Below are 144,179 nucleotides of genomic sequence, written 5' to 3' on the forward strand. Positions count from 1 at the left end.
GTTTATAACGCTGTTGATCAGAATTTTTGGCTTTTGCAATATTATAAACAGTAACTATCTGACAATCTCAGAAGTTTCCTGTGGAATTGTTCCAAGGTCACCCATTGTCCCAGTGCTGACCCCTCTATTCTATGGTGTAGAAGTTCCAAATCATTGTACAGAAAAATATAAAAGAAATGTAGTGCTGTGACACGGTGGCACAGAAATCAAGGTTGTAAAATAAATGTATATTTTGCCTGTTTTGCACGTTTTTATTTGTAGGTTTTGTTACAAACAGAAAGACAGTGAAGACAAAAAGGGCTTACCTCTCAAACTCTTATTTATAAAACGCTGTTCTTTAGTAGGGTGTGTTAGTTTGTTTAATATTTAATTATTATTTGCCACTAACTATTGTGATGATCTGTGTTATTGTGTAATAAATAATGCATGTTTTCCACCTCACCCACATTCTGATCTCACTCTGTTGTTTTCCTCAGCAAGGTTTGGTCAGTCCATCAGTCAGCTCTGTGCCAGAAATAGTCTTCACTTGAGACTCCATTCTGCCATTCCTGAAGAAGGGTGCTGTGCAAGATAATTAATTGGACCGAGGACGAGAGTCACTCCGCAGTTCCAGGAATCCCTCCCCTGCTGTCACTGACACACACACACACACACACACACATCACTACCACCCTCCTGTCATTCTCCCCTCCCTTGCTTACTTAACTCTCCCTTTCTGTTTTGTTGCTGTCAGAGGGAGCTGCACACTTCTTTTACAACTCCTTTCGTTTTCTGACACACTCCAGAGCTAGAAGAGGAAAGAAGAAGTGAAGCAGCATAAAGTGGACTTTTGAACACTCCCAAAAAGAGGCTTTAAGGCATTAACCATCACTGCCTGGAGAACAAAATGTCTTACAGACGGTCTGATCCAAACAAAGAACCGAGAATCGAGCTCTTCATTAAGGTAGGTGTTTTACTGTTTTAACTGTAAACTGTCAGAAAAAACAGTCTGCACTACCTTCATTTCATATAATGCCATTCAGGCAAGATTATAGTTTGTTACATATATATGTTACAAATGTTGGCACATAACAAATTTGTTGTTGTATATTTGTTGATAGTGCTAATGATTATATTATTCACAAAACTTGTATTCAGTAAGTGCAACGAATTACATTCATCTTTTTGATGCCTGAGTATACTGTGTATAACTGACTACTTCATTTTGAGTTCTCTGATCACTTAACTCTCCAAACTGGGCAGAAAAGGTTAATAAGATTTAATATGGAACATACATATACGGGATGTACTGTAGTATATATAGTACCTTTGATTGATCAGTGTCTCGTTCATTATAATGTGATTTGTTTATGATATAGATAACTCTAAAAGAGACAGTAGGAACAATAAATGACATGGAGTACAAAGCAACAGCATCGATATTGAGGTGGAAAACAAAAGCATAGGAACATCTTTTCTCATTTCTTTGTGCATCACTGGGGTGGGGCTGATGCTGGATTTGGAAAAGGCCACAGGTTAACAAACGTTTTTGTATCTTTTGGCTTAACTGTTGGTGTAGTCACTTTATTCCCTAATATTTACACGGCTCAGGCAGATGATTCAAGTAATCAGAAAACGAAGGGGGTTTCAGCACTAAAGAGTCTCTGCACTAAAACAAACACCATTAAACAAAAGTAGCACTTCTAAAATCCTACATATCCATAATAAAAGTATGTTAGTGGTGTGGTGTAATAGATCTGAGGAGCTGGTCTTTAAACTCCAAGGTGGCTGGTTCATTTCCTACCACTGGTCCACTGTGTATCCCTCATTAAGTTGCTGAACCTGTCTGTATTCCATTTGCATAAAACATATCAACACAGTTAGTCTAAGTATTTGTACTTGTAAAATGCCTTGCGGTGCTGTTTGCTACTTAAAACATGGCAAACAATACATATCTTCATCTTTGTGTGCGAACTTCTAATGCACTTACTTGCATTCGTGTACAGAAGATTTATATGAGAAAGTGGTCTTCTGGGGAAAGGGTTAAAGCTTTTGTTTCACTTCTTTCTTCCCCCTTTCTAAGCAAATTTAACATTGGAAGCACATTGAATATTTTCACCCAAACCTTCTTCCTTTGTTAATGAACCAAGAAAGACTCATTTTAGAAACAGACACAGGTAACACTGTCGATGGTGACTACTGAATTAGACTTGTATTAAGAAGGACTCATTGCCTCCTAAACACCGTTTTTTTAGTTTCGCACCAGAAGGTGCCGTTGTGTGTTATTGTTGTTTCAACACTGGCTATCATCATGAAATGGTTTATTATGATGTATTAATTAGTATTGAGCCACAAATAAGGACATACCAAATTCCTTACCAATACACTAATTATCCCAAAGCACTGCCAGTGCAGACTCAGCACTCAGTTTTTCCCAGTGCTGACAGAACAGGGCAAGTCCACATCTTGGCACGACTTCTCCCTCAGGTAGTAAGTAAGTCAGGATGCCTGCTGCAGCTCAAGATGGACGGAGATGTGCATTGCACTGCCTTGAAAATGTGGTAAGTGATGAGCATCTTGAAAGGTGATATTTGATTACCCTCATCTGTTAGCTTCTCATTGACAGCTTTGATTAAAGGTTTTCTTTACCAAATGTGCTGTTCACACCACATACACAGGGAGAGTAAATTTCAGGTATTAGAAAAAGGTATTATGAAATCCCATTTGCCCACCCGTGTCTACTTGTGCAGACTTTGCTTCTTTTTAAGAATTGTGATGTCCAGTCTCATCCCCACCTTCCAAAAACCAAGAAACTGTTTGTTCAACCCTGCTCTGGTACCTTGAAAAAAGTTACATTGACTGTACCATGGGGTCAATTGGACCTCATAGTAAAAAATCATACTATATTACCGGAATAAAAACACTTTATTACAATATTTGTTTTCTCTTAAAATAATTTTATACAGCAAACATTTGTACTCAAATATCAACAAAACTTGAGGCGTATTTGTCTTAGGAACTTTCAAATAGCCTATATCGGGGGTGCCCAACTCCAGTCCTGGAGGGCCACAGTGGCTGCAGGTTTTCACTCTAACTGTTTTCTTAATTAGTGATCTGTTTTTACTGCTAAATAAACTTCATTTGAATTAATTATAATTGACTTGGTTTTTAAGAAATGTTTCCCCGAATTTCTTCATTGTTCCTCTGAATTGTTTCATTTCTTTCCTTAAATGGCACCCAAACAGAAGTGAAATGTGAGGTGAGTGAGCCAACAGAAGACCAAGTCAGGGTCTCAAATGCCAACTAATTTCACTCCAACCAGTTGCTTAATGAGGCGCTGAGTCTCGTCATTAATTAAACTCGTTCTTTAATTCTATGGCTTGTTGCTGCTCTCATTGTGCAATAGCAGACATTTCCGGAATTGTGGATTTTCTCTTTTCTGAGAGCAGATCAGCATTCCTGAGACCTTCACCTTTCTTTATTCACAAATATTATATGATGGTCACAGTTTGCTGGTCCTGTTTTGGCTCATTTTGTATCTCATTATTGTTTGGCTGCTAATTAAGGAAAAAGAAACAATTGAGGGGTCTGAGTCTTCAAGAGCAAGTCAAATAAAATGAACTCAAAAGAAGTTAATTAGCAGCAAAAACAGGTCACTAATTAACTCTTTGAGGGCTGATTATTTTCTTCCAAAAAATATATTTTTTTGAAAAGCACACCAAGCAATGGTTTCACACATAAATAAACATAAAACATCTGTTGCTTCACACGGTGGATGCCAGTTTGCCATCTCTTGTGATGGGCTTCATGTGGCGGGGCATGGGTGGGGCAACAGTGGCAGGCGCAGTGCAATGCTGTCTGGTTTATACCTGTTGTCGTTGTAAATGGTGGTCCTCCCCTGCAAACAATGCTGTAGGCACTTCAGCTACAAAAACCTGTTGAGCACCACAATCAGCTGGGGACCGATCAGCTGATGCTGGTACCTCAAATTCGCTTTCGATCACTGGTATCACCATTAGAGTCCAACGAGTCCAATAGCGATAATATGCAAAACGTCATCCAAGGAGTATTTTGCTTTACACATTCACTTTGATCTCTCGCCAGATGCCAATGCCATTTTTGCCATCGTTTACTCCTCGCTGCTCACGCAATTGCAGAGGAATCTCGATCAAACCAACACAGCTGATGTTCCTTCTAGCAAACAGAGCAGAACAAAAACATAACGGCGAGGTTTGTCACCATTTACACTTGATTACCGCTGTCAACCTCTCCTTTCAACAAAAGTCGACATCCGCCCTGAAAGAGTTAAGAAAAGGATTAGAATGATAAACCTGCAGCCATTGCGGCCATCCAGGACTGGAGTTGGGCACCCCTGGCCTATACAGAAGCAGATACAGACAATGTAATACAAAATCCAAATAATATTGCACAACACTTCACATGTGAGTGTCTGATTATTTTACATCACTGTTAGCCTAACTTTTACTGCTGGCATTGTGTTACGCTGTGGCACATCACAGAACCTTGAAATAAGAGAAAAATTTGGACATTTTTGCCTATTTCATACCCCAACTCCCCACCAAAGAACAGACTGAATATCACTCTTCAAAAAAGAGATGAGAGGTGAATGTGGCCACCCTTTCAGGGCACAACTGAAAATAAGAAGAGAGAAAATGGTTTGTTGGTAACAAAAACAGGCCCATCTTGCCAGAGGATACATTCTCTTGTAGCTATTACAGGCATTTAGCTGTTCATCAGCTTTGAGATTAATGAGCAGTTTGTTATTTGAAAGGCACCATATGAAATAACAGTCAACCAAAAAATAGGATTCTTAGACTTTACAGCTTTATTTAGAATGAAATCTTCCATTGTCCCACTGTGTGTCCCACTGTTATCGCTGCCAGGCCTTCAGTTTGAAGTTTTTTTTTAACTAGAGCTTTGCGTGAAAATGTTTCTTGTTATCTTGACACACAGAGCTGCCTCTGAAACCTTCAGTCTGCTTTAAGCTCCTTATCAAGAGGCCTAGCTGCTCGGCCACATGGCCACAAGCTTGTCCCTTGGCACCCTGATAATCTTACCACCATCTCTGGCTTGGGATTCTCGGAGCCTGTGTGACACTAATTTAGAAATTGAAAACAACAAACTGGGGAAATTCTGATACTGAACTGAAAGTTGTGTCCAGCATATCACAGATGCCTTTATAGCAAGTTGTCTCTTGAGAATGTTATAGAGGCAAGTTATAAAAGAGTGAGACTGTTCTCACTCCACCAAGGGCAACAGAACAAAAAGCCATCACAGCTGTAGATCCTCTGTCTTTACCTACTAAATATTCCATTTGCCTATTAAACTGAATCCATTCCATATGTTTCTGTCTTGTTTGGGAAAGCTAAGCAGAAGAAAATTCAAATGAGTTACTAGAAGGGATGGTTTTGGATTAACAGAAAGCAGCATTCTGTTTAACATTAAACACATTTCGAAACCTGCGTAATCCAAGGTGGAGTGGAGCCAGAACCTACCCTGGCAGCACCAGGAGCAAGGCCAAGATGGGAATGCAGGGCAGACATAATGTGTTAACTCCTCTCATTCCATGCCTTTGAGCTCAGCAGCTTTAAATGACGACGCAAAAGACAACAGAAACAGGTCTTAGCCTCTGCCAAAAGTACTGCAGTTTTACATTCGTGCTCAACAACCTTTAATATGGAAAAGAAACCTGCTTTATTGTTGATTTTTGTTTCTAAACCCACTTTTACTGTACATGATGATCTACAGAGGACACTAAAAGGCTTCTCCAACCTGCACAGAAATTAATAATTATGAGGTCTTTCAATAACAGTTCTTTATGCAGTACTGGCTATGCTAACCAACTAAGACAGGTTCAAATCTAAACAACCAACACAGATCTTAGGGTTAAAATTAGCAGTGCACTATCTATTGGAATGTATTTTGTTATTGTTAAGCATGTATTAATAAACTACATTGCACTTGACATTACAACAGATGGAATAAAATGCATTAATATAAATATTTGTCAACACGATATGCAATGCATATGTCTCTGTTATATGGCATTTGGTATGGGATTCATTAAAGCAGTATTAATGTTTAGATAGATAGATAGATAGATAGATAGATAGATAGATAGATAGATAGATAGATAGATAGATAGATACTTTATTAATCCCAAGGGGAAATTCACATAATCCAGCAGCAGTATACTGATACAAAGAAACAATATTAAATTAAATAGTAATAAAATGAAAAAATTAAAATAAAATTAATGTTAGCATTTACTCCCCCGGGTGGAATTGAAGAGTCGCATAGTGTGGGGGAAGAACGATCTCCTCAGTCTGTCAGTGGAGCAGGACAGTGACAAAAGTCTGTCACTGAAGCTACTCCTCTGCCTGGAGATGACACTGTTCAGTGGATGCAGTGGATTAGTCATGATTGACAGGAGTTTGCTTAGTGCCCGTCGCTCTGCCACAGATGTTAAACTTTCCAACTTTAATCCTACAATGGAGCCTGCCTTCTTAACAAGTTTGTCCAGGCGTGAGGCGTCTTTCATCTTTATGCTGCCACCCCAGCACACCACCGCGTAGAAGAGGGCACTCGCCACAACTGTCTGGTAGAACATCTGCAGCATCTTATTGCAGATGTTGAAGGATGCCAACCTTCTCAGAAAGTATAGTCGGCTCTGACCTTTCTTACATAGAGCATCAGTATTGGCAGTCCAGTCCAATTTGCCATCCAGCTGCACTCCCAGATATTTAAAGGTCTGTACCCTCTGCACACAGTCACCTCTGATGATCACAGGGTCCATGAGGGGCCTGGGCCTCCTAAAATCCACCACCAGCTCCTTGGTCTTGCTGGTGTTAAGGTGTAAGTGGTTTGAGTCGCACCATTTAACAAAGTCTTTGATTAACTTTCTGTACTCCTCCTCCTGCCCACACCTGATGCAGCCCACAATAGCAGTGTCATCAGCGAACTTTTGCACGTGGCAGGACTCCGAGTCATATTGGAAGTCTGATGTATATAGATTGAACAGGACCGGAGAAAGTACAGTCCCCTGCAGCGCCCCTGTATTACTGCACACGATGTCAGACCTGCAGTTCCCAAGACGCACATATTGAGGTCTGTCTGTAAGATAGTCCACAATCCATGCAACCAGGTGTGAATCTACTCCCATCTCAGTCAGCTTGTCTCTAAGGAGCAGAGGTTGGATGGTGTTGAAGGCGCTTTATGATGTCCCTTCTGTTGGAATGACAGAGATACAGCAGCTAGATAGACACACAGATGCTTGTTGGTTTATTAAGGTGGAAGGTTTCCAGTATCACAGATTCAAAATAGATGTAAACTTATTATATCCTTCAAATAAAATATGTTTTTGTCTTATTAATCATAATCGATAGCTGGAAGATGCAGCACCAAGGCAAATTAGGTTACCATTGACCACAAAACAAAACTTTTCTTAAATAAAACACTCTTTTCAGTGCATGGCCATCCTGTGGCACCATACAAATGCAGTGCTATGGATTTATTTATTTATTTATTACAACTGAGGCACAGGCAGATTAAGTGAATAGGAGGTGGGCACTGAACCAATGTCTTAGTCACTGGGCCACACTGTCATTTAGCGTATGGTATCTCATTGCTAATCAGCCATGTTCATTCTCTGCAAAGATGAGGCTGGGACTTATCGCTCCTGATATAACATGTTGTCATGACTCTGGCTGAAAACAAGGCAAAACAAAACTGAAGAAAACACCGAGTTGCAGTAATTCAAAGCATTGTATCATAGCAAAGGATAGCATTCTTGCACATTATCCATATTCCAAACTCATATTCTCCACTATGATGTTACACTAAGACAGAGTCCAGATTACCGGCACAAAATAGGATCCAAAGACTACAGAATACCAGTCCATAATAGAGCACACACACTCTCAAGACCATGCCCACACAGGGCCAATTTAATGTCACTAATCACCCCTACTTGCACATACTGTATTTAGGATGTGGTTTTCCAGTACACGTACAGAGGAAGGAAATGCAAACTGCACACAAATGGACCTGGTAGGGATTCGATAATAAGCCTTCTGGCAGTAGGCAGCATCATTGTGAACCACAATATGTTCACTTTTATGTAAAAAGACATTTTAGGGAAGTCTGATGGGATACATAGTGATAGTGGCACAATGTTAGGAGCTGCTATCCCAAAAGCCAGAGTAACTAAATTTCCAAAATTTGTATGCTTTTAGAGCAAGTAAAACCCTTCGGTGCTGTAGCTCTCATTATAATAAAACTCTGTACCTTTGGACTGTCCATGCAGACACGGACAACACGGTCAGGTTTTGAACTCAAAGTTCTGAACTACAAAGCAGCAGTACTAACCACTGAGCCACCTGAATGTCAGCTTTAGCCTTCTATTAAATCCACTGCTGCTGCTAATGCACTATTTATTCTTTTACAAGTCCTGCACTAGAATCCTCTTGATATTTTCACTCTATTCCATGTTCTAATAATGCAAGTAACAATACGTGTAATGTTCCACTAGTAGAGTAATTAAGCAATTTTATTTTACTAATATTCAGTTACCCATTTCAAAACATTTGACTCAATAATGGAGTATATTGCTTACAGTATTAAAATACAGTGCAAAGTGTTTAGGAAGTAATGAAGTTAGATTATCTGTTTATGCCAGTTGGTAAATAAGACAACTATGACCAAATATTTCATTAAAAAACTATAATGTTTTATATGAACATTAAATTACAAAATAAAAGGAAAGTCTATAACTAGTGCATATCAATCCATTTCCTAAACAACACCTGTTACTAACTGCAACAGAAGTCGCAGATGTGTGGCGGGGCTTTACACCATTTTAAGAAGTCACAATTACTAACCTGCCAACATGAAGGCAAGCAAGACAGCCTCATCACCTGGCAGAATGCTGTGGATGGCTAAAGAAAGCTACATTTCTGTAGGAATAGCTGCAAAAATACAAGAAGTCACAGACCACAAACAAAAGGGATTCTGGTCTACAAAGAAAATCAGAGTCTAAGGCTTTATACTACTGTATGTGAAACAGCATCCAAAGAGAATATTTATATGTTAACATGAATTAATCTAAATTATACACTTATAAAAATGAGTGATATACTGTACTGGATAGATAGATAGATAGATAGATAGATAGATAGATAGATAGATAGATAGATAGATAGATAGATAGATAGATAGATAGATAGATAGATAGTGTGGTCAAAATTTAACATATTATTAAAGAAAGAAACATCCTCTAATAGGACAATTCAGTAATCAGGCAGGAGAAAAGCTCTTCATTGTATCTTTTAATTCCTCCTCGGCAAAATGCCTTGGAGGGAGCATTCTTCCAAAGCAGTCTGTTACAGCCTGGTCAGCGTGGTCAGAATGGTCAGAGAAACAAAGGATAGGGGTTCATTTTATAAACTACTGAATTTACATACAATATCAATCAATGCTTACATTTTACTCTGGATGGTTTGTTGGTTTACACACAAGTGATATATATGAAATACATGTCTATGATATTATATTCTGGTTGTTCTTATACCTTTTATGATGAGCCACCACCCTTGAAATTTCTGTGTATATAACAACTGTCCATTCTAGTTTACAGGACATCTGCTGATTTCTTAGTCATCTCTTAGTCGTCCTTCAGTACGTTTTGTATATTACATGAGCCTTTATTCTTGTACATTCTTTATTTACTTGACCATCTCAGTAGTTTCCTAAATCAGTTCTTATATTTCAGTGTACATTTTGTTGTTCACTTGATCTTTATCTCGTTTCCAACATTTATTAACCCTTTATGCTATTTCTTTAATATGAATGCTATGTTACCCCAAAATGGTTCTTCCACAATAGATAGATAGATAGATAGATAGATAGATAGATAGATAGATAGATAGATAGACAGATAGATAGATAGATAGATAGATAGATAGATAGAATATATGAAGAAGGTCTGACTAGTGAGCCCCCATAGTTTTAGACGCACCTTGATATTTTTCTCCAGAAATGTACAGTATGTATTGCTGGGTTTAAGAATGTTATTTTATTCTTTATTGATTATTCTTCAAATAATGCACTGCATGATCACAGACAGAAATGACTTGAGGTACCATGTGAGGAAGTGACGGGTTTTTGTGCACAACACGCTGGGAGTGTTTGGTAATGTATAAAATGAAATATATTTACAGATGATTTAACATTTGCACCTAAAACACTTCCAACTGAAGGAGCATGGTCACACCTACTGTAGATTGTTAATAAGCCATGCACACTTTCAAAAATAGTCCCCCAAATGGATGAAGAGTTTGGGTGTTCTTTTGAGTGTAGTGCCATACTAATGTATACAAATCGATCATCCCTACTGTTTACAGCTTCCAAGCCTGTGGCTTTAATCACAGATCTCTAAAGGAGGAGCCACAATGAGAATACAATTGCTTATGCTTAGCAATCATAACTCTCCTGTGTTGCTTTTTACTTTCCTTTAACAGAGTTGTCAGATTCCAATAAGTAAAATAAGTAGCAAAATCCATGAAAATGAAGCCAAAACAAGCAGTGAGCCACCATTTGTGTGCAAGTGGAAGCCCCACAGAATGAGGGAAATGTCATGCGCTGGGGCACTGAACTGACAGCCAGAGAGTATCTCAGAAATAAAATGTAAGGAGAATGGAAACCAAACGGATCAATGCGGCCCCCTTTTTACATTGTTAACCTCTCAGCAAGCTCTACAATAGACCGCTACTGGGGGACACATGTCATGTCCAAGCTGTGGATTCTATGGCTAAGTCAGCACTGACAGAAGGTACCCTTATGAAATAACAATTCACTTTAAGAAGAATTGGAAGATTCTCATTCATGAAAAGTGTAAAAATAAAATATAAAATGACCTGGACTCCGTAAGGAGGCTGAAAATTTTTTTCTAATGAATTTTCAAATCTTTTTCTTGAAATTGCCTCATATGGAATTTTTCTGGCAGATAAACCATTATAGGCCAGTTATTATTATTATTACATGAATAACCTAAATGTACACAACCTGATTTATGTAGAGGGCTTGATCATAAGCACGCTCAGAAACTTCTAAAAATGACTATGCAGTCATACCAGTAACAACAGACACCACTTTATCTTTCCTGTCTACAGCACATTAGTTAGTGTGTTTATTTTAACAGCGACTGTGAAAGAGCTTAGATTTTCTGATACTGGTTAGCTGTTATAGCTTCAGCAATACCACAACCACAAAAAAGGCAAACAATGGGGCAATGAAGACGTGGCAAAGCTGATGAACTCCAAAACAGTAACGCAACAGACTTCCAAGGAGTCAAACATACATACATATTTATTAAATTAATGTAAAATCAATCAGCCCTAGAAATAATGTGCGACAGTGCCCATCTCCCACCATACCCCCAATGGTCACGGAGAGAGAGATAGCCAGGATGATATGGGTTCTCTGTTTAGATGTCTTCCTCTGACCATTGGCAGCTCAATGGAAGATCACCCTTTAAGTGCAGGCTGTGATCCTGCTGCAAATTATGTGAGGCATTGCAATCCACAGGCCAATTCACGGAGATGTAGAAGAACTTTTTTCAAATCTTTAATGGAAGTGAAAAAAAATACCAAAACTTTTCTGTTGTCATGGTTTACAGAATATGAAACAATGTGGAAATCCCCTTCTTCAATTTATAGTAACAAAAGAGAAATGTTTATGACTAAATGAAACGGGGTCAGGCAGCTGTGCCACATGGTGCGTGTACAGAGGAGACGCTATGATAGGGCCTCTGATTTCTCTTGCTTCTCCCTGAAAAAGCATCATAAACTTTGATTCATTTGGTGCCATAACATATCTAACCTTTGCTATAAAAAAATCAGCTTTCAAGGGAGGCATCCCTCTTTGCTTTTTTAGTTTAAAGTTACCAAGCACATTAAGGGATTTATAGATAAATTTCCAAGACAAAATTACACAATTGGTCATAAGCATGTGCGGGATATCCCCATCACGGTGTTTGACTCATAGACCCAAATTAGATAATACAGTAATATAGGTGTGTCAGAGTTAAAGAAAAAAATTATGGTGACTTCATTTTAAAAGTTTATACAAGAATTTTAAAAATGAAAGCAGCAGTACTGAAAATTTCAGTAAATACATTGTCACAAGAGAAATTAAATAATACAAAGCCTGCCTCCCGCCCTGCCAAAAATTCTAATAATCAACATAGTATAATGAACTTTTCTTTCCTGTTTATTTGTCCATAATCTAATAAGAGCTTTACAAGCAGTTAGTTTTGTACTTCATAAATCCTTAGACCTTAACAACATCCCTCCCTCCATCCACCCATAGCTTTCTCACTCAGTTAATCCTGTTTAGGGTCTCGGTGGCCCAAAGGCTACTGAAGCAGCATCAGGGTAGAACATAAGAGCCAGCCAGTCTATCATGGTGCACATCCACTCACAGCTAGACAGCTTAGAGTTTACTGGTTAACTTGACACTCCTGTGTGAGTGTGTGTGATATGGAAGGAAGACTCAAGTCCTGGGAGAAAATACAAGAAGAACATGCAAACTACACACAGATTGTGTCTGGGCAGACATCTGCATTTAGAAAACCTCTGTTAAATACAGGAAAAGACTTAAAAAAGAGTTAAAAGAATTAGACACAAAGAAACTAAGAAAAGTGCCCGGAATGTTGCTATTATTTTGTAAGTAAAGAGATTAATAGCGTCATAAACCTTTTTGAAAGACTTATGAAGGTTTCTCTGAATACAAGTTTGGTTGTCTGCTGCTTTCTAAATCTTTATCCACCAGCCTTCTCTGTGTGTCTCACAAAACACATCAATTATCCTTCCATCCATCCATTATCCAACCCGCTATATCCTAACTACAGGGTCACGGGGGTCTGCTGGAGCCAATCCCAGCCAACACAGGACGCAAGGCAGGAAACAAACCTCGGGCAGGGTGCCAGCCCACTGCAGCACATCAATTATACCTTAGAAAGAACAAAAAAAGCATACAAAATATACAAATAAGAAGACTAGTCTGGCAGTTAAACTGAATTTAAAGCAAACAAGATAGCATCAAATACATTATATCTTCAGTTTCTTGTAATCTTGATCCCTTAAAGTTAGAATGGTAATAACATAATCATATTTTTGTAAGTTTCAAGGCCCCAATCAACTCTGCTTATATCTTTCTAATTTCAGAATTGGCCATGGTCAGGCAAGACTAGCTAGGGGCAGCAGGCGTTTGTGAATTATCTCTGATTTTCATCAAATGAAGGTTTTGTAAATATGCACAACTGACCAGTCCTCAGTGAGAATTGTATTAGTATTAGTGTAGAACAAAAGCTTGCTAAGAAATGGCTGGTGAAAGTGGGAATACTGGCCACTGGTAAGAGCGAGGATGTACAAGGACTTGGTAATGACTGCAATGGGCAGCAGTAGTTTAATCAGGAGATCCAATGTGATAGAAATAGTGAGATAAGGCCGAAGCTTGGAGGACCTGATGCAGATAGACAATGGCCAGGATGTGAAACAAAATTGTAAGTCGAGAAATCAAATACCAGAATATTACACACTGCCTAAGCCAAAACGCAAGATGAAAATCATATTCAAAGAACAGAAAATAATTTGCAGCCAGGGAGATGACGTTAAAGGTTCAAGTATTGTATTAGTCACAAACTCAGGCAGTACAGGAGTGTATGATGCTCACATTTATACCACCACACGTCGTACACTCCTGAAGTCTTGCCTAGCAACACTCTGGCAATCCTACATTACCAAATACAAGCAATTGCAGCAAAACAAAATGACACCCTAGGAAGACATATTTCAAAATTACTGTCTTTAAAAAATTCCCAAATCAAAAAACAGGTTAGACCTTTGGATTCCTGTACTTCTAAATCCCATAAAATGTTGCCTTCATTTATTTTCAGAGGCTATAAAAATAACAAACAGCTAAAAATAAAAACAAAATTGAAATCATGACAGCCTTGAGCACCACTATTGTTATTATTTAATAATTTAATGAAGTCTGAGTAAATGAAAAGCCTATTCTATTCTTCTGGCTAGGATTCTTCTTCTTTCCAGAAATATCAGAAACAACCTAAAAAAAAATCATATGTTAAATAGGGTTCTGCAGGTTATGTCCTCTTTCTTGGTAGTTTGCCTTTTTCTATTTTTATTTTATTGATTTCCAAAATTAATTATACCAGATAAAGAGTACAAGCAATACAACATCTGACACATGTCTATTTCATATTAGTCCCATTTAAACACGCCCCTTAGTTAGCCACACCTCTGCCTTTGAATTGTTGCCGCCCATTTCCACACACCATAGACAGCGTGCTCTTGTTGTAGCACTTTGAGATTTTGTCAATGAAAAGTGTGTTATAAATAAAATTTATTATTATTATTATTATTATTATTATTATTACCATAGACCGCGTGAATGCTCTCTTCTAAGCACGCAGCCTCTTTCCACTTCTCGACCTCCATAGTTTCAACTATAGATATTGGTAGGAGATTTGAATGCTTTAGCAAAGTCTGCAGGCTTGACAAAGTAAAAAAGCTGTTTCTGGAAGATTGTGCTTGAAACATAAGTGCTCAAAGGATGTTTGCGCATTGTTAGTATAGAGGTCTTTAAAACTCAGTGAATTAAATAATGTATAGGAGGGCTGAAATAAATGCATTTGATTTCTTGACCTTAAAGAGTCTCCTATGCCGATACCATGTTTTGAGTCAGTGATAAAAGATTATGGGTTAATAGCCAATAACTAAAAATGGTAGGTGAAAAAAGCAAAGCATATAGGGAAGAGTTTGGTTATGCAGGGTTTGCTTTCAATGGTTAACACAATCATGTACAGTTTCAGTTCTTTCTGTTCTTTTTATAATCCATCCATCCTTCCATTATCCAACCCGCTATATCCTAACTATGGGGTCACGGGGGTCTGCTGGAGCCAATCCCAGCCCACCGCAGGGCTCTTTTTATAATTTTAAAATAAACATATTTGCAATCCATCAGTGAAAAGAAGGTGTTAAATCTTTCAAAATTCTCTTTTTTTATCATTCTTTTCCTTACCAATGAGTAAAGTTACAATTGTTTATACATTTTTTAAAAGGGATTATAATCTTATATCATATCTAATTATATCTACATATATGTAGATATGGATGTATGTATGTATATATAGATGTATGTATGTATATATATATATATATATGTCAATCTGTCACACAAAAACTCCCTAACCTTTATAACCTCCCTAACCTCCCTATCTTTAACCTTGATCTTGGGCTTAATCGAGAGTTTATGATGTGATATGTGTAACATGGACCAAGAATCAGAGGAGCGGGCTAAAATAATTGGGCTTCAGGTCCTTCTCACAGCAAGCAGCAATGTGACCTCACATCCTAACTGGCAGGAACAGAAAAACTGCATGGTATGCCGGTGATGCCACGTTACAGGCATCAGGAAAAGAACAGCGACAACTTCAGCACACACCTCTGAAGCACATTGCACAGGCTGACTGACCGTTTTCATTGTAAATGCAAGCCATTCACTCAGAGTGCAACAGAAAGATTTACATAATCAAAGAATTAAAGGTGTGGGCTTCCTCCACCATGTTCTTGGTCTTTAGGTCCTTTGCATATCAAGTGATGCCACAGTAAGTGACGCAGCTGCCAAGAAAAGAATTAACACCTAAACGTGAAGCAAGTCTGTCTGGAAAAGAGCTGCAGCAACATTCGCTGTCAGTGAAGGACATTGTAGTAACCTCTGTAGAGTGGAAGCATATTAGTTTAGATACATTTTAATCTACCAACTAGTGAGAAATGAAAAGATGACCATATTCTAAATTCTAAAATCTTTATTATTTTCCATCAAGTGGTAAAAAATTGGGCGGCACGGTGGCACAGTGGTAGCACTGCTGCCTCGCGGTTAGGAGACCCGGGTTCGCTTCCTGGGTCCTCCCTGCGTGGAGTTTGCATGTTCTCCCGTGTGCGTGGGTTTCCTCCGGGCACTCGGTTTCCTCCCACAATCCAAAGACATGCAGGTTAGGTGGATTGGCGATTCTAAATTGGCCCTAGTGTGTGCTTGGTGTGTTTGTGTGTGTCCTGCGGTGGGTTGGCACCCTGCCCAGGATTGGTTCCTGCCTTGTGCCCTGTGTTGGCTGGGATTGGCTCCAGCAGACCCCCGTGACCCTGTATTCGGATTCAGCGGGTTAGAAAATGGATGGATGGATGGATGGATGGATGGTAAAAATTGAATAAGAATTTAAATTACTTTTTTTAAATTGCTTTTTGTATCTTAGCTGTTTTCATCCTTGTCTTTTGTATATATCATACTTTTGACCCGAACTTTTATTTACTTGAGTTAAGCTCTTTTTTAAATGACTATTTCAATACAGTATTCTAACAAGAAGCGATGTCACTGTTTGTTAGCCATTTCAGAAAAGACATTGTAGGTCAATCTAACAAAAGTCCAAACAATACCTTAATTACAATGTAATCAAACAATATCCAATAAACAGTGGAGGTAGTAGGACTCAAACACAGATTAAATATTTAGTTGAAAATAAATCTAAAAGCATTTTATACCACAATGATGCATCCATTTCTGAACCCATTCATTGAATTCAGGACTACAGGGAGCAGAAATCTTCCACAGTAACTCAAGGCATAAAGGGATGATAAGTCATAGCAGAGTGGACATATTCTCTGGCAGTGTGACAATTTATTGGGCAAATTATGGTTATTGTACATCATGGAGATGTGGAAAAAAAACTAGAGCGTCCATAGAAAACCTGTGCAAAGATAGAAGGGAATGTGTAAATAACACACAGATAGTTGGATGAGTTTAGAAACCAGTATTGGGATGGAGCAGCACTAGTTAAAGTAGATAGATAGATAGATAGATAGATAGATAGATAGATAGATAGATAGATAGATAGATAGATAGATAGATAGATAGAGAGGCACTCTATAAATAAAATGCATTATTATTATTATGATAGGGCGGCATGGTGGCACAGTGGGCAGCACTGCTGCCTCGCAGTTAGGAGACCCGGGTTTCCTCCCACAGTCCAAAGAGATGCAGGTTAGATGCACTGGCGATTCTAAATTGTCCCTAGTGTGTGTTTGGTGTGTGGGTGTGTGTGCCCTGTGGTGGGCTGACGACCTGCCCGGGGTTTGTTTCCTGCCTAGTGCCATGTGTTGACTGGGATTGGCTCCAGCAGACCCTCGTGACCCTGCAGCTAGGATATAGTGGGTTGGATAATGGATGGATGGATTATTATGATAGATAGATAGGCACTCTATACATAAAATTTATTATTATTATAAATATTATTATTATTATGATAGATAGATAGATAGATAGATAGATAGATAGATAGATAGATAGAAAGTCAGTCTATTACAGTATATGTATAATTTTTGTAATTATTATTATTATTATAGATAGATAGTAAGTAAGTATTTAAATAAATAATAAATAAATATACACACACATTTTGATCTGAATACACACTAGAATTGCGCTAAAGGAAGAAAATTGTCCAGTCCCAGTGAGGCACTATGCAGACATACTGCTGTTGGTATAAACGAGCTCCAGTCACGTTTCTTGACACACTTCTGCTGAATAATTTGTTGGCTGAAAGCCTTCAGTGTTAGTGAGGCAGAGAGAGGATGTATAGCATTGTTCACAATGGCAGTCAGTTTTGTATTCATTCTCTCCTCCTCTAATACCTCCAGGGGTCCAGAGTGCGTCCCATTACTGAACTTATCCTTTTAATTAGCTTGGATAGCTTGACATAGCAATCTGTCAGACACACGTACACTGGACTTTTTATTAAGGTGGATTCTGCCTCACTACAAAGTCCAAGCCATTATTAAAATCTGAATTCTGAGGTGTACTTCGGGATATCACCAGAAAAAACAGAAGTACAGTATTGTACAGTTGTTTGCTACACTTTGCTGATTGAATTTGTTTTGACCGCGCAAAATCCGCAGACTGCAGCTAATTCTCAAATGCAATTGTGAATTGTGCTTTATCTCACTTTTCTTTAGTAGTGAGGTGTTAAAATATTGTTTATAGACCAACAAGTACAATATGTTGGAGTGCAGCCTGCAGCTATTCTGGATAACTTGTGTGTATCTGTTCTTTTCAGATTCAATGCTCAAATATAAGGACTTCTAAGTGGGACGTATACGTCCATGCATACTGTATCCTGGTTCAAAATTTTAAAAATCTTGTGTCTAAGCCTCCATATTAAGAGCTTATTCAGTGTTGTTTGCCAGAAAAACTAAAAAGGGAATATCTGATTGTCTGACAGGTGTTATTATACGTCAGAACAAAGTAGTACTGTATGCACCATTTTTCTTTCAGACCCTGCAAGCCTAACTTAGAGAAAATGGGTTTAGATAAGGGGGGACAGGTTTATATTTATTTCTTTCAAAACACAGATCAATAAAACAATGGTCTGTGCATAGACAAGGCTATGGCTGCATCAGAAGTTTAGAAGATGGTTTAAAACATTTTAAAAGAAGTCGGTTTCTTCATGGGAGGTTGAATGTCTTCTGCCAAATGGAATTCCTATTGTTGTTGCAAAGGAAACAGGGAAGTTAAGAGTGACTACAACCCAATTAAGAATTCAAGATATGATGTGCTAAATGGCTAAAAAAGGAATGGATTTAACATTATTGGTATCTTATTTTGCAAACCAAGCCATGAAAATAAAATAGTTTAATAATATTTAAAACAACTGTGGTGGGCTGGAGCCCTGCCCAGGGTTTGTTTCTTGCCTTGCGCCCTGTGTTGGCTGGGATTGCTCCAGTAGACCCCCGTGACCCTGTAGTTAGGATATAGCGGGTTGGATAACGGATAGATGGATATTTAAAACAATACACATTTTTGAGAAAAGTAAAAGCAGTCTTTTCAGTATTTCATACAACAGCAAAAGAATATGTGCGATTCAAAGAGAATGCTTTGATCTAGGATGTTCAAAATGTAAATAAGGTTAAGAGCTGTGAACAAAGCAGACATTTCCATGTATAAAGACGTGTGACGAGAAGCCATATCACGTTCCTGTCTTCTGCTTATTACATCTCACAGAAATGAGCGCTCATGTATTGTTAATTGATTCTTCTCCATGCCATGTAAGAAGGGGATCTGGAATTGTCTGTTTATGTAGCTGATTGGTGACTCATTTCTTTTACAGGCTGGACATGATGGTGAAAACATTGGCAACTGTCCCTTCTGTCAACGGCTGTTCATGGTTCTATGGCTAAAAGGTGTAAAATTTACTGTAACCACTGTGGACATGAAAAAGTAAGATTTTGAATAAAATAGTTAAAATAGTATTGTCTGCTTTTACATGAGTTTTTATTACTCTTTAATATAGTTTTTTGTATCAGTATACTGCTGCTGGATTATGTGAATTTCCCCTTGGGATTAATAAAGTATCTATCTATCTATCTATCTATCTATCTATCTATCTATCTATCTATCTATCTATCTATCTATCTATCTATCTATCTATCTATCTATTTAGTAATCCTGAACTTTCATCTTAAGACATTTTCTTTCATCACGGATTTGTGCATACAAAAATGCTGTTGAAGTGCAATATTTACATCAATCGTTATTCCTTGCTCGCTTAATACAAACTCACTGCACTGCCTTGCTTGTAAGGGTTGCATGGTCCTGTTCGTTTCTCTCAGGAACTGTGTGCTGCCACCTGAGATGCAGGAAGGAAAACTCCTCATCTCTATCAACCAAAACATATTTTGGTCTTCTACCAACCTTCCAAGGTCTTACTCTAGCTCTCTCTCTCTGCCTCCAAACCACATTAGGGATCCCTGGCACATGCTGGGTTACTGTACCTCACATGTTCCAGGAAAACATTACTCAGCTCACAGTGGTTTCTCTGGTGTACTGTTGTTCATGCACATAGTACACTTAAAGAGCATAGCACCTCCTGGCTGTGTTCTTCTTGCTGCACTGGTGTAGGATTCATGTAGTTAGCCTCACAGGCCCAAATATATAAGTTGATTTGTAACAGGGTTCCAGTTTGTCAAGGGTGGGGTCAAAGCTAAGTGTAATTGAACATGCAGAACCCAGAAGACCAGTCGTGATCCATATTTCTTTAAGAGGTTCTACAATAGTGCAGATGTGCATCAGCAGCCTCTCGAGGACAATCGTATTCTAGGAATACAAGAAGAGGGAAGGCAGTTTTATTATGGCTGACTCTTCTGCATGCACTAGGTTAATGCTAAGAGCCTAGAAGAGTTTACCCAAACTGCCAGATGGTAGCACAGGGCTCGGTAAGTTGGAGTCCAAGCCATGTTATAAAGAGCAGGCTGTGACAGATATAAAAAGATATTAAGTATGTGTGGCACCCACAGGGGATGCTCTGAGGAGGCAACTCCAGAACCTTCAGAACCTAGATACAGGAGAATTGGTGCTGAGCCTGGCACACCCCCATTACTGGAGAACATAGTACGTGCCATTTATGATCAGCAGTGTTATAAGGACAATTCATAATGGTTCTAAGATGTCATAAGACTACATCAGGTTTGTATTGATGAATGCCAGAGATTATCTACTTAATCGATTTTTGAGTAACTGCCAACCTTGACTCTCTAATGGCAGCAGGGCACAGAACAAGTTCAGTCTCATAATATAATGAACATGCAAAATCAACTACTGGCCAGACCTTTATTTCAGAATTTTTTTACAAATGATTTATGATTTATCAAGTCTGCATAATCCCCTTTAGGGTTGTAGAGTCCCAAGCCCTTCACAGCAGCACTGGGAGCAGAGACTTTACTCAGGCCACAAATTGTATCAGATATTAACACAGAAAATCTCAATCTCAACAGTAAGAAGCTATTTTACCATCTTTACAGAAGCCAGTAATGAGTATTTTTTACCACATTACATGATAATTCTGGGGAGCACACCCCATTTCAAAACTCTTCTTAATTTACAGATTTTCCTGAAAGTTATAGACGCCACATAGACCTCTAAGACACCTGTTACATGTTTGTTCTGGGAGTCCACTTTTAGGCGAGTGAAATCTTAACTATTAAGACAAAAATATTTTGTAAGGCAGTTTTCATTTTTTAATTTACAATATCTTGTTTGAGACGTTCACTTTTTAGTGAATTCTCCAACTGACAACTCTGTATAAAACCTGACAGTGTGAATCAGTTATATGTACATATTTTGTGTACATGGACTATACATATAGATAATAATCAAGATGATTTCTCTAACTTGTTAATTAGATAGATAGATAGATAGATAGATAGATAGATAGATAGATAGATAGATAGATAGATAGATAGATAGATAGATAGATAGATAGATAGATAGATAGATAGATAGATACTTTGTTAATCTTAACAGGAAATTCACAATTCACAATTATCTATACAGTAATTCACTAAGCCACCGACAAGTAAGATACCTATGGCACACGCAGGGAGGAGCCACGCCCACCAACTTGGGCGCGACGACACAGAAAGAACGGCGTCATTTATATTTTTATATTCGTCTGTCGTAGAGGCCTCATGTACCTCCGAGCCACCTTGACTGTTCATAGAGGCATGTTTCTCGTGGAGGTGAGTCGCCATATGTAGCGTGTAAAACAGTTTGCGAGGGGTATCCCATGGGATCCTTAAAACAATCCTTTACAACTGAGGTTAAAACACAATGAAGTAAGCAGTCTTTAAAAACCCAGTTTTCGGTTATGACACACGACCGCGTGCACCATGGCAAACTGTTTTACACGCTACATACAGCAATTCGCATCCGCGGCAAACATACGTCTTCTTAGATGCTCCTGCACTTTGTTCACACCCCCCTCCCACCTCGCTACTACCGTGGTCGGGAGTCTTGGTGGATTATATATAGAAAGGCAGCCAAAACCGCACAGAGCAATGAAAAGCGTAGAGTTCCATCTTTTCATTCACTTTCTGTTGTATCCTCAAACCCTCCCTTTTTAGACAACTGTGTCTTTCCAGAAGTGTTCAACCATCAATAAATAATTATGCGGCATTTGTTATGCCGCGGGTTCACTATTGTGTTGTATTTTGCTCTCTCCAGAGTTCCATCTTTTCATTCACTTACTGTTGTATTCTCACACCAACCCATTTTAGACAACCGTGTCTTTCCAGACGTGTTTAGCATTCAATAAATAATTATGCATGACATTGAGCGTGTTTCTAGGCGTGGGTAAGCCGTTGAACCCCATTCGGGCTGTAAACCGTGGAATTCCCACTAAGTGCAACTCATACGCTCCCACTGGTTGCGTCCCTACCCTTTGCACACACCCCCCTCCCACCTCGCTAATACCGCGGTCAGGTGTCTTTGTGGATTATATATAGAAAAGCAGCCAAAACCGCACAGAGCAATGAAAAGTCTACCTCAGTCACAGGTGCATCTGGACTGTGTAAAGACGACAACTCAAGTGACGAGTTGGATGTGGGCACATGAGCGGGCAGTGCATACTGAACGAGAAATCAGCAGACTAGCATGACGGACGGAGCTGAATGGATGTCATTCTCCTCTCCTCCCATTCCACCCTCCACGCCGTGCACCCCCATCCCTTCGTCTAGCAGGAGAAGGCGCGAGGACGGTCTGCCAGTTTTCAGTCACGGACGATTGTGTGTTGGTTCGTTCCGTGCATTGTTACAATGTTGCTTTTCTTGCTGATTTATTACATTACCGATTTTTCAAATGTTAATTTTCTCCCTGTGCTTAAAAATCATTAAAAAACCGGCCTGATTATGCGGCGTATGGTATGCCGCGGGTTGGCTAGTGATGTAATAATATCACAAATATACTTTATGTCGAGAGCAACCCCTCCTTCAGTCATCTTCCAATGCCTTTGTTTTAGAGTGTCTACCTGACCACATAAATAAGTTAGAAGGTTATCATGAATGTAGCCACAGGATGAGGTGTAAAGTTTCGAAATATAGTCAACAGGTGAACATCAGTAAGGTGTTGTGGCCAGAAAGACGGGAAGAGAGAAGAGAGATAAAGAGAGAATCAGAGTTATTTGGAATTGATCGGTAAGATTGGGCTCTGAATGCGTGGATGGTGAGCAGGCCACACCACCCTTATAAACGAAAATTCCCAAACCTGTGTAAAAAAGTTTTCTTTTTAGTAAGTTGTGACTTTCTGTGCTTCCACAATTTATTCCTCCCCAGAAAATATTTATTATTACTTTTGAGTGATGAAGGGTTAAGTTTTGACAGCCTTTATTGATAGTTTGGGTGGCATAAAGAGGTGCCCATATCAATGCATAAAGCAAAAACAGATCAATTGAACTTCCCAGTGCACTCACATGCTCTTAGGTTTTTCCTGCTTAATGATTTCTACTTCATTTAATGAATCTTCATCTTCTACCCAGGAATTACAGATTAAATCTCACACTCAGTTTTTTTTTTTATTTTTTAATACATTTACAAAAGTTTATAAAATACTGTTTTCATCTTGTCATCTATTGGTTGTTAATGGGAAAAGATAATTTAATTTATTTTAGCAAAAGTGAAGAGGTTTGAATACTTTCTAAAGGCACTCCATCTAGGCAACTATAAGGATCATGTGTTATAATCATTGTAAAATAACTTGTCAGTCTTCTTCCTGTCAATCGGGTGTTTGCCATCAACTCTCTCGACACGTCTACAAGCACAGGGCTTCTGACTAGGAGCCATCTTTAAACCCATTCCCAGGGTCTTCCTCTGCCTAAATCCAGAATCAATCCTAGAGTCAGTTATAACCCTATATTTTCCCCAAAGACACCAGGCTAGAGCCCCCTGTACAAAGCCCTGGTGTCTTTATACCCTGGATCTTCCAGCATGACTTAAAGGCTCAGGCACCACCAACACTAGATGCTCTCTCAGATGGCCACCTATGTCACTTCTTTCTTGGCCTTGTTTCTTGATCATCACCTTCCAGCTGTGACAACTGCTGGGCTGTCTGCCTCCTAGCATTCTATTGGAACAAAACGTGTTTCTTCCTAGGTGGCACTTCGCTGTTGCCCTGCATGTAATCCTTCTGGGGTAGCCTGCACACATGTAGGGTGCACCAGCCTTGGTGGAACCCTTGCTGTTGCTCTGGCTTGGTGAAGTGCATTGCCACTGCTGGTCTCTTAACATCATCCTGCCCACTATATAACTTTAAATGTTTTAGTTATTGTGTATGTTTAAAAAATGGCAGCGTGATCTCGATGCAAGGCAGATTTTAATGTCAAGGCCCCACCACAGGGTGCGCACACACACACACACACACACACACTAGGGACAATTTAGAATTGCCAGTGCACCTAACTTGCATGTCTTTGGACTGAGGGAGGAAACTGGAGCACCCGGAGGAAATCCACACAGACACAGGGAGAACATGCAAACTCCACACAGGGAGGACCCGGGAAGCAAACCCGGGTCTCCTAATTGCGAGGCAGCAGCGCTACCCACTGCGCCACCGTGCCTTTGATTTAACAGTAAATGGTAATTTGCCTTTTCCTGCTCTAATGAAATGATTTTTGGGACAGTATTCAACACAGAAGACACCATAACTAATCTCTCTATTATAAAAAAAAATCTTGCAACGATACAAGACTTTTTTCCTGTGACAAGACGTGATCTTTTGAAGAGAGACAGAGAGACACTTTCACATCCCACGAGACGGTCAAGTCACGTCATACTTACAACCTTTGGAAGCAAGTCCCGTGATACACATGCAGAGCAGGTTAGAGATAATGGAAGTAGGAAAACTCAAAAGTCTCAAAAAAATGAGAGTAAAGATAACATTAGCGCAAACAAAGAGAAAATATTACTCGGCGAAATAACAGAACAGCGAAAAGAGATCGAATAGTGTTTGAGGATGTCTGGGGGAGAAGAGAGACAAGTCAGTCAGACCAAAGAACAGCTGCTGTGCAGGCTTTTAAACGTTTGAAGTAATGAAATGCAAATCAAGCAGCATGGCAGCAGCAGCAAGCCAGCAGCTGATCGAGAGTCTCCTTGGGGTGCGTTCAGCCCCCCTCTTCACAACGGCGCATAGCGCTGGCAGGGGAAGGGTAGGCAAGCGAAGTACAGATCACACGGTACAGCAGGAGCTGCAATCCAGCAGCTGATCGAGCAAAGAGGAGGTAAAAAAAACTGTATTTGTTTCCCATTGTAGCACCGTTTAAGAGGGGTTTCAGAGGAGCGGCTGCATCTCCTTGGGATGCGTTCAGCTCCCCTCTTCACAATGGCACGTAGTGCTGGCGGGGGGAAGGGGTTGGTAAGCAAAGTCCCCTAGTATAAATAAAAATTAAATGAAAATATCCTTGTAGACATCAATCCATTTCCTGAACCTGTCTTTCTCCATGAAACATTCTCTGTGAGCCAGAGTGCAACCATGCAGCACTGGAGTGCAAGACATTAAGCACCGCTAAACATGGCACTGATCCATCACAGGACACCAACACATTCACATGCTCACTTACGCCAGGCTACATCAGTCACTGAGTTTAGTTTGTGTGACTAAAGAGACATGATCTTCTCCAACTCATAGGCCAGCTTTCAAAACCAGGCCCCTAAAGTTTTCAGGCGGTATATCTAACTACTGTGTTCCCCTGCTTCTCATCAATGACAATATAAATTTGAAAATAACTCTAAAATGTTTTTTTTTTTCAAATCATTTATTTATTTGTATGGGCAAGAATCTACACTGCCTAAGGACTGCTTTAGAAACTGATTTCTGCTGTCGGTGACTTACATACTTTAAATATACTTACTTGTCTTCTGTGTCTTTGAACCACAGGAAACCAGACGAGCTCAAAGACCTGGCACCAGGGACAAACCCGCCTTTCCTCCTGTACAATGGAGACCTAAAAACAGACTTCCTGAAGATTGAAGAGTTTTTGGAGCAGACATTGGCACCTCCCAGGTAGAACTCTAATTGCCAAGAGATGACATGTAATTCATTTACATTATAATAAAATGGTCATTGCTGCTCTAGTGAATCTAGGACCATTGATCTGTATGGAATGAAAACTACAATCCCAGCCTTAAAGTGAAAAAGAGTAAAAAATGAGTATGCAACAACAAAAAAATAACTCAAAGGCATTTCTCAGGTCTCCAGTGACTTTTGCCACATACATATTTGTGTGGAATAATCCAATTAATTTTTCACCATTAAGGGAAGTATTTTGTAAGTAGTATTGTCAACATTCTATTCCTGTATTCACTACAGCGCTTTAAATCCTCTTCAATCATCAGGATGGCCTCAAACATTTGAACTGGAAGAACAGGAGATGGCACAACTGAGCCAAAAGCAGAGTATTAGGAAATTGACTAATATGCTGAGGCTTTATGTGTTTAGCCATGCCTTTTGACTACTATATCTAGGGAGGATACTGGCTAATATGTAAAATCCCATCAATCAACAGTTGTGTTGTAACCATAACCCCCACTAAACAGATTTCTATCCTCATTGTACCATATATTCTGGTGAATCTGTGATTTGACTGCAAAACAGTTCTGATACAAAGTGTCACATTTTCTTACATCTATTTCCATACTAGGCATTTGCTATCACCGGCAGTTAACACAAACACTTAATCTTTTAAACTAGCAGTTACAATGTTACCCTTTACTAATGCTGCTCATAGCACCTAGATAATGTTGTGAATTAAAACTGCTAGTGCTGTCCCCACAGCTGACAAGTTACTAGACAATTCCTAAATCTTACAGTCTCCTTTACATGCAGTTTACCAGCGCGTTTTGTATTGTTATATCTCTTTCATTAGGGTAGACTAGCAGTATTTTAGTGAAAGAGATGCCTCTCCCAGTCAAATGAAGGTTAGAGGCAGCTCAGCACTGAAGCTAATCTTGCTGCTTTGGAAACGTATACCAGGAGTATACACAGCGACCCTAGGAGCAGAATAAAGGATGAAATGGCTGCATATATCTTATCAGTAGCAGACTTCCTATATAGTCTCTCTATTTGTTCTTATTTGTTAATGTGACACTATAGGGAAATAGCAACTGTCCTCATCTATCCATCCATCCATCTTCCACATTCAGTTCCATCTATTATTGGCACACTTCCTCAGTGCCCAGTAGAGTGCCAACATGTTGCATGTTTGTTTGATATGAAAGTAAGAAATTAATGTACTCACTGCTTGTGACAATATTATTATTACTATCCATCCATCCATTAATTAACCCACTATATCCTAATTACAGGGTCACGGGGGACTGCTGGAGCCAATCCCAGCCAACACAGGGCACATATTATTATTATTATTATTATTATTATTATCCATCCATCCATTATCCAACTCGCTATATCCTAACAAAGGCTCACGGGGGTCTGCTGGAGCCAATCTCAACCAACACAAGGCGCAAGGCAGGAACAAATCCCTGGGCAGGGCACCAGCCCACCGCAGGGCATACACACACCAAGCACACACTAGGGACAATTTAGGATCGCCAATACACCTAACCTGCATGTCTTTGGACTATGGGAGGAAACCGGAGCACCCAGAGGAAACCCACGCAGACACGGGGAGAACATGCAAACTCCACGCAGGGAGGACCTGGGAAGCAAACCGAGGTCTCCTTACTGCAAGGCAGCAGTGCTACAACTATGCCACCATTATCCATCCATCCATTTTCTAACCCGCTGAATCCGAACACAGGGTCACGGGGGTCTGCTGGAGCCAATCCCAGCCAGCACAGGGTGCAAGGCAGGAACCAATCCTGGGCAGGGTGCCAACCCACGGCAGGACACACACAAACACACCCACACACCAAGCACACACTAGGGCCAATTTAGAATCGCCAATCCACCTAACCTGCATGTCTTTGGATTGTGGGAGGAAACCGGCGCGCCCGGAGGAAACCCACGCAGACACGGGAGAACATGCAAACTCCACGCATGGAGGACCCGGGAAGCGAACCCGGGTCTCCTAACTGCGAGGCAGCAGCGCTATCACTGCGCCACCATGCCGCCCCTTTTATTATTATTATTATTATTATTATTATTATTATTATTATTATTATTATTATTATAATATTTCAATATGTATTAAAAGTACAACTACTGCAGCTTATGAGCCAGACATCTGAAAATAAGTCCATCACAAGAGATTATTCATCCACCCCAGAGCACCAGAGATTGAGAAGAGATGGAAGATGGAAAATACTTAGGAAAGGCAAACCAAGAACATTTACTACAAAGTACATTTAATAGATACAATCGCAACATTTATTTCATTAAAAAAAAAACAGTGTAAGAGAGTAATGTGAAGCAACCTGAGCAGCCACTCTAAGAACAGGATGGTATTCCAAAATAAGCAGACTTGAACCTTAATTGAAAAGCTGAGACCAATGGGAATTCTTTAATATTGGTAGGCAGACTGTGGAGAGTTTGGATTCCTTGAGGTAAAGACTCTGCCTCCTACAGTAGTTTTCTTCATCCTTGAAATAAATGAATAAATGAAGCAAAGCACATTGTAAAATGGAGAAAAAATGTGGAATGTTACATTCAAGTGGAAACTAATGAAGTGATTTTAGAAACGATTTAAGTTGTTATGTTATTATAGTTAGCTGAATGGAACAAAAATGTGGCATTCATTGGTTGAAAACAAAAGTGAGTAAAAGAAGTAAAATAAAAAGAAAACAGGATAAGGGCCAGGGCCCTAAAAGGATACTCCATTTAATACTGAGTTTTCTTTGATAACTCAATGTGCTTTGAAGCACTGCCAGCCGTCACTATGGCAGGATCTTTTCAATTTTCTAGTGAGTCGTTTTCTTCACCTAGTCTGGTCACGAGACAATAGAAGAAGAATAAGTACTCTTTCCATTGAGGTGTAATAAATGAGGGTGTAGTCAGGTCTGCACTATTGTCCCTCTTCCTTGTTTCCTGACTTAAAGACTGCATACACAGTAGGCGAAAGTCAAACATGTTAGATCACCACTATTCTAATGCCTGTGAGAGCAGCAGATGATTTACACTCTTCATGAGTAATAAGTTTAGAAACACAGACACAGCGTGAGTAATGGATAATGGGGGGAGAACCAAAAGACTTCTGTACTGTAGCTACAGCTTTGAGGGTGGTCAGCAGTGGACCAAAGAGGTTACCAGAGGAGGAATTTATTCATGTTGATTAGGTAATTGATTATTTAGTAGCATCAATAATTAATGAAATATTTCAGTTAGGCTCCTATTTAATTTTCCTTACTTTTCTCCGTAGATGAAGATTATATTAAGATAACTGAACCACAGTAAAAAAACAAAAATTAAAATTTTTTATAAACACAAGGATTGTAGAGATACAATAATTGCTTAAATTTCAACATGGAATATGTAATGCAAGACAGAAGAGGTTGTTCTTACGGCCAATCACGTTCCAGTGATTTTCAGTTGCAGACTTCATTTACATAATCCCAGTGAGACGGGGGCAGTCGTTGTTCATGTAGCGTGGCATAGCCAGTCTGCGACTGACCCTGATTTTTTCTTAAGCTGTAGGGCAGACTTGTGTGTGTGTGTGTGTGAGAAAGTTGACAACCAATGAGCACTCACCCAGAAGTACAATATGCTCAATGCAGCTAATACAGTATATTGCAGCTACACGGAATAAGGAGCACAGGTGTTTTGGAATAAGCAAACAGAACATACAATCATCTGTCTGATGCATGATGTTTTAATTACCATGACAGAATGGAAAAAAGACAGAAAGGACCGAGACTGCAGCTGAGCTTACTTTTCTTGTAAAATCATCATAGGGGAACCAGCTCCATTAGGAAGCAGCACATTACTGGCTGTCAGAAACAAGGGACACATTTGTGATCCTTTAGAAATTAAAAACTGTGCTGGAAAGTCGTGGTGCAGTCATCTACTTTGGTATGCCCTGTGGTTTCTAGTCATGTAACATGACATGCTTGGGAGCCAAGACCAGCAACTGCAGCCATCAAGCTTGACAGACCCTCAGACTAGATGTCATGGTATGTGACATTGGCTTTAGTTATTTAGACGTTTTCTGGAGTTTCTTGTTATTATAAGGTTTTTTGTAAATGTTTTGTCTCTGGAGATCTAGCATGATATCACAGTATTCTCATCTCTTTATATGACATGCATAATGCAGCTCCTTCCAGTGTAGTCAAAGGCCTGTAAAAGTGATAAGTCTAAATGACCCCATTAGTCAGGTGCTTGTTATACAGCAACAATTGGCTGGCTGTTTACTCATTATTTAGAATTCTGATTTATCAAGGCACAAATAAAGTAGTTTTACAGTACCAAGGCATGAAGGGAGATATCCAGCTCCATTTGAACTTTTGTGCCATTGCTCTTTTTCTAGTAAAGAACGTTGCTTACAACATCATGTGTTAGTTGTCTTTGCCAAGTGGTCCTTTTTCCAGATCCTCTGCAACTGTTTCTTGCACAAGAACTCATTCTCTGAGTTTCTTTTCTTGAAGTAAGGCTTATTTACCAGACTAGATTCAGCTACTGGCATATATCTGGACAATGACTCTTAGATCAGTGGACCTCATCTTCCTGTATCAGAGTACGTTTAGTAAAGAAAGTCAATTATCTCATTGAAAGCCAAGCAAAACAGAGCATTGCCAACTTTGTCCTGCAGAGGTTCGACAGGAAGAGTGGGGTCGACCAATGTCCATACAAAAAGGCCAAGCTGGCTCCTGTCCCTGATGAGTTATCACAACTTAATATTAAAAGCTGTGGATAAAAATGAACGAGAAGGTTCTAATTATTAAAAACATTTTATCTTTTTTGTTTAAGGTATCCACACCTAAGCCCTCTGAATAAGGAATCTTTTGATGTTGGAAGTGATATCTTTGCCAAGTTCTCGGCCTACATTAAGAACTACCCAGCAAATGAGAGTAAGTCTTGTGTTAAAAAGAATGAAGAGTTTCATGCCAGCATTAACAACTGCAAGAAACAAGAGCTTAAGAACAAGTCAGCAGTCATAGCAGCACAGTTTTTACTCTATAAACCGTGGAAATAATGACTTGGGCCCTCTGATCTCTGCTACTTAATTAACTCAAATCATTCCAGCTATACAACACTAATAGGGACCAGAAAGTGTGGCCAGTAGAGAAAATGACATATCGAAGCTTTACAAATAATGGAAAAAAATTCTGTTAAGGTGGACCAAGTGTTGACAATTTTCTCCTTAAAATACTGTTTTTATAAATTAAAAATTAAATATAATACAATACAATGTACCAATTTATTAGTTAATTAAAAAAGGAAATGGCTGTAAATGATTGTTAGTTTTTAAAGAGTCTTGCTTTTTGCAGAATGAATTTTAAATTGAAAAGGTGCAAAAGCGATGAGCAGAATTGTTAATATTCTCATTGTCTTCTCCTGAAAAATCTTCAAACAGCTCTTGTGGACAAAGCTATTCATAAAGCCTCATACAAACAGAGAACCATTTGTGCATGATACACCTAGTTTGTCTTTGATCATTTTGTTTATTTTATTGTACACTATTGTACTGGGCCCATTCACTTCTTTTCTTTTTTATCATTAAATTCTGTGCTCACATATACATATTATTACTCATGTAAATACTGTACAATGCCTTAATGGTTAAGACCTCATTTGGCTGTCTGAAGGCCACTCTGTCTTTAGTACAGAGAATGAAGCAAACGAATATAAACCTTTTTGCTGGTTAGCTAAGCATACAAAATGTGTTCTGCTATGAGACATAGTCTTCATTTTCTGGGGTCAGCTACATATATCCAGAGAGGAAAAAATGTATATTGATAAATTAGAAAAAAATGTACACCGGGAGGGTAGCACAGGGGCGCAGTTGCGGTGCTTCTGCTTCATAATAAGGAGACCAGGGGTCACATCTCAGCTCCTCCCTGCATGGAGTTTGTATGTTCTCCTCATGTCTATGTGGGTTTCCCCCAGGTGTTCCCACAGTCCAGAGACATGATTTAAGTGAATTGGTGATCCTAAATTGGCTTTCCTGCATGTCAGGGTTGAAGAGTGGAGAGGCAGTCAGTTAGACCACCTCTTCAGCAATAATATGGTCATACTTAAAGAGAACTGATGTCCATGATTACCATCTGCAGAAATAACATTAGCAATTGCAAAGGCCTTAAAATTTGATAGATAAGCCTGTTTTAGTCTAGGTAGGTAGGTAGGAAGGTAGATGGATGGATGGATGGATAGATAGATAGATAGATAGATAGATAGATAGATAGATAGATAGATAGATAGATAGATAGATAGATAGATAGATAGATAGATAGATAGAGTTGACTCTTAAGTGCTCAAATAAACAGAGTTACATTTTTCTAGCTCTCTCTAACAAGCTCACATACTGTACATAGCTAGATATAACTTTTTTTTATTAAACTTCTTTAGCTCCATTCAATTACACAATAAACAAATGAAGCACTAGCACTGAAACAACACGCTCACTTTCAATACACCACTGTAAGAGTTTAAGTGTGATTGCGGCTCTCCAAACATAGCACAATAAATAATTCAGGTAATTCAATTTTTAAAGAGGTGAAAATGTAATTTAATTCACAAGCTTACAGTTCTTATTTCTAAATTTACATGCAGAATGCTGTAAACGTGGAGTTTGTGTTATAAACTTTTTTACCAAGCTTTTTTTGTGAAACCCAAAGACATCATTGTAGATTAAAATGAAATACAAACTGACAATGATGATGCTCCTACACTGCTCTGCATTTTAAATATCTCCTTCTCTCCTCCTGTACAAAGTCTCTGGTGCTTTAACTCTCTTTTCCTCTTGCCTCCATAGACTATGAGAAGGCTTTACTTCGAGAGTTCAAAAGGCTGGATGACTATCTCAACTCTCCACTTCCAGAGGAAATTGATCCCAACAGCACGGAGGATGTGCTTGTTTCCACAAGGAAATTCCTGGATGGCAACCATCTGACCTTGGCCGACTGCAATCTGCTGCCTAAACTGCATATAATAAAGGTTTGTTCTAAGTGAAATGTATCTGAGAATTCTATTAATTCAGGTCTTAAGTATCTATTTGGGATTTCTCTATAGAAACAAGAGGTATTTTTAAATAGTCAAACAATGTGAGCTGGGCTACCAATAATTTCTAATGAAGTAGAAAAAGTTGTATTGAAAAAGGCCTGTTCAATTGTTCTGCATGTTAAGACAATAAAGTTAAAAAGTGGTTACTTTGGTGTCAACACAAACTACAACCATTTTCATATAACCACATAAATATCTGTATTTCTAAGTTCCACATTACACTTGTCAATTAGCACTTTAGCTTACCAACAAATAATACTCACCCCTTTTAATAGATATTCTCTTGACTTACCTAGGAGAAATGCCCACAAATTCATTTCCTCAACTTTCAAAAATCTTACTGTAGACTCCCTGATGGGAGAGACACATTGCACTCTTTTTTATGCATTTACTATCCTATGAATTTACCAGTAAATTGATGGGCTGTGGTTGTGGCTGAATACAACTGTGGTCAAGTATGCAAGAAACGACTTTTAGCAATTACCAAGGTCAAGACCTAAAACAATTTCCGTGAATTAACTGAGTCTTGTACATTATATGTAAACTAAGTCATAAAAATGACGAATGAACCATGTAATATAAGGGACTTGAGCAGCAACAGATTTTAGTATCCATGAGGGGTCCTGGAGCCAATCCTCCGCAAATACTCAGGGATGACTGTACTTTTCTATTACAGGTAAAAGGGCGTACCTTTTTTAGTAATGAAACACATTCAGTTACTATGCATATTGGTTGTCCTTAAATAAGATGTGTGCAGAAAACACATGAACACATCCTTATGATGTCACAAAGACACCCATAGGTCACACCTCCAGCAACACAAGGCATCTTAGCCACTGGTTCTAAAATTGTGATTAGTGTTGATCGGTGAAATTGGCCAAATCATTTTCAAAGCGAATATGCTGTATTTGTCAGTAGCCTTGTTAACTGAATATTCTCCTGTAAATTCACCATGTGGTAGGCTTACAAGAACATTTTTTCCAAGCATCCCATGATACTTTGTAAGGCCATTGTGACAACATAAAGCAGTAGCAGCCATGCACAGAACTTTTACATATTCCTACTGTAAGATTCAATAATCCCACAGCACAGTGCTTGGTATAATAGACATAATAATCAGTACATAAAATAAATATGTACTTTTTTGATAAAAAATGAAAACAATCAGTTTAATACAATGAAACACACACATTATACATTAAAATCAATTAAAATGTATGCATTCAGCTGGAGTCATATTACAGGATTCCTGCTCAAAGGGAAAGTCAAACTAGTAGCTTCAAAATGTGCATGTGCCGTTTTGATTTTCACAATTGGTAAAGACAGCATATAAATAAGACATAATGTTCATATTTAACTTTCATTTTCTTGTATTAGTATTATTTCACAACATTAAAAAATACCCAGCATGAATGAAAATATTGCCCTAGCTGAAGTGCCATCTGAGGCGATCGCCTCCCTGCCTCACCCCACATGCCTCCCACAGCAGAAGCTCACTAATTCCTTTACAGAGCTTGTTATGGCAGCATAGAAAACAAGGTAGGAGCTAACTGTGGGTAGGACGCCAGCCCGTCACAAAGCACACATCCACCATCACCCACACTGGAAACAACATGGAGTCAACAGTTAACCTGGCATGCGTGTCTTTGACATTTGGGAAGGAATACGAGGATAAGGCACTGCAAATTCTGCACAGACAATACTTCAGACTGGATTTGAACTCTGGATAGTGGAAATTTGAGAATACTTTTCAAACCACTATACCATGACTCAGAGTTTTACATTTACACTCCAGCCTGGCTTGCAATGTACCTTTTTAAGAGAAAGGGCTCTTTAATTGTCCCTGTTTCAAAAAAGCAATAGGATATTAGAAACAAACTGCAAATGCCACCAACAATCTTTAAGTCTTGGGTGCACAACATTTTTCATGAATAAACTTGAAGAGTTGAAAAGATGATTTGCTGTTTGTTGATATCACATAAACTAGAATTTAAACTACTATATATACAGTAATTCCAGATATTCCGTTTTTTGCTTATAGTTAAACAGCTGTGCTCAGGAGCCTCACAAATCTCAGCAATGCTCTTCATCACAGTACATGTGGCTAACTCAAGTTATTCCTTTTTCAACCTGGGTGAACCCTGTCAAAGTTAGAATGCTAGAGTTAAATGTGCTCTGGAGTGCTATGATGGGTATGTTAAGGAGAAATACTCTACCTTGAAGTAAAGGACTAAAGTGGTATAGTTAGCCTCCGGGTGCAGTTATGGTTTTGTATATTTTTGGATTCTGTAGGTCTGAGATATGTGCTTTGCTCATTCTGTTATACGTGTCTGTGGAGGACCCCACACTAGTGAGAATTTAGAGGTGAATATTCTTCATTTTTGTTATATAATTAGATGGATTAGTAAATGCATTCACAATATAATTACAATTTAAATCTATAACAGAAAAACTACTAATTCAACCTTTTTGGTTTAGATTGCAGCAAAGAAATACTGTGACTTTGAGATCCCAAGTGAATTCGCTGGTGTTTGGAGGTATCTGAAGAACGCTTATGAGAGAAATGAGTTCAGCCACACCTGCCCTGCCAATGAGGAGATTGAGAGGGCCTACGTGAGCGTGGTAAACAAGAGAAAATGAGGCCAATGTTAAAATCAAGAAACTTTTTGGGAAACCAGAAGATAAAAACAATATCCAAAATATCTCACTACCTTTTCTCAGCCTTCTCTTTGCTATCTGCATATCACAAGGACCGATGAGAGCCCCAAAACTCTTCTATCTCAGCGCACTTTACTGGGACGATTAAGTGAACTATGCATCAGTGACTTTAACGGATGCTGCGGTTATAGTAAAAGTGGACGAATGAAGGAACTGGACAAAGGTGGCCGCTGAAGAAAGATGTCATTTTACGTTAATGAGTTTGAAAGATTCAAAGAAAGTGCAAGAAAATTAGGAAACGATTTCCTGGCCATTTGTGTGACAAATCTTCCAGTAGAGGGCAAGAGAGATCTATTAAGTTAGAGATCTGGGATTATGCAGTGGTAAATGAATTAACTCTAATGAATTACAAAGAAAAACCGGAGGGATGCTTCAATAAATCCTTAAGTTACTCAAATGTATTGGCAAATACACTTTGCAAGTCACACCGCTTCATTCTGAGTGTAAAACACAAAGGAGAATAAAACTGGCCACTCAATGACAAAACTCTGTATATAAGACACATACTGCTCAACCTACTAATTTATGGTGAAATGCATGTATTTTATACTCTCCTGTCTAAAATTTTTACTTATCATCCATCCATCCATCTTCTTCCGCTTATCCGAGGTCGGGTCACGGGGGCAACATCTTGAGCAGAGAGACCCAGACTTCCCTCTCCCCAGCCACTTCTTCTAGCTCTTCTGGGAGAATCTCAAGGCGTTCCCAGGCCAGCCAGAAGACATAGTCCCTCCAGTGTGTCCTGGGTCTTCCCCGGGGCCTCCTCCCGGTTGGATGTGCCTGGAACACCTTACCAGGGAGGCGTCCAGGAGGCATCTTGATCAGATGCCCGAGCCACCTCATCTGACTCCTCTCGATGCAGAGGAGCAGCGGCTGTACTCTGAGCTCCTCCCAGATGACTGAGCTTCTCACCCTATCTTTAAGGGAAAGCCCAGACACCCTGCGGAGAAAACTCATTTCAGCCGCTTGTATTTGCAATCTCGTTCTTTCGGTCACTACCCATGGCTCAAGACCATAGGTGAGGGTAGGAACATAGATCATCTGGTAAATTGAGAGCTTTGCCTTACGGCTCAGCTCCTTTTTCACCACGACAGACCGATGCAGAGCCCGCATCACTGCGGACGCCGCACTGATCCGTCTTTCGATCTCACGCTCCATTCTTCCCTCACTCGTGAACAAGACCCTGAGATACTTGAACTCCTCCATTTGGGGCAGGATCTTGTCTCCAACCCTGACAGGGCACTCCACCCTTTTTCCGGCTGAGGACCATGGTCTCGGATTTGGAGGTGCTGATTTTTTACTTATCGTCTACACTATTAATACTACTCGGCACATTTCAATTTCAGCTATCTTTATTGCCCTTTCGAGCACTTAGGTAATGTAACTCCATGTGTATACACTGCCATTCACACTGTTAAGCACACACGCACAAACACACACATAGTTATATATATATATATATTTTTTTTACATGGAAGCTTGTCTTATCTGTTGAAGTTCCCTTCAAAAGTGGACATTAGTATTTATTGCACCTTTTTTAGTTATGACCATGGGTTCCAACTTGTCATAAGTATTGGTAAAGCAAAAAAATAATATGCTACCAAATAAATAATAATCAACAATAACAACATTTATTACTACTACTGATAATAATAATAATCATCATCAATAAACTGTCATAGCACAGGAGATACATGCGCAGCAAAATAAAATTCAACAATCAACGAGCAACAGGACTGCGACTGTAGGCATTGACTGTATTGCTAAAGTTTGATTTATTTCGATTTTTAAGCATCTCTCAAATGGGCTTACATTCAAACTTGTGGTAAATCTCTGCAAACTTCCATCCTCCATTGTTCACCACTACATGTGACCTAATTGATTTTGTCCTGACATGTTAAAAAAGTTCTCCTCTATGTTCCTCTTGGACATCGGATGGTCATTATTTGGATGGTGAACTTGCATTCTTTGCATACATAGACTAGGATACAGTAGAGCTAAACGTTTAAAGAGAATCATCATTATGCTCTGATTATTATACTTTGTTCATTGAATTTCATAATTATAATAGACTGTTCATTTTATTTCCGGGGCCTAAGTTTAATTTACATTTTTAAGGGGGCTGTATGGTAAGATTATGATTGTGTTGACATCATCAATATCATCTATCTCTTAGACTGGTGGGTTAAATAGAAAGCTACCTTTTCATAAAATTGTTCATACTGCTGTTAAATTGTAATCTTATTTCCACTCATGTAACAAAGACTAATTTTTTTTTACAGAAATGCAAAATGCAATAATTTAAGAAAGCCTGCCAACACAAGTCAATTTGTATGTGTTTTCTGTAACACGTGTATTTTCTGTCTGAGTGGCTTATCTCTCATGTTCAGAAGTTTCTGCACACTGATTTCTCTGAGCACTTGACAAACGACCTGCAATGTTAGTAGTTTGCAGTCTGCCATGCGAGTGTTATTCATGGTGCGCTATTAGGTCACATCGGTCTGATGAGTTCATTTTTATAAACTTTGTAGATTCAGAATAGATGCTAGTACACAGTCATATCAGATTTGAATTGCTTGCAAAATTAGTTTGAACAGTCAAACAAAAAAAATTTGATCTGAGCCATAAACTGGAACAGAGTCCATTGTCCCTGCAGTCTGAATGTACTTTTGGTGGTCTGTAGCAAGACATGGACTTCAATTCATTTTTACCACTGCTACTTTTGTCTGGCAATGCTCTGAGATTTTCATTGCAATCCCAACTTTAGACTGAGAGGGCAGATGCCCCTATGCCTACCCCCAGTAATGGTGTCTATGGTGTTGACCACATTAATTTAAAGATTTTCTCCTTTTATATAAAATAATATACATGTCATAGTTAAACTTTATGCTCATACCTTCTACACTATACTGACATGTGAAGCCCTCATTAGAATAATTTAAAGTTAAATTCTTGAGCAATATGCATTGAACACACCATTATGTACTTCATGATTAAGAAAACAAAGACATGTATTTTTACACAGTTTTATTATATTGTCATTTTAAAAGAGTATATAAAAAGTATATTTTTGGTAGTTTATACAGCACATTTTATGGTAAATCTTAAAGCTTGCTGATTTCTATAAGTGATGGTCACTTATGCAGACATCATATTTATAAAATGGAAGCAATGGTAAGTTCAGTTAGCAACATGGAGTCATATGCTGAAGAAACTGAACCAGTAAACATTTGTGATTCCTACATTGTATCCATTATGCTACCTCTCCTACTCTTCTGTTGCTAAACATTATTGAAAGTATGATCAGTAGGGGTGCCACCAAGCCCCAAAATCCAAACACCAACACATCCAACACAGTTATGGGTTCAAGAAACAGATTTGTTCATTAAACACAGTATCTTCACAAGTGAGCAATATCCACTTCCATAACCACAGATAAAATTTCACACTTCCCCCTCCTTCCACCCTCTGCCTCCCAACTTTAACTCACCCAGATGAGGTTCTTTTATGCCTGACCTGAGAGCACTTCATGTGCCACAATATTGAATTTTGGGAGCAGTTCCAGGTCAGGCAGAACCTTCTTAAAATAAGGACATTTCCTTTCTGCAGTATCCCCTGGCAGCCCCCAAGACACCTAGCAGAGCTCCCCATTGGAAATACAATTCCCATCTCACCCTGCAGGTGTACACCTGGGAAATCCACCTAAGGAATGCTGCCATCTAGTGTTGTAGGGAAGGAATTGTTCTGGATTTACAATCTTCTCCTGTTCATCCTTTATGGCCCCCTGGCCAGGAAAGACACCAGCAACCCACCAGGCCAGAATGCCTATACATCTTCATCCTCCCATTATGGCCCCTCGTTCGGGAAAAGAATCATTCTCACTCCTGCCAGGGTTACCAGTCCAGCTACCTTGGCACCAACATAAATTACTAAGTATGTTTTTACCTTCTAAAATAAAAATTCAGAAGGATGACTTCCATGATTTAAAAAGTATTGCTTGACCAATGGACTTTGACAAGAATAGAGAGAATGGTAAAAGTCTTTTATAAAAGCTAATATTTACACAATTGACTCATTTGATGTGTACTAATGAACAGTTTTTCAATATTTGATTGAAGTACTACAGTATATACTTGCTCTTCACTTTGCTCATGTACACCGTGACCTCTTTTTTAAATAAACAGTTAAAAATGTTTTGCAGTGAATTTCATTGCGTGTTGCAGTGTGGTCTGTCGGCCTGGTAATGAAGAACTCTTGTGACTCTAGCATCAAACAAACTTCGCTTTGAACTAATTTCAGTCATAATGATTATGATTGGTTTTTGTTTCACTTTGAACTAATGTCTGTCTTAGTTATAATTTTATTGCTCATCTTACCTGTTACTATTATGATCCTGTTAGCACTGCCCTGAGACTAAAAACACCTAACACAACCCAAGAGAATCAGTGCTGCAAGAAGAATTACATTTAAGAAATCAGTGTGCGGATTTTAAATGTAAGTATATCTAAATTTATATCGCAGATTTTTCGCTGGTTCACGGATTTCTGCGGACAATGGGTGTTTTAATTTATGGTACATGCTTCCTCAGTTGGTTTGCCCAGTTGATTTCATACAAGGGACGCTATTGGCGGATAGCTGAGAAGCTACCCAATCAGAGCACGTCTTACATATTAAATAAAACTCCTCAATGATATACGATATGCTTCCCGCGCGGTGCTTTGCATACTTAAAAGCCCGAACAGCACGTATTGAATTTTGATTGTTTGCTTTTTCTCTGTCTCTCTCACTCTCTCTGACATTATCTGCTCTTGACGGAGGGGATGTGAGCAGACGCGCTGTTCGCACACTGGCCTAGAGGATACGGACGCTCCTCTAAAAAATGTTGAAAGACTACCTTCACATTGCTCCCTTCCTTGCAGCTGCTTTGTCGGGCGGTGCTTCACATGCTTAAAAGCCCGAACAGCCCTATTGATTTTTGATTGTTTGCTTTTCTCTCTCTGTCTCTCTCTCTCTCTCTCTCTCTGTCGTTCTCTGCTCCTGACACACACTCCTTTGAAGAGGAAGATATGTTTGCATTATTTTAATTGTGGGATGGAGCTGTCATCTCTGTCTTGTCATGGAGCACAGTTTAAACTTTTGAAAAAGAGACAAATGTTTGTTTGCAGTCTTTTAAAGTCCCTGTCTCTACATCCTCCTGTGTTTCTGTGCAAATCTGTGACCCAAGTGTGTCAATATAAAAATAACAATATTAACGTATGGTTTTTACTTTGCGGATTTTCACCTTTCGTGGGGGGTTCTGGAACAGGAACAGGTTTTCTATGCTCTAACTTCGAAAATATTCGATTTATAAATAAAGAATCCTACTTCGCGGAAATTCATTTTTAGAGTCTGGAACTGATTAACCGCAAAAAACGAGGGTTGACTGTAAAACAATTTGGAATGAGATGACAGTGACTGTTACCAGTTACCTTTTCTGGTGGTGGAACTTGTGTTTTTTCTCTTGTATGTCTGTTCTGGTGTGGTAGAAATGTAACATCTTATCCTCTAACAAGACAAACTGAGTCAGTAATCAGGAAGGAGGAAAGCTGTTCATTGTATCTTTTATAGAGGTGCGTTTTTTATAAACTATTGAATTTACATACATTTTACTCTGGTTGGTTAATTGGTTTACACCCAAATCACATGTATAAAATTAAATTCTGTTATATTATACTAAGGTTCTTCTTATACCTCTGAGATGAGCTACCACCCTTGAAATTTCTGTGCATATAACAACTGTCCATTTTGATTGTTTCTAGGGACACTTTCAGTACATTTTCCTATTCACTCGACCTTTATCTGGTTTCTTGATTTTCCTGAATAGGTTTCTGACATTTATTAACCCTTTAAACTATTTCTTCAAGATGAATGCTATGTTACCCTTAGAGTATTCTTCCATATTGGTTATTAGGGTTTAAAACCCTTCCTGGCAAAGCATGGCTTATTTATTTATTTATTTATTTTTATTTATTTGTACATCAACAGCTTGTTGCCATTTTCAATTTCAAAAGCATTTAAATGTCAGCCACCCACAGCCCAAGAATCTTTCATTGTACATCTCCCCCATCTGAATCACAATTCGACATCCGCAGTTAGTACAGAGGCCAGCAGAAAACATTTTGAATATAAATGAAAGCTGATTAGGGCTCATGTTGAAGGTGTGCGATTGGAGATTTTCTGTGAGTTTGATTGAAAAGATGTTGATTGACTTTGGTTTGCTTTCTGTGAATGATCTTTTGAGGATCTGATTTGTGTATGAACTCGGAATTAAATTATTAACACATAGATTAGAAATCCTTATTAAAATGGAGATGGAAATTTCTGGAAAGACCTTTATGAAGATTCATTTTTATGAGCCAACTCCAACAACTTTAGGAAACCACTAAGAAGTCTGTAAACATTGTGGTATCAGTGTTCATGGATCCAGCCGAGCTACATCAATCTTTAAACAGCATATTCAGCATTTATCACATTGAACTGGTAGTCATATTGGTGTTAACAGTATATTCAAATACTGTGGCAGAAGTCACTCATCATTTTTGATTGCTAATGTACAGTTCTCAGTTTTATTTACTTACATTTCATCAACTATTTTTGTTCATTACTTGGTATTCGTAAAGCACCATGAATAAAGTTTACATGTATGTCCCTACATGTCACCCCACACAAATTCTCAGAAACAGCAATAAATGGAATTCAGCAGAATTTCACTGAACTGAGCTCCACCTGATACACCATTTCAGTTTTCTGTAGTTGTTGCTGTATTTTAATTCAAATTCCATTTTCCTGCTTGAATTGGAATTGTTGGGTTCATTCCAGAATTCGCCCCAGCCCTGATAAATGGGGATTTATCTCACTAATTTTTCAAGGTTCTTTGTTGTGGAATCATGACTCAACTCTAGAATCTAGAATCCCCACCAAAAGACCGACTTTTAATTTGAGATAAAAGCAGCTTACACATTGCAATAAAAGCAAATTCATATCCACCAGTTGTGCACTGCAACTTTAACAAGAAAGTCCAGGGACCTGGCAGATTATTTGAACAGTTTATGGCTCAGTTGTATCTGATATTTATGGACCATGGATATGCAAATAGTGACAGATGCCAGGCTATGCTTGGTGTTTATTTATGAAGAGTTAGAGAAGTAATAAATCAAGAACTTAATATACTAGAAAAAAGTCATTGATATCTCTAGATCTCATGAAATTGCAGAAGCCCAGCTAAAACAATGTCAGCTAGCAACACAGGAAATGCTCTTGACCAAACTGTACATATAGTTGACATGCTAACAAAGCGATCAGCTACGCCATGCCATATTGTTAAGGAAACATCTGACGCTATCAAGAAAAGCTCAGAATGCTCCAAAGCAAGCATCCGGTTTGGAAATATAATCAGAGAACAGGAGGCACATCGAGCTAAAGGGAGACAAGGTACCAAATGGGAAAAATTCTATCACTTTTCCATAGTTTTCCATTCCTGCTGGATGAATATAATACTGAGCTGTCTTCTGCCTTTGAAACCCCAGCTGTTTATTTTCTCCAGCATCCTGCTAGCTGGCAGGTTATTTGTCCTCTCCTCTCTTACCATCTCACTGTAGCATCAGACACCAATTTTTTATTTTTAATTATTAGAGTGCTTGAAGGGCAATGTGAATATTCCGATCTTAGGGACATGTGGCAATAACAGACTATAAAGCAACTACTCCCACCACGGTGAGTGCCAACAGCTCTTTTCGCACTTTGATGTGAATACGGCAGCTAGCGGTCCAACATATCTGTGATGGGAGCTCTGCTCAATGAGGAAGCAGTGCTTATTTTGTCAGAACACAACGTGCGGTGAGCTTTTAAGAGTGGACATTAGGAAGGCAGAGGGTTCAGATGGGATTCCAGTCAAAAACAGTTACAGGTAACTTGTCGCAAACATTATCTTGATCTGTGTTCACACCATTGAGATGCTTGGCTATATTTATTTCATGATGTTAAAATCTGTTTCTTCTGAATCCTTTCCTTGCATTGTTCTTTTATTACGATTATAAGAATCACTCATTATAGTATCAATGATTTGCAAGTAGAAGTGATTAATTGAGCTTAGGAATTATGGGCAGGTAGAAAGCTAATAATAATAATAATAATACATTTTATTTATATAGCGCCTTTCCCATGCTCAAGGCACTTACAGAATATAAGAAAGAACGGCAGGGTATACATTATATAGCATTGTACAAACCAAATAAATAAATAAAGAAGATTAAGACAGTAAATTCAGAGAAAGCCTAACAGACAACATAATTGATGGTCTAGCACATACATACTGGTTACGTGAGCATCTTGACAGAGAGGTAAACTGAGAGAAGGGTAGTAAAGTCAAGTAGAGCTAAAAGCCTTCCTAAACAGATGAGTTTTGAGTTGTTTTTTAAAAGAATTCATGGAGTCAGCTGATCTGATTCATTTCGGTAGGTCATTTCAGAGTCTGGGCGCTATACAGCTGAAGGCCCTGTCACCCATGGAGTGTAGATTAGTGTGGGGCATAACAAGATTACCAGAATCAGAGGACCTTAGTGTATGGACAGGTACATAGTGGTGGAAAAGGTCACTGATGTAGTTTGGCGCGAGGTTATTTAAGGCTTTGTAGGTTATTAGTAGGATTTTATATTTGATTCTGTAAGACACAGGGAGCCAGTGAAGACGGAGCAGGATGGGTGTGATGTGCTCGCTGCTGCTGGTTTGAGTGAGGACTCTTACAGCTGAGTTTTGAATAAGCTGGAGCTGTGATATAAGATTAGAAGGGACACCTGCCAGCAGGGAGTTACAATAAATAAATGTTGATTGATTGATTGATTGATAATTGATATAGGATGTGATAAAAGCATGGACAAGTTTCTCAGCATTAGAAAAGGAGAGGAAGGAGCAAACACGGGATATGTTACGGAGGTGAAAGTAAGAAAGTTTCTTAATGTGATTTATGTGGGCGGAATAAGAGAGGGAGGAATCAAAAATGACACCAAGATTCTTTACAGTAGAGGCAGGTCTGATGAGATCACCGCCAAGATGGATTGGGAAAGAGGTCATTTTATTAAGTTGCATTTTAGTCCCAGCTACTGGTAATTTGTCACAAACATTATCTTGATCTGTTTTCACACCATTGAGATGCTTGGCTATATTTATTTCATGATGGTAAAATCTGTTCTTCGGAATCCTTTCCTTGCATTGTTCTTTTATTACGATTTTAAGAATCATTTATTATTGTATCAATGATTTTCAAGTAGAAGTGATTAATTGAACTTAGGAATTATGGGCAGGTAGAAATCTAATAATAATAATAATAATAATACATTTTATTTATATGGCGCTTTTATATAGCGCAATTTGCAGGAGTTCAGTTTTGTTGCAATTTAATTTTAAAGAGTTCTGCTCCATCCAGGTTTTAATTTCACTTAGGCAGGTTGTGAGCTGAGAAAGCTCTGATGAAGTTCCACTTTTAACATTGAAGTAGAGTTGAGTATCAAATCTGTTGGTACAGCTGTACCTATCTTTTTATGATATGACATGTGAAAAATGTATCATATCCTTAACACAGGAAAAGGGATATAAAACTATCATATATATAAAAAAATGCCTTTGAGAATTTCCTGAACATGTCATGATCCTTGAATATAATTAAACAAGTTCAAGAGTAAAACATTCATCCATTTTTAATCCATTTTACCGTTTTCAAGGTTACCCTTGTTTTCCTGCTTCTAAGGCACTAAATCTAAACTCTGCAAGATTGAGCAACCCTACTTCAAGGCAATTCCACATCAATTACATCCATACGGAGCAGAAGGGCATCACTTTTATGAAAAATAATGCGTGAGAAATGAGAGAGTCAACTTTGTTAGCAGCTTCAGCTTTGTATTTTCTGTTTTTGTGATTGTTTGCTCTTTTTGGGTTTACTGGATTTATCCCTTGGCTCTTGTTTAAAGGCCCCCTGTCTTGGGAATTAACTGGACTTTGTTGCTTTGTTGCCTTTTGCTACTTTTGTTCCCGCCATGTCTATGTGTGTGTGTGTTTTAAATGTGCAAATAAATTCTTTAAATACAAATTTGCTTTTCTTTGTCCTTTGGAGCAGAAGTTTTTACAAAATGTAAATAACTTCAAATAATAAAAAAAAACCTCCTCCAATACTCTGTGTTATTCTGTGTTATGATTCACATCGCTTTAAAAATGCATTTCTCTTGAAATAAAGTTTTCCACAGATTGTCCTGGGGAGTTTTAAATTATGCAGAAATCCTAGTTCAAACGTTAAAACCTTTCTCTGATGAATGTTTAGGGTATTTAAAAATAATTCATGTTTTACCACGACATTATCTTGTTTTGGCATGGGTGCAGTTATCTTGTGGTACTATTGGGTCACAGGCGGGTTGCTAGGGGCATGGCTTGGTGGTCACTAGCCTGGTGATATTGTGGCTGATGCGCGGACAGCTTGGTAGCTCCTCCACTGCGTATTCCTACCAGCAGCTGCACACTGAAACTCTATTAGCTGTGCCCTGGCTCTCTCTCTATTTAACAGGATCTGAATGGGAAACAAACACATTCTAACCAGCTTTCTGCGGGATCAGCTGCAGGTCTGCGTGCTTCAAGCACAATGTTCAGAACATTTTAAAGACCAAGCCCCGACCAGTTAAATTGCTTAATTTTCTGTTCACTCTCCTCTCAACTTTGCCTGCCCCAGTTGCTACTTCTGAGCCACTGAACGTGCTTGAAGAGGAAGAATTTATGTTCTTTCAAACTGAAGAAAGGAGCAACAGCAGGATGTTTGGCAGGTGTAACCTGTGTGCTTGTGTGCTGAAGAAAAACTCTTTTTGAGTCAGGTCAGACACCCTTTCTGTTATTGTTCCTTGTAAATCTGGTCTTACCTTCCTGTCTCTTGTGCAACTCTGCGACCCAAGCTGAACAATGTAAAAGCCAACGTTTAATTAAATGGGACATCCTAGACTGGTGGATTCCTGTGAAAACGTTATTGCTTTATTTTACTGATACAATTCTTGTTTGTTGATATCTTGCCTTTTGACTTTTGACCTTGTCTTTGCTTAATGTTTTAGTTTTTTTGGCCTTAATAATAGTCTTCACAGGTTCGACCTCTCCCTTGTTTCTTCACGTCTCTCTCCCAGTCCTCTTTTCACATTTTGCCTTGTGGCAGAACACTCTGTCTCGTGCACCACGGTGTGAGATTTGCACTGGTCATTTCTCATACTTGCTGTGGATTGAAATTGTGCATGATGACATCCATTGTCTCAGCTATCGACAAGAAACTTGCCTTTTTCAAATATTCAGATAATATAATGCCCTACCTACCTGTTCTTTTACAGCTCTTTATTGCAAGAAGGTAAACCATATTTTGAATTAAGACTAAGTTTTATTTTTCTCTCTTTTTGTGGTTTCTACTTCTCCTTAGGTTCTGAGATGGGTATTTTTGACTGAAAGCAAATTTTTTTGGGTGTGTAAGCCTCTTGCAAAATACACAAGCACCACACAGGCCTAAAACTGTGAAGCAGTAGTGCTGACCACTACTCCACCATGCTACTTTAAGATAGTAGAAAGAGTTGTAAATAGGAGAAAGACAAGAACTGACTAAATGATGACGAGTGTAGGGCCTTGTCTGGACAACTGAACTATAACTGTCTGCAGGACAAAAGGGTGTTTAAATTCTGCAGTTTTTATCACATTGAGAGGATAGACATGTTAGAAGGCAATGGATATATCACTGTTTAGCAGCGAGATATCCAGTGAACCGTCTGACATGAGCCATCAATTTGAAGAAGGCTTGGTACCCTTCAGCTGAACCACCAGCAGCTTGTCATTGACCAACTCCTACAGGGTTAAACATTTTCATCAACGATAAGGTCATATGTTGATCCATATTTATAGGACATGTCAAACACATCTAAACAGGATCTAAGTCAAATTGGTCAGTGCCAAGAAGATAAAGTGCAGATTGTGTTGGACACTCCCAGTTTGTGTAGGCATTCAAGAAAAGGCCATTCCATAAAAGCTCCATTTCGCAAGTGCTTTTTACAGCCCTGCTAGGTCATAGAGATGCTCATCTTCAAATCCATCTTGTCACATACAGAATGTGTATTTAGGGGACACCATCAGGACTCTACTATGCTAAGGAAGCCCTCCCTGGGATGAGGAGAGGCACTGTCGCTAAATATCTCTTTGTCTTTACCTGCAGTTCCAAAAGGCAGACCACAGATGACCTCTGACCACGCCCTGATTCCTGACTGATGCCCCGCCCCTTCCAGGACGCTTCCTATATATTTAGCCCGACAGCCAAAGACAGTCATTCATTTTTGGATTTTGATGAGGAGGATAAGCTCTGTAAGTCCGCGTGCAAAGTGGAAGCTATAAAGAAAGATTAGCTATATTTTCTGTTCATTTTGCTTTGTTTTATTTACATTATTAAAAGAGGATTGCCAGGCTGGTACCTGTACCTTTGAACCCGTGTCCGACCCGTTTAACAATCTTTTTCACCCATTTATTTACAGTATTTCCTACAACATGGTTTGTCAAATTATAAAATAAATAGTTTATTGAATAATTTTAGTTTGCTGTACAAAATTGTATTTACACATTGCCTTGTTAACATTTTGACACTTTTCTTTAATTCAGAAGTTTGCAGCAGGTGGAAAGGAGTCCTGGTGTGAAAACTCATGGAGGGCATTGACTGGTGATGAACGGACACAAAGACCAGTGGAGATGAATAATTCAATTGGTCACACAATATTTCCAAAAGCAAGCTGCAATAAAAAGAAAAAAAAAGTTAAAAGAATCATCCAAAGCGTGACTTCATATAAAAAGAAAAATTCTAGTGGCACATGTGGCTGGACTAGCAGCCTGTTATAGGTTTGTTCCTTGTGCCCAATGCTGCTAAAACAGGCTGTGGTGCACTGCGGCAAAGATCTGAACAAAGTAGGGGCAGAGAATGGATGGTTCAGAGGATGTGACTGCTTAATGTGTCTTCTCAATTCATCTCCTGCATTGCTGCACCCCTGACAGGACCCTAAAATGGATGTCAATCTCTGACCTGTTTACTCTGCTGAGTTTATAAATTCTTCTTGTATCTGCGTGGGTTCTTCTTTAGTTTTCCACATCCCAATGTCATGTGTGAGGTTATTTGGTAACTCTAAACTCGTCATGTGTGAGTGAATGTGGGTGTGGGTGTGTGGCTGTATGGTGTAATAAGTTCACAGCCCATATAAGTTTGGTTCTGGCAGCCTCAATCCAAAACATCAGAACATCCCAGCTATAAGATGACAGATGGATTTCTATACCTATTTAGTAAACGTTTTGTAAATCGTTTCTTACTACACTTAAAATTTAACAGAGGATGCACTCAATTGACTGTTTTTACTGTTGATTCAATTTTAAAACATTTTGTCTTATTAAATGATTCTTTTGCAAGGACATCCTTATTACATAATTAATGTCTCGAAGTAGCTCCAGTGTTTCAGTGTACAAGAGTGTGCCCTGTGATGGTTTCTGCTTTCCACCTTATGTTGCAGATATTTGCTTCAACTTCCAGCAATTCTGAAATAGTAAACATAAAGTGGATGGACAAAAACTGCAGTTAATCGTACAGTATATATGATATTGCTGTAAACTGTCTAGTTTATGGTAAAGGTTTTTACTGCAATCATTTTGTATGTAAATCGATGACTGATTGATGCTGAGAACCAATTCAGACTTGCTGGTCAAGCAGGCTTCAGTCCAGCTGTGCCACACCTAGAGAAAGCATCAATGGATGACTCCTTATAGCAGCAGGCACTAAATAAACTATTACAAGGCAGTTTACATGTACTCAAACAACATGGCAGTATTGTTATAGACATGTTAAATGGCCTAGGTGACCTAGTCAACAAGAAGGGAGATCTGATTCTGCAGCCTTCATTCAATGAAAGCCTTGTAGACATTATGCCATTCTTCATTGATAAATTATTTTGGCTTTCTCCTTCCCAGACATCACTGACCAGCAAACCTCATAATTTACCTCTTTTGGTAGCTTTCGGTGTATTCTGCTCTGACTTCACAAAGCCATGACTGCGCAACTTTTCTGCTGCAGCAAGTTTTAGAACAGCATTTTTGATATCATCAACCTGAAGGAGAGAGAAAAAGGGAGTAAAACATAGCACAGACATTCTTTTATTATTTTTTATCCTGAGTTGAATCATCAATTATCCTTCTCTCACTCCTTAGTAGATTTGAAGCTCAGACTAGGGGGCCAGATTTCAGCACAGAAAGTCTTTCTTTCTTAGATTGAATATAAAATCTAATATGCCAATAGATAGATAGATAGATAGATAGATAGATAGATAGATAGATAGATAGATAGATAGATAGATAGATAGATAGATAGATAGATAGATAATACTTTTTACAGCAGCTATATATAATTGCTTTCCATCCATCCATCCATTATCCAACCCGCTATATCCTAACTACAGGGTCACAGGGGTCTGCTGGAGCCAATCCCAGACAACACAGGGCACAAGGCAGGAAACAAACCCCGGTCAGGGCGCCAGCCCACCGCAGATCCATCCTTCCATCATTCGATTTATTTAAGATTGTTCAGGGGTGATGGGTTTCAAAGACTACCCTGATAACTTCAGGGGGAATGCAGAGAACATCCCTGCAGTGACACCAGTTTATCACAAGATATGCTAACACAAGATTAATTCAGAGTTAACAAAGAGCAATTTTACAAAGCCGTATTTGAAAGTGTGATCACATTCTCCTTTGTTGTCTGGTTGGTTCAACAATGGCACACTCCAGAAATAAATTATAGTGTGTTGTGAGGTCTGTTGAGATAATAATTGGCTGTATCCTTCCATCTGTGGCAGACCTGCATACATGTCGTGTCATTAACCATGTCAAAAGGACCACCAGCAAACAATAACCAATTGCTCAGTCCTGGGTATGATGTTAACCTGCATCCAGCCCTGCAAGTAGGCCCTCCAATCTGCATGGAAAACTTGGAGGTTGGTGTCAACTCCAGCCACCATAAAAAACCTCACACTGTTTCATTCTATCTGAACTAGTGTGGTGCTGAGGTGTCACCCATTGAATGGCTGCACTCAGGTCCTAATCTGGGAACCTGTGTTGGTTTGTCATGTGGAGGATGCAGCAATGCGCTGTATCAGCGTGTGCTCCTCACCTCTCCTCACTAAGTATGAAAAGTAAAGTACCTGGAGAAAACTCCACAAAGAGACCGGGAGAGCATGCACACTTCACACAGACACTGCGAACACTGCCACCATCTTTTAATTGCTATTTTAAATGGCTCATTGCAGTTTCTCATTAGTCACCTGAAGCCTGTAGATTTAATTCAAAAGAAACATCCACTAAGCAGAAATGTACTTATGTCTGATGCTATGTTACTTACCATGTTGTTCATTTTTTCCTGCTGTACAGAATCCTTGTTACCTAAAAAGAAACACATTTTTTGTAATTCTTATGAAGGCAGTAAAATATAAAGCCTAAAACAAAGTCTCATTATGCAGTTACGTACATAATATATTATTTATTAGGGCTGATGTTTAGAAGGTGTTCCAAAAAGCTTGGTCACTATAGTATGATTTTTGCTTGCCAAATGATTCCATTGCTGTAAGTTAATGCTGCATCGATCAGTGTGCAAAAGAAGAAAAACCAGCATCAAGCATTGACAATAGTTAGGAAATGTTCCCAAACTCACAGATGAGGTTTCACTTTGGAGATGACTTAGTGTTAGGAAAACATTTTGCGAGGTTACCCTGAAGTTATGCAGAAAACCTCCCATTATGAAACATTCATGTTATTGTGCTGCTAGTGAATGCTATGGCCTGAGAGGTTGGAGGCTCTTGCACAATTTTTCTTTTCTCGACTATTACTCAGGGTTGGCATGGTGGAGTAGTGGTAGCGCTGCTGCCTTGCAGTAAGAAGACCCGGGTTCGCTTCCCAGGTCCACCCTGCGTGGAGTTTGCATGTTCTCCCTGTGTCTGCATGGGTTTCCTCCCACAGACCAAAGACATGCAGGTTAGGTGCATTGGTGATCCTAAATTGTCCTAAGTGTGTGTGTGTGCCCTTGCGGTAGGCTGGTGCCCTGCCTGGGGTTTGTTTCCTGCCTTGCGCCCTGGGATTGGCTCCAGCAGACCCCTGTGACTATGTAGTGCGTTGGATGATGGATGGATGGACTATTACTCATTTAAAGCAAACCCTTTCTGTTTTCTACCATCAAATCACCAGATGAAAGAGCTCCCTTCAAAATGCATAATGCCTCAGTTGGTGCGGAGACCAGGATATATGAGAGGTGAGAGGGAAGTGGAGGCAATTTGTCATCCTACCTACTATAAATGGTCAAAGCTCCAAGTCCAGGTGTGTTTGTATGTGATATCATTTTCTTCCTGTATCCTTTTTTGTTTTACAGCCCATGTGAGTAAGGGTGTACATGATAAACAGACAAAAATACAACTATGTAGCAAGTACTACAGCCTTTTATTATATCTGCTCATTTTTTAAGCTTTTTAATGTACTGTAATAAAGAAATCAAAATAACAGCAGGAAAGCCCAGGCAAGTAGGTGTTTTATTGGCAAGCAATAAACATACAATGGTACATGAATCAGAAGAAACAAAAAAAAATAAACAAAAGTGGGCAAAAAAACAAGAACCTATGCCATTCTGGGCCTTACTAGGATAAATAAAGGGCCCTGACTGACCCATCGGATGGCCAGTCCACTTTTGCACCATTAAATCCCTATCAAATACTCTCCTTGTCATCTTTCTCTCAGATATCACAAGGCTGACTTCCTCTCTACTATGTGAGTCTTTGCCAGCACTCTTCTGTACTCCAAACACCAAGTTCACCTGTCTGGAGACCAGAAAGAGCTTTCAACCCTCCTAATGAAACTGCTTCAGCCACTTGCAGGAATTCTCCATAGAACTCCTGGGAACTGCCATAAGGAACTCACACTCATGGCAGATGTCCCTGTGTCCATCCTGCAATGGTAGAAACAGCAGTGATTTTAACGTACAGATCAGATGCTGAACTGTAGTCAAAAAGGGGCAAGGTTCATATCCACAAAGACTAACAATCAAAATGTCAGAGCCAAAACAGAACCCTAATTTGTAGTCAGGCAGATTCTGAATAAAAGTCTAAAGCCAGAAAGCTGGACAACAAAGGAGGCGCAAGGTTTCGGATATCCATCGTGGACAATCAGGAAGTTTAAGACACTGACCTTTACACCTTAGACTCAATGATGACTCAAAGATGCCACATGCCACACTCAACATAGTAACAGCAAATGACCGATCATGAAACGGCAGCACCCTTCAAAAATTTTTAGCATTGTGTTTTTTTTTTTAACAACATCTTTTTCTAACCTGAGGTTATGCACTATTTCATAAAATCAGGAATTTTACCAAAAATATATAACATTTAAGGATAAAAGCCAAATCTTTACCTCAGCTTATAAGAAAGCTAGCAGCAAATGAGTGTGCTGTTGAGATTCCTGAGTGATTAGATTATTTTGACCAAATTTAATTTATTGTATTAGTTACAGCATCTATATTATGTGCTTGCTTCCTTAATTTTGTTCTTACTAAATTAAAGATCTTCTGCTCACTATTGCTGCATCACTTTTACTTACTATAAATCTGAGACACCAAATCTTAACCATAGCAACCTGTCAAATTATGGACCCATTTTGAATATTCCTTTTAACTCGAAAATCTTAAATAATGCTGCCTCTAGACAAGTATGTGTACTTTTAGAAAGAAATAATGCTTTTGAAGTATACACAGGCTTTATACCACACTAGCTGTTCCCTGCAGCTCCGCCCACGTAGTAATGAAACAGGACAAACATTAAAAATCAATAAACAAAAAGGTATTGTTAGCTAAGTTACGCTCCAAAACACAGAGGCAGACCAATTGCCCACTCCTGATGTCACGCTTCCACCTCCTCTCGGACCCGCAACCTCTGTCTCGGATTACTGCAAATATATCACTCCTGCAAATTAACTATGACTCTTGGCACGATGAGAGAAGTCACAAAATCAACCGGAATGTTTAAGAAAATTCTAGAAAAAAAAACTGATCTAAATCCGTTAAGTAGTTCTCTCGCTTGCTAGCTAAGAGGATGTAAGATACACCCTGAGGCTGGTGCATGAGTGAAGAAAGCCCCCCCAAGCCCTGTGCATCTCTCTCGGATTTGCACAAATAAATCGGCACGGCAAGAAAACTATAATATGTGAAAGGTTGCAAAATCAACCGGGATGTTCAAGCAAAATATAGTAAAAAAACCCAATCTAAATCCATTAAGTAGTTTTTTTGTGACAAGCGGACAGACACACAGACAGACAGATGTTGGATTTTATATATAGAGAGATTATAGTATAGGGAGGTCTTTTAGTAAAGGTACTAAATGATCTGCACCTTTCTACAGATCATGGGTAAGCTATATCATTTCATCTTCTACTGTATTTGATATTATGGACCGTGATATACTATCAAACAGACCTGACAAAACTATATTGGAGGTAAACAGAGCAAAATATGTAGTCCCTCAGGGGTCAGTGCTTGGTCCTTTGCTGTTCTCTTGACTATGTAATCCCTTGGTCATACAATTCACAATCATGAAATCAGATTCCACAGTTATACAGTTGAAACTGGGCTGTAAATATCAGTTACCCGTCTCCTGGTAGGTAGGTAGGTAGATAGATAGATAGATAGATAGATAGATAGATAGATAGATAGATAGATAGATAGATAGATAGATAGATAGATAGATAGATAGATAGATAGATAGATAGATAGATAGATAAAATTTTATTTTCCTCAGGGAGAAATTTGTTTCAAAGGCTGAATGAATCAGGGAGCTCATAACTGACACTTTGATGGTTTATAGTGTTTTTCACACTAATAAAAGTGTCATTTCTTAAAAAGTCAGTTTAGATTAAAAGAAAATATTGTAGTTCAAATGCTGTTGTTTGATCCTAAAGTTGTTAAAAAGAACTACGTTTATTGTCAGTGGCCTCTGTATTACTCTCAGCACAGTAATCAGAGACTTGGATGATTCTGTAGATTCTGATCTATATTTCTTTCACCTAAGAAATATTTCAGGAGGATGCTAACCTTCCATGATGCTGATTTCACTTAACTATAATGTTTTGCTCTCCTGCTGCCCTTCATTGTCCTATCAGCACACCTCAGTTAGCTCAGAATGCAGGGGCTAAAGGGCTTACAAGAACCAAACAAAATGTACAAATTAACAATGTTTTCTTATCTTTTCATTAGTGTCCTGCTAAATTATCTATCAATTTTAAGGTTTTGTTACTCACTTATAAAGCTCAGCATAGTTTTGGACTTTAATATTTGAGTGATATTTGAGTACTTTACAGTCTTTCTTGGATCACTCTTTGAATACCTGGTACTCCCTAAAATAAGAAAAGCCATGGCTGGTAATAAAGCGCCTTATTTCCATTATAACCTTCCTACTGTCATGTTTCAGCCTGTATTTTCCCATGGCTGGGGTTCAAATTCATATTTTGGGTTTATTTTGTTTAATTTGATGTCAGTTATTTGTATTTATGTTTACTTCATTTATTATGTATGTTTTCCTGTTTGTATGTTGGAAAAGGGGAAGGGTCTTAGTTATGTCCCTTGTCCTTTGTGGGTGGTCCCACCTGCCCATCACCGTTAGGAATGATCCCCCACCCTATGTAGGGGAGGGACTCCTCTAGTTCCTGGTGGTCCATTGAATGTGCTGAGAGTGCCGAGTGTTTTTGGTGAGTTTATCTGCTATTGCATGGTTTTGTGTTTTCTAGTATTTTGACCCTGTGCTCTGCTTTTGACTGTGCCTTTTGGATTCTGTTTTTGATACAGTGCTTATTGATAGTTTTGAACCTCTGCTTTATTTTCGACCACCTTGCCATTCAGGCATCTCCTTGTGTTCCCTGGGGTTTTGGGGCTTGCACAAAACTTTGTGAAAATAAACGTTTATATTTTTATCAAGATTTGTCTCGGCCCTTCTTGGTTCTAGTCGGAGTATTTTGACAATATTTCCCCCTTCTAGTCGGAAACCTTGAAGTTGTTTTTGGTACCTGTGCTCTCGGGGCTCCCATTTCATGACACCTACAAAGGTACAAGATTCCGATAATTTTTCAGAGTTTAGATTTAGACTAAAAGCATATTTGTTTAGTCAGACCTATGGGTAAATATTCAAAAGTCTCCACTAAATCTACACTTCTTCTGTTTTTCCTTTATCCTCTTAACTTAAAAGTTCCTCTATTATTTGTTTTTAATTTGCGTCAAACAATATACAATTTTAAATAATCCAGTACCTATCCAAGGAATTTGGGTTTCTTTTACTAAAGTGTAAAGAAATTTTCCTTGGCTGGACTTTCTTATTAGGAGCCAAGGTCCAGAAACCTTTGAAGCTGCTTTGTGACAATACCCATTGTTAAATGCACTAAATAAAGAAAATGTCATAAGATTAATAAAAAATACACACCAACTTCCCTGACGGAGCTCTTACCCCTGTCCCCATCCCACTTGTTCAGTGACGCTCCCTGGTCCTGAACCTCTTACACTGTTAAGTCTACAGAGTCTTGGCTCCTCACTCCCCTCTTAAATGTAATTGATTTAAGTGTACAGTCAGGCACTACCCTCATTAAAGACATGTATACGGTAAAAGTCAAGAGGCACCTTTGATCCATGTGGTCCGCAGGCTGTCCTGAACATCATCATCATCATCCTGACTTTGTAGCAAGGGATACAGGCTTTTGAACTGCCTTGTTTCTTCATCGCCAAGACTTCTGTCTCTCAGATCACCTTCATTACTTTCTCCCAATGTCTGGAACACATCTGCTGGTACTGGTATAAAAACAAAGACAATGAAAAATCTCTGTTACACTGGCTCTTCTGGCACTGTTTGATCATGACTGGTATAAGTGCCCAGGAAGACGCCTTGCAATTTCCATCCTGGCTAGAATACCAGAAGGAAGTGGACTGATGAGAGATGGAAACCAGGAGCAGTTCATACCTCAGATTAATAAGTGGCAGTGTTCCTCGCCAATCATCCTAGTTTGGACACCCACAGGGCTGCATGGGAATTAGACTCCAGAAGTGCAGCCCTGTAGGGGTCCTTGCGTGATGATAGAGGGGGTTGCTGGTTCCCGTATGACTTAGAAGTGCCTCCAACAAGCCACAAAATGCCACCGGAAGTACTCCCAGGTCCAGCTTACCCACCGCCATTCCTCAGTGAGTCAGGAGGCAGCAGGAAAAACTCACTTAGAGGACAGAAGGAGACGAGAGATAGCATTGGCTTTGTGATTGCTTTGGCTGAGAGTATTGTACTATTGCAACTGGTTGGATTAAAACTCCTTTTATTGTACCCAGAGTTGTGTTGGGTCTTATGTGTCTGGGGTTTGGGGTCTCTCTGTTCACACTGGATAGATCATGTGTTCTTTCATTTTCTTCTCTGAAAAGTCCACTTAAATTTGAGATGTTTTGGTTCCTGAAAAGATCCATGAAAACATCATAACCCACTAATTTAGTTGCATCACATACATATTTCTAAACTGTCTCTTTCAAAGAACTCTGAGTTTCTGCAACAAGTCAGATTATTACTTTGGGTGGAGCTCTCTGCTTAGATTACCCCCTTTATGTTATAACACAGAGCCAAAAGCTTCTGAGGCTGCACTATTTAATTTAATATTGTTTCTTTGTATCAGTATACTGCTGCTGGATTTTGTGAATTTCCCCTTGGGATTAATAAAGTATCTATCTATCTATCTATCTATCTATCTGTCTATCTATCTATCTATCTATCTATCTATCTATCTATCTATCTATCTATCTATCTATCTATCTATCTATCTAAAGTAAAATGTCAAAGACATTCCAGCAGCTCATTGTAGCCTCCAGGTGTGCACAACAAACACACAAGAAAGTCCCAAACACCTACTTTATAATAATGAAACAATGGCTGCAGGTCAGAAAAAACTACAAATGATGGTTTTTGGGGTATGTTGTCACCATTACACAGCTACCTTAATTTGACTTTACTTAAAACTTTTTAAGCCTTACGTTTCATATCCTAGTGAATTTGCCATAACGATTTTTAGCGTAACATTAATTATGTTTAAGTAATACAACCCAATTACTTTGCATTAAATATAAGTACTGCTCTGAGAAATTATTTTTGACTTTACTCAGAACGAACCTGTTACTGAACCTTAAAATAATGCATGGAATATGATGCCTTTATACATCGACCTCAAGTTGATGTTACTCAAAAATGAAAATGGCTGAAGGGTGGCACAGGGGCGTAGTGGTAGTCCTGGTGCCTCACAGTAAGGAGACCAGGGTTCAGATCCTGGGTCCTCCCTGCATGGAGTTTTCAGGTTCTCCCTGTGTCTGCGTGCCTTGTGTCCTGTGCTAGCTGGGATTGGCTCCAGCAACATGCAACATCTTTGTCAGGAGGAGCAGTTTATTCCCCTGGGCAGGTTATTTTTTGTGGATTAAACGACTTGCAGAAATGGCTATTTTTTGATTATTTACAAACATTTACATCAGTTTTTAGGATGCCCATGGCAAAAAAAATGCATTAATAGCATTAAGGTAGGACATTTACATTAAGAGAACAAGAATTTTCACAAAGTTTGCAAAGAATTTTTGATTCTCGTTTATCCGTTGTGAAACAAAATGAAATGCTAACAAATGTAATTTTTGAATACCAAACATTTAAATGTGTTTCAAGGATATTTTTTTCATAATCTGGCAAACTTGTCGCACAACCAATATCGTCTAACTACAGAAGATTACATTGCAGAATAATTGCACCACTTAGTGTAATGGATGCTTGATAAAATTACTTAAAAATGGCTTTATTAGGTATTTTGTTAGCTAAATTGAGGAATATATCTTCTTTAAATAAAAACTTGTGCTTTGGATTCATGTAATTGAATTAACTAGGAAATTTGATTAAATGTTCTGTCATCTGTTTCCACAGTGATCAATATAAATAAGTAAGCTGAGTAACTCAAATAAGTTATGTTAACCTAATGTATAATGCTGTATTAAATTATAGTAATTTGACTAGACTAACAATAATAAATTAAGTTTGAGTTACTCAATTCACTTGTGTGGAATATTTACACTAAGTGAAATAAATTAAGCAGCTAGTTATTTTTTTGAGGGAACATTGAGTACAGCAAGACATGCAATGTGAAAGAGTTTGGCATTACATACTGGAACTAATGAGACAGAGGGTCATCACAAGCAAGCTGGGCACTACTAATGTCGGACTTTATTAGTTGTGTGATTGGGACCGACCTTTTAAAAAATATGCCTTAAATTTTGATGAAAAATACTATAATACACTGTAGAGCATAACATTCAGTAAACCAAAAATTTCCTTTTCACTCTTCAACTCCCTTTTGCTTGTTTTGATGTGTTGCCCTGTTGTTCTCACTCCGTTATTGGACTCTGCTGTTAATGTGCATTGTAAAATATCCATGAGACACTTCTGTGTCCCTAACACTTTGCAGTTGTTTTGTCACTATATAAAAAAAATCTGCACTGATTTGTCAATGTCATGGTTGGTTTCTGCTTTGGAGTCATATGCTGGAATCCATAAGACCCTGAATTAGACCATCAAGTTTGAAAGATGGATGATTTATCATTGAGTCCTAAGGCTTTGAGCAGTTAATCCTACCATCAGACATAAAATCTAAGGAGCAGCAGTTCTGTCTGGAGGACCAATACGACACACAACGACTGGATACAAATCAATTTTCCTGCATGGCATATCCTCCCATTTCATTGATTGTAAGCAGAGTAACAGCAGCAGCAGCAGCATCAATAATTCATCAAAGAGTTTTTCTTGAAACTGCGGTTGCTGTTCCATGCCATCTAGTAGAGCGTACCAGGTGTCTACGCAGAAAAAAAAAGTGGAAACCAGTCCTGGTCTGGTTTCTGGTGCCAGTCCACCAGTGGTCAACTTGAGGCACAAACCCACAATCCTATTCCCTCATACTCCACCAGATCACAGTTACAAATTCACTAAAACATGTCCATCTTTGGATGGTGTACCCAGAGGAAGTCCATGGTGGTACTGGGAGTACGTTCAAACTCCATACCAACATGGACTGACCTAAAAATCAAGGCCATTCCCTTGGCACTGGGATGTAGTCTATAATACAGATCTTTATTTAATTGACCTCTCTTTTCCTTCAAGCCTAAATTTAATTTAATGTTATAAAAGAATGAATGAATGGATGAATAAAGTACACACTAATATTATCGAGCCTGCATAATCCAGTTCAGGGTTGATGGGGCAAGACCCTATCCTAGCAGTATCAGGTACTCCTCAGAAACGAGCCAATCATCCATGAGCTGCCAATCCATCAGAGATCAGTATGTTCATTTGGCATTTCCAGCGACTATTACCGACTTTCTGTTCAATTCACAGACCTAACAAAATGATAAAATACAATCTATTTTCTATGCTCAGTTTTTATGTGTCAAGATCACAGAGCCTATCAAAATCCTGCCTGAGAAAACACACCATTACGGCGTACATTCAATCAAACACAAAAACTCATTCATGTCTTTCAATTCCCCATCAAGTTTTAGGAATGATGGAGGAAATGAAAGTCCAACCAGAAACCAGTCCAATATGAAAATGCTAAATCCAAATAAAACATATCAAAGCTGTCTGTTGTAAGACGTTTTGAAGCCATCATCAGCATTGTAAAAATATCAAGATGAGAGTCATGCTCTGATCTGTCCAGCCACTGATATCCAGAACCTGTTTCTCCAGTGCCAGACCCTAGACAAAGTTAAACCTCTGGACACCGCACTGGACCAAACCTGAATGAGATCCAAGTCACACTGGGCCAGTTTAGAATTGCTAAAGCATGTTGTTTCAAAACCAGAGTAAAACCCTGATTAAAATTCACTAAGAAAGGTCTCCACTTGGGACTCAAAATTGAATCCAAGTGCTGTGATGCAACAGTGGCACCCGCTGAGCCTCTGTACCTTTTGAAAAATGCAAGACATACTTAATTTTAAGAGATACCAAAGAATGCTGGATAAATTGTACAAGTTTAATAAAAAGAATCTTCAATTCCAAAATCAGCACATTATTACCATCTAGTGGAGAGAATGCAAGTTTCTGAGACTTTAACTTAACTTAAAAATATAGCAAAGTGATCAGAACTGTTAGAATACAAAAGGGTCAAAAGAACCTTTGTCTGATTTTAAAATAAAACTCCCAATAGTAAAAAACAAACAGTTCACACTATTAATTAATTCATTCATAATCAGAGATCAGCTACTTTTTGAAATCATTAAAGGCGGACTAAATGGTTCACCTCGGATCATTCAGATAATCCACTTTTCTTTGATGCAGCACCTGCTAAGTCTTTAAAAAATCACTCCTGATGCATTTTTACATCATCAGCAGCACAAATTGAATTGTTTCTCCCAGCACTACAGATTAAACAAGAAGCTCAGGGTCAAACACTTTAGATCAACTGGCATCAATAAACTGGCAACCCTTCTAGGACTGGTTCCTGCTGTTCAGTGCTGTGCTGCCAGCTCAGTGTAACAAACGTCTTGAGCTCAGATCGCTGCCCTTTCAAACACTCCTTTCTGCTACAGTGAACAACAAGACTACAAAGTAAACACATCAACAATTCAGGATCGCATACATATTGAATTCACTCATCTTTCTAATTTGAATATGCATCATTTCCTTGAGCGATGCACATGAAACCACCACCAAACTGTGACATTTCTTCCTTCTGTTAGTATTAATAAAAATGAAAGTCACCCAAGGTAAGAATGAACTGATCATTCTGCATTTTTCTGACTTTCTTTTGAGTGCTTCCAGATTTGCTAATGGTTACAAAAGATACATTGACACTTTGAAAGACTGGTTTTGCAATGATGTTTTAATTTAAAAGGCTCCCTGTTTCACGTACTATAAATAACAGCTCAGAACGGCAGTTAAGTAAGATATGTTTTAGCATTTGGGACAATCGACATTCTTATTAGCTGCCCTAGTATGACTGACTAAGAAACAGTTTTCTGTCCCTTTGTTATCTTTTACTATTGCCCTGTCTTGAACTGACACCCAGCCTAGGGGTCTTGCTGCCTTGAGTGTGGTGTAATTAAAAAAAGCTTTGTTTTGTGCCATTTTATATTGTTGGTTAATAAGTCTAATTGCTTTATTGATAGTAAGCTATGATTGTAAATTTATTAGTTATTACATCTTTTCACTTGTGGCAATCATCTGCCCTACAACACTACTAACAAACAAGCCCTAGCCTAATGTTACTCGATTGTTTGCCTTTGCAAGTCACTTTGGATAGAAGCATCTGCCAAGCAAATAAATGTAAATGTAAATGTAATTGACTATGCCTACCTGAGTCTGAATTTCATTTAAGGGAAAGCATGGGATTTTCATTTCTTACAGTCTGCTTAGTTTAGGGCAATGCATGGAACATCTGTCCACTTCAAGAGGAAAGCGTCGTGTTTTTATTTGACTAATGTGCCACCTGGGGCGAGCTCCCACTTTGGTATCTTCTGCTGCTGGGACACTGTCTAGCCCTTTGTGCGCCTCTTTTTGCATTCAGAAAGTGACTTAATGAACTAATTAAAGAGTTAGAATTAAGCACTGCAATTGCGATTGCGATTTACAGTTTGGAGTTGAAGAAAATGCATTATTTATCAATCTAGCGTTTGAGTCTGTGACATCTGAATATTTTCTTTTAATCTAAACAGACTTTTTAAGAAATGTCACTTTATTAGTGTGTAAAAATACTATAAACCATCAAAGTGTCATTTATGGGCTCCCTGATTCATTCAGCCTTTGAAACGAATTTCTCCCTGGGGAAAATAAAATTTTATCTATCTATCTATCTATCTATCTATCTATCTATCTATCTATCTATCTATCTATCTATCTATCTATCTATCTATGTATTGATAATTGTATAAGACCCTCAAAAGCAACCTACAACGTTGGACATCAGCATGTTCATTACAGTGAATGACACCTTTACTATAAAAGGTTTAGTTTGTAGAATAATCATTTAGCTAAACAGGCCACTTGTGTCCTTGAAGCAGTCCCAACAGGCTTTTTCCAATAAATTTATGGCATGCTAAATATACATTCTGTCTATTTATCTATTAAAAACTGTCAGTCAGTCTCTTGTCTAATACTTTCAGTCAGTCTCTTAACCTTAAACCTGCAATCTGGTGCTGCATCGATTTTAACAGTTTCCTTTTGCAGATGTCCACTGTAGGTATTGAGGAAACAAAAATATTAAGGATGGAGTCCTCTTCCCTTTATGTAAATATACATTTTTAAGTTTGTTTGCTTTACAGAAGTAGTACATTAGAAGTGAATCAAGGCTAGCCTTCTTAAACTATGGTTTGTTTGAAGAAAATATTTTAATAGATGAAAAGATAGTCATGAAAATAGATACCTACCTCCTTGCAGTATGTGATTGCTTCCTGAGAACAGTGGATACGCCTGCATACGGCCAGCAGCTGACAACATGGCCACAATGGTGAGCAAAGCCCAGGACTGCATTATGGTATCTCAGTCTCTTCTGACTGTCTTGTTACTTGCAGCAAGTTTGCCTCCCTCTGTTTTATACTATACTGGACCATCTATCATGCCCAAATCAATATTTTATCATGTCATCTCAGCCCAGAAGTAATGGACTGACATGACAAAACACCTCGTCAGAGCTGCCATTAATGCACCCTGTCACGTTAAATCTCCCCTATCACTGCTTGTACAGAAAGCTTTGCTAAATGTTAAACAAACCAACAACAAATAGGCACTGTTGGCCTAGTTTGTAATTTTATTGATCCGTGCCTATTATGCAAATTCCGTGAGGTCACAACTTGTGTGCTGTGATCAGGCTTCCGTCATATCTTGCAAATTCATGGCAAAAGGATAGAAAATTGGATTTCTGGAATCTTTGATATATACGAGCCACATGATCATTAGCTTTGCATTTACGTTGATTTTTCATAACCATTTAACATCTTTTCTGTTTGTTGTTCAGAATTACCAAGAAGCTGCAAAACAAATAATGAGCAAATGTGCTTACCTTCTCATTAATACTTCTACAACCTACTATTAATTGTGAATTTAAAATATAGTAAACAAGATAACCCAGACATTGAAAAGTGGTAATTTCACTCTCAGCATGAACACAGCACCCCTCCAGTGTTCCTCACTTGTATCTGATGCTTCCAGCATACATTCTAGTTCTGCAATGAGGTTGAGCAGGTTTGGTAAATGGATGAATAAACACATTCTCTGTTGGGTAGTGCAGGAGTATCACTTCCTCTGAGCCATTCCCTTCAAATCTCAAGCATGTATTAAGTTATTGGACACTGAGCAGCTACAGGTATGTGCATGAGAGTGTCCTGCAGTAGACTGACACAAATCTATTGTTGGTTCCTGTTTTGCTCTTAGAGCAGAGGGGATAACCTCCAATTCCTCCATCATCTTGTACTGAATTAAGTGGGTTTGGAAAATGCATGTGAGGGTATTTGTACTGATTTGAAAGTATGCATTCCTGCTGAAATTTCATCTTTCATTGCTAAAATAAAAATAAGCAAAGTGTAATAAGAAGAAAACAAAACAATGCAATAAGAAAAAAGAACAACAAGGAATCAATAACATCTGTGAACATGAACAACTGTCATTTTGCTGTCCTTCAGTATGTTGTAGCAACCACTTCTTGACGCCTCTGGTACAAAGAGCCAATGAGCCTCTGAATCTGCAGTTGTGATATGTTATCCCATTTCTGAGGAAGGAACTAATGAAGTTGGCACATGACACAGGGTCATATCTCCGGATGTTGCTATCAAAGACATCCCAAATGTGCTCTGTGGGGATATTGTGAGGAGGGAAGGCAGGCTAAGGTAGATCCTGCACTTTAGCATTCCTTATGTGTAGCCTAGTGTTATCTTGATAGAGGATCAGACAATTAGAGGTTCTAGGCAGAAAGGTCACCTTCCCCTAAGGTCAGCAGCAGCCAGGTGCACGCCCATCACTGTTCTACCACTGATGCAGACATTGAGTCTGCTGAAAGATTCATCAGCAGTGTCTGCACTAAAATGACCTCTCAAATGAATCAGTCTTGATATACCAAGTCCCAATTTGGTGTGGTTACTCAAGAACAACCAGATTTTGAACAGTATCTGTCCTGCTGGGGTGTTGACATGGTACCTGCAGTTGAGACACAGTGGAGGAGCTTGGTTCACAGTGTCTGGCTGTGCTGGCACATGACATACTAGCAGCATGCCAGAGGCTCATTTCCTTCTTCCTGGCAACATCCAAAGTATTATGGAATACAATGAAAACGCATTACGTTTAGCTTTTGTTTTGCTGTGACCAGAGGATTTAAATTTAGGCATTTTGGTTCCACCAAGACTTTGCCAAGTAAAAAAGTGTTTAATGTGCTTTGTTGTGTTTGACAAGTTGGCGCAGAAGCTGTGCTCTTTTTTAGAGGGCTATAAAAATGATAGCCTTTTATGATAGCAATAAGTCATATCTACAATTTTTTCCTTCTATGAAAGTCTTCATTTCTTTTTTATTAGCATATATGTGTAACTATCTGCTGCAAAATTAGCACATACCACACATTACTGACACTTTATATTATACTGACTTTTAAAGTCATACAGTACATAGAACAAATGCAACACTAAAAACTGTCAAAAGCCTACACCAGAGTCTTCTTATTTACTTCAGTGCTGTTGGTGGATTAACAACAAAAATATACTTCAGTACCAAAGGCACCTAGTTTGTTATTCGTGCACTTTATCCTTCAACATTCTTATTTCAATTGAGAATCTGATATGGTGTTTTGAAAAACGAATGGGTAGAAATAGAAAGTGAGATTGACAGTCCTTTCTTGACGACCTAGCCTCAAGTCATTATGTTCTAAGTACCTTTTCCTTTAGATCAGAAATATATCATCCCTTAAACAGCTCTCGCACGTCAAAAGTCCAGATGAGAGATGGAACTGGGACCAGCTGTCAGTGTTCGACAAATACGGGCACATCCATTCATCAGCAAGAGTGAAGCACAAGCCGCTTGATGCTTCTTCACTCTTTGATTAGAAACCTTTCATCTTTGATGAAAAGCCCATTAAACTTAGGCTGTACCTCAGCTGTGCTGTTGTCATAAACCTGGTTGAGTGCTTTTTAAAGCATCATTATTGTGTTATTGGCGTGAGCAAAGAAATTTGAAAGAAAAGGTTTGGTGAGTCATTGTAACTAAGCTGAGTTTTCAGACTCTGACATTATGATATTTTACAATGAAGTCTGTATTGTGTACAGCAGTAGAACTAAAACAGTATGTTATTTGGGGCGGCAGTCTCTTTCACTAGACTTTTATTGGATGATGTACTGTTGGTAGAGTTCAAGTGTGCTGTTTACTTTTATTATTAGCCAGTAAGTCCTAACATCTAAGAATCAAACAAACTAAGTACTGTAATGTGTTTCATCGTGTACATACAGTAGTGGGGTCTGGCAATGAATTGCTACATGAGAGCATGCTTTTCTGACCCATGAGGCGCAACAACCAACAAGGGCCACTACGAATGGTGCTCTACACTCATCTTTACAGGTGGAACTGGCTAATCTATCCATAGAGAGACAGATAGAGAGAACTTTATTTATATTATGGTCACTTGACACTTGTGGTTCAATCACCTCTACACCCACAATTCTAACCTGAATTTTAGCAAAATGCTAAATCTAGACAGGTTTCACCCCATGTTGATGTTTTAACATACTGTGTTAAGAACAGTCACTGATTACTTCTAAAAATTCCTGCTGTGCCCTCTGCTATTTGCAAGGCTATCCCATTTAATATTCAGGTGTTTATAGTTCCCCATGACTAAAATATCTGCTTGTAAACTATTATTAAAAAGATGTGCATTGAAATTACTGTGTGCATTGAGCGGTCTAAAACACGCTCTTAAAATAAGGCACCTTTCCATAATGCTTTCCAGGCGAAGCCATGTGTCCTCACTAAGATGGGGTTCATTGTTCAACTGAAGAGGACCTGAATTTAAATTCTGTTTGACATAAACAACAACCCCAATTTTTTTTTTATTCTGTCTATTCTTCCTAAAAATTGTGTATCCCTCTATGTTATAGTCATATACTTCCCATCTTTGTGATTTATCCAGATTTCCGTTATCGCCTTAATATCATGATTATGCTCCATTACATACAACTCCAACTCACTTGTTTTATTTTTAATATTCCTAGCATTAAGGTACGCTATTTTAAATTTGTTACTTTGGTACCAATTTCTGGGTACCTTCATCTCAGCTCTCCTGTCTTGGACTGCAAACACCAAAGCAGTTATTAAAAAGGCACAGCAGTGTCTTAACATCCTGTGACTTAGGAAGAATAATCTGGGTCAAAAGCTGCTGGCAAACTTTTACCGCTCCTCCATAGGTAGAGTGCTAATATATAGTGTATCACTGTATGTTACAGAAGCTGCACTGCAGCAGAGAGCAGGGGGCTTCAGCATGTCATCAATGCAGCTCAGAAGATTGTCAGCTGCTCTCTGCCCTCCCTACAAGACTCATATACTGCACCTTTCACTGCCTCGGCCGGGCAAAACACATTTTGAAGGACCCATCATATCCTGGTTTTCACCTGTTGACCTGTTTCCCTCTGGTAGGTGCTACAGGTCCATCAAATCAAAGATGAACAGACTCAGGGACAGCTTCTTTCACAGAGGTATAACTACATTGAATCTCAACATACACCGACCACCTCTCTGTGTGTTTCTGTCTTTGTCCCTATTTCTTTTCTCTCTCCTTCTAACCCGCTCAATTTTTATCTGGATATGCAATAATCCTCTGTGTAATAATCAAAGTCTAGTGCAATATTGCTCTATTTGTTCTATGTGCAATTTTTTATGTTATTGGTATCCTTTGTGTAACATTAATATAATTGAAAATTCATTATACAATACCCCCATGACCAGTAATATTTCTTGTTCAGTAATACAACATTTGTTGCTTAGCAGTTATACACGGTATAATGACATAAAGGCTTCTAATCTAACCTAATAAGTAACAACTGACTGGGACACAGGGATAGAACCGTTGCATTTGGATATTTCTTAAAAGTTACTGTGCCTTTATATGAAACAAGATGCAGTTGTGGCTAGGTTGGCTGTCCTTCAACATTTCAATAACAGTTTATTAAAAGATTGCATTTTCTGTAAGTACAGTAAATGTTCAAATCATTATATGAGAATGACAAGTGCACATAATTATGTAAAGTTAATGACCAAGAAGGACTTCTGAGCTTCAAAACTCCATGATGTTTGTTCTAAAAGCCAATTGTTTTCCATCAAGGTTGGCCATGTTTATTAACAAATTGTGCATTTCGGTGGAAGGTGATCCTCTGATGTAGGATAGCTTTGTGAAAGTGAAAATTAAGCATTTGGCATATTAATGAAAGGTTCAATCATGCGTCATATGTGATGATTTTAAACAGCATACTGAGTAACATAGTCTGTTGACAAGTTTTGAATGCTTCAGATCGAGTTGAGTTTTTAACCGAGTTTCATCAGAACAGAGTGGTTGTGTGGGATACTTTGAGGAGTAATACCCACTTCCAACAATTGGTGTTTAGCAAGAGAGCTTATGGGAAGAGTATATTTTGCTAAAGCACTTGTCACTGTATACTATGCAGCCGAACTAAGCCCTACATTGCACCTTATAGCACACAGCACCTCATATTTTGCCATTGAACCTCCAACATGTGGTCAAACCAGATCTCCAAAATGTTACTGCCTGGCAGTCATCTGAATTTGTCATACAGAAACTCTGGCTTAGCTACCAGGCTGCAATTCACAAACTGCTCTCTTTTCTAGTATCAGCCTTTCAATTGGCTGGCCTCTTACTACAGTATGCATTTATTAATACATGTTTGCTTGGTGATTTTGCTATTGTCTTTTGTTTTGCATGTTATTCTTTTTTTCTTGTTTTGATTAACCTTCCTAGTTGCTCCTTAGTACATGTTTGACTAACCAACTTTCTGACATTTCCACCTTCATCTGCAGTTCTCAAATGATTAATGATAGACTGCTGTCACTGCTAACTTTTTTGCTCTTGAATAGGTAAACCACCCAACATAATGTTAGTGTTTCAGATGTTACAATTCTAATACCATAAAAGGAATGCAGCTCTCTAGTCACCTTTGACCTTTTTATTGCATTTGGGTTTTTTCTGCACTTCACAAAGAAAATCAAAAGCTCTGACCAGAGCATCATAAGCTGTGCTCGTCATGCAGCATTGTGATTAAAACAGATGAATCCATCCATCCATTATCCAACCCGCTATATCCTAACTACAGGGTCACGTTGGTCTGCTGGGTAGATGAATTTTGGCACATGGTTGCAGGTATTGTCTGGTTTGGCATAACTTTTTAAAGCCCAAACATCTCTCTGCACATTCAAGGCAAAAAAAAAAAGCTTTCATGATTGCTACTTTAATACAATTGTAGAATTAGTTGTTAAATAAAAGTACACAATTCTTGCATGTTTTGACAGCCCAATGTTGTAAGCAATCAATTGTCAGTTGAGTGAGTGGATGAGATTATATGATTTTAAATACAGCGCTGTGCACAGCCATAATAATGGGAACAGAAGTTTTGCCTTTAACTTCGGGATGTTATGAACATGGCTATAGTTGTCTGTTCAACCATCTATTTTTCTGACTGGCATATCCAGTTCGTGGTCCCTGGGAATCTGTGCCTATCCTAGCTGCACTTAGCACAAAGCAGGATCCAACCTTGCACACATCTGACTAGACATCATTCCAAAGTTAAAATTTTATTTAGTGTTTCAAAATATCGAAATATGTTTGTTAATGTTTTGAAGCACAAGGCATATATATCTCTCCAATCACATGACATACATTGTGTAAACAGAAGTGTTTAACCTCAGAGATGAAGAATTAGCAGGGCTACCGAAAATGGCAAACTTAATTTCTGAAAACGAATTAGCAAACATTAAATTTGTAATGTTCATTGGGTTTATGAAACAAAAAAATTTTTATTAGTTTGCTAATAGAAAAATGTAACACTTGAATAAAGAACAGTCTGTCATTGTCCAACCCGCTATATCCTAACACAGGGTCACGGGGGGTCTGCTGGAGCCAATCCCAGCCAACACAGGACACAAGGCAGGAAACAAACCCCGGGCAGGCCGCCAGCCCACCACAGGACGTGCACACACACACACACGCACCAAGCACACACTAGGGACAATTTAGAATCGCCAGTGCACCTAACATGCATGTCTTTGGACTCAAAAGAAACCCACGCAGACACGGGGAGAACATGCAGACTCCATACAGGGAGGACCTGCTAGGGCTTACTTCAGTCATTAGACACTACCTGGTCAGTGGGAGTCCTTCTCTATTTAAGGAATTTTTGGTGAGCTCAAATTAAGTACAGCAATGCTGAAACAACAGAAGAGCATTCAGCACACGTAAATCGAAGCAAAGAGACAGGACTTTAAAAAAAAAAGTCCTCAAACAAGGGGTAAAAATCCAAGACACCAGCTAGGGAAAGTCACAAACACAACATGAAAGAATGCTGTTGGCTGTTAAAATGGAGTAAAACGTGACTGTTCCCCTTTAACAGAAGTTTGTTCTTGGTAGTTTTTACACAGAGGCATTGGCTTGTAAACCATTTGATTGCACAGCCTTCATTGCTGATCAGGTTTACCTTTCTGTACTCTGTGTGTTATTTGTGCGTGAGATGAAAAATACTTTTTGCTTTCCTTGTTTTCTGATTTGTTTTAAATCCACCGTTGATCTTGAATGTTTTTGTTTGCTTTTTTTTTTTTGGTATCTGATGAATTAATCTTTGCCAATGATGCTTTTAATTACTAGTTACTGATTGGTGCTCTCTGACCTTTTGTTACCCTTCCCTCTATTGCCTCTGTAATAGCTGGGAACAAAATATCCAGAGGTTTTGCCTTAGTGTACTTACCTGAGGTTTGTCTTCTTTTAGACAGACGTTTTGAAGCAATATTCAGACGCTACCTGACATTCAATTTAAGATTTCCTTTATCTTTAATGTTGGATACCTCTTATTTCATTTGCCTTGTCTGAACTTGTCATTTCATTCTTCCTATTCTGCTTTTGCTTAGCCCTCTATTTCTGTTTTTCTCTGATTTTTGGCACCACCACCATCAACCTCTCATTTTGACCTTGACGTTTGCCTGGTTTCTGTGCTCTTGTTTGCTTTAGCAAATGTGTCAACTGCCACTTGTGCTTTGCTTGTCCTTGTGTGAAATTTTAAAGATCTACATTAAACAAAGACACAGACGACTAGCACTGTTTCTGACATCCAATGTAAGTTTACACACCAGTGAAATACCCAGAAGCCCGCTTGTACGTGAAACCTGGGAGATTATTAGTGGCGCTGCTATTGTGCTTATCACAGCCTCAAAATGATTAGCTATTTTCTTTTTGGTTGCACAGTAATAACTATTCAGTCGATTTAAAGATGCAGACACCAAGGTAATGCCCCATTCTAAATCTCCAACCATCTGTCCAATAGGACCAAGTGAGAACAATGGCTGCCTTCTATATTCAGTTTAATGTTTCTCCATAGCTTTTTCATTGAGTGCAGAATCAGAGTGCTGTAACAAGGTTACAAGTTTAAAAAAACAGACATTTTTTAGTCTATCAGAGAGCACTTTTTAAATAACACAGAATTCTGTTGCTACATATTATGTATGCCATTATTTCCTTTACTCAGTATGTCTTCCTTGCATCAAGGTTTTTCACTTCTTCAGGCCTCTTGTAACTGTGTATAGGTTTTAATACTAAAATAATCTAACCCTATACTAAACCATTTTACTTTATTTATTTATTTTTGGGAGCATTGCCTCTTTGAAACTGTCTGGGAGCTACTGCTTGTCATCAGGGGACATTAGCATCACATTCACGGCCTGACAGAAAAGATATTGTTTTCATGGTATAAAACTCTGTAGTGAGCCTTGATTCAGAATAAGGCTCCCTATTTGCGTAATAACATCAAGGCTATTAGTAACTTCCCTCTAGTTTTACTTGACAATAATAAAATGAAAAATGAACAATTAGTATACAACAGACTATGTCGTCTTTATTCTAGTAGTAATCGATGGGCAGGTCATAGCTCCCATCTCTACATCTCTCTCTACCATATCGAAATGGCAGCACTCCTTTCATATCAAAAGAGCTCATATGTTAAAATATTATTTGCCCTTTCTGTAACAAGTACATACAAATTGTTTGCTGTTATTCTTCCAACACTAGTACAACAGTACATTCTATAGCAAAGAAAACAGGGTACCATCAGAGATCAGAATTAATAAAACACTACCAGTGGTGAGCGCCAGCCACAGTTTGGAGATGTGTTAGTACCTGGCAGAAAATTCAGGGCATCACTGAATTTTTTATATGTGAACGTGGGCGCTTCCTGTCCTCAGCTTTCTGATGGCCTGATTTGGAGTGCCACATATCAAAATTCCACTTATATGTGAGAGGCAAATGTGATCCCTAGGTGTTGGGGACAACTTTCTATGTGTGCCATTCAATGTAATGAAGAATGTTTTGCACCTATTATTTTCTGCACATTCACCATCGAGATAAGGAGATCATATAGCATTTAACCCTTTTAACTGGAATATTATATATAAGAAGTTCCGATTTAATGAAACAATGTTTGCCAAAGACTTTTAATCTTCATTTCTACAAAGATATAGGGGTGCTATGAATTAAACTAGGCATCTGTTTGTTGATTGATGCAAACTAGTGTAGTTCTTAACTGTGTTTTGCTAATTCTCCTAGCTTTATTAGCTAAAAGCCTTACTTAGTCTGCCATAGAGAATTCGACTGTTAAAACTCAGAGTCGATTGAGCTCATTGCTGTAATTAACAATGTCCATCATGGAAACATAGACTGGTGTACTCGACTGTTATTTAAACAGAATTTCCACAACTCTGGGAAAGTCAGATAAGTGTTAAGAAAAGAAAGAGTTAATGTAATGACTTAGATGAGGGGTGGCTGGTTTACACTTTGCAAAAGATAGAAAGGTTTTAATATATGTCATTAAAACACATAAAAATCCAGGGTGGTGCAAGCATTTGATAAGGACAGAGCTACAAGTGAGGGTAAACCACTCTGGCTAAACACAGGAACTCCTAAAGTCATTGAGCATTGATAGGATCTATGAGGGGACAACAAGGCAAATTAAGATAGGGGGAATGTGGAGCGGGATATGGAAAATTTTCTTGGGATCAAGGCAGCGTTTCTCAACCTTTAAGTATTTGCGACCCGAGTTTTCATAACAGTTTTAATTGCGCCCCCCCTAACATTTTTTTGAAATGTAGATGCATATTTTATTTTACCTACTTAACTTTTATCGACATTTATCTAACTCTATATTTATTGTTCTAGTATCAGAATGTAGTTTAAGTTAATTTGTTTTGGTTTCAACAGATGTTTTTTTCATATTTTTGATTCTTGTTTTCTTTTTTTCACATCTTCACGCTCCCCTTTTTGTTACTTTGCGCCCCACTAGGGAGGCCCACCCCACAGGTTGAGAACTACTGGATCAAGGCACTTAGAGATTACAGAGTACACCTTTGCAACATTCAAACACTCTTTTATTAATTGCAATTGACTGTTACTGTTCATTGTTGCATAGCCTAGTTTCCAAAGCTACCTGTACTTTATCTACTATAAAATGACTCTGTTAAACAGTCCTGCAAATACAGAAGTAATTTCCTTATTATATCAATGCTTACAAAATTAATTTTTTAAACACTTGACTCACACTTGAAAGGTAAGTCACAGATAACAAGGAAACTCTGTAAAAAATATACTACTTTCAAATTGTGCAATTATGATAAAGATAAATTATTTTATAATTTCAAAGTATGCACCATATGTAAGACAGGTCAAGTTGGGGACATGTGTTGCCACACCCACTACATGACGAAACAACTCAGGATCCTGGTTTGCAAACCCCCAGGCAGGCCAAGTTGGAGGAATGCTTGCAGGGCCGGATGCAGTTTAACATCATACCCAGGACACCTTATGTAGACTTTCTAAAATATATACAGGACTAGATGTCACCCAAGAGAGGCAATGCCAGGGTCCAGCATCTCTTGGTCATGTGTTTTGTCTTTCTGTTTAGCTAAGGCTTTGCCTGGATGGCAAGAAGCTGTTAAAGGCACAACTAGGATGGCACAAGGTATGGCCCCACAAGAAAACCTTTGTACACTCAAGATCAGAGCTCCTGGGTATACCAGTGTAGGTGCATAAGAGTATGCAATGGGCAGAGGCACCAATAAATGACAAGTGCCTAGGTGGATGCATACAATACTACCCCGAGACATAAAATGACAAATGAAACAGATGATGGCAGTGTTGCAAAGACTGAGTCAGGCCAGTGAGGAGAAACACCAGAGGCAGCAATACTTCCTGACCACTAAAGAGTATATTGATAAGGAGATATATGGGACCATGCTGTCCTTCTTACATAGCAGACAACTCAAGAGCTACCTGGGGACATGAACCTGTAATTCTCAGAGACACAGGGACACCAGGCTGTCCCTGATAGATGTAATGACCCTGGAATGGGGTTTAAAGCTGTCTCGAGGCCGGAGCCCATTTCATTCGGTGCTGAACATATAGTGGAAAAGGTTCATGGAAAAAAGAAAGGCCAATGCTGAGCAAGAGAAAGAAAGAATGAGTCCTAGGAGTCCAAACAGGATAATCAGGAATTCAAAACTTGTATAGTAAAAGTTGGCCAGGTCTTCTTTTGCCTACAAATTGACTTTAAATTAATCAGGTGGCAGTCTAGTGGTGGGAGGGCAAAAGATATAAAACAGGGGCAGTTTGTTTTGGCATTGAGCATCCTTCTTTTGTGAAAACTTTTAACAAGCTCATTCTGTGATCTTTGTGCCTCCATGGTCACGTCAACCTAATCCATATAAATTCTCCTTCATGATTGTTTGGCTTTTTACTCTGTACCAGCGAGAGACCTCTGCCACCTTAATCAGGAATTTCATTTATATCATTTGTATCAGACTATTCTACTCTTGTAAAACTTATTAATACAATTAGACTGGAACAGTACTGTGGCCAACAACTCATTTTGCACTTCACAATCTTTCTTCAGTATACCAGTCACTGGTGTGTTGCTGGTTCAGAATCTATTTTCAAACTCACTTATCCAGGATAGGAGCACACTGGTGCAGAATTCCATAAAACACATTGAGCAAATTGATGACTGAATTTGTAGTCTCAGTTAATTCCCAGAAAAAGAATTTACTTTCAAGTGATTCAAATCATTGAGGTACCATATGTTTACATTTAGGTTTACAGCGCCCAAGTGTGTTTTGGCCATTCATAGTCATTGGGTTGTTCCTAAAGTAAATAGCTCATTTATCATTCTTTAAAATCCACAGAGTATGTAATCTGCTTCTGGCTATTGTGGAATCCATTGTAGATACATAAAGAAGCACTGTACCTTTTGAGCTGTTCTGTCTGAAAAACAAAAATACAGGATATGCCATTCACCAAGTTCCTCCTGCAATGTTTATGCTGCTGGTGCTATACTATTTGGTGTTTGGAAATACAGTTCTCAAAAAAAGCTTTTCACTGCTGCCTGAGTTTTACAAGGAACTAGGAGGTGTTTGGAATTCAGGAAACTGACCAAAAGAGCTGATGGTAATCTGACAAATTTAAGTGATAAGCATTTTCCTGCACACCTCAATACGTGTGCAACATCCTGTATATAAAAAAAAAAGAATGGCACACAACATATCCAATAGATTTCATTTGAATCATCATGGTGCTGTTTCGTCATCATTTCTCACAGAATTACAAGGATTTTACTTCAAGCACATAGATTGGGAAATGTTAAACACTACATCTTGTCTGCATTTTTTCTTCATATTTATCATATTTTATTCATTTTGATCTTTTGTATCGCCCTTGTATACAGCATCATATTTTATCTTTTTATATTGTGTTTTGTCCTTGTATGTTGCATCAATACTACCAAGGATTAATTCCTAGTTCATATTAAAGTACTTGGCCAAGAAAGTGAATTCTGATTCTGAAATCAGCCTGTAATGTACTGAGAACATCACAGTATTATTATTGGTCATTTCACAGTCACCCTTCGCAAGGCAGCTTTCGTTGTACAAAATAAGCATATGTTAGAGTTTATACAGTAAAGTCAAGGCAGGTTAAGCAACTTGATCAGAGTCAAGCAGTCAGTTAGAGGTGGGGAGAGCCAACGCCCTATGCTGTTTACAAAGCAACATTCCAGTCAATAAGCCACCTCGCCTGAACAATTACTTGTGCTGTAAAATCAGTAAGACAAATGGAAAAATAACACATTTTAAATATAGCATTCCTTAAGACTTGTCATAGAAATCAATGGAAAAAATCACCTTCTGCACAAACAGGATTGTCAAAAGTAACTGTATTTGTGGGGCTTTTCATTAATTATAGCCTGCCAGTTCTTTTAGTATTCAAGAACATAAAAGAGTTGCCAAAAAAGAGGAAGGACTTCATTTACTAGCACGTGGAACATTGCTTTATAGAAACTATAGAGTAGAAGCAGAGTAAAAGATTTTGAATCTTCCAAGTGTCTGATAAGAAATTCAAGTAAGAAGGCATTTCCAACATGTATTAGTGCTGGTAACACATTACAAATTCAAAATGGAAACTACTTCCCATTAAAGCTGACGTTTCCATTTTAAAACTATGCAAATATATGGCAGATTGTGAAATCTAAAAACAAATATTTAACTTTTGATTTTACTTTTTCTTGCATCATAATAGCACAAGGGAATAGAGTAGTACAGTTTATAGAGAAATACAAAGATTACAAAAATAGGACACCTATTCATATGTAGAAATACAAACATGGCAACAAGCCAGGCAACACCAAAAATGAAACACTATCTGAGTCTGCAAGGCTATAACATTTTTCTATGCAACTAGATTCTGGCCTGACAGTGGGACCCCAGACAGTCTGTATCGATAACAGCATCTCCAGCTCCATCACCCTGAGCACTGGCACCACCGAGGGCTGTATATTCAGTCCACTTCTGTTACTTTTGCTGAGTCAAGATAGCTCTAACACCATCAAGTTTGCTGATGACACAAAAGTGGCAAGTCTCATCAGCCATGGGGATGAATCAGGTTACTGAATGGAGATAAGACTAGTTTAAGTACAATAAGCTGTCTCTTAATGTGAACAAGATGAAAGAGATAATTGCTGACTACAAGAAGGTCCATGCTGCCAACACTCCATGGTAGAATTGATCAAGAGCACCAAATTCCTTGGTGTATACCTGGCAGCTGATCTCGCCTGAACAATTCACACCAACTCCATTGTGGAAGAAATCAACTTTATTTAAAGAAGGAAACTTATCCTCTACTAGGGAAAGTTTGATAAAATCTATTTGAGTCAGTAATCAGGCCAGGAGGAAGTTTGTCCATTGCGACTTCAATTTACTCCTCAGTAAATGCTGAAGAGGGAGCATTCATTACAGTAGTATTTTACAGTATTGACAAAAATGTAAGGACAGAGGTCTATTTTATAAGCAATTGAATTAACATAACAGTGCCGATTAATGCATACATATCATACTCTGATTTGTTAAAAGACATTAGGTGCATTAGCATAGAGCACAACCAGCGTAAAACAAAAGTCTTTCTCCATTATATCTGTGTTATTCACTTTCTTCCACATTCTACAAGGGCACCTTTGAGAGAATTTTGAAAAGATCCATAACTCTCTGGTTTGGGAACTAAAGAGCTTCTGACGACAAGGATTCTACAATGAATAGCACATACAACAGAAAAGATCGCTGGGGCCTCTCTACCCTATTTTAAGAGCATCTTTGTCAAGTGTTGTATCTGCAAAGCCACGACATTGTGGAGACCTGCTTCCCATGGTCTATTTGTCCAACTCCCATCTGACAAAAAATCCCATAGCATTAGAAACAATTCAGCCAGGTTCTACAAAAGTTTCAAACCCTTGGTGCTGACCCCCTCCACTCAGATCATCTGTCCTTAGTAGACTATCTAGAAACAGGACATTTGATACTGCTACTGTATCTGGTATTAGTTGTTGTTATCACTAAATTATTTATTATGACCTATTTCAGGGGTGCCCAATACGTCGATCACGATCGACCGGTAGATCGGAAAGGTAGTGCAGGTAGATTACATTGCATTCAAAAATTTTTTTTAAGTGTTAGTCTATCAGATATCCTCCCTATGGCATTTGCCATTTGATTGACATACAGGTCGGCCAGTCTGAGATCTCTTTTCTTGTAACACACTGGTCATCCCGCACGCACGATCAAAAGCGCAAGCATTTTTAATGTAGGTAGACCATTTTGACCTGATCATTTTAAACGTTGTTCGCAAGCCGAAAAAGTGTGGGCACCCCTGATCTATTTTAATCTATTACTCTCTATTTGTTTACCTATTTTATTCATGTAACTGTTAGTATAATATAGTACAGTATAGCTTATTAAATTGTAGTATGGTAAATTTTTAAGTTGTCTTGCACAGGTCCTGTGTGATGTTATATATGTACAGTTGGTATATCCGTTGCATTGCGGTCCTGGGGAACTGTATGCTGCAATACTGTGTATGGGTGATATGACAAAAAGCCACTTGACTTGACCTGGCTTGAGATGAGCTCTTTTGAGTTCAGTGCTTCCAGAGGAGCCAGAATTTAGTTTATACATTTTACAAGTTTTTTATAGAGCATTTTCTCTTTGCGAATTTTTCATAGCATCACAGACACTTTCCTTTTACTATCCATTCTTGCTCTATCGCCCAGCTTTTGAATGGCTTTGTCTGCACAAGTTGAGTACACAAGTTTATAAAAACTGACCTGACACAGTAATCACTGACTCTTGTTAAACATGTTAAGTAATACTTGATTGGTTAATTACTAGCTAGGAGGAGTTATATGTTTTAACTTTGTATTGATAAAGCAGTTAGCAATACACAAACATCCTTTTCAATACCTGATATTAGTTGGATTTGATAAATTTTCCATTGAAGAACTTTGATCATCATTTTATGTTGTTATGGTCTTTTCTTTGGTGCAAATTAAATACACTGAGTGCTGTGGTCTGTATGTTTACCTGCCACAGGACTTTGATTGCTGCTCTTTTGGCCGTATGTTTTGGGTTGTTACCTGTACTATGGTACCCACTCTTATGTTAAATAGCTGGCTTGCACACTGCAGAGGTTGGAGATATACAGGGATTAAACACCAAAGGATGCATAGTAGTATTCAAGTAGTCTTCAATCTTTAACAGACAACAGTGTCTGAGTGTGCACATTGCCATTTGCTAGCCATGCTGGACATAGCATTCTTAACGAATCAAACCACGTTTTTGCTTGGTGTCTTTTGGTGTTGTAAATCTGCAGACATGTCACTATCTGGACTAATACTTCTTTTCACTAGGCTAACTGGTCATCATGTTCAAGATGTTAGATGATGATTAAAGAACTCAGCTCTCATCAGCAATTTTATAATAATTCCTGGTCATGTCTTCACACTAGAATGCAGACTGGAAAAAGAAGAGGATGAGGAGAGTATGGCAAGCATCTCTTAAATCAAGCTGTTAATGTGTTTCTTAAATCTGTTAATTTAGTGGGAAAATTCTTCTATACCAGTACATGATTCAAGAAAGAGTGCATTATTAACAGTGCACAGAAAATGTGAAATCAATTAAGTAATACTAATATCACAGTTAGTATTATATGAATAACAAGATCAACGCTACTTTGAAACCTTTTTTGTGCTATTACTCTTCTAATAAATTTTGTCTTGAGTCAATAGTTTTGTGCATTATTTTGAATTGTAAATCCTTGTATGACTAGGATGTGAAATGGGATATGCATTAAGTGACCTTTATTAACTTTTAATCTATATTAGAAATCTGTAAGTAGTTCCTTTGATCTCCATAATCTTTTATCTTTATGTTTAGAAGCTTTTTTGGCAGTTCCCTTATATTAACTAATTCCATCCATTCATCCATCCATTATCCAGCCCACTATATCCTAACTACAGGATCACGGGGTTCTGCTGGAGCCAATCCCAGCCAACACAGGGCGGAAGGCAGGAAACAAACCCCGGGCAGGGCGCCAGCCACCGCATTTAACAATTAACTAATTCCATACTTTTATTTTTTAACTGTAAGTGTTACTCCATTCAGCTATAAAAATGTAAATCAGGTATCCAGCTGTCCTGAAGAATTTAAATGTATCGATTCTTTTTAGGATTTTCTGACTCTGTCTGGTTTACACATTGAGTTTAGGTGCATAATTGTCTCCCTATTGTAGACCCTACTAGTTTTAGGTTATGTTCCCATTTCAAGTTTAAGTAGGTGTGATACGTCATTAAATGTACTCAATGCTAAGCTGGCTCTGAGTGTGTGAGGCTTTACTCTGTCAGAACAGGTTTAACACATATGTTCGTCATACAAACTCAAACTGTTCTTCCATTAATCCTTTTCGAGCTGCCTTTTGGTTGACTATGTATCCTCTGTTGTCACTCCTTTTCTTGTCTCTTATTGATAGATATGTTTTCAGGGAGCAACCAGCATGATTAAACTAGAAAGCAATCCATTGTTGGGTACAGTTGGACATACACCAACACCCACTCAAAAAGGGAAAATTTAGGGACACCAGTCAATGTGACACCACAATAATGTGGTCCAAATGTAATCAGTAATTTGCAATTGACATACATATGATTTTGTTTGCTATATTTACTTACTGATTGATTTGGCATGCATTTATACATACCTGCAAAAAAGCTTGTACTAGGAATCTGAGACATTGTGCAAGCTGTAGAGAAAAGCTTTTTTTATGAAATGTACTGTAAATACCCAGAGAGAAGCTAAAAAACAAGTCTAGAGCTGAAAGCTAGGCATATACACTTTTATTTAACTAAGAACATGATGGAACAGAATGTTTGTGGAGATAAAGAGGAAGAGAAAAGGGTATGTATGTAACTGCATTGTTTACTTTGCAAATGATGTGAATAATATTTAAATAATGTGACAACAGGTGCAGCTACCACTTCCTATAGCTAATACTTGCCATATTGTTTTAACATTTTTTTCTATAACTAAGCCACTTGGAATAAGCTAGACAGATCAAGTCAGAGCTTCAAACAAGAGATGTGTCCATGTTTCTGTTGTTACCAGAGTCTCTTTTGCCGAGAGTGATGCTAATGATATGCTGCTTGGTAGGGCGACTCTTCCACTTATCCAGCAATCAAACAACAGGACGATCAGCAGCAGAACTCTCCTGTTCATCTCGCAGGTGGCAGTAGCAGGTTTTCATTCCAACTAATTTGTTGTTGATTAACTAATACAGTTGATTGGGCACACTTTGTGTGTTGCATGATGAAATCAGTTAGTCTCTGTTCTCTTATTCATTTTTAAGTAGTTTATCAAGACTGTCATTTTATAGGTGCCTTTTTTCCATCTGGGCCTGTTTCTTGATAATTAAGAGTTGTCACATATGTGCAAATGGGAAACAGCGTACAGGCTCAAGTGTAGGTGTTTCTCAGCTGGGCCAGGGGTTGGCACTGTATTCTGATGTTTTCTCCTTTTTCACTCTGCAGACTATCAGAAGAGCCCACCTCCTAAAGATATCACTTCCGGCTCCGGTCTCACATGATCCCTCCTCTTCCTGTTTCCCCAATGTAAATCCGTAATATTATCTCTGTTTGTCAGATCCACTTTGAACTCAAGTCTGTAAAGATTTTATCTTTTGTTTTTGCTTTATTTTCAAGTGCATAGGGTGGAATTCCCATGTTTGTGCTGACTGATTACAAATTAAATGGGCTGCCATAGGGCTTTTCCGAAGGCTGTGTAAATTTACAGAAAGATATAAGTTCTAGTATGAAAGAATGTCTTGGTGAAAGTGTGGCAGAGGTTATGTTAAATCTATAAAAGTGTGCTCTTACCTGCTTTTGAGGGGGTCTAATGGAAAAGCTTCTTTGTTGTTTTTTGTTTCAGAAACTGAGAGTAAAGCATCTTTATTTCAATCTGTGAGATTATTTATTCAAAACACATGTGACTGGTAGTTTCTGACAGTGCAGACTGACACCGGTGTCTTTAAACCACTTAATCATCCACAGGAATTGCCCTATAATTAATAAATTGAATTGAATAAAAACCAGCAGCCAAATGCAACATCTACAACTACCCTTAAACTTATAAATCTATAGCCAGTCTATTGTCTGACTGTTCATATTCAATTTGTATATGTCCTGTATTTGATTTTACACAAGCAACCCTCTGAAAAAACTGACATGTACACATGAATGACAGATTAGATGTGTGACCTCCTCTTAGTGTTGCAAAATCTAAGTATTTACTTTAAAATGGATGTAGGAGAATGCATTTGGCTCTACTTTAAGGCTTTTTTCATTTTTAATTTGCAATGCAGATATGATCGCTTATAGCCCTTCTTAGCCTTAACAGCAGATAAAGTTGAGTATCTAATGATAGCAATGAGAGTGAGAAAGATAGGTTTGGCACCTAGAACACGTTAAAAGCACGCAAAGAATGAAAATACACTCACCTAAAGGATTATTAGGAACACCATACTAATACGGTGTTTGACCTCCTTTCGCCTTCAGAACTGCCTTAATTCTACGTGGCATTGATTCAACAAGGTGCTGAAAGCATTCTTTAGAAATGTTGGCCCATATTGATAGGATAGCATCTTGCAGTTGATGGAGATTTGTGGGATGCACATCCAGGGCACGAAGCTCCTGTTCCACCACATCCCAAAGATGCTCTATTGGGTTGAGATCTGGTGACTGTGGGGGCCATTTTAGTACAGTGAACTCATTGTCATGTTCAAGAAACCAATTTGAAATGATTCGAGCTTTGTGACATGGTGCATTATCCTGCTGGAAGTAGCCATCAGAGGATGGGTACATGGTGGTCATGAAGGGATGGACATGGTCAGAAACAATGCTCAGGTAGCCCGTGGCATTCAAACGATGCCCAATTGGCACTAAGAGGCCTAAAGTGTGCCAAGAAAACATCCCCCACACCATTACACCACCACCACCAGCCTGCACAGTGGTAACAAGGCATGATGGATCCATGTTCTCATTATGTTTACGCCAAATTCTGACTCTACCATTTAAATGTTTTAACAGAAATCGAGACTCATCAGACCAGGCAACATTTTTCCAGTCTTCAACTGTCCAATTTTGGTGAGCTTGTGCAAATTGTAGCCTTTTTTTCCTATTTGTAGTGGAGATGAATGGTACCTGGTGGGGTCTTCTGTTGTTGTAGCCCATCCGCCTCAAGGTTGTGCGTGTTGTGGCTTCACAAATGCTTTGCTGCATACCTCGGTTGTAATGAGTGGTTATTTCAGTCAAAGTTGCTCTTCTATCAGCTTGAATCAGTCGGCCCATTCTCCTCTGACCTCTAGCATCAACAAGGCATTTTCGCCCACAGGACTGCCGCATACTGGATGTTTTTCCCTTTTCACACCATTCTTTGTAAACCCTAGAAATGGTTGTGCGTGAAAATCCCAGTACCTGAGCAGATTGTGAAATACTCAGACCAGCCCGTCTGGCACCAACAACCATGCCACGCTCAAAATTGCTTAAATCATGTAGATATTGTGGAATGGTGGATCATTCCTTTATAGGACCAATGGACGGAGTAGAGTGGAGACTTGCTGCTGCTTGAGCATCCCAAAATTTGTTTTTATAAATGAATCAATGGGCATACTTTAGGTTATACTTACATGCACATGTCTAAACATAATAAGCAGCTGCAGACACAGTTAAAAATATTACAATGTTTATAAGGTGAGATCTTGCAAGATTGCCTAGCTAATAACATCTAGTTTCATACAGCTAAACTGCCTTGATTTTCAAATTCTACTGAGAGGGTGCCAGCAGTCCAGGGGTGTCAGAATGTGAGCTGGAAAAGGATGAAGAGGAAGGAAAACAAGATGAGAATCAGGGTGAAGCCAATTGTTTGGAGTTAACAGCTCCTGCTCAAGCTCAGACATGTACACTAAGGAAATTAATACTAGCTGTCATCCGGATGAAGGCCATTGTTATCCAGTGCCCCAGAGATACCCAACATTAAAGTATGATTCACAGCAACAAGGCTTTAATTGCAGTTGTTTTGATCAGTTTTCTTGGGTGACATATTCTACGACCAGTTGAAGTGATATTTTGTTTTGTGTGTACGTACTATGTACTGACTGCATTTTCTGCATTTAGATTTCATAATTTGCATGAAGCCACCACAACATACAAGCAGCACACAAAGTTGTAATGGAGGTTTGAAATTAATTCAGGTTAAAAACAACAACATGATTCAAAAATGAGAAGTATGTAAGACAGTATATAGTGCAAGAAAATAAGGAATACAGTATATGAGAGCAGTGGTCAACAGCTGACATTATATTACACATCAGAAGATCACAGAGAGTCACAAACAGAATATATTTGAAAAAATGGTTGCCACAAAGTTCACAGACCATTACACAGAGAATGAGATTGTCAGTGTAACCACAACCCTAGAAATGAGCGGAACTTGTGGAAATTAAAGAGGCCACTAATGTCACAATTTTGGTAAATGAAAGTAAGAATATAACAAACTTCTGCCTGTTCTGGCTCATGGTTTGTGTGTAGACTGTCTTATTTCAAAGCTATCAAAGTGACATTCAATCATTGTAACTTTGACATAAATGCATGTGTCAGTCAATACTATGATGGGGTGGAAGTCATGTTAGTATGAAAAAATGTGGTACACTAAAAGCTTTGGAAAGATTGTCTGCAATCACTGTACAGTGTACTGTCACCAGGCGCACAAGCTTAACCGTGTTCTTTGTGTACTATGTGAACAACATATAACTTGAAGCTTGAAATCCTCCACTGTGAAGAAAGGAACAGAAAGGACACAAAGCACAAACCATTTAGAAGTTTTCATTGTTGATGAAACCATAAGGATGACTTCATGGTGCGATACAAACCGATACTGTAAGTAAGTTCACGATGTTGCCTGCAGCATCCATGGCAAAAGTTCCCCTAGGGTTCGCTGCATAGAAAAACTGAGAAATTTCAGTAGTGACTTGGAACAGTAAACATGCCATTAACAGTCAAAGAGCAAGAACCCTTGACATCCAGAAAATTATAGATGTCCATCTATAAATCTTAAAATGGCCAGTCATTAAATTCTTTAAACTATTGTACTTGAGCTAGTCTTGGATGTGTCTATTTGTGCATGCTGTGATTGCTTACTGTATAAAATTAACTGCTTAAGAAAAGGCAAGACGTTTTTTTAATATATATTGTGATTTATGTTATGATTGGCATTTCATAGGGGATATCAGCAACCCTTGGCACAAAACAGAAACAGCACCTGGATAGAGTGCCAGACATACATCATGGGCCAATGTGGCATCACCAATCCACCTAACTGGATGTGTGTTTGAACTGTGGCAGGAAAGCCCCAAGAAAACCCACACAGACACTGAGAAAACATGCAGACTCTATACAGAGAGCACCTAGGACATGAACCCTTGTCTCTGAGGCATTGTGACTACCACTGTACTGCCAAGCTTGGCTCAAGCTGCCCTGCAGCCCTGCTCTGGATAAGTCGGTTAAGAAAATGGATGGACGAATGAGTTTCATAGGGGGAAAAAATAATTTATTACTTATTTTATTATCACAACCTGTTGCAAAAAAGTGATAGATTCATTAATAGTGTATTTTCAACAGGTCTGATTATCATAAAGATCAAAGCATTTGGTCTGTTTTGTCTTACATAGATTGAGAAACTGGCTACCCCATTGAAAAAGAAAGCACCAACAAGGGGCCAGCAGTAAAAAAAAACGTTTCTAGAGCCAGTCTTTACAAGGCCAAAGCCTAGCCCTGCAGCACTGGGTAGAAGGGACAGTCCAACCATGGACCAGATGCCAGTGTAGAAAACACATTTACTGTATATCTGTCCATTTGTGTTTTGCCAATTACCCACTAATCTTTGGGTTGCAGAAGAAAACTAGACTATCCTTAGAAATACTTCACAAACAACAGAGACTCTGTAAACTGTTAGCAGGAGAGGAACCTCTGGAATTGTGAGGCAACAAAGACGTCTACTGTACCACCATGCCGTACGATTGTTTGCATTTCTGTTATTTAAATTGTACAATTCTGGGAAGAAGTACAAACTTAGTGAGCTATGTTGTTCTGCTTTCCTGCAAGTTGTAACAGAATACAAAGGTTTCCAGCTCAGAGTTGACAAATAGTGTGTGCTGCCTGGGCTCTCAGCTTTTTTTCTGACTACCAATGACAAATCTGGTCAGGTTTTGGGATCATATTTCTCAGGATATATTAAGCCATAGTATCCTCGCAGTCCTTTAAAATCCCATTGTACTATTTGACTTTCTGAGAACTTTGTGCTTGGTGTGTGGGCGTGTGTGTGCGCCTTGCCCAGGGTTTGTTCCTGCCTTGCGCCCTGTGTTGGCTGGGATTGGCTTTAGCAGACCCCCGTGACCCTGTGTTAGGAAATAGCGGGTTGGGAAATAACTGACTGACTGAAATTTGTACTGTACTTCTATATTCCCTTCAATTTGTTTACTACCCTAAAACAGCGCGAATGTTTGATGCGCTTCGTCTGTGCACACTCTGCACATACGCTTTATATACCCCATCCAGTTCACAAATCCACGCATGCGCTCTCTCACACTTTCTCTCTCTCTCTCTCTCTGCCAACAAATCTGATGCGCAACAGCGTAAATTCAAAGGGCGGGGCACGTGGCTCCTAAACCGGAAGCTCCTCCTACAAGTGCCGTGACATGCTAGAGTGTGACAGAGAAACGCGGAAACTACTAAGAAATTGCAGTGACTGCCGAATTAATGTCGAGCAGTTTGCTTGTAAATTACACCTGTGAGGGTTTACCCTGTGAAAACTGAAGGTAAGAAAGAAAAAGTTGAGGCTAACTTCTCTGAAGCAGATTTTTAAAACCCACACTTCGATGTTCAAGTAGTCACGTTGCATGGCAGGGTTCTGCTGTGAAAAGTACACTGTTCTTCGCGGAAATCCCAACGCAGTAATTTACTTTAAACTTCGGAATGTGTTTTTTTAAGTGTGAATGTTCATACGTGGAAAATGTACGTAGACTTGACTTCAGTTGGGAACCTTGTTTCATCGATACCTGAGTACTGCTAATTAATCCAGTTCTAAATGCCACATGCTCCAGCAGAAAGGTAAGAAGATTAGCTTCTGATCTAATTTACTTTGGAGCATCTCCAGGATAGTTGATTTTTTACATTTTCAGGTTAGTACTAATAAACTACCATAATCGCATGAATTTATAAATAGTTCTCTGCTGGTTTCATTGTGTTTTGTGTTTAGAGCACCACTACTTGGTCGGTGGTGACAGTCATCATTTTGGATTGGTATTTAATTTTTAGCGCAGAACCTTACGATGGCTCGTGGGTTTATCTGTGATATCAGTAAAGTAATAACCTCGTTTTGTTTTAATTTTCAACAATTTCACCTTGACATTGGTACTGGCATTACATTTCTGTAATAGCAATAGATGATTTGAAGACGAAACGTGACTTGATGATTGTCAGTTACTCCAAAATAGCCTGCTTGCTTAATTGTAAAGCGTTAGTTTAATTGTCTGTGATGTATTTCAAACCTGTAAATCATTTTTGTAGAGACGAAAAACTAAATATAGTTTATTTCTGTAATAATTCTGTGATGATGTATACATACCACTGACAAAATGCATGAGTTGTTTATTCGGTTTAGAATCCTGATATATAAATTAGAAATAATTTATTACAAGCTCCAGAATCTTGTCTTTACATCTTTCTTGCGTTGTACTTAAAATTGCGTTAATGTAAATAATAATAAAAATAGATCAACCAAAAGTAAAGAAATGAAGATGTAAATGATTTAAAAAGAAAACATCTTTACTTATCGCTGTTAATGTTTCCATTTTTGACCACAGACAATTTTACCCTTTTTAGTTTTTTTGTCTAGTTTACTAATTAATAATTAATTAATAAGAAACAAATTGAGAATGTAAAGCTGGGAAACTTCCAGATAAAAATACTTTCTCAGTTTTGCACATTAAGCCAGGAATTGGTTTTGAGCCTTATTTTTAATTTCTGAGCTTTTTACCAAATACATCAAACTGCTGAGGTCTTTGTAACTTGCAATCTGGAGATTTACTTTAAATCTGAAATTTGCTTATCCAGTTCACTCTTCCATCACAGAGTAGAGTCTATGAGGAAAATCACTGACAACAAGACAACACTGAATGCTTTTTAAAGTAAATCTTAATTTTACCATACTGTGATTATTGCTTATACACCAGGCTTGTATTTTGGCACATGGTTACAGGTATTGTCTGGTTTGGCATAACCTTTTAAAGCCCAAACATCTCTCTGCACATTCAATGCAAAAAAAAGCTTTCATGATTAATACTTTAATACAATTGTAGAATTAGTTGTTAAATAAAAGTATACAATTCTTGCATGTTTTGAGAGCCCAATGTTGTAAACAATCAATTGTCAGTTGAGAGAATGGATGAGATTATATGATTTTAAATACAGCACTATGCACAGCCATAATAATGGAACAGAAGTTTTACGTTTAACTTCAGGTTGTAAAGAACATGTCTACAGTTGTCTGTTCAAACATGTATTTTTTCTGACTGGCATATCCGGTTCGTGGTCCCTGGGAATCTGTGCCTATCCTAGCTGCACTTAGCACAAAGCAGGATCCAACCTTGCACACATCTGACTAGACATCATTCCAAAATTTAAATTTATTTAGTGTTTCAAAATATCCACCATGGCCAGATTACAAGTGAGCAACTGGACAACCTCCCAGAGGTAAACAAGACTACTAAAGTGGTACTGAGGGATTTAGAAATTGTAGAGGGAGAAGTGCTGCTCAGATTAAATAAGATTAAATCAAACAAATCACCAGGACCAGAAAATATTTATCCTCGTGTTCTTAAGGAGGCTAGTGAGTACATGTATAAACCCATGACACATATTTTTAGGAAGTCACTGTGCACTGGAGAGATTCCAAAGGACTGGAAAATGGCAAATATCATCCCATTATATAAAAAGGGTGACAGGGCAGATCCAAGCAACTATAGGCAAGTAAGCCTAACATGCATCACAGGAAAATTAATGGAAGGAATTATTAAGGATAAGATTGAGCAACACATGGCAAGGACAGGAATTCTTCTGAACAGTCAGCATGGGTTCAGAAGAGGGAGGTTGTGTTTTATTAATGCTGGAATTCTATGAGGAGGCAACAAAAGGATACGATCAAAGTGGAGCTTATAATATTTATCTGGACTTTCAGAAAGCATTTGATAAGGTGCCACATGAGAGGTTGGGCATCAAGTTAAAAGAAGTGGGAGTTCAGGGTGATGTTTTTAGATGGGCGCAAAATTTTCTCAGACACAGGAAGCAGAGGGTGATGGTGCGAGGAACCTCATCAGAACTGGCCGATGTTAAGAGTGGTGTTCCACAGGGGTCAGTGCTAGGGCCGCTGCTATTTTTAATATATATAAATGATTTAGATAGAATATAAGTAAGAAGCTGGTTAAGTTTGCAGATGATACCAAGATAGGTGGACTAGCAGATAATTTGGAATCCGTTATATCATTACAGAAGGACCTGGATACCAATACAGGCTTGGGCAGATTTGTGGCAGATGAAATTTAATATCAGTAAGTGTAAAGTATTACATATAGGAAGTAAAAATATTAGGTTTGAATACACAATGGGCAGTCGGAAAATCGAGAGTACACCTTATGAGAAGGATTTAGGAGTCCTAGTGGACTCTAAGCTATTGACTTCCCAACAGTGTTCAGAAGCCATTAAGAAGGCTAACAGAATGTTAGGTTATATAGCACGATCTGTGGAGTACAAGTCCAAGGAGGTTATGCTCAACCTTTATAATGCACTGGTGACGCCTCATCTTGAGTACTGTGTGCAGTTTTGGTCTCCAGGCTACAAAAGGACATAGCAGTGCTAGAAAAGGTCCAGAGAAGAGCGACTAGGCTGATTCCAGGGCTACACGGGTTGAATTATGAGGAAAAATTAAAAGAGCTGAGCCTTTACAGTTCAAGCAAAAGAAGATTAAGAGGTGACATGATTGAAGTGTTTAAAATTATGAAGGGAGTTAGTACAGTGGATCGAGACTTGTATTTTAAAATGAGTTCATCAAGAACACGGGGACACAGTTGGAAACTTGTTAAGGGTAAATTTCGTACAAACATTAGGAAGTTTTTCTTTACACAAAGAACGATAGACACTTGGAATAAGCTACCAAGTAGTGTGGTAGACAGTAAGACGTTAGGGACTTTCAAAACTCAACTTGATGTTTTCTTGGAGGAAATAAGTGGATAGGACTGGCGAGCTTTGTTGGGCTGAATGGCCTGTTCTCGTCTAGAGTGTTCTAATGTTCTAATATTTGTTAAAATTTTGTTAAGGGGTCTGCTGGAGCCAATCCCAGCCAACACAGGGCACAAGGCAGGAAACAAGCCCCGGGCAGGGTGCCAGCCCACTGCAGGAGAATATCCTGTACATGGAATTTTTGTTTTTGTACCACAGCCTAAAGATGTGTGAAGTTTTATTGATTGGAAATTGTGAGTATATACTCGAGTGCCCTGTCTAGGGTTGGTTCCTGTCATATGCTTGATCCTGCTGTTATGGGTGCAGCGCCCTGAAACTTTGGGTTGCTTAATGTTAGTTCAGAAAATAATTTTATTGATGGCAAATCACAGTAACTATAACTTGTAAGACATTCTAGAACCGAATACACCAATTGTGTATGGGTTCTGTACACAGTACTAATTCATAATTACATCATATAAAACTAATTTAATGTTGGACTAAAACTGTGTAACAAGCTGTAAATTACTACTTTGCTGCATTATAAACATTAGACACAAGTTCATGTTTTTCCAGCTCTCTTCGTACATTTTCAAATTTTCTTTTTCAACTGCTGATGACAAGTCTTACTTTTAAAATGTTAATGTTTTGTCCTTTTACATACGTGAGCTGTGTGAAAACCATTGAATTTGTTATAGTGGCAAATGGGGGTTAGAGTAGCAAGTGAATAGGATTTGGCAGACTGTTGCTTCTGCCATAATGGACATGTACTTAGCTAACCAGCAAAGTATAGATAAACGTATGCAGAGAACATACCATGTTTTGCACTCCATGCCATCCTAGCACATCTGGATAATAAACAGCATACCGATAATACAGTTTTTATAGAATACAGCTTACCATTTAACACTGTTGTCCTAGTGAAGCTAACAATCAATCTCCTTCATTTAGAACTTGGACTTCTAACTTCTGTGTGTAGCGCAAGTTTCACGTCTTCCATTCTGACCTTCAACAGGATAATCCACAGGGTAGTGTGTTAAGCCCTCTCCACTACTTTTTGATCAATTATGACTGTGTGACCAGATACTCCTCCCACTCTATTGTTAAATTTGCTCTTGACATCACCACCATAGGCCAAATTACTAACAATGGTGAGACAGCTTATAGAGATTAGGTTTATTAGCTTAACTCGGTGGCTGAAAGTACAGCTATTGCATCTCTAATATCAACATGTCCAAGGAGATAATGCCCTCAGGAAGTACAAGTTAGACCAGTTATTAAGGGAATACTTAAATCACACATCGGATCTCAATGAACAAAACATTCAGGTGGAAAAAATAAGTAATAGTAATACAGTGATCCCTCGCTATATCGTGCTTCGACTTTCGCGGCTTCACTCCATCGTGGATTTTAAATGTAAGCACATCTAAATATATATCACGGATTTTTCGCTGGTTCGCGGATTTCTGCGGACAATGGGTCTTTTAATTTATGCTACATGCTTCCTCAGTTGGTTTGCCCAGTTGATTTCATACAAGGGACGCTATTGGCAGATGGCTGAGAAGCTACCCAATCAGAGCACGTATTACATATTAAATAAAACTCCTCAATGATATACGATGTGCTTCCCGCGCAGTGCTTGATTGTTTGCTTTTATCTGTCTCTCTCACTCTCTCTGCCTGATGGAGGGGGTGTGGGCAGAGCTCTGTTTGCACAGAGGCTGTTTGCCTAGGGGATACGAACGCTCCTCTAAAAAATGCCGCTTTATCGCGGTGCTTCGGCATACTTAAAAGCACGTATTGATTTTTTGATTGTTTGCTTTTCTCTCGTGCTCTCTCTCTGACATTCTCTGCTCCTGACACGCATTGTTTGAAGAGGAGGATATGTTTGCATTCTTTTAATTGTGAGAAAGAACTGTCATCTCTGTCTTGTCATGGAGCACAGTTTAAACTTTTGACTAAAGGGTGTTACTTCATGTCTAGAGGGCTCTAATAATGTTAACAGTGTGGGAGAGTTTATAAGGACTTAAAATATATAAAACTAACCATACAAACATATGGTTTCTACTTTGCGGATTTTCATCTGTCGCGGGGGGTTCTGGAACGCAACACCCGCAATCGAGGAGGGATTACTGTACTGTGTAATTCATTGAGAACAAATTGATATAATAATGGTCGGTGGAAAATCACCATCCCAGATTCAACATCACAATGAATTCAAAGTCAAAAATTGAAATTGGAGGCTAATTAAACTTGTGTGAATTTTATCACGGCAATAATAATGTGAACCAGTAGTGTATATGGCCCCATGTACCTGTATGCAATCTTGACAACCTCTTAGCATGTTCCAGATGGCACTACTTGGTGACATCTGATGCACAGAGGTTCTAAATTGGATTCAGGACTGGGGAATATTTATGTCAGTCATTGACATCAATTCCTTCATCATCCAGGAATGGCTTACACACTCTGGTCACCTGAGGCCAAGCATTGGCCTGTACCAGAAGGAATGCAGAGCTCACAGCAACAGTGTAAACTCTGACAATGGCTCTAAGGATTTCATGCCAGTAGCTAACAACAGTCAGGGTACCATTGCCTAGAATGTGGCGATCTTTGCGACCACCGCGAGACCATCACTGACCCACCACCAAACTGATCATTTCTGAATGATGTTGCAGGCCACATAACGTTCACCACTGCATCTCCAGACTCTTTCATATCTGTCACATGTGCTCAGTGTGAACCTGCTCTCATCTGTGAAGAGAACAAGATGCCAATGGTGGAGCTCCCAATTGTGGTATTCTCTGGTGAGTGCCAATTGAGTGATGGGCTTTGAGCACAGGTCCCCACTACAGGACTTCGGGCCCTCATGCCACCCACATAGAGTCTGCTTCTAACAGTTTGGTCAGAAATATGCATACCAGTAGCCAGCTGGAGGTAATTTTGTAGGGTTCTGGCAGTCCTCCTCCTGTTCCTCCTCGCACAAAGGTGCAGATACTGGTCCTGCTGTTTGGTTGATGCCCTTCTATGGCTCTGTCCAGCTCTTCTCATGTAATGGCTCATCTCCTGGTTTCAGTCTCCATGCTCTTGAGACTGTGCTTGGAGACACAGCAAACCATCTTGCGACGGCACGTATGGATGTGCCATCCTGGAGGAGCTAGAACTACAGAAGAATCAGTCAGGAAGGATAAAGAAAGAGCAATTGTCTGTGGCCACCCCTTGAAAGCCACTTCCTTTTTGGAGGGTGTTATGCTGTTGCCTCTCCAGTGCACCTTTTAATCCAATCCGCTTACACTTCCTAACTGGACAGGTTGATATCCCTAAGGCTTAATTGACTTGGTGTTAGACTGTGATGATTGTTTCCTTAATTTTTTTTGAGCTGTGTATAAAGAAATACTTCCACATATATGTATCATATACATTTGTTTCTTAACATCTCCTTCTAAATAGAATAAACACCTTCTCATCCCATCAGTGAATTTGTGACAGATAATTTGATTTGCATACAGGTTCATTAAACAGGGGATTTCAAACAAGGAATAATGCTTCATTCACACTTATTTACCTGTGTTCCTTTCTGCAGCTGTGTAACGCACATGTAAATTTGACATACAACTAAAATGAAATGTGTGCTGTATGTACAGTGGGTACGTAAAGTATTCAGACCCCCTTCAATTTTTCACTCTTTGTTATATTGCAGCCATTTGCTAACATCATTTAAATTAATTTTTTTCCCTCATTAATGTACACACAGCACCCCATATTGACAGACAAAAAAAGAGTTTTTGAAATTGTTGCAGATTTATTAAAAAAGAAAAACTGAAATATCACATGGTCGTAAGTATTCAGACCCTTTGCTCAGTATTTAGTAGAAGCACCCTTTTGACCTAATACAGCTATGAGTCTTCTTGGGAAAGATGCAAAGTTTTTCACACCTGGATTTGGGGATTCTCTGCCATTCTTCCTTGCAGATCCTCTCCAGTTCTGTCAGGTTGGATGGTAAACGTTGGTGGACAGCCATTTTTAGGTCTCTCCAGAGATGCTCAATTGGGTTTAAGTCAGGGCTCTGGCTGGGCCATTCAAGAACAGTCACAGAGTTGTTGTAAAGCCACTCCTTTGTTATTTTAGCCGTGTGCTTAGGGTCATTGTCTTGTTGGAAGGTAAACCTTCGGCCCAGTCTGAGGTCCTTAGCACTCTGGCGAAGTTTTTGTCCAGGATATCCCTGTACTTGGCTGCATTTATCTTTCCCTCGATTGCAACCAGTCGTCCTGTCCCTGCAGCTGAAAAACCACCCCCACAGCATGATGCTGCCACCGCCATGCTTCACTGTGGGGACTGTATTGGTCAAGTGATGAGTAGTGCCTGGTTGTCTCCACACATACCGCTTAGAATTAAGGCCAAAAAGTTATATCTTGGTCTCATCAGACCAGAGAATCTTATTTCTCACCATCTCAGAGTCCTTCAGGTGTCTTTTAGCAAACTCCATGCAGGCTGTCATGTGTCTTGCCTCTCCTCAGTGTGTGGAGACAACCAGGCACTGCTCATCACTTGTCCAATACAGTCCCCACAGTGAAGCATGCTGTGGGGGTGTTTTTCAGCTGCAGGGACAGGACGACTGGTTGCAATCGAGGGAAAGATGAATGCGGCCAAGTACAGGGATATCCTGGACAAAAACGTTCTCCAGGTGTGAAAAACTTGTTGCCTCTTTCCTAAGAAGACTCATGGCTGTATTAGCTCAAAAGGGTGCTTTTACTAAATACTGAGCAAAGGGTCTGAATACTTAGGACCATGTGATATTTCAGTTTTTCTTTTTTAATAAATCTGCAAGAATTTCAAAAATTCTTTTTTTTTGTTTGTTAATATGGGGTGTTGTGTGCACATTAATGAGGAAAAAAATTAATTTAAATGATTTTAGCAAATGACTGGAAAATATAAAAAAGAGTGAAAAACTGAAGGGGGTCTGAATACTTTCCATACCCAATGTATGCTTCTCATTAACATCACTGCTAAATTATAGGCAGATGCATGAACATGCTCCAAGGTAGAAACCAAAAACCTTTCTTGTGTCAGTGACAAGTATTTAAATGGAAGCAAGACACTTTGTTTTGCAAACTTTTTTTCAAAGTAGAGCACTGGGTTTCACTGAAAATTGAAATTGCATGAAACATTTTGCTAATCCATACTAAACATATAACATTTTTGACCAGTTTTTGAATAGGTTTTCTTAAAGACTTCATGGCTGGCACATAATATTTAATAATTCTGGCAACTATTGACAGTTTTCTGCAGTTCAGGAAATAAAGAATTAAAGTCATTGTGCCGCTCAGAATGTTACGTGTGTGTGTGCTTCTGCAAACCCCCATTTTATGATGTAGTATTTCATATATTTTGCATCAGTTAATTAATAGTATTCTTTTGCTTGCTAATAACTTTTACATAACTGCCTGGTTAAGTGCTAGTTCCCTCCTGTCATTGTACAAAATGGTGCACCCTATAAGAATGAAATACAGATTACACTGGAAAATCCCAGTCAGTTTTACAGCATGCATGGGATCTTTTGTAATTCAAGGAAAAAAAAACAAAAACATTTTGTCATAATACATTATAGCAGTAGACTGTGCAATTTCAGGTGCACAATCCTGAAAACAACTGTTCCCTGGAAGAGATTTGAAAATGCACAACCTGCTGCTAGCTCTTACTTCCCACCTTTCCACTAATGGTTGTCTGAAAGGAGGGAAAACGTACTTAACATAACCACAGATAAATGCTCCCATAGAGACTTGTTAGGATATAGTATTAAAGGGTGATCTCTGCCATATTTTGCTAAACAGTTGACTAGATTTTCTGCCCTATTTAAAGAAATAATCACAATTTGAGATACCAGGCCTCATCAATAAGCCTGACTTAGGAGAGCTATGTTTATTTTAATAATTTGACTATACAAAATGAAAACCATGTTCTTAAGAAAGATTATCAAATACACTTTGTATACTATTTATCTAATTAATATTCTCTTTTTTCCATCAGGGTCCACAAAATGTATTCTGAAGGTGGCTCCTTTATGAAAGGGATGCTGCTGGGGGGCATCTTCTGTATTGTTGCTACTCTTCTGAGCAGTTTCAACTTTGGGCACCAGCAGCACACAGATCACCACAACCACCACCACGTCAATGCTCCAAGCAAGGAGGAACTCTTAAGGCTGCCAGAACACAAACGCATAGAGCTAAGCCAAAATATTAGAGTGTACTGTGTCATTCTTGTGGAACCTAAAGACTTGGCTTACTGGGCTGCTGTCAGGGAGACGTGGAGTAAACATTGTGACAAGGCTGAGTTCTACAGTTCTGAGGAAGTGAAAGTTTTTGAGTCTGTAAGTGTGGAAACAAAAGATCCATGGATAATGTTAAGGAAAGCTCTTAAACATGCATTTGACAATGCCAAAGATCATAAGTGGTATTTCATTGCACGTCCAACTACGTTTGCAATTATTGAGAACCTGAAATATCTTCTGCTGAATAAGGATCCTGATCAGCCATTTTACCTGGGGCACATGGTAAAATCTGGTGACCTGGAGTTTATAGAGCTCAGTGGAGGAATAGTTTTGAGTAGTGAAGCTTTAAAGAGACTTGTTGGTGTTTTAGGTGATTCTTCGAAATGCCCTGAGCAAGGTCGCATGATTTGGAAGCTGCCTGAGGACAAGGAGCTGGCTGTGTGTCTGAAATACACTGGGGTGTTTGCAGAAAATGCTGAAGACACAGAAGGAAAAGACATTTTTAACGCAAAGTCTGTGAATTCTCTTATTAACGAAGCAATGGCTCAAACACCTCAGGAGGTTGCAGAAAGCTGCTGCTCTGATGTGGCTGTAACATTCAATGGACACTCTCCAAATAATATGCATGTCATGATGTTTGGAGTTTACAGACTTCGTCCCTTTGGACACAAATTCCATGATTCCTTAGTGTTTCTGCCTCCAAAAGATTCAGATAATGACTGAGTCTACCTCACCAAAGGGAATCCCTTTCACTAGGAGAAGTGCAAAAAATAAAACAATGTGTACTAAACTGTCAGGCAGCTGAAGGAGTATTTCATTAGAACCTTTTGCTTTTTCCTGGCTATCCTTTTTGGTAGAGATGGGCAATTTCCTATATGAAGACTTTTTTTTTTTTCTTTTCTTTACGGGATAGCAGGAGTGAAACCACAAGATTGTTCCCATAGCTCATAAGTGTTAAAAAAAAAATAAATAAAAGCAAGCACAAGTTGCTTCAACACACTTTAATTTTTAACATATTGCTATCACAGTAAAAGGTTCACCTATTTGCATACTCTTGGAAAAGAAAGGAGATAAATGAAAACATATTTTGGGACACTTCTTGGAGTGCATCAGATTCATTTACTGACGGCTAAGATCTGTCAGGGTGACCAGGAGAATGAAAATGGATAATTGAAGATGGGAGTTTTTGATTTGTCTTTTGCCTTTTTTATTGTTTTTCCCCCATTCTAAACTTATGTTGTCACAATTGTCTTGAAACTTACTCTGATGCTTTAGTAGGATAAGGTTAGTTAAGTATGGTTGTCTTTTTGTTTTGTGTCCACCTACGCTTGATGGGTAGATTCTTTTCAAAACTTGCATTTATCTTTTATGCTGGCAGATTCATGAACAAGCAGGATGTACAACTCTGTGTTTTATTGGCAAAGCTCTCTTACTTGTCTCTTGATTGATGTGAACCATTCAAGAAATTTGAAGTTTAAAAGATTTGCGAAGCATAATGGCTTCTGTGATGTTAGATTTTTGCTCCCACTATCACATCTGATGCTCCATTTTTGCAATAACACTCAGGAATGAACAGTAGAATAAGTCTTTACACACGACCTGAAGTGGCATCCAAACGTGAGTATGCCCATTCTTGTGTAGCACGGCATAGATCATTTCCCTGATCTACATTAGCAGCGCCATCAGCAAGCTTTAGTTTTATGGGTAGAAAATTGTGGAACAAAATAATCAGTGTTTTAGCGTAGGTAATTTGATGTGCAACCGCAGTCTTATTTAACTAAAAAACAGAAAGCCTTCGTTTACAGCAGAGTTTCATTTGATTAAACTTAATACTTTATTGAAACCCGTTTCCTGTTGCAAATGGTGATTTGTTTTGTTTGTTTTTTTTTTTTTATATTTTGGAAAATTTGTTTAAAACCATTCTGCTTAGTTTTAGCACAATTGAAGACTATCCAGAGTAGTTCATATTTATTATTACAACTACATTCTTATTTACAGTTTGTTTTATTTTTTGATGCCACTAAGGTCATTTCTTACCTCTCAAAATGACTTCTGAGACTCATTTATACATATTGTAAAAAGAGTCTGTTGACTGTGGGGGTGACTGTTAAGACTAAATATTTTTCATCTCTGTACTAGCCTGCTGTACTGCGTACACTAAATTACCTTGGAGCTTTAAAGAATACAGCATCACTTCATACAGGTGGGTGTGCCACTGTGGTTGTTCTTGGTCTTTTACAGAAAATGAATTAACACATAAGTGCTTTTCATAAATGGACTGCCTATACACGTTTCTTGAAATCAGTCAATAATCAAATAATAATTGATATAAATTACTCCTTCAGAAAAAGAATGCAGTCCTCAAAGGGGAGAAACGTTTTTGAACGTTTTGTTTTTTAATTTGGTCTTCCCTTCAGGTTCTGCTACTTGCGTTTATATTTATTAATTAATATATACTGTGCTATAAAGATGAATGGTGAAGAGCTGAGTAAACTCTGAAAGGAGGAAATGACCAAAATATATATATATATATATATATATACTTGATTACAAATTTCTGTGTTAATGATTTTTGATATTCATCTGTATTCTTATGTATGTTTAAAATTTCATTGCTTAATATTATTTGCAAAGAAATGGATATGTGGAAAGTTTTCTTCAGAATTTGAGTAAAAAGAAGTTGATATTTTTATATGGTTCTATTAAAAGGGATTTGTTTTTCTTTCTTAACTTTAGAGATTAATCAGAAGGTGTTTCAAATACAGTTATGTAGCTGGCTACACAAACTTTCCCCTTTTTTGGTTACGTTTTTGCATTTTCTTATACTGTCCTTTTGAAGTATACACGGATCTACCAAAAAGAAGCACTGACAGTGTGTAATAGGCCTTTAAAGTGTATTAAAAACATTTTTGATTTTTTCCAGTACTGTTAATTTGATATGCACGCTACAGTAAGAATTATCCACCTTCACATATCTTCTATGAGAGTAATAAGGTTTGTTTTTTGTTTTTTTCTGTTTTTATTTTATTGATGTTATGCCCTGCAAGCGCTGGCTTTCATGTGGCAGCAAACATGCCAATCTGCACAGAAGCAGTTATTATGGGGATCCTATAAAGATAAAGACCCTTTTTTTTGGGTCATGTGGAGATTTTACTTTAGTATGGTAGGATTACCATAAATTAAATACATAGCACAGATCACACTGTGAAGCTTCAAGTGGTTTTGGAAGAAGTGGAAAGAGAAATATTTTTATAGTTTCTGCAAAAATCTAAAGAAACTGGTTAAACTGATAATTGGTTTTTGTTTAAAAGCTTAAATTATTTGGGAAACAAAGAATTAAGTGTAACTTACTGTACATGTTGCAATTTAAAATTGACTTCATATTAAAATATTTCTTTGGTACAATTTTCTTCTGTGTTTCATCATACCCTGTGGAGTTGTATTAAAGAATAGCCTACTGTGCCTAGAATTCACAAAGTACACATTTTGTCAAAAATGTAGAGTATGACATACATGTAATGTGCTGAAGCACAGAAGATGTCGTCTTTATCACATTATATCCAGAGAAGAACAAATGTACTGCAGAAGTGTTCTAGCAAAACAAATAGAAATTTAAAAGGGTTGTATTTTAAATGATATCAACATCTAACAAAAATCTCCCAATAGGTCATCACTTCATACAGAACAGTGCGTCTGTTTATTCAGCCCAGATAGAATGAAGATCTACAGTCGATTCAACAAATAAGTCACAGCCAGAATGCAGCATTTGGATTCTCAGGCCGAGTACAGCGGTTTTACAAACCATTATTGAATAATACATTGCTGTATGTTACTTGTGAATGCTAGAATCATTTTAAATCGCACAAGGAATGAATGGGACTATTTTAACATTTTTAAACTTCTCCGTTCTTCTAGAAATCCCCACCTTAGTCCTCACATTGTAATGATTTCCAAAAAAGGGCCACTCTGGAACAAACCTAGCGCGCTGTTAAACAAAAATATAATGGATGCTCAGTTAGTTTTGCAGGACCTTTTTACAATGTACTGGGCTTTTCTTTGAAGTACAGAGTTTGCCTATACTAATTAGATTATTTCAGGGAGGAAGACAGTTTGAGGTAAGGTGGTTATAATCCATGAATCATCTCACTAGAGAGTGGCAGCGTATTGTTTGTTGGTTGGCACATACAAATGACAATGTCGCCGTACTCTCTACATGTTGCAATAATGACCCAATAAGCCTATGATCCAAAAGCTGTACCCATTTTATATTTATTTTGATCTTTGAATTTTAGTTTGCAGTTATCATAAAACTAAACCAACTTATCATAGCCAAAAAATGTGGCCCGAGTTCTGAGGCAGCAGTGCTAATCACTGTGCCTCATACAACAAATGACACAGATGGAACGATAACCACAAACAAATGGGCTGCAGCTTCACCACCTGAGGCCACAGGTCCGCCACACCCTCGACTCTCTGCAGTTCGTATACAGGAGAAGGTGGGAGTGGAGGATGCCATCATCTATATGCTACACCAATCCCTCTCCCACTTGGACAGAGGCAGTGGTGCTGTTAGAATTATGTTTCTGGACTTCTCTAGCACCTTCAACACCATCCAACCTCTGCTCCTTAGGGACAAGCTGACAGAGGTGGGAGTAGATTCATACCTGATGGCATGGATTGTGGACTATCTTACAGACTGTGCGTCTCGGGGAACTGCAGGTCTGACATTGTGGTCAGCACCACAGGGGGCTGTACTTTCTCCGGTCCTGTTCAGCCAACATACATCGGACTTCCAATACAACTCGGAGTCCTGCCACGTGAAAAAGTTTGCTGATGACGCTGCTATTGTAGGCTGCATCAGGAGTGGGCAGGAGGAGGAGTATAGGAACCTAATCAAGGACTTTGTTAAACGGTGTGACTCAAGCCACTTACACCTGAACACCAGCAAAACCAAGGAGCTGGTGGTGGATTTTAGGAGGCCCAGGCCCCTCCCGGACCCCGTGATTATCAGAGGCAACTGCGTGCAGAAGGTACAGACCTATAAATACCTGGGAGTGCAGCTGGATGATAAACTGGACTGGACTGCCAATACTGATGCTCTGTGCAAGAGAGGACAGAGCCGACTATACTTCCTTAGAGAGCTGGCGTCCTTCAACGTCTGCAATAAGATGCTACAGATGTTCAGGCGGTTGTGACAAGTGCCATCTTCTACGCGGTGGTGTGCTGGGGAGGCAGCACAAAGAAGAGGGATGCCTCACACCTGGACAAACTGGTGAGGAAGGCAGGCTCTAATGTAGGCACGGAGCTGGACAGTTTGACATCCGTGGCAGAGTGACGGGCGCTGAGCAGGCTCCTGTCAATCATGAAGATTCCACTGCATCCACTGAACAGTACCATCTCCAGACAGAGGAGCAGCTTCAGCGACGAACTGCTGTCACCGTCCTGCTCCACTGATAGACTGAGGAGATCGTTCCTCCCCCACACTATGCGACTGTTCAATTCCACCCGGGGGGGGTAAACGTTATAACGTTACACAAGATTATAGACTGCTATACCTGCCTCACACTCTCCACCTTGCACTGTGCTTTTATTGCTCTTTATTTAATATTGTTCTTTATCAGTATGCTGCTGCTGGAGTATGTGAATTTCCCCATGGGGATTAATAAAGTATCTATCTATCTATCTAAGCACAAATTACAAACTAGCAGTATGTTTTGTATACTGGGCTATTGAAAATGCAAGAGCAGATTTCAAAAATGTATTTCAAACAAACTGTATAAGACAGAAACACATTCCACACATCACTGGATAGAGGAAAGTTCAAAGTTTAAAAGCCCGCCTAAAAGTACCAGTGAATGCCACTGAGGGCTGTTTCTCGTTTATAGTAAAATGGCGACAACACCACAAGAGAAATCATTTTGCATGCTGCAGTTTGCGAAGTGTGAGTCCATTGTTCAAGTGCAACGTGAATTCCGCTAACAGTTCAACAAACAGTCGCCTCATCATCAGCAAATTTATTAGTGGCATAAAAAATTTGTAGAAGAAGGTTGCATATGCAAACGTAAAAGCACTGGTCGTCCATGCACATCAGATTAAAATGTCGAGCGTATCCGAGGTGTGTTCAAACGGAGCCCTGAACGACACCATTTCAGGACGATGGATTGGAAGTGGTGGACAACAAGATCTTGCTCATTGTCTGTGGCCTCCCAGGTCTCCAAATCTTACCCCCTGCGATTTTTATCTATGGGGGTACACTAAAGAAAGAGTGCTTGTTCCACCTATGCCCGCTAATCTTCAAGATCTGCGATATCGAATTGAGGAAGCTGTGAATTCAGTAACTTGGGACCAGTTGACTCATGTGTGGCAAGAAATGGTCTACCATTTTGATGTTCTTCATGCTACACATGGTGCTAATGTTGAATGCATGCAACCTCAAGGACCATAGGATCAACCTTTGAACTTTCCTCTACCAAGTGATGTGCGGAATGTGTTTCTATCTTATACAGTTTGTTTGAAATCCATTTTTAAATCTGCTCTTTCATTTTGAACATCCCTGTATATTTATATGGCATATACCATTGCAGTCACAGAGTTCCAGTCTTGGAGTGCACACTGACCATGCCACAAAGCAGCGGGCATAGGGCTGGCTCATTCCAGTGATTGAAGTTGGGGCGCGGGGTGGAGCTGTAGTGTCATTTTTACTTCAGACATATTAATACAGAAACCTTGCACTTTTTTCTACTATCAGGACATTAGAAACACCTTGTGAAAGGTAATAAATCTGCATTGTCGCATGGGGTCTTATTCTGACTTGAGAAGAGGAGGATGAACGCTCCTTTAAGGCTTGTTTTTACTTCAAGTGTAGCACATAGCTAATTATGCATGCAAGTTAGCCATGCGGTGCTGAGTTGCCAGCACACAGGGATCAGTTTTCTATGTTCATGGCAGTACTCATTCTCACTGTGATCAGCTAATGTGCCCTTCAAATAAAAATACTGCAAGTTTTTCTTTTTAAAGCCTGATTATGCAAACTTGGCTGGATAGACAGCGAAATACCTAGATACCTAAAGCAGATCAGGCAGCGATCTGACAGTAGGCGTACCTGAAAGTTCTACGCATGTCTTCTACAGCTCTGTGATGTCATGCTGGCCTTGCAAATCATCATGGGGTGCTTGGAAAATATGTTCTCATAAGCCTTCAGTAAAGTGAATTTTCAGGGAAATATTCAGCGAGAAGACCACTGGTGAATACAGCATATTTGCTGCGAAAAATGCTTTGGTGAATTTCAACACTACTCCTAATCTATTTAATTAGCTGATGTGCACAATGGTGTGCTATTATAGCGGCTGCACCATTTACACTGCTGTTTCTTTAAACATTTCTGTACTTACTTCACATGATTATCAATGTGTTTATACAATTAATAATCCAATTTTTTCCAGGTTTCTTATTTTTGAGAAAATGAAAAATCAAAACTGTCTACCAGATGTGTAAATGCAGATGACATCTTTGGTCCTGTACCACGGAAATGACTTCAGCTTTATGACTACCCTTTGAAAACTAGTTTTATAGAGGGAAGCATATTATCTTCTTTATATTTACAGCCTTGTATACATTTGGAAATATGGCACAACAAGAACTTGATTAATATGTTAATATTTATTAGATTTCTAAAGCTCCCAATAGTAACAAAATAAGTAAATCATATACATTACAGACATTAAGCTAAGACTAGTGGATTGTGATAATATGTTTGTGTGATTATTTCAGATGATTTACACAATTGGCACTGGGCTATATCGTTGGCTTTATCTGACTTGCTACTTGAACTCGTTCAAAGACATGTAAATTGGCACAGCATTGGCAGGTCATTTCATTTCAAAAATGATGTTTAGTTTTATACAGACCTGCAAACTGTGACCAGTAGCCCCTGACAATGTGTTAGACTTGTAGTATAGGTCAAGCTTCTGCAATGACATATCAAAAAGCCAGATTTAACTACAAACTAAAGAAGAAGGATGGTGATGCATATTACTACTTACTGCAATCCAGGCTAGTATTCTGATGGTGGAGAAAATACATCTGTATGTTACAAAATTGGGATCTTCAAAGAAGGTTTATTTTGGGGGGCAGACATGTAGAACAATAGATTTTATTTCATTATGAAGATGCTGGTAACATCAAATATCACATCAGTGAGTAAAATGATATCATGCGTAGACAATTCTTTGCAGAAACCAAAAAAAGCTGACACTTCACTTGTATGTCTTCATGTGCCAAAGTCCATCGTTTAGATAATGGATATTCTCAATACCAATTCCTTTGTTGACTTTCTCACTATACAGAAAATAACACAAGAAAGAAAGTAAAAAAATAGCACTTGGAATGCACAAAAGACCAGGTACATTTCTATAAACATACTTTAGGGCAATACAACAATGGCGACAACAACAATGAACCTCTTTTGTATATACCTTAAAAATGTGAGAAAAATTTAACATCTGTCCATTTTATATATATGCATTGTGATAGAAGGTTGGGGACCTTGCCCCACCGGGAGGCCTGGAGAAGTGGGGGACCGGGAGAGGGGCAATTCCTACCCTGGGACGCAAGAGGGCAGCCCTGTGGGATTGCATGGGGAACCCCGGAGCTGGGAAGCTCAACCCTGTGGGGACCCATGGCCACCACCAGGGGGCGCCTGGATGGTTCAGATGCCATGGTATACAGCACTTCCGCCACACCAGGAAGTGCTGCAGGAAGGTCATCAGGGAGCACCTGGAGCACATCCGGGTGCATTATAAAAGGGGCCGCCTCACTCTATTCAGAGAGCCGGAGTCGGGAGGCAGAGGATGGAGCTTGTGAGTGAAGGAGTGAGGATGGTAGAAAAGATGAAAAAGGAAAAATGCTTTGATCAGAGTGCCTCCGAGGTCTGTCTGTATCAGGTTAAGCGCTAGTGTAGGGTCACCTACTGTCACAGTATATATTTTATATTGGATTATTACAGATCCTGATGACGTCACAGCAAGGAGCACCACGGTCACTGCATTTTCTCAATTAGTTATAATTACTGCTGCTTACTGACCAGACTTCTTTAGCCTTCATTTTAAGTTTCTTCTGACTTAATCAGTAGCCAAAATGAAATTCGCAAAGAGTCAACAGAGGATGAACTAACTCGATCCCATTACATCTGGGTGTCCATCATACAAAATCCTATTCAATACAATATTTAAAAAATAAATAAATAAAAGTGAAGGTCTAAGAAAGATTGGTTCTAGTCCACAAAACATTTTGGAAATGTGTGGTGTGGTAAAATTGGAGCACTTATAAGTTTATATTAAATCACTGGTTTCAAGAATTGATTTCTAATTGAGAAACTGGTTGGAGCAAGCAAGAAAATGGTAACCCCCGAAAATAAGTATGACACCCATCTGTTAGCTGTTTCATTACTAGTAAAAGAAACATTAAGTGTTCAGTACTTTAAAAGGCAAGTCGACTAAAATTAAGGTGAGAATAGTAGGTTTTATGTGCAGCAGTAACTGGTTAATAGTTAAGATGAAAACCTACAGCCACCAGGGCCCTCCAGATCGGAGTTTGACAGCCCTGCATTGCGTGAAGGCCGTGTTGACTGCAGAGAAGCAGAATGCTTTCCGAATTACAAATACACCTCTACTTTTACTCACCATTAACAGTATAATATTATTGTGTACTATACTAAAAGAAACTTTGAACTAGGAAAGGGCTACTTGGTATTTTTCTACAAAAAAGTTTTTTTTGGTGTTGTCCTGAATTACAGAAAATTAAGTTCGAATAATTTATTATCTATATATATATATATATATATAATCCACTAAGGCAAGACAACCATGGAAAGCACGCCGGAAGGGGCGTGGATTCACTAAGCCGCCAACAAGTGAAACACCTATGGCGCACGCAGGAAGGAGCCACGCCCACCAACTCCAAGACCACTGGATACGACGACAACTCACAGAGCCACGGCCACCAACTCGGACGCGACGACACAGAAAAACCGGCGTCATTTATATTCGTCTGTCATAGAGGTCACATGCAGCTCCACCCACGCTGACTGTTAATAGAGGCATGTTTCTGGAGGTGAATCGCCATATGCGGCGTGTAAAACTGTTTATGAGGGTATCCCATGGGATCCTTAAAACGTTCCTTTACAACTGAGGTTAAAACACAATGAAGTGAGCAGTCTTTAAAAAACGAGTTTTCAGTTACGACGCACGACCGCGTGCACTATAGCAAACTGTTTTACACGCTACATACAGCAATTCACATCCGCGACAAACATGCGTCTTCTTAGATACTCCTGCACTTTGTACACACCCCCCTCCCACCGTGGTCGGGTGTCTTGGTGGATTATACAAACCGGATTCCAAAAAAGTTGGGACACTATACAAATCGTGAATAAAAACTGAATGCAATGATGTGGAGGTGCCAACTTCTAATATTTTATTCAGAATAGAACATAAATCACGGAACAAAAGTTTAAACTGAGAAAATGTATCATTTTAAGGGAAAAATATGTTGATTCAGAATTTCATGGTGTCAACAAATCCCAAAAAAGTTGGGACAAGGCCATTTTCACCACTGTGTGGCATCTCCCCTTTTTCTTACAACACTCAACAGACGCCTGGGGACCGAGGAGACCAGTTTCTCAAGTTTAGAAATAGGAATGCTCTCCCATTCTTGTCTAATACAGGCCTCTAACTGTTCAATCGTCTTGGGCCTTCTTTGTCGCACCTTCCTCTTTATGATGCGCCAAATGTTCTCTATAGGTGAAAGATCTGGACTGCAGACTGGCCATTTCAGTACCCGGATCCTTCTCCCACGCAGCCATGATGTTGTGATTGATGCAGAATGTGGTCTGGCATTATCTTGTTGAAAAATGCAGGGTCTTCCCTGAAAGAGATGACGTCTGGATGGGAGCATATGTTGCTCTAGAACCTGAATATATTTTTCTGCATTGATGGTGCCTTTCCAGACATGCAAGCTGCCCATGCCACACGCACTCATGCAACCCCATACCATCAGAGATGCAGGCTTCTGAACTGAGCGCTGATAACAACTTGGGTTGTCCTTGTCCTCTTTGGTCCGGATGACATGGCGTCCCAGATTTCCAAAAGAACTTGAATCGTGACTCGCCTGACCACAGAACAGTCTTCCATTTTGCCACACTCCATTTTAAATGATCCCTGGCCCAGTGACAACGCCTGAGCTTGTGGATCTTGCTTAGAAATGGCTTCTTCTTTGCACTGTAGAGTTTCAGCTGGCAACGGCGGATGGCACGGTGGATTGTGTTCACTGACAATGGTTTCTGGAAGTATTCCTGAGCCCATTCTGTGATTTCCTTTACAGTAGCATTCCTGTTTGTGGTGCAGTGTCGTTTAAGGGCCCGGAGATCACGGGCATCCAGTATGGTTTTACGGCCTTGACCCTTACGCACAGAGATTGTTCCAGATTCTCTGAATCTTCGGATGATGTTATGCACAGTTGATGATGATAGATGCAAAGTCTTTGCAATTTTTCGCTGGGTAACACCTTTCTGATATTGCTCCACTATCTTTCTGCGCAACATTGTGGGAATTGTGATCCTCTACCCATCTTGGCTTCTGAGAGACACTGCCACTCTGAGAAGCTCTTTTTATACCCAATCATGTTGCCAATTGACCTAATTAGTGTTTATTGGTCTTCCAGCTCTTCGTTATGCTCAAATTTACTTTTTCCAGCCTCTTATTGCTACTTGTCCCAACTTTTTTGGGATTTGCTGACACCGTGAAATTTTGAATCAACATATTTTTCCTTTAAAATGATACATTTACTCGGATTAAACGTTTGATCTGTCATCTACGTTCCATTACAAATAAAATATTGACATTTGCCATCTCCACATCATTGCATTCAGTTTTTATTCACAATTTGTTTAGTGTCCCAACTTTTTTGGAATCCGGTTTGTATATAGAAAGGCAGCCAAAACCGCACAGAGCAATAAAAAGTCTACGTGAGTCACAGGTGCATCTGGACTGTACAAAGACTCGAGTGACGAGTTGGAGGTGGGCACATGAACAGGCAGTGTATACTGAACGAGAAACCAGCAGACTAGCATGACGGAGGGAGCGGAGTGGATGTCCTTCTCCTCTCCTCCCGTTCCTCCCTGAGCGCCGCACGGACGATTGTGTGTTGGTTCGTTCCGTGTATTGGTTAAAACCCAATGAAAGAAGCAGTCTTTAAAAACCAATAAGCCCTGTGCCTCTGTTTCATTACTGTCGCACCTGCTTCACCAATGCAGGCCCCGCAACAGGCGACAGCAGCCAACCGGGTAACCAAAGTCTTTGGGTTCAGGGGGGGGTATGGTTACAAAGCTGAAACTTAAAGGAATTGGTGTGGAGCCTTTCGCTTCATTTGACTCAGCACAGGAAACCTCACCCGGACACGGACAGGATTGACAGATTGATAGCTCTTTCTCGATTCTGTGGGTGGTGGTGCATGGCAGTTCTTAGTTGGTGGAGCGATTTGGCTGGTTATTTCCGAAAACGAGCGAGACTCCCGCCTGCTAAATAGTTACACGACACAACAGCGGTCGGCGTCCAAATTCTTAGAGTGACAAGTGGCTTTCAGCCATGTGAGATTGAGCATTAACAGGTCTGTGATGCACTTGTATGTCCGGCACTGCACGCGCACTACACTGAATGGATCAACGTAACCCCATTCGTGATGGAGACCGTGGCTTCCAGTTGTTCCCCACGAACGAGAAATTCCCAGTACGCGGGTCATACGCTCGCACTGATTACGTCCCTGCCCTTTGTAAAGCCCCCCATGGTCGGGAGACTTGGTGAATTATATAGGAAAAAAAGGAGCGGGAACCGCAAAGGACAATGAAAAATCAACGTGGAAACCGACTGAGGCGGTGTTTGGAAAATTAACAGTCAACGTGACTCACAGGTGCGTGTGGACTGTACACAGACGAAAGCGACTCAGGTAGGGAGTTGGGGGCGGGCACATAAGCGGGCAGTGCGTACTGAACGAGCGCTGTTCAACCCCGTCCTTCGCTTTGGAAGGAGAAAGTGCGACGGCGCTCCTCCGGTTTTCAGTCACGGACAATCGTATGTTGGTCCGTAGCGTGCATTGTTGCAATGTTACTTTTCTTGGTGGTTTATTAAATTACGGATTTTTCAAATTTTTTTTTCCTCTGTGCTTAAAAATCATTTAAAAAGCGGCCTGATCATGCGGCGTATGCTACGCCGCGGGTTGGCTAGTACAGTATATCCTTTATCATCAGCAGTTTAAAAGTCACCAATGAATCAGAAACAGGCGTAGTCATACTCATGAGAGGCACTTTAAAACAAAACCGTGTCACTGAAAGACTACACCAGCTACCATTTCTAGAGTTGGGTGGGTCACCCAGAGGGTGGCACTGAGCAAATAGTGAAGTACGCCCACTGAATTTCAGCCTTATAGGTCAGACAGCTACCTGCAGAAAAGCAGTCCGTATCTCTTACATCCCTCTGTGGCATACTTTTTGATTTGCCTATCTCTATTCATGAAGGTTATGAGTATTATTTATGTCCATATGTGTGAGGTTTTAAAATTACTTATATGAAAAATTACTTTCATCGGCTGTGGATGTTGCAACACCACCCCGAAGCTACAACAGATGGATGTAGTCTTTTAGATGTAACCATTTTCTTTTTATTAGTCACCCTTATATACTATGACATTTTAACACCTACACACTGAAACAAGTCAAACTAGATAAACTAGGTACAATACATTTTTGTGTCATTTAGTTGTGCGTAAACATATTACAGCATGGTAGTCAAATATTTACTCATAAGAGGAAATGCTACTTATTAGTCATAAAGGCAAAGAGGTAGTCCATTCTATTAACAGTGAGGTGTCTTAACATGCCGGTATCCGGCTGTAGCTAGCCCCAGGTCATGGCTGTGCTCCAGATCTCAACGGACTGCTTTACAGATCGTAATTGTTAAGTGGATGCTTGTTCTCTACGCAAAGAAAACCTTTGTGGATTTGGCAGAGTACTTTGCTACCTTGTGGATTTTTTGCTGTGATTGCAGTTCTTTTAATTATCCCCAAAATTACAAAGACCTTTGCCAAATCCATTAATTATGAAGTATTTATACTTTTTTTAAATACCCTTACAGCACAAATGTGAATTTGAGATGCAAAATTGAAGTGATTCTGTATAAGCAGGCATACAACCACTTTTTCAGATTTACAGAAGATTCAAAGAATGAAGCTACACCTTAAATAAGCGAGAGGATCATTTGACTTGCTTATCTGTGTTGTGCCTTCAGGAGTGCTTCTGAACTTGCATTCATGGTCTATCCTTACTAACATTATCACATTTTAGTGCCAGGAAAACACGCTTGCCCTTTTTTTCTGGAGAATGTATTATGTAGTAAATGAAAAAAAATAACCTTTGCAACGCTACAAACAGCTGCATACTTACATATCCTCTGCAGACATCTTCATAACTCCAACACATAAAGCATGTTGCTTGCCCTCTGCCATTATGGCCTTGCAAGGGGAGTTAAAGAAAATAATGGCTATTGTTTAAAATGATTGTAATGATTTCAACACAGCAATAAACAAACACCAGTTTGAGAGATACTTTTAAACCAGTAAGATACTTGCTTTAAGTAGTAAGGAAACAGCAAAAGTGTCCTTGTTTGTTAAGGAATCAAAAACGGTGAAACTGAATTTCATTTGTGAAAAAAACGAATGATGTAATGGATGGATATAATATTTTAAATAAACAAGCAGGCAGCTCTGAATGATGATGACATAAATATATCAATTAACAAACTACCCCTTGGTAATAAAACCATCAAAGATGACCCCCCACACCCCCACCCCAAAGGATTTTGCAATGGTGCAATAGTACAGGTTGCCCTGTCAAATTCAGGGTCATGGAGGTGGGAAATTATCCCAGCAGGATCAAGTACTGGGCAGGAACCAGATTCAGATTGCACAGACATCCCTTTCCACTATTTTAAGATTCCTTATTTGTCACACAGACAGCTATACAAGTATAACATGTAGTAAAATGTGCCCCGAATCGCCACGAGACTGTGCCGCAACGTTAACCGACAGATTATTTAAATTACATTAATAAAAGAAATTTAAGAGGGGAGATCTAAAGTGATACAATATATATAGAGAAAAAGTATATATCCAAATAAGCATTACAATTTTAATCAAGATCTGAATAGTGTGCAGATGTAATCTACTCTTCTATATAAAAAATCCTAAGCCTAAAAGTGCAATGATTTTACGTCACATTTTTTGTCATACTTTAAATCAGGCTTATTTTAAAACCTACATATATATGTTTGGTATCATTCTTTTCAGAATTTATCAACCTTTAATGTGATATTGTTAGATTTTCAGATTCTTATTCTGTTTTAAACTAAAAAATATAAAAAACTCACATCCCACGAGACAAGACTTTGTGCCAACAGATTTAACCACTTCCAGGGATGGAAATAAAAGACAAAGAGTAGGACAGCTGCTGTGCAGGCTTTTAAATGTTTGAAGCGTCGCGCAAGATGCATATCACACGGCACGGCAGCAGCAAGCCAGCAGCTGACTGAGCCAAGAGGAAGTAAAAGAAAAACAGTATTTGTTTCCCATTGTATCACCGTTTAAGAGGAGGTTTCAGAGGAGCGACCATGTCTCCTTGGGGTGCGTTCACCTCAAAGCGCAAGCGGCAGGGATGCGAAGTGGTTGGTGCATAGCGCAGGCCGGGGGGGTTCACGAGCAAAGCGAGCAGGGGGCGAACCCCCTAGTAGAATAATAATAATACTGTATTAGGCAGTGAAAGTGTGTGTTTACTTGATTGAGTCTTTAGGACAATGGCTGTTGCACATACACAAGCATTGCCAGTGCTTAAACTGCTTAATGCAGCAAACTAGGGAAACAAAAAACATGACTATTATTTAAAAGTACAGCATAGACCTGTGGGGTCAAAAATCAGTTTTATTAAAGGCCAAAAACAACACTATATATGCAGTTGTGCTTAAAAGTTTGTGAACCCTTTAGAATTTTTTATATTTCTGCATAAATATGACCTAAAACATCATCAGATTTTCACTCAAGTCCTAAAAGTAGACAAAGAGAAACCAGTTAAACAAATGAGACAAAAATCTTATACTTGGTCATTTATTTATTGAGGAAAATGATCGAATATTACATATTTGTGAGAGGCAAAAGTATGTGAACCTCTAAGATTATCAGTTAGTTTGAAGGTGAAATTCGAGTCAGGTGTTTTCAACCAATGGGATGACAATCAGGTGTGAATGGGCACCCTGGGTTATTTAAAGAACAGGGATCTATCAAAGTCTGCTCTTAACAACACATTTGTGGAAGTGTATCATGGCACAAACAAAGGAGATTTCTGAGGACCTCAGAAAAAGAGTTGTTGATGCTCATCAGGCTGGAAAAGGTTACAAAACCATCTCTAAAGAATTTGGACTCCACCAATCCACAGTCAGACAGATTGTGTACAAATGGAGGAAATTCAAGACCATTGTTACCCTCCCCATGAGAGGTTGACCAACAGAGATCACTCCAAGAGCAAGGCGTGTAATAGTAGGCAAGGTCACAAAGGACCCCAGGGTAACTTCTAAGCCACTGAAGGCCTCTCTCGCATTGGCTAATGTTCATGTTCATGAGTCCACCATCAGGAGCGCATTGAACAACAATGGTGTGCATGGCAGGGTTGCAAGGAGAAAGCCACTGCTCTCAAAAAACATTGCTGCTCGTCTGCAGTTTGCTAAAGATCACGTGGACAAACCAGAAGGCTATTGGAAGAATGTTTTGTGGACGGATGAGACCAAAATAGAACTTTTTGGTTTAAATGAAAAGCGTTATGTTTGGAGAAAGGAAAACACTGCATTCCAGCATAAGAACCTTATCCCATCTGTGAAACATGGTGGTGGTAGTATCATGGTTTGGGCCTGTTTTGCTGCATCTGGGCCAGGACGGCTTACCTTCATTGATGGAACAATGAATTCTGAATTATATCAGAGAATTCTAAAGGAAAATGTCAGGACATCTGTCCATGAACTGAATCTCAAGAGAAGGTGGGTCATGCAGCAAGACAACGACCCTAAGCATACAAGTTGTTCTACCAAAGAATGGTTAAAGAAGAATAAAGTTAATGTTTTGGAATGGCCAAGTCAAAGTTCTGACCTTAATCCAATCGAAATGTTGTGGAAGGACCTGAAGCGAGCAGTTAATTTGAGGAAACCCACCAACATCCCAGAGTTGACGCTGTTCTGCACGGAGGAATGGGCTAAAATTCCTCCAAGCCGGTGTGCAGGAATGATCAAAAGTTACTGGAAACATTTAGTTGCATTTATTGCTGCAAAGGGGGGGTCACACCAGATACTGAAAGCAAAGGTTCACATACTTTTGCCACTCACAAATATGTAATATTCAATCATTTTCCTTAATAAATAAATGACCAAGTATAATATTTTTGTCTCATTTGTTTAACTGGTTTCTCTTTGTCTACTTTTAGGACTTGAGTGAAAATCTGATGATGTTTTAGGTCATATTTATGCAGAAATATAGAAAATTCTAAAGGGTTCACAAACTTTCAAGCATAACTGTATATAAATGTGCCAAAGCATTTTCGGCAAGCAGAATCTTTTGCAGAAATGACTGTACCCATGCACGTATAGAGGAACTGGACTTTTCACAGATTGTAGCTAAAAACAAAGCTAACTTCTATTTTGTGAAACCCATTTTTGCCCCATAGGTCTTCCAATGTGTAGACAGTTTTGAACAAAGCTATCAATGCTATTTTTGCTTTGAAAATATGAAAACGTTGTATTCTTTATTGTGATAATGACTCACGTTTCCACATTCACTCAGAAAACGAAGTAATGGAGAAAGTGACAGCTTCAAGGTTACACGGTGCCACTAAACAGTGTGGAGTGCAAGTGCCTACAATTCATAAAAGACATCAAAGAGTGGGCAACCCTTGGAGATTGGCAAACTCACAACCATACGTGAAACTGGAGCATAGACCCAAGACACCCCCCGAACCCCCACCCCCCCCGGGATTGTGGATCAGTGTGAATGTGTGGTAGAGGGAGGGAGACAGGGATTTTTGGATGGGGTTTGGCAACAGGTTATGGTTCCTTTTTGTGTTTGGATATGTACATTCATGGCATCATCATAATCATCTTTACCATTACATAGAAATGTTACTCTTAATTATCATGTACAGCTTTATTTTGAAATATTTAAACTACAATTAGATCACATTCCAAAAATGAAATCAATTACTTTGCAGTTTGATTTTTAATTGAAAATGTTCTAAAAATCATTATGTTCTTTATAACAACATGTTGGCTTATTTACACCTTGAACTCCTTTTGCAAATTTTGGCTTTCATGTGCATTACAGTTCAAGAATGACTCTGAGCTGCTATTGCAGATTAGTGAAACATTTTAAGAGAAACACAGCAAGCAAATAGAATGCTGGCATGTGGAAGATAAGCCTAGAATGTTCTCAAACCATTATGTTTTATAGAACATTACTGTTATCTCTTGATTCACTGATACAATGTCTTACTTGTGTTTCTGAGTGAATGAGTAGTAATTTTCTCAAACTAAATAAGGAGAAAGCAGAAATGTTAGTGATTAGCAAAAATGGATATAATAAGGTTATTTAGAAATAAACTTGATCCATTAGGATTAAAAGTCAAGACAGAGGTAAAGAATTTAGGGGTAATTATTGACCTTGACCTGAATTTTAAATCACATATTAATCAGATTACTACAACAGCATTTTTTCACTTAAATATACCAAAAGCTAGACCTCTTATAACATTGTAAGATGCTGAGAAATTAGTTCACACTTTTGTTTTCAGTCAGCTAGATTGCTGTAACTCACTCATCTCAGAACTACCCAAAAAAAGACATCAATCGATTGCACTTAGTGCAGAATGAAGCTGCTAGAATCCTAACTAGGAAAAGAAAATCCATGCACGTCTCTCCAGTTTTGATGTCACTACAGTGGTTACTTGTGTCATTTAGAACTGACTTTAAAATACTGCTTACTGTATGGTTTACAAAGCCTTAAATAATCTGGTTCCATCTTATTTTTCAGAATGTCTTACATCTTACACTCCAAATCGTAACCTTTAATCTTCAAATGAGTGTCTACTTAGAATTCCAAGAGCTAAACTTAAAAGAAGTGGTGAGGTGGCCTTCTGCTGTTATGCACCTAAAATCTGGAATAGCCTGCCAATACGAATTTGCCAGGCTAATACAGTGGAGCACTTTAAAACACTGCTGAAAATACATTACTTTAACATGGTTTTCTCATAGCTTCATTTTAGTTTAATACTGATATTCTGTATATGCATTTAATTATCATTCATGGTGGCTCTGAAATCCATACTAACCCCTACTTTCTCTGTTGTTCTTTTTCCGGTTTTCTGTGGTGGCGATCTACATCACCACCACAACCCAATCAAAGAACTGTGCAGTTCCTACATTGATGGACTGAAGGCCTGAGGTCCACATGACCATCATCATCAAGTTCTTCCATGTGAACCCTGAAAGCTATGAGGACTAATTGAGGTCATTTATGTTAGATAGAATGCCTAGAGGGGGCCGGGCGGTCTCGTGGCCTTGAAACCCCTGCAGATTTTTTTTTTTTTTTTTTTGCTGTCCTCCCTGGCCAATTTTTATTCTGTTAGTTAGTATTGCCTAATTTTATTTTTTATATTTTCTCTTTTTTTCCCTCTTTCTTCATCCTGTAAAGCACTTTGAGCTACATCATTTTTATGACAATGTGCATTATATATAAACATTGTTGTTGTTGCATACAGTATAAAAATTTACAGCTGCTCCTTGTAATACATCTACCATTTTTGGCTCACACCCAAAATTTGGCTGAAAGTGCTACCCTATCTTTTTGCCGAAACTTAAACTAGACTAAACAGTTACATTTAAATGCTTTATACTCATCAAATAAAAAACAATTCTCCACTAATAATTCTCAGAGAATTAAACTATCACTGTAACATTTTACTAATCTGCTTTCCAAAGGAATCATTCTCTTTCACAGTCAAATATAAAGAATACAGGGCCATGTTTAATTTTGTAAGCTGTAAAAATCAATGTTTGTTAAAATAACAAAAGTAATAATGACAAATTGAGGAAAATGATGTCCATTCTAAGAAATATGTTATGTAAGTGCAACTCGGGTAGAGTTCAGTGATTCTCAGTTTTTACAAGAAATGCTTAAGGATACAACTACTTGATCAGCTCCCGCTGGGTTTAAGCGTGCTCCAGGGGAAGTAAGTCCAGGACACATGATGTTTGCACCGCTGAGAACAAACTTGATTGCACCTTTATCTACCTGTTGATGTGGAAGAATAAATGGATCTGCAAAAAAAAGAAATGAATGCAATAAGTATTAATTGTTTCCTAAGCAATGTATAAAAGAAATGGCAGCTTAATATAGTAAATTATCTACAATACCAGTCAGAAATTTTACACCTATGTTTTTCCAGTTTTTCTTCAAATTTAATCAATTGAAATGCAATGAATTACCTAAACCTTTGAAAAGGTAAGCAGTAAACTGCCAGAGGTTTAAATTTAAAGTTTAGGTTAGCAAAGCTAAAAAAAGCAAATTTCAGAATATTACTAACAGGCCTTCTTCAGGGAACAACAAATAGGATACAACCTGCAGATGTTCTGCAGCAATTAAAGTAAATTAAGCCTTGCAAGTTAAAGCGAAAATTTGTACGGGTGTCCCAACTTCTGTTGATGACTTAAAAACCTCTCTGTCCGTTTTAAAGCAGAGTTGGAACGGACTGTGTTACTACACCCTCTGAAGTACTACCTGGGCAATATTACACCGTAGATAGTTGTAAATTCCAGTGATAAGGGCAAGAAAATGGCAATTAACAAATTAAATGAAAGAGAGCATTATTACCCTTAAAGGTGTAGCCCTTTCATTTACAAAAACTGCAAAAAAATCAAAGTGTCAGTGAGTTTGGTGTCCTAAGGCTGTTCTAAGGCAGTTAGAAACTGGGAGAACCTCTGCTAGGAAGAGACCTGGCAGACCCAAAGTCACAGCCCAATCAGAAGACAAGTTTCTGAGGGTCACCAGCTTGTGTAATAGGCGCCTCACATCACAACAGCTTCAAGTACAGCGTAACAGTGGTTGAAGAAAAAAAAAAAAAAGGAAGTCTCAGTTTCTACTGTGAAGAGAAGACTTTGTGCTGCAGGACTGACTGGGAGAGTGGCAGTAAATTAAGCCACTTCTTAAATGATAAAATAGGGCTGTGGACTACTGTAGACTGCAAGAAAGTCTTACGGACCAATAAATCAAGATTTAAAATATTCGGTTCATCATGCAGGGTGTTTGTATGCCATCGAGTTGGTGAAAGGATGGTTCTTCAGTGTGTGACTCCAACTGTCAAACATGGAGGGGAAGTGTGATGGTCTGGGGTTCTTTTGCTGGAGGCACAGAGTGACTGGCAGTCTGAATCAAAAGAGGTAGCACAGTCTGGCTGTTATATCAGCAAAAGGTGGCTACTTTGATTAATCAAAAACGTGAATAAAATTTTGTACACTTAATGATTCCTTGACTTTTTCTATTAGCCATTGTTTATTTGTTGTATGCCTTGATTTCTTGAAACATTAAGACATTAAACTGTGTGCATAAAAACTGAAAAAACTGAGATATTCTAAAACTTTTGACCAGTAGAGTAAATGCCCACACATTTTAAATTAAAACTTACCTAATGCTGTTTTGGAGTTATAAAACAATTTTACAGTAAAAATGTATACAGGTAGTCGGCAACTTATGACCACGTTCAGTTCCAAGACAGACCGGTCCAAGTCAAACTACACGTAAGATAGACCATTATATGCATTCAAAGCTGACTTACGTACAGTACTTTATAAGTCGTCACATTGTTTGTTTAATATCCTGTTTATCATCATTCTTAGCAAACTGTAGATTTTCTATTTTTTTGTGTAATTTTTTTTTTTCATTTTATCATTTTCTTTCATTATTACTGTTACTCACATGGGTACGGAACCTTTAGCAGCTTCACAAACCCTTTCTTTGTCTGTACTATGTTACGCCATCAGCATGACCCGCTCCTAGTGTTCGTTATGCTAACTGTGAGAAGGGGGCGTTTAACCGGCAGAGTCTGAGCACTCATATTTTTTCCGTTTTAACATTTCAGCCTCTTAATAATAAACATTAAGATAAAGGTGTTCAGCGTGGTTTCCTTACACCTTTGTGTAGTTCACATGAAACGGCACATCATGAGTCACAACGCAGACACTTCAGAGGTTAACTTGATTCAAAGCCAAGGTGCAGCAGCACATGTGGCAAACAGTGGTTACAATGGGATAACTTAAAGTCACATGCAATCGCATTTGCTTTTTTTCCTCCAATATACTGCCTGATCACCTTAATTCTGGAGCTGGTGTAGCAAAAACTGTTGTTTGCCCATGCGACATGGTAATGGTCATAAGTTGAATGGTCATAAGAGGCATAGGTCATAAGTCAATGACTACCTGTACTGGAATAAAAGCAAAGTATGCAAGATTAAATGGTAGGGAAAAGGCAGACAACAAAATAACAGAAATACAGGTTCTTAACAAATCTACACTTTATAGACACTGATACCAGAGTTTACAATCACACCACTATTTAAGAACTTGAATATTTAATGGAAACTAAGGTAAAAAAATGCTGTTTAAGTCCCAGTGATTTGAGCATGAGACTCGCAGAACAATTTCCTGGGCACCAGAAAAGCTAAAAAAAAAAATGTAATTCTTTTTTTTCTTATTTTTTCTAACCAAAATTGCAAACAAAATTCGATATTAGTAAAATAAAGAAATGGTCAGTTGGTAAAATTGTTCTTGGTTACAATTTTATATTCAATTACAAACATGACTTATTTATAGTCAATTTTGATTCACTCAACCACAGAACACTTTTCCAAAAATCTGCAACATAATTGAGATCAATTACAAACATGACTTACTTACAGTCAGTTTAAGAATTCTGCACAAATTATTTAATAAAGAACCATTTATTTCAGCCTAAGACAGAACAAACAAGTAATCTCATCAGGTGAGTAGATATTAAACATTAGACCCAGCATTGAAAAAGCAATAGGATTTGTTGAACCAACCCACATTATGTCTGTAATATGCAAAGAGGATTGCAATTTAGCCCAGTGGTTAATGCTGCTGATTAGATCAACTGGCAACTCCTAATTGGTCCCAGTGGGAGTGTTAAGTGTGTGAACGAGTGAGACCCAAGTTGGACTAGTGAACTGTCCAGGGCTGCTTTCTGCCTTTTGTCCAGTGTTTCCAGGATAAGGTTCTGGCCTCCTGCAACTCAGAACTGGATTAAGTAGGATTGAGAATATTATACTGTGAAGTGTTCAAGTACAATGTGTTAAGCTTCTAAAAAGATTTTTAACTAAAGTGTAGGAATTCAGAAAGCACTAGTGACTTTACGATTGACATTACAAAGGTTTTTAGTAGAAATGCTGGATGCAGTACTGGTTATGAAGTGGTAGTGAAAGACAGTAACACATTAAAACCCAACGAAGAAACAAAATCTGAACAAAGGCATCAATGCATTTTGTTATTCTTGCATAATCAACTTACAACTCATACAACATGTAATGCAATTTGCAGATTTAAAAAACGGGTCAAATGTATCTTTAAAAAAATTTGCAAATTACATTTGACCTCCTTTGAATACAATTTCTGTGGAGATACTGAAAATGATATATTGTCAAAGAAGAAAAATGACAAGCTTACATTTATGCAGTAATCTAAGAGTTGGGTAGAAAGGACCTTCTCGTTGTCTGAAGAATAGCAGCTCACCATTTACAGTCAGAATTTCAATGTGCTCATGGCTGAAAACAGTAAAATATGCTAAAATGAACACTCAAAATGATATGCAAGTAATAAACAGCATATGTGAATGTTTAAAAATAGATGTTTCATACTGGATTGGTTATTTCTATTTGGTTGCAAACAGCTTCTCTTTGTATTCACTTCAAGAATCAGGAAATGGGTTTATTGATCCATATCCATTACTACTTACAAAGTGTAACCTAGTAAATTGCAATTCATTTTCTGTTTGCTTTATAAAGACTATTCAAATTACAGAAAGTAGTGAAGTTAGTAAGTCTGTAGAAAAAAATGAACACACACACTCACATGTGTAGATTGTACACATAAAATCTGCAATAAATCTTGCAGAGTAACACTCAAATGACACCATGAGCAAGATTTTTTTTTTTTTTTTACCTTGCACATGATTGTCTGGTCAGCTACTACTGTCACAGCACAGTAAAACATATCAACAGGTAGCTAAATATAAACCCCTCTTTTTTTCTTTTACTGACAAGTAAAACTCTTAACCTGGTCTTCAGGATTTAATTAATCATCAGTATATAAACAACCTGCTAAATGATTCCCAGCATCCTTTACATTGACAATTCTAACAAAAGATCACTTCAGTTTATACAGGGTGGTCCAGATCTAATTATGAAGATCCAGATCATCTGGATGTCTCTGATTTATGCGGGGATGATTCCAGTTTGGCGTGAAGACGATTCTTCACGTCGTCAGTTCGCACACTTCTTGATGGTCCGGGATTTTTCAGGTGATTTTCTATGTAATAAACTTAATAAGTTATAGCATAATGAAAATTGCATAATTAGATCTGGACCACCCTATAGATAACTTTAATAACCAAAGACCCTGTAAATAGTTCTGTTTGAAAGTATCTGATCCTCTTTTTTAACTCTTTTGATAAATCAAATAATAATCACACCACCACATAAGCATAAAATAAATGCTGTTTCTTCTGATATGGATTTAACGCCCCATTCTTCCATACTAAACATCATGTAAAATACTCAAGATTACTTAGCTGTCTTGCATTAACATCTGATCTCACAAGCTAAGCTCTAAACTTTGACACAGCCATTATAAAACATTATATTTTCTCATCTTTGTAAAATCTTTAGCAGATTTTCTAGTAACTTTGGGACAATTGTAGGATCATTTTCATATCAACTTCAACTCAAAAAATGTTGGCCCGACATTCACCCTCCATTTTTAATTCATAGGTCTATCAAAGACAGTAAGTTGTCTTGGTTTACAAACAGAAATCTACCTCAGAATATGACACTACATGCACTACGCGTTACAGTGGTAATAACATCTTGGAGGTAGACCATGTTACAAAATATGATACTAATCTTTGTGGCAAAAAAAAATCATTTTGATTCACTCAACCACAGAACACTTTTCCAAAAATCTGCAACATAATTGAGATGAACACGATATAAACTGTGATGTTCATTCTTCAAAGAAAACATTATGTTAATGGCTTTTAGTTGCAAAATTTTTGATGCCCAGCTATGCATGTTACTACTACTAAGCTTTCCTCAGATTGTTAAGGTATAATTAAGGATCGTCTTTACTGGAAGAAATGTATTCACATCTTTGGATGTGGTTCTTCTGTTATTTTGGACATCATGTGTAAGTTTAACTTTTACGCTGTTTAATCTGTTGAAGGATGTCCACATGTAGCTAATATCATTATGGTCTTAAACTGTGTCTATTGAAGACTGTCTTACAGTTATGTTCAGGTTTTCGTTCCAACCAAGATCCACTTTTACTTGGCACTCCTTCCTATCTTAATTAAGCATACTCTTATTTAATGCATTAGACCATTATGGTGTTAATTACAAAATGAAACAATCATAAATACATTTTATAGGAATATTAAAAATTATGAATACATTTTATAGATCTTGAGAGTTTGCTGTGTGATTTATTTTAACATGCCTTTTTCTAATTATTTTGCAGGTTGAAATATTATTGAAACCGCTGCCTTTCTATAGCATTTAGTGCTTGTGTCCTCTCTTCTTCAGTAGTCATTATTTGGATACAATTTAGAGTTCAAGCTCTATAAAAAGTGAAATAAAAAGAAGAAAATGAAAAACTTGACTTCTCTTTATTGAAGTATATAAAATACAAATTTCAATTTGAATTGTCTTTGTGACTACTAAATGAGGATAGGAAGATTTCAGTTAATTATACACGGTTTAATTAGAAGCAGTATTAAATTTTCTTCAAATAGTACCTGCACCAAAGCTCACACATACAGTGGGTGCAACTGAAAGGAGCACCTACTTCATTGTCATTTCTGCTACTGTGATCAATGGCAAACAACTCATTTAAAAAAGTCATTTTAAAAAAAATACAACAACCAAATCTTAAAAAGAGAGATCAGTATTGCTTAGTCATGCTAGTTAAATCCTTTTTAAAAAGAGTTTCTTTTACACGTCTGAATTGGCACAATAATTTTTTTTACTAAAAACAGAAGTCCAATAAACATCAAGAATTGGTTGGAACATAAACCCGCAGCCACTGCAGCCTTCCATGGACAGAGTTGTGTGGTTTGACTTAAATCACGGCAATGGGTATTACATCACTTACAGGTAAAGAAAAAAATTGATTGATTTATTGACTTGATATTATTTTTGCACACAAGCGAATATGTACTTTTTTTGCAACAAATCATATTTACAGTGTATAAAAGGGTGGTGGTACAAATCATAGTAAACATTAGTTTCTGACTTACTGTGTCAATAGTATAACAAAGTACGACATTAAGCTTTCACTAACGTTCAAGCAGCATAGTCATACATACTCTACACTTGTTTATAAATGATTAGCTATCCCCAAGATGTTTGTTTCTATTTTTTATTTTATTGATTATTAGTAATCCCCAGATTTATTTCTCCCTTCACCTATAACCTGATTTTTCTCACCCAGGCAAATCATCAACATACGGTAAGAGAAACAATTACCATCGAACTATTTTGACTGGATCCTTCTTTGGCATAATCTGATTGAGCCATACATCAATATCTTTAAACTGCTCCAAGAGTTGATTTTTTATTCCTTTAATAACAGAGGTTTTTAGCTGGATGCAGTTGGAAACATTTTCTTTTTCATCAAATCTAAAAAGATAATTGATTGTTATGAGTTAAAGCAATAAGCAATCACTGCACATATTTTAGGATGTATTAAAACTTTCAGATTTGCTATATACACACGTTACTCTAAGTCAGCATACACATTGGATTCCAAAGTGATAATATCAACTGAACACATTTATACAACATAAAAATTACATGAACATAAAACTATGGCTAAGTAATCAATGTAACTTGTACACATTTCAAGTAACGTCCTAAAGTAATAAACCTATTATACAAACTGGATTTAACTGGGTTCGAGAATGTTAAGATAAATCATCAATTCAACCCATTCGGAGAGTCGACACAGAATCTGAGATTATGAAATTTTAATGTGCTTGTTTTAACAACAAATTATGATCTCGACTATTAACGCTTTGTCAACAAGATAAAAAAATAACGTTTACTGTTACTAAAACAAATATAGCTAAATTTGTAAAATCGACATATGAAATAAAGTAAAGCATATTTGACAACCTAACGTGAATAGATCAACTCGATCAATGTTTCCCAAGCTCAGCGAAGAAAACCTATATATTTGCAATTAGTAACGTGCAGTTAAACAGATGCAATGTTGTACATGAATGTAAATGGCATATGGATTTATAACTTGCATTTCAACAAATCGTCCCGAGCCTTGGCTAAACTATTAAAATTAAGCGCAATTAAAATTAAGCGCACTCAACTTTTTAAACATCCTGAGCCGATGGTTTCCCCGAATGTCGTATGGTGAACACAGCAACAAAAAAGTCCAGATTTCTTCCTTATAAAGATTTTTTTCTCAAACTGCACGTTGTTGCCGTTTTACACCTAACGTACATTTCTGACAGTATGCGCGACGGTACAAAGCAAATTACGGCATTTCCTTTCCATCCGTAGTGACACAGCCATAGGTAGACGCCGAATTTGTGGGGCGTTTCCAGCCCGCTTGATTTGCTGATTGGTGATGTCACACGCGGGGGGTGGTCAAACGAAGGCGGGGGTTGGCGACAGTTACTGCGAAATTCGAATTTCATTTTCTGCAGGTAGCGGACCTTCTTAATTTCTGATGACTTTAGAGGAACTCCAAACAGAATTGACTTTTGTCGAATGTGAAGGGAGTACAGCCCTGAGTTTGGTAGAATTAGCTCATGCATTATGCTTGCAGAGAGTAAAGATGTAAGATGAATTCCAAGATAGACACGAATGGAAAGGTAGAAAAGAAGAGAGGGATGATCAGAAAGAAAGAAAAAAAAAACAGAAAGGTTGCATCAAATAATTGATTCAGTGTGTTTTTTTTGTAGTTGATTAACGTGTTTCTAAAGCTAGCATGTTTACTTAGCCCATTTGACAAATTGGGAAATCAGTGAGATGGATAGCATTAAGGAAATAAATACGTTGGTTGGTGCTAGATTTTTTTCATAACAAAAACACAATTTCCTAACATTTAGTAGTGTGAAAAAATTATACATATTCCTATATTTGTAGGGTAGAAGAAAAATATACTATATGTAGATTTTTGGCTCACAGAATTCGGATATAAAATTATGTTATGAATTGACTAGATGAGTTGAGCTGAATCAGACATCCATATTTGTTATGACTTTTGGGGATTCATTTGTAAGTTTGTGTGTGTACCATCAGACGTTTAGGGTTAAGCAATATTGCAGTTCAAGTGAAGTATTTATTCACTACCTTAGACCCTATGAACCTATATAGAGTTTTATGTTCTGTTTTCATCTCAATGGATTTTAAACCACAAGCATACTGGTGCAGATCCCCCTCTGCCTTGCCATATAACCATGTGCAAGACACTTAACCTGCCTTTGTACCAACCACAAGATAACAAAATGTGTATCTTTATATCATAAGTGCCTTGAATAAGTGGTCAGCTGAGTATACAATAATAATCGAGCATTTTCTGCATATTGTTAGTTTATGCTGTGCAAAACATTTGCCTGAACTTGTTACAAATATGAAAAATGATCAGGTAAAAATAACCATGCAAGAGACAATTGTTGATGCCACAGCGTTGCATATAAAGGGTGTGTAAGATCTTTAGAGACTTCTTCTTTCGGCTGCTCCTGTTAGGGGTTGCCTCAGTGGATCATCTTCTTCCATATTTTCTGTCCTCTGCATCTTGTTCTGTTACTCCATCACCTGCATGTCCTCTCTCACCACATCCATAAACCTTCACTTAGGCCTTCCTCTTTTCCTCTTCCCTGGCAGCTCTATCCTTAGCATCCTTCTCCCAATATACCCAGCATCTCTCCTCTGCACATGTCCAAACCAACGCAATCTTGCCTCTCTGACTTTGTCTCCCAACCGTCCAACTTGAGCTGACCCTCTAATGTACTCATTTCTAATCCTTGTCACACCCAGTGCAAATCTTAGCATCTTTAGAGACTGATGAAATCCAAAGAATTGGATTTTTTACATATACTATGCAGAAAGAACTACAAAAGTAAAATGTTTAGTCATTCAGGATAAAAAAAGAAATGTAAAGTTCTATTTCATAAAGAATAGTGATATACATATTAAAACTGATTCTTCAAATGACAAATACAGTGGCATTTTATAGATCAGATATATTTTCTGCCATTCATGGTTGAAGCAATAAATAGCATTGTACAAGCTTGTATGTAGTTGTTTTATTTCATTCACAGTTCCTGCCATGACTGGGGTTCAAATCCATGTGTTGTGTCCTTTTTGTTCATCATTGTGCCATTAATTTATGTTACTTTAATTAACTGTCAGCTGTAGTTTCTTAGCGTGTGTTATATTCCATGTGATTTGTGTGAGGTCCCCCCAAGAAGTGGGGCCACCTGTCAATTACCACTGAGAACTGCCCTCCGCTCTATATCATCTGGCAGTTAATTTCGAATGCACTTAGGAGTGGTGAGTTCTTGTGTTTTGCTGTGCTTGTACTTAGTGAAATAGTGGCTTTTTTGACCTACTGCTTTGTATTTTAACTATTCTTGGGTATAGGCACTTTGGTTTATCTTGGACTACTTTGTTGGTAACTCTTTTTTGTCTTTTTGTACTTCACGGTATTACAGAGCAATTTTCTTGTGAAGAATAAAATATTTTTATACATAACAATTCTGTGTTTGCCTTTGTTACTAGCTGGTTTCTCCTCTAGTGGGCATTTTTAGGACTATATACATTGAAATTCTTGGGACCTAATCCTAATAATAGTTTGAAGATTAAAGCTAACCCTTATTCCTTATGCTTTAGAACAGTAGCCAGACTTCTTACAAAAGGCAAGGGCTGAAAGAACAGGTCAGTAGTGGTAGTCAGCAGCAGCAACTTGGAGCAGAGGCTAAAAGATGTAACAACATCATGTCTTCACCCTGTCTAGATTGTGCTTCTTTATGTTGTGCATCCCTTCTTCAATACATCTAATAAAAATGTAAACAGTCCTACATGCAGTTCTACTATGGTAAATGCATGACATGACACTGGTAAACTAAACAAATCTCATTTTCTATACTTCATCTTGGCAGCAAGAAAACAAAGTGCATTCAGTAGCATTTAAATTTGTGATAAGTCATAGGGAAATAAACAATGTGAAGAGACCACAAAAGATTTTTTCAAACAAATTAATGTGCTTAACACATTGACAGATTTTATGGCAACATAGTTGTTTATATATGATAAAATGGGGAAATAAAAAAAGCCCACATTGTAGCCTGGCTTAATGAAAAGGATTCTCCCTGTGTCAATGCAAGTTCTCTTCCAACACTCCAAAGAACTGCATTTTAGGCTGACTGGTGACTCTAAATTGATTCCAGCTTTGCACTTTGTGTTGTCACAATAGGTTATTGCTTCCTGCCAAACAAATGAACAATAAAGAAAGGGTAAAAGTAACATGGAAACAATATAAGTTTACATCAATAAATTTCAGAGAAATTCCATCCTTGTAATTTGAACTTTCCAGTGATTTAAGGCATTTGCAAAACATATCTAGAAAATGTTGGTTATTTTAGATTTTTCAGTAAATTTACCTAGTATACAGAGAATATTTTTTCTTCCAATATTATGAACCCAGAAAAAAATATGATTAGACAGATGGATGTTTATATTTGAGAGGTATTTAACATTTCATTTGTGGATTAATACATTTATAGAAACTGGTAGCCAGTGTAGGGTTGCACATACAGCTGCAGGGATAGGGTCCAGCCTTCCTCAACCCTGAAGTGAATTGATTAGGGTTGAGAATGTACATATTTACATATTCATAAGACAGCAGAATAAAAGTCACATATAATTTGAAAATGCATTTCTGATATACATTTATACAATGTAGAGCAGTGTCCAGTCTAATTTGTATACTGATATACTTTAATGACAAAACCATAGATAATGTTCTTCTGTCACAAACATGTTGTCAGCTTCTTTTAGCCCTCTGAAAAAAGCAAAGAGCTTGTGCAGTAAGGCACTGCAACTTTCTAATTAGGTGAACGTTTAACCAACAAAGTCTAGGTGGAACAGTGCCTGATCAGATCACTTTTAAAAGGACTTAATTTAATGCTTATGTCACAGCAAGACAAAGGTCAGATTTAGTCAGTTTTCTTTGAATTCCATAACGCCTTGAATATTACCAGAAGTAAGAGGTAGAAAGAGAGAGGAACATTGACATGCAGTAAGTAGGCATGTCATGTGCCAGCATTGCCAGACACTATTGACTAAACTGATCTAGGGTGTCCCAATTACAGGTATGGTTTCAGTAAATTAGCAGGACAGATGAATGTCCAGGATTTGATTGCTTTTGAGTGACCACAGCAGAGCAGGAATAACACATCAAATTTGCCCTTCTCAGATCTGCCCCCATACTACTGCCAGCACTACCCAATGGGACAAAGCTCAAATCAGTGACCTGACAGTCAGAGACGGGCTCCATGCTGCTGGCCTTTGAGAAAGGTGACTTGTCAGTAGGTAACTGGTCATACCTCCTATATGACCTGAATATACAGTAATAATGCCAGACCACACAAAGCTGCTGTGGTGACAGCTTTAGGACAAAGTATACATTGTTCATTTTACTATGCTTTAGTGGCTCACAAGGCTTGTTAAGACAGCAGATTTAACCGGGATACAGAGATTCAGCTACTGAGAGGTAGCATTATTACAAGCAGGGAACTTCAGCATCTACAATCTTGTGCCAGAAAATCTAATGTGTTTCCCTATGAGGCTGCAGAGGGCACTGCAAAGAGCATAACAGTAATCTGAGGAAGGCAGGATCACATCACACCATGGACAAAGGAACACGTAGCAAAGAGAAAGAGTGCACTCTAATGTACGCAGATTCCTCCACTTGAACTCAGTGCAACAACACTCAACTCCACACAACACTGGCAATCATCCTTAAAGACTTGGTATCGTAAAATTGTTTAACTGTGCCAAGATAAATTAGAACTCTAAAACAACCAGTTAAGCCAGATTCTTCTGTGTTATGTTTGTCTGACCCGACTGTCTTGTGTTCTGCCTTCTACCATATGTCAATATATATGCAATTATATTTCTATAATGCTTGTTTTTACCAATAGATTATATTTTTCTGTTTCTTAAAATACGTGTGATTCAGTTACCTTGATACAAGTCTAACAGCCAGGAACCTTTCCTACAGTGAAAGGTAAGGAAAATAAAGTGTAAACCTTACCTGATTATTTAATTGATTACTGATACTAACAAAGGCAAAAAATCGTAAATGTAATAACTAACTGATAAAAATTAACCAATTGTTTATTTTCTCACATCCATACACCATTTCCTACATTTATTTGGTTTCTCTGGTTGGGTGAAACCAAAACCCCTCATATTTCCTACATAGCTGTCTTGAATAATGTATGCTACAACAGCACAGGTGCTGCCTTGGCTTGCCTTTTCTCCCAAGCTTTCTCCAGACCACCTTTGGGAATACTGGATTCCAAGCTGTTTTCTTTTGTCATCTTAAATTTTGTTTACAAAATTAGTCTAATGAATGAAGCAGCTGTATATGGAATCATCTTGTGACTGACCTTTTTGATTTACCTTTTCAGATGTGTACACTTGACAGGGACATTGTTTAATTGCTGGTTTCATAGCATGCAACATTGCACCCAGTGTTTTGGTGATAAGCTCTGTCCCTCCTTGATCCTTAACTGGATAAAGCACGTTTGAAATCATTATAGTCTGCTTTAGTATAATCTTAAACATGTATAGAGTATGTAGCAAAAACAGAGCATGTAGGTCTCCTCAGACATTCAAAGCATACATCATTGTAATATACTAACTACCTCCCACTATAATTCCTTCCATTGGAGTGCAGAGAGCTGTAAAATAATCAGTAATCAGTAATTCACTTAACTGTGATTTATGTTTTAAGGGCCTTTGCAGATGTATACACTCTTAAGTTTGCCATATTGACACATTTAAATAAAGATTTAGGCTTACATTTTTAAAGCACACACCACCAAAATACCATGGGGAATATGGCAATAAGCGTTCTTCAAGTCTGCAAAACACATATAAAGGTCTGATAAATTCCCACAATCTTTCAAATGCCCATGCAAGAACATAAAATCATTGCACTATTATATTGCTTTCTTTGTCACAATTTTTACTATTGAAAATAGTCTTTATGTCCTTCAGGAACAGGCTCTTCTAAAGAAGCTCAGATGCATAATTCATTTGAATTCCTACAGTAAATATTCTTGCACTCCTTATAAATGAATTTCACTACACAAGTATGACTGTACTAAGGCACTTTACCAAACTTCCAAGCACTACATATAATAAATACTAAGCAACACATTGCTTACAATAATCACTGCTTTCAATATTTCTTGTTTCTGTTGTCAAAATCTGACATCCTTATTTCCATAAACCAATTGGCATTTACCAACCACATTTCCTTTGCAGATTTTGTAACTATATACAGTATCAAGTTTAAGAAGCTTCTTCAGCAAAGCCTGATCAGGCAGGCAACAAGTGCTCACCACTGAATATTACTCTCATTTCTAGTTCCAAGAGTGGCTCCAGACATATTTTCCTTTAATATTCCTCATTTGAAGAATCAATTAAGAATCAATTAATATAAGAATAATTTTTTGCCTGGGGCACAATAGCTGCCAGTAGAATAGAGACTGGGCTCACCAAAGATAGATAGATAGATAGATAGATAGATAGATAGATAGATAGATAGATAGATAGATAGATAGATAGATAGATAGATAGATAGATAGATAGATAGATACTTTATTGATAAAAGGAGGTGTAGGCAGTAATGACACATATTGCCAGTGCTGCCCATGGAAAGGCAAAAGGCAGGGGGCATCAACACAACTGAAAAAGGGTTTAAAGCCACCTCATGAACAGAGACAGCTTGTGTGTGACATCAGCAGGTCAGTTAGAAGAAACAATTATCAGGAAGGAAAAAGAGTCCAAATTATGTGTTTGTGTGTGAAAGACAGAGAAATGTGAGTTGGAAAAAAAGTGCTTTGAAGTGGTAAATAAAACTAAAAAATAATACTACAATAGCTTACAAAGGTTTTATAATTTTTTTTACCAAGATGGAGTACATACAATATGTATCATAAAAATACTCCAAATGCTGAAATAGCAGTGCACTTTTGTTTATTTGTAAAAGAATTATTTTCTTTTATGACAACATATCTATTAATTATACTACTTCATGTCTGATGGATTTTTAATATTATTTGGGAAATATTTCATTCTTATTTATAAATTATTCAGATATAGTCCATTATTTATCATTTTCCTTACTGAATGTTCAGTATACAGTATGTAAAGTCTCCCAAGTTAATTAAGACCTGCAAACCTAAGAAAGTTTGTTAAAGCCTATTACTCAATGATTTCTACACTTATAAGACTATTATTGTTGATGTCTTTTTGTTTGCCCGTTTCCTTTATTCTGCTTTAGAATTTAAATGCATTGTTGTACTGTCACATACATTACCGGTCAAACGTTTTAGAACACCTCAGTTTTTTCATCCAACATTCTCCACATTCTCTGCACTCTCTGCAACTGAAGTTTCCAACCTCCTCTCCAATCAACCTAGTACCTGTTCACTTGACCCTATTCCCCGCATATCTCCCTCAAGTAATCTCCCCCTCACTCATTCCTGCAATTACACACATCATTAATATCACACTCAGCTCAGGCACATTTACCATCTTCAAACACGCTCTGATAACCCCACTTCTTAAAATAACAACACTTGATCCATCCCAAGTTAACAATTACAGGCCTGTCTCTTTCCTTTCCTTTCTCTCCAAAACAATTGAACATGCTGTTTCTAACCAGTTCTCCTTCTTTCTTGTACAGAATGGATTGCTAGGTACTAAACAGTTTGGCTTCAAAAGGACCTACTCAATTGAGATGGCTCTACTGACTGTGGTTGACCAGCTACAACTTGCTAGAGCTACCAACATGTCATCGGCCTTGATCCTACCAGATGTCTCTTCTGCCTTTGACACAGTCAACCATGACATCCCTTCTTGTCACCCTTTCTGACCTTGGCCTCATTCCGACTGCTCTCAGATGGTTTGAGTCCTACATCTCGGGCATAGCCTACAGAATGCCTGACGAAAAAGGTTGTAAAAGACACATCAGATATGCACGGGGGTGCCCCAATGATCAGTGCTGGGTCCTCTACTTTTTTCTGTGTACACCACCTGGCTAGGCTCCATCATCCAATCCCACAGGTTCTCTTATCAGTGCTATGTTAACGACACACTTCTGTACCCGTCGTACCCTCCACAGGACAACATGGTATCAGCTGGAATCTCTGCTTGTCTTACTGATATCTCAACATGGATGAAGAACCACCATCTACGGCACAACCTGGCAAAAACCAGCCAGCCAGTTTGTTCAATTCCCCATCTCTGTACAGCTTGGCTTGCTGTCACTAACACCTGCTAGGTCAGTAAACAACATTAGGGTTGTGACTGATGAGTAACTATCTTCTTCTGACCACATTTCTTCTGTTTCTTGCTCATGCAGGTTCACGCTGTACAACATCTGCAAGATCAGATCTTATTTGACAGAGCATGCAACAAAACTTCTGGTCCAGGCTTTGGTCTTATCATGTCTGGACTACTGCAACTTGTTCCTGGCAGGAGTTACCTGCATGCGCTATCAGGTCACTGCAGATGATCCAGAATGCAGCAGCCTGTCTTGTATTTAACTAACCAAAATGGACATATGTCACTCCTCTCTGCTGGTCACTACATTGGCTCCCAGTAGCAGCATGCATTAAGTTCAAATCCCTGATACATGCCTACAGAGTAGTCAGTGGGTCAGCACCTGCATATATGGAGACACTGGTAAAGCATTTTATACCCTCTCACCCACTCAGGTCTGCCAGGGAACAGAGTCTAGTGATGCCGCCTTTGCATGGTATCATATTTTAATCCATACTCTTTTCCGGTGTAGTTCCTAGTTGGTGGAATGGGCTACCCACCTCCATCTGTACTGCTGACACCCTAACTGTATTCAAGAAGCAATTGAAAACCCATCTGTTCTGTGAATATCCGTTTGATAGAAAAAAAAATTGTTCTGTGATACTTTATATTGTTGGTTAATTTGTTGTTTTAAGTTTAATTGTGGTATTGATTTAATCTATGACTGTAAATTATTACTTATTATATCGCTACACTTGTGACAATCAACTATTATTACCTGTCCTTGCTTAACAAACAGGTCCTAGCCTAATGTTACTCAATTATGTTTACCTCATTTGTAAGTCGCTTTAGATAGAAGTGTCTGGCAAGAAAATAAATGTAAAATTTATTTAAATTTTTATGGAAATGCAAACAGTTTAATATCTTAATGTTTCATGAAATCAATTGATAGAACAAATAAACAATGGCATATAAAAAACAAAAAAAAGAATCGTTAAAGGTACAAAATTTCATTTACATTTTTGACTCAGAGTAGCCACCTTTTGCTGATATAACAGCCAAAATGTTGAAATCCTTTTGATTCAGAATGCTAGTCACTCTGTGCAAGTCACCACCTTTGCCTCCAACAAAAGCACCCCAGACCATCACACTTCCTCCTCCATGTTTGACAGCTGGTGTCACAAACTGATGAACCATCCTTTCATCAACTCAACTGCGTGAAGAACAGAAGATTTCAAATTTTGATTCATCAGACCATAAGAAGTTCTTCTACTCTGCTATAGTCCACAGCCAAGGCCCTATTTTGTCCTGTGATGAATCTTTCTTCCTGACCTGTCAAACCTGCAGCACAAAATCTCCACTTCACAGCAGAAAATGAGACTTGCTTTTTTTGACCACTGTTAAGCTAAGCTGTGAGGTGCCTATCACGCAAGTTGGTGACCCTCAGAAACTTGTGTTTTGATTGGGTTGTGACTTTGGGTCTGCCAGATCCCTTCCTATCAGAGTTTCTTCCAGTTTCCAATTGTCTTTAGATTGCGTAGGGCATCATACTCACTAACGCTTTGGTTTCTTTTTTGCAACTTTTGTAAATAAAAGGCGTACACTTCTAAGGGTAGTATTGCTCGAAAGGCGTACACTTCTAAGGGTAGTATTGCTCTGTCTAATTTAATTTGGTTTTTTTTGCCATTTTCATGCCACTGGCATTTACAACTTTCTGCAGTGGAAAATTCTCTAAGTAGGGGTGTAGTAACACAGTTTGTTCCAAGTCAGCATTAAGACAGGGGTTTTTAAGTAATGACCAGGAGTTGGGACAACTGTGTAAAGTGTTTGCTTTAATATCCATCCATCCATTTTTCAACCCGCTGAATCCGAACACTGGGTCGCAGGGGTCTGCTGGAGCCAATCCCAGCCAACACAGGGCACAAGGCAGGAACCAATCCTGGGCAGGGTGCCAGCCCACCGCAGGACACACACAAACACACCAGGGCCAATTTAGAATCGCCAATGCACCTAACCTGCATGTCTTTGGACTGTGGGAGGAAACCAGAGCGTCCGGAGGAAACCCACGCAGACACGGGGAGAACATGCAAACTCCACACAGGGAGGACCCAGGAAGTGAACCCGGGTCTCCTAACTGCGAGGCACCACCGTGCCGCCCGTTTGCTTTAATATTCAAGGCTTAATTTACTTTAACTAATGTAGAACATCTGTAGGTTGTAACCTATTAGTTGTTCCAGAAGACGACCCATTTGTAATACTCTGAAGTTTTTGCTAACCTAAACTTTAAATTTAAACCACTGGCAGTTTACTACTTGGCTCTTCACCATTTAAGGTCATTTATTGCTTTTCAGCTGATTACACTGGAAGAAAAACTGAGGTGTTGTAAAACTTTTGACCAGCTGTGTACCTTTAAAAATGATTAGTATAATATTGAGTGGAAAACTTTTTTGTTGAGTGTAAAGAGTTAAAAAATGAATTTACCAGTTGTGGAATTGATAGGAACTGTTAGGGCTTAAGCGTATTCTGTTAAAAATAAGTCAGTTCTAATAAAATATGTACACAAGTGAAAACACCGTTAGTAGCGAATTGTTTTATTTGACTAATACTCCTTTACAGTTCACTAACAGGTACAGAATTCTCATACATTCAATCCTCCAACCTTGTGTCACAAGATGCATTTCGTTTCTGAAACGGTTAATAAGGCAGCCGGCTGCCCGAAGTATGCGTGCGCAGCACGTGGGTCCGCGGCGTCTTTTCTCACGCGCCACGTTAACTTCGCCCCCTAACGGCGGGAGGAAGGAGGACGCCGCCGTGAGATGTGCAGTCTGCATTTTTTTCTTCCACTGTCGCCTCAAAAGATACAAGTACTTCCGTCGGGTCACAACATGTCTGTGAACAGTTTAAATGAAGCTTTTCAGAATATGGGTTTAACTGATAGATCAGCAACTATTTTCCTGGGATAACGAAGAAAGTTAAGTGCGTAATTAATGTGATCCCAAATTAAACGTATTTTGGAGGCCCGAGTGCGGGGGAAACAGGGCGCTGAAGAGGAAGCAGTAACCAGCCATCTTTTTTCTGACAATAACAAGAAAGAGAGAGGCTGAAAAGAGAGTGGAGAAGCAGTTGCATGTTACTATCCATTTTCATTGGGAAAGAAATAAGATCAACCAAACATTTAATTAAATACATAAGCGCAGACACAGCGAAGTTGTGGGGACAACTCTAAGCGTCAAGACCCAACGCCAAAACTAAAAAGGAGAACCTCTTAGGATTAACAGACTGGTTATTTGATTTTGTAGTATTTTTCATGTTTCCAACAGGTTTATCCTCCCCTAATCCCCCACCACCAGCTCAGGAGGTCAGACCAGCAGCTTCTGATGGTAGTAACAGCGGCAGCAATAATAGTAACAACAGTAATTCCACGTGCAAGAAGAGAAAAATAAACTGCACGGATAAGGAAGAGTTCGACTCCGTCTCGACTTCTCCTCCGAAAGGTATCAGCCACTCCACGAGCGGCTCCCCCGGCTCCCACCACATCCAGAAGAAGTTACGTTTTGAGGACTCGTTGGATTTCATAGGACTGGATGTGAAAATGGCCGAGGAGTTCTCTACCACCACAGCATCTTCGGCCCCCTCTTCATCTTCCAGTAAGACTAAAAACCTCTTTCTGCCTGCTGGCGTTGGTCATCATGCAAACGGTTTGACCAAAACGACGGCGGCAGCCTCGTCCAGCTTCTCCAGTAGCAAACCCGGAGCTGCCAAGAAATTAGTGATCAAAAACTTCAAAGGTAATACTTGTCGTCTAGTTCGTCGTGGACTTTAAGTGAATTCATTTCACTTTTATTCACGTCAGTCAGTATTCCGCATAGTGCATTGTTCTAAATTTTTTGAGTTAGATTAGGCCAAGTATTGTAATCTTAAGAAGAGACAATGTGATCAAAATGTGACTTGTACAGTGTGCTTCTCACTACGGAATGAAACACTTGGACGTTTCCAAGAACATAACTCTTATACAGTAATTTACAGTTTATGGTGAACATTGTAGTTTGCTTCTCATGTGCGCAGAGAAAATATTGTTTTACTAAAAATGCACGATTTTACCATTTGATTAGTCAGACTAGGTGTTTTGGGAAAAAGTGCCAGTGGTGTGACTTGAGCTTTTAAATGAATTTGTTTTATATTCTCCCAGGTCACCCTTATACCCATTAATCCCTCTGAAGTTGTTGTAACACTTTATATGCACGATATATAAATGCACCTTTATTTGAACATTTCTGAAGCATTGGGTGCAAAACCATTGCTGGGCACTAAACTTACTTACCCACTCGCACTGAGATTGTGCCATTGTATACAGTAAGGCACCATTTAACTTAATGTGCATGTCTGTGGGTTTTGGGAGGAAATTGGGAATACCTGGAGAAGAACCTGTCCACACATATAGAAAGTGACAGCACATCAGGATCCAAACCAAGCCTTCTGGAGATGAGAGACAGAAAGCTACTGTGCTGCCCCAAATAATGCCAAATTAACTTCATAATATACATTAAAAATGAAATGAACTTGATTTTCGAGTGTCAGCACAATTTCATGGGAACTTTAATCGGCAAAAAATGGAAAAGCTTTTCTAACGTTTTTACTTTAATAAAAAAAGAGCAAGTGACACAGTGATTACTACTGTTACCCAAACTTTGCAAAACTGGGTTTAAATTCTTGGCCTGCTCATTGGTTACATGGAGCTTGTATGTTCCCGTTGTCGCTTTAGGATTCGTCTAAGTACTTAGGTTTCCGCTCATATCTTAAAAGAATTAAACGTGGTAGGCTAATTTGCCCATATGTGTGTGATGGACTGGTGTCCTTTCCAGGACTGGCCCCCGCCTTGCTTTGATACTGATTCTGGGTCCTGAAGTAGGATACTGAAAGCAGGTGTATGTAAAGCCTTGATTCTTTCTAACTGTATATGTACTATATGCCAACAAGTTTTATTAACGTTAAAGTATTAGTGATGCCAGTCCGCTTAACTTGCGTGTCTTTATTTGAGGGAGGAAGATAAGAGAAATCTCAAGCAGACTTAGACAGGATGTTGAGGCTTTGTACAGCTAACTGTTGTGCTGCCTTGTCACCCTTCTTATTATAATAAATATATACAAAAACCATAAGAGAGTAAACCTAAAAATAAAAGATGCAGAGACTGTCAGAGTTTTTGTTTTGGAATCCAGAAAAATGTTAACATTTATTAGTAGTCTTCATCAAAATTTATTAGCAGTCTTCATCTGCACTGATACAGCGCGTTGCTGCACCTACCACATGATGAACCACCTCAGGATCCCAAATTAGGACCCCAGCAATCTTAGAAATTATGAACAGTGTGAGTTTTACTGCTTCAAATCTATAGAAAGATGCTTACTTTTATCACAATGTTTAGATTACTGGACTTTTCAGTTTTAAAGTTAAATTATTGTAAATGTAAAATTTTTTTCTTGTCTTTTTAATCATCTTTGAGAGTGTGTGTTATTTTTTTCGTTGCCAGTTTATTGCACAAGCAAACTGCCTGGAGCATATTCTTGGCAATGTTAAGCCACTGGTTCTATTTTGAACTGGAAGTTCTAAATATGGAATCCTCAGCCTGTTGCAAGTAGTGTACAAATTGCATGTTATGATTCACGGTGGTTGAGTGAATAGAGATTTGACACCTCCAGATTACTTTGATCTGTGTTTTTGTCAATAAATTAAACATACAGTAGTATAAGGAATGTAACAGTATTGTAGTCAACATATAATACTATCACAGATTCTGTGTTGGATTTGATGCAGTAAATTTGCTTTTTAAATAATATTTGTGGCTGATTAACTCTAGCTAAACATTTGTGAACAGTGTTTTATCATTTGTATTAAGGATCAAAATTCAGTGTATTGGTTTCTGTGATTTTTATTTATAAATTATGAATAAACACATTGCTACTACATTAATTTATTGCGACAGGTCATCATCTCAACCATGTGTCTAAAGAGAACATATGGTGCAACTCAACAGTTACTGATTTGTGCTTATACTGCATTTTTTTATTTCAATTAGTATCCACCTAGTGCTAGATTAAGGGGAATTTAATTTTATTTATTTTTTTTACATATGATTACATATCACTATTGCTGTGTAATTGTTGTGAGGTAAATTTGGTATCAGTCCCACTGAATGACCCTTATTCTTAAAACTATTTTAATGCAGCAGTGTTTTGTTTTTTTTTGTTTGTGTTTTTTTTTTGGCAAGCAGATAAAAGCTGAAACCTGACAACACACTTTGTAGGATAAAAGCTGCTATACTTGCCTGTATGCAGTAAATATCTGGGAGATTTTGTGTCAATTTTAACTTTCTTTCATTCCATTTACATTCCTGAGATCATTATTCTTCAGTTTATGATTTTCAGGACACACTCTGGAGGCGGTAATTCTGTATTCACTGTATCTGATTGCAAGGTACTCTCTAAACTATTAAGTTTACTTGCAGTGGTATTTTACATAACAGTGGTATCTGTTTGTCCTCTTTTGCTTGTTGAGAATTGCAGTGTTGACAGACTGAACTATTCAGACCTGGATTCCCATATCTTAGCAACATTATGTTGGGACTTGACCAGAATAAGAATGATTGCCCTGTGTGCACTTGGTCTGCACCATGACTCTTATCCATAGTTCTGGATTATTGAACTAACTTGGAGAATGCAACATTGCACAATGACTTAACATTAACCACCTGTGGCTATGCTGCTGGCAATTCCTATGCCAAATTTGGCATTAGTGAAAATGTAAATTTATTCATAAATTCAAGTTTTTATTTATTTATTTTTTGAGTATCTTAGTTCCTGTTCCACTACTGATATCTAGTACAGTTCTTCGGCCTTTGCATTTTTTCTGTCTCACAGATGTTTCCCCCTTCGCTCATTAACAGACCCAAAGTTACATAAATACCTCCCTTTGGGTCTTCTGCTGCCTCTACATCTGCATAGAGAGACTACATCTTTATAGGAAGGGCCATTACACCTGATTTAAAGACCACCAGTCTCATCCTAATAATGTCACGTTCTGACAGAGCATCTCTAGGTCAGAGCATCATCAAAATGGCAGGGCTTGTGGGGTCTTCCCTGTATGCACTTTTTAGTACCTACCAAAAGTAATCCAAGAAAGGACAACCAGTGAACTAGTGACAGGGTCATGGGTGCCAAAGGCTCATTGTTGAGCTTGGGGAGTGAAGTTGTAGTCTATTTGGTCTGATTCCATAGAAGCACTATTGTGTTTTGCTAGGAAAGGTTAGGTCTTGGCATTCATGTGGATGCTACTTTAACACATAATACTTTAACCTAAAGATTTTTGCTGACCACATACATGACTTCCTCAATGTTTTTCCCTGATGGCATTAGCCTCTTTCAGCACGATAATGTGCCCCGCAGTGCTGCACAAATTGTTCAAGAATGGTTTGAGGAACGTGACAAAGCTTTCAGGGTGTTGACTTGGCTTCCAAATTCCCCAGTTCTCAATCCAATTGAGCAACTGTGGAATGAGCAGGAAAAAAAAGTCTGATCCATTGAGGCCCTTGGTGGCAGATACCATGGGACACCTTCAGAGGTTGTGTGTGTCTTACAACTTATGAAGCTGATATGCGTTGTATACATAATGTGTTCAGACCTAAAAAAATGCTTCCTTTACATATTTTTACCACACTACCAGTTTTAAGTTTTTAGAGTTGCATTCTAGCAGTTTGCAGTCGCCTTGGAGTGATTTGTTGCTCCAGCTCTTTAAAGCTTTAGAACTCTACCTCTGCTTGGCCATCTTAAAATCTTGCTACAAATAGTTGAAAAGGCAGATGTTTGGAATTTGAGTAGCTCACCAAAAGGCATGTACTTTTTATTGTGTTTTTTTTTTTTAAACTGTGTTTCCACTTTCGTTGATTGACCATGTATTGGGTTCAAAGTACTTTTTTTTTTTTTTTTTTAATACAAAAACTCAAACAGGTTCTGTTGTCCTGCAATACTTTCTGGCATGTGGTTATATCCACTTTCTTCAGCTTTAACAAGTTTGTCCTTTTCTGTTGATTAGAAGCATCCCTGAATGATAGTGTTGCTGCTTTCATACATGACTAGAGTGATTATTGTCTTGGAGAATGGAAAAGTGCTAGACTTGCTAAGCTTACTCTTACCTCACCAAAAGACCTTCCCAGATTTTAGCTTGTTCATGCTTAAGCTTTCCACATTCCAAACTAAGAAAGTATCCACACTGCACAGACAGGCTGTTGCACTTGGCTTTCTGGAAAACATAGGATAGACTTTTAGCTGCTTATTTCAGAGTAATGTATTTTGTTGCTAAAGCCCACTCCCCACCTAAAGTGAGTGATATTCAGAGCTCTTAAAAGCGTGTTCACTAATGTGGTGTTAATTCACTCTCAGGAACCAAACTTTAAATTTTTGAAGATGATCGTTGGTTTCTTGCTGGTTCCTTTTGCAATACTCCTAGCGTAGATGCAGATGTTTTGATAGACATCTTTTTCCTAGACAGTGTCAGGATGTTGTGTTGCAGTTTCCAAACAATTTATATTTTTTGACTCCATTTCCTAATCACATCATTTTTTTTATCTTTATCACCGAGGAGTTTTTTAGTCTTCATTTCATACCTTTACTTTAGAGTCACTAAGAGAGAAGTGGATTCTAAATAGACTAAATGTTTTTTTCAACAAAGTTTTAGAGTAACTTTTATAGTGCACAGTCAATATAGCAGTTCTATCTCTTTATTTTTTTCATGTGTGAAAGAAGAGCTTATTTTTTATTAGCCATTTTAAACAAAGGTTGCCTTTCATTCTTATCTATTTTAGTATTCTAGTTTGCAAAAAAAAAGTAAAAAGTTATTATTTTTACTCAAGTAATGTGAACATTTTTAATTTTAATTTCTCAAAACACAATGTGGGTTAAAGGAAACACTACTGTTATCATAGTACAGAATATTTGTGAGCACACTTTTCAGCTGGAACTCAAGGTGTCAATGTGTGTTTTATCCATACTACTGTTTGTAAAGTGAGGATTTGGAATATTTACAGTTTTACTTACCCATCTAAATATTAAAGGTATGTTTTTTTTTTATTATTACACTTCATTTCAGCTGTTTGAACTGTCGTCATTTTCTTATTATAGTTTCCAGATTTACCTGTAAAATACTCTTAACTTTGAACTGTTTTTTGACTTTCAGAAAAACCAAAGTTACCTGAGAATTATACTGATGAGACTTGGCAGAAGCTTAAAGAGGCAGTGGAAGCAATTCAGAACAGCACTTCAATCAGATATAATTTGGAAGAGCTTTATCAGGTGAGTTTCAGCTGTCCTTCCTTTCTGTACTGGGGGATAAATTAACAATAATTTCCAAAGTGTCCCAACTCTGTACTTTTGTTTTTTCTTTTTTTCCCATGTGGGTGTGGTAAAGTGAGGTTTTTAAAATAAAAATTGCCACTCTCATGTCTTTGTGTGGTAGCGTGACGAGAGCAGTTCCCGTGTGTGATGTGGAAGCAGACGGCCCTGCACTTAGTGCACACGTGTAGGATTGGCCACGATCCTGTTGGCACTGGGAGCTGCTGATTGGCGCAGCTGTGCTACATCCTTGATTTAAAAGGGAAGCACGAGTGCTAGACTAAGGAAATAAAGCCGATCGGAAAGAAAGAGGGCAATCGAGAGAAAAGAAAACAAAAGGAGGCTGAAAGATGGACAGAGGGAAGGCAGGAGGTGGAGAGATCCAGTGCAAGTGAGCGGATGAGAGGTGGCAAAGGCAGACAGCTAGAAGGAATGTCCCTAGGGCAGCTTTTGAACGCACGGGTGTTGATGGCCACTGCAGCTGAGTGACCAGGGAGCTGGAGTGGCAGAAATACTGCTCAGTTGGAGTGTCCCACCCAAGAAAGGCTGTAGGCAAGTGAGAGGCATCTTGCAGGTGGTGCCATGGACTGCAGGGGCCCAAGCCTAGGAGCAGTGTGTAAGGGTGGCTGAACTGCAGATTAGTTGTGTCCTTGGCTACAAAGACCTGTTAGGGTTAAGTGAAGGAGGCGTCTGCTTTTAAGAAGTGCACCTGGGCTCATGGGTTTTAAGGATTTTTTCTGCCCTGTTTTTAACCTTATTTTAAAAGGAATATTTATTTGATTAATTTTGAATCTCCACTGAACACCTTTTTATGGGATTATTTTTTTAGTGAACTTTTTGCATTGCACAATTTTTGGACACTTTTGATTTTTGAATTGTTTTAAATAAAGTACTTACCATCTTTATACACCTAACCCTTACTATGTGGGTTTTGCTTTCGTCTGCCTGGCTCATCTGGTTACGTTATTGGCGGTGTCGCATTCAAGAACCTCCTAAAATGGACGTGGGAGCATGGAGCTGAACCACACAGTCAAAGGGGTTGTGTATCGGTAGTATGACCTGCATTTGGGATGCAATAGTCTCACTGGTTTACTATATTGAATTTAATTTGATTTTATAGTAACTATAAAATGCTCACTGCAGGTATTCTGTTTAAGTACACAATGAGTTATATTTTTTTAGTATAATAATTAGTATCCAGTTGTCTAACTTGCAGATGGTTCACTTTAGTGTAGAAGGATGGTGTTGGACAAAGAACATTTACTTTGCCCAAATCAGAAAAACTGAAAATCATTTTTTGAGTGAGTGCTTTGTAGCCATAGTTACTTTCCGCAGAAACTGAGGCTAATCAAGTTGTGTACTAATGATGTTTTCATTAGTCTATTCTTGTCATGACGTGGGGTTTAAGAGGGTGCACAAATTAAGTCTTATTTATACCTATATTTTTCCTGTATGTTTCAGGTTATTTTGCAATTTAAGGCTTTCATATTCATATCCAAATTTTGAATATATTCAGATGTGTATTATTGTTTAAATATTTCAAATTACTATGAGTAATATGAATTTTAAGAGTACAAAAAGTGTAGTGCTACAGTTATTCCATGGCCTAGATGAAAACAAGATCTCAAATAATAGTGAAGTGGCCTGACTGTTGATTAGATCAGTATAGCTACAGATGCCTTGTAGTAAAGTACTACCATTAGTCTTTGTAAGTCGGCACCTGAACATTGGTGGATTGGGAGCAGTTCATGTGATCAAGGGCATGCTGTTTCACAGCCTTGGAATAAGAACTAGGAAACATTATTGGGATATCTAGTAAGAGAAGAGACAGGATGGAGAGACTGGAGGTACTGATGAACGGAGTTGTGCAGAGACCTGAAGATTAATCTAAGGAGATTTAAATTGGTGTTTTTGGAAGTTAGTAGGGGGAGCACAATGAAGGAATAATGTGGGTGAAACATGGAGCAGACAACATCACTTGGTGAGGGGATGTATAAGTGTTTATATATATATATATATATATATATACACACACACACACAGTACTGTGCAAAAGTATTAGGCAGGTGTGAAAAATGCTGTAAACAAAGAATGCTTTCAAAAATGGAAGTGTTAATCATTTATTTCCGTCAATCAGCAA

At 38.5% G+C, this 144,179-nt stretch overlaps 5 protein-coding genes across 6 annotated transcripts in view; 3 read left to right on the forward strand and 2 right to left on the reverse strand.

The window, feature by feature from the left end:
• Positions 1-499: 499 nt before the first annotated feature.
• On the forward strand, positions 500-36,430 carry clic2 (chloride intracellular channel 2). Its single transcript, XM_039766068.1, has 6 exons — positions 500-943; positions 19,238-19,347; positions 25,831-25,956; positions 30,814-30,914; positions 32,819-33,000; positions 35,545-36,430. Exons 1-6 carry the CDS (start codon positions 887-889, stop codon positions 35,704-35,706), a joined length of 738 nt encoding a protein of 245 aa, XP_039622002.1. The 5' UTR covers positions 500-886; the 3' UTR covers positions 35,707-36,430.
• Positions 36,431-48,241: 11,811 nt separating this feature from the next.
• On the reverse strand, positions 48,242-63,461 carry urp1 (urotensin-related peptide 1). The gene is made up of 5 exons (XM_039764565.1): positions 63,341-63,461; positions 56,543-56,710; positions 51,245-51,285; positions 49,853-49,958; positions 48,242-48,602 (listed from the first exon to the last, which is right to left on the reverse strand). Exons 1-5 carry the CDS (start codon positions 63,441-63,443, stop codon positions 48,571-48,573), a joined length of 450 nt encoding a protein of 149 aa, XP_039620499.1. The 5' UTR covers positions 63,444-63,461; the 3' UTR covers positions 48,242-48,570.
• Positions 63,462-86,803: 23,342 nt separating this feature from the next.
• c1galt1c1 (C1GALT1-specific chaperone 1) lies at positions 86,804-100,063 on the forward strand. Of its 2 annotated transcripts, none has more exons than XM_039766070.1 (2): positions 86,804-86,937; positions 96,421-100,063. In XM_039766070.1, exon 2 carries the CDS (start codon positions 96,431-96,433, stop codon positions 97,382-97,384), a length of 954 nt encoding a protein of 317 aa, XP_039622004.1. In that variant the 5' UTR covers positions 86,804-86,937; positions 96,421-96,430; the 3' UTR covers positions 97,385-100,063. The 2 variants fall into 2 exon arrangements, with proteins under 2 accessions (XP_039622004.1, XP_039622003.1); XM_039766069.1 differs by lacking the exon at positions 86,804-86,937 and adding an exon at positions 86,974-87,229.
• A 4,695-nt stretch (positions 100,064-104,758) lies between these two features.
• On the reverse strand, positions 104,759-124,649 carry mcts1 (MCTS1 re-initiation and release factor). Its single transcript, XM_039766071.1, has 6 exons — positions 124,460-124,649; positions 123,603-123,755; positions 120,529-120,626; positions 116,978-117,111; positions 111,153-111,220; positions 104,759-104,998 (listed from the first exon to the last, which is right to left on the reverse strand). The coding sequence occupies exons 1-6, from the start codon at positions 124,468-124,470 to the stop codon at positions 104,917-104,919; spliced, it is 546 nt and encodes a 181-aa protein (XP_039622005.1). The 5' UTR covers positions 124,471-124,649; the 3' UTR covers positions 104,759-104,916.
• Positions 124,650-135,455: 10,806 nt separating this feature from the next.
• Positions 135,456-144,179, forward strand: part of cul4b (cullin 4B) — a 66,921-nt gene continuing 58,197 nt past the window's right edge. Inside the window, exons 1-2 of the mRNA XM_039766072.1 lie at positions 135,456-136,447; positions 141,885-142,000. Of these exons, the coding sequence (XP_039622006.1) occupies positions 135,967-136,447; positions 141,885-142,000 (597 nt within the window). The 5' untranslated portion in view covers positions 135,456-135,966. The remainder of the gene's footprint in view (positions 136,448-141,884; positions 142,001-144,179) is intronic.

The sequence above is a fragment of the Polypterus senegalus genome, chromosome 10 (genome assembly GCF_016835505.1).
Source record: "Polypterus senegalus isolate Bchr_013 chromosome 10, ASM1683550v1, whole genome shotgun sequence".
Taxonomy (NCBI): Eukaryota; Metazoa; Chordata; class Cladistia; order Polypteriformes; family Polypteridae; genus Polypterus; species Polypterus senegalus.

Excerpts from the sequence above, each read along its gene's own strand:
- clic2 (XM_039766068.1), top strand. The coding sequence starts at position 887 with ATGTCTTACAGACGGTCTGATCCAAACAAAGAACCGAGAATCGAGCTC. Across the intron at positions 944-19,237 it reads GAATCGAGCTCTTCATTAAG|GCTGGACATGATGGTGAAAA; the intron begins GTAGGTGTTTTA and ends TTTCTTTTACAG. Across the intron at positions 33,001-35,544 it reads CTAAACTGCATATAATAAAG|ATTGCAGCAAAGAAATACTG; the intron begins GTTTGTTCTAAG and ends TTTTTGGTTTAG.
- mcts1 (XM_039766071.1), bottom strand. Across the intron at positions 117,112-120,528 it reads TCTTAGATTACTGCATAAAT|ATCCATTTATTCTTCCACAT; the intron begins GTAAGCTTGTCA and ends TTTTTTTTGCAG. Across the intron at positions 104,999-111,152 it reads AAGATGTCTGCAGAGGATAT|TGAGAAAGTCAACAAAGGAA; the intron begins GTAAGTATGCAG and ends TTTTCTGTATAG.
- urp1 (XM_039764565.1), bottom strand. The coding sequence starts at position 63,443 with ATGCAGTCCTGGGCTTTGCTCACCATTGTGGCCATGTTGTCAGCTGCT. Across the intron at positions 51,286-56,542 it reads GCGGACCACATGGATCAAAG|GTAACAAGGATTCTGTACAG; the intron begins GTGCCTCTTGAC and ends GTTTCTTTTTAG. Across the intron at positions 49,959-51,244 it reads AGGAAAAAATGAACAACATG|GTTGATGATATCAAAAATGC; the intron begins GTAAGTAACATA and ends TCTCTCCTTCAG.
- c1galt1c1 (XM_039766069.1), top strand. The coding sequence starts at position 87,207 with ATGCCACATGCTCCAGCAGAAAG. Across the intron at positions 87,230-96,420 it reads CCACATGCTCCAGCAGAAAG|GGTCCACAAAATGTATTCTG; the intron begins GTAAGAAGATTA and ends TTTTTCCATCAG.